This window comes from Nipponia nippon, unplaced genomic scaffold (assembly GCF_047370975.1).
Source record: "Nipponia nippon isolate SJK-2023a ecotype South Korea unplaced genomic scaffold, ASM4737097v1 scaffold_5, whole genome shotgun sequence".
NCBI classification, from domain to species: Eukaryota; Metazoa; Chordata; class Aves; order Pelecaniformes; family Threskiornithidae; genus Nipponia; species Nipponia nippon.
This window is the reverse complement of record NW_028262369.1, coordinates 28257123-28388598: the sequence shown is the minus strand read 5'-3', so window position 1 is coordinate 28388598 and position 131476 is coordinate 28257123. Positions and strand designations below refer to the sequence as shown.

Sequence of the window (131476 nt, the reverse complement as noted above, 5' to 3'; positions counted from 1 at the left end):
TTTTAAAGTGCACAGAATTTTCTCACAAAACAAATATCTGCAGCAATCCAAGTGGAAGAACTAACTTTAAAAACTTTGAATGTTTTTTTAAATTCATAGTCTCTAGCAATATATTATAATGAACAGTAGGTATAAAACTATACTCAAAACCTTAAATGTTTTCACAATAATTTTTACTTTTAATAATTTAATTTACTGCATTTTAGATTCGAAAGTAGCAAGGACAATTTCAAACGAAAACTTCAAAAACAAGATACAACCAAAGACTTTTTCAGGATGAAAGAACACATCTAAGGAGGATCAAGACCCTACAGTGAGATCAGCTATTAGCTAATTAAATATGTGACTAAAATTCATCGTTTTAAATAGCAGCCGTATTGATGGTGAGCAATCTGGTAAGCAAACAAATGATAGTGGATTTTTTTTCATATCTTCAGAGAGAAACATTTATCTTAATAAGATTCACTATGCCATAATACACATGGAATAAGTCAATGTCTACTAATTAAAGGACACCGTCAACCTGATTTTCTAAACAGCTAATTAAAATATGTAGCATCTAATACAGCACTTCTTGCAAAGTATGCTCTGTTTAAAAAATACGTCTCTGTAAAAGTTACTTGTTTTTCTATTCCCTTGTGTTTGCTTTTTTAATTGGTTTTTCAACAAAGGAGGATCTGCTGAACTAAGGTTCTATTTCTGTATCAAGTTCCATTAATGCACGCCCCTGTACTTATGCAGAAGCCCAATGATTTGTAGGTCTAAAAGGCTAGACAAGAAAACAATGACACTAATCCTAAGGGTTTGCTGTTGTTGCTTTTGCAAGGATGACAAGATTTTCTCTCTCTGTTATTAGGGGGTTTTAGATAATCTAGGTGTTACTTGAAACTGTAAAATTTTCAAAAAGAAATGTGATTTTCATATTGATGAGGAATCTTTAATCTTCCATTTTATAGATTACATTAGTTTCTCGGAATAAGCAGGCTTCTCTATTTCTTATTCTGATTCTGTATGTAGCTTTTTCAAGAAAAAGAAGTTGTTGTAGATCTGTCAGCAAGGCTCTGGGAGTAGGAGGATGTTTGGATTTCCGGCATATTGCAACGCAGTTCTTGGCCACCAGCAAAGCTATGTGTGTGAATCTCATTTTATATCCGTTGTTTGCAATACCACATATTTTAAGAGACATTTGAAATAGTCTCTGTACTCCTAATCCTAGATAAGTAATCACAAATCATTCCCTAGAAGAAACTGAAAAGGAAAAATACATACCTTTACGTAACTCTGGTCATGACAGACTGTGGATGAAATGATGCTGTCACAGAAATAAAATAACATCTGTTGTATCTTGAACAATTTAGGTCTGTATTCAAAGTTCTTAGCTCAAATCAGCCTATTGTTTGCTATGTTTGTTTTTCCTTTCCAGATTCAGATTTAACAACATTTTCTATTACATACTTTTTGCATTGAAACATTGTTAGCCACCTAATCTCATTAGCCAATTTTTTAATCTTTTTTAAAATGTGTGGTTTTGCAGTGCAGAAATCGGATACAGTAAATTATGAGCTCTGTGACTGCTCATTAGTTTTACACCTGGAAGTATATGGAGCTCATCTTCAATTCATATTTGCATTTTTTTTTTCTTTAAAGATCACCCGAATCGCCACTCCTACCATTTCCCCTTCTTTTCTATCCTTGACCAATACATAGAAAGCATCATTTTTCCAGCCGAGGCATATGCAACATCCTTCAGAATGCGTCAGAGCAGATCCTCCATCAGCTGGAGGAATCATTGTGTTACAATGAGGTCCTTCCTGCCCCAGGCAGCATAAACAAGCTTGGGATTTCAAAACATTTTGCCTTCTCCAGCAAAGAAGTGACTTTAGCATGTGTTAGCACATTGTAAACACACCTTTTTATTTCATGTACCCATGCCCTTTTGTAGGCAAGCACCCAGCTCCTCCCAAATTATAATGAAAGTTCAGTGGCTGACCAGAGGCTTTGACACTCTTTACACAGGACCATGACTTGAAACCAATCCTCTCCATTGTAAATAATTCCAGAATAAAAAAATAACTGAGAGGTGCGTTGACAATGACTTGGGAGGGCAAACTACTTTTTACTCATCTATAACTGTCTGCATTCTGCAGTGTTAACAGGAGTTAAAACTTGGTTTAGTCATTAAAGTAATCAGGTATGAATCAAAGAAACATCAGGACATGCTGTTGTTGAGAAAGCAGATATTATTTTCACACAAACAAGCATTTTTCTCATCCTAACTTCATCTTAATGGGTATATATCTTTAATAAACAAAACCATTATTTTGAATTGTATCAAGAAATTTCCATCTTTAATATTGCTCAGACAAAAAATACTGAAATGCTAAAAGCATTTTGGTTTTTTATACACACATCTAGCATGTTCATTGCCATAATGCAATATTGTAAATGCCAAAAAAGTGAAGCAGTGATCTATAATTTTAAAATGCCAGTGATTTCCAAGCTGTCGCTGATCTTGGAAAATTTCCCCAGTAGCATGTGGAGATCAATAACTGTTTATAGACTTTTTAGTCCCAGTTTATAGGGAGCATATAACTATGGAGTATGTCGAATCTCTTAACTGTGAAGTGAAAGACTGATTTCACACTTAAATCTACCCAAAAGCCCATAATGCTAAAGAAAGGCAAGAAGGATGATCCATGGAACACGCCAGTCAGCGTCTGCTTGTTCTCTGGGACAATAATGGTGCAAGTGCGCGGGAGCCATTTCTGAAGAAAGGTGATTAGAAACAGTAGCAACCATGGATTTACCAAGGTTTGCCATGCTTGACCAAGCCTAATTACCTTCTGTGATGAAATGGCAAGATGTGCAGACAAAGGGAGAGCAGTAGATGTCACCTACCTTGATTCAGCAGGGCTTTCAGTGCACTCTCCCACAGCCCACTTGTATCCAAGTTGGAATATTACAGTGTAGATGGGTAGACTGCTAGATGGGTGAAAATCTAGCTTGACAGGCACAATGGGCTAACGGTTCATACCCCACCTGATAGCTGGTTACAAGTGGCATTCCTTGGAAGCTTACCCTTAGACCTACGCCATTGAATATCTTTATCAGTGGCCTGGAGGAGAGAACACAGAGCACAACTTTGTCAGGCTTGCAGAAGGCATCGAACTAAGAGATGCCACCAGCTCTCTCAAGATCAGAATTGTCATTTAGAGGGACATACACAGGCTGGAGGAATGGACTGACAGGAACCTCATGAAACTCAAGCAGGACACATGAAAAGTCTTGCACCTGGGACAGACTAACCCCCTGCAATGGTACAGGATCAGACTGACTGGCTGAGGAGCAGCTCTGCTGAAAAGGACATGGGGGTCCTGGTGATGTACACTAAGCAAGAGCCATCAGCGTGCTCTGGAAGCAAAAAAGGCTAACAGCATGTTCTGCTGTATCAACAGGGGCATAGACAGTAGATTGAGAGATGTAGTTATTCCCTTTTACTCTGCAGTCTTTAGGCTGTTTTAGTATCTGGAATAGTATGTGCAGTTTTGGGGCCCCCTGTACAAGAAAGATGTGGATAAACTTGAGAAAGTTGAGCAGACAAGCACCAAGGTGTTCAGAGGGCTGGAGAACCTTGCTCCTTGAGGAAAGCCTGAGACACGAGGGCTTGTTTAGTCTGGAGAAGAGATAGCTTACAAAATACCTAAAACCAACCTGCCCCTACTTAAGAAGAGGCTACCAAAAAGATGGAGCTAGGCTCATTACTGAGGTGCAACTGGATATAAGGAAAAAAAAAATTAAATACAAGGATATTTAAGCACTGAAACAGGTTGCCCAGAGAGGCTGGGGAATCTCCATCCTTGCAAGTTTTCAAAACTTCATTGCACCAAGTCCTAAACAAACTGATGTGATTTCAGTGTTGACCCTGATCTGAGCAGGAGTTCGCACTAGAAAGCTTCCTAAGGTCCCTTCCAACTGAATGATTCTATGATTCCAAGTACATGGAAGAGTCTTTTCAAAGTTTGACTTTGTCATCCATCCTATCCTTAGGATTGTCACTTTACATATGTAGTTCTGGGCTGATGTCAAAAGAAAGTAAATTAACATGTCCTCCTCATCCTTGTATCTCAGAAGCAGGTTTAAGATCAATGTCCTGTGCATGCTGATGCATCCCATTATCACAAAATACCTTTTACTCACTGTTTTGCCTTTCTTGCACATGTACCCATGTGAAAGTGGGTAAAGAATTTCATTGTATCATGGAACCTTTCTCTTCTGGGAATCCAGGCGGTTTTCTACTTGATATTTCACAGAAAAGGTACTGAAAAATAATTTTATCTTTGATTATGTCCCTTTACAGCTTATTCATCTATGTTTTTAGTTACAGTAAATCAATTCTTTTCTATGCTCATCCATTTCTCAGTCTTCTGTTTTGTCTAATTTTTCCTCAGCTGAATCTTTTCTTTGCATAACCGAAATACGAGCTATGGTTTCACACACATTGCTGTGTCCATAAGTCCACAGTTCCTGAACATTAATTGGATAAGAAACTGTGATGCAGATTGGTAACAAAGCATGCTATATCCCACCAGTGTAAAGAAATGTGAATTTTCAACTGTTCTCATGAAAACCAAAATGTAATTACATTACTCCATTTAATGAAGTCAGACATACTGGAACTAGTGTCCTCTTACAACCTTAGGTTTCATCTCTTTACAGTTACACTCATACTGTAAACTCCCCGGTTAGCAAGTAAGACATTGCAGGCAATCCTCAAAATGAACAATAATACTACAGTACAGTCATTTGTTACATGATTGCACATTCTAAATGGGACAGTATTTTGCAAATAGTAGAAACGTATACTGGAAATGAACCATATATTTTCTTCCTAACTCCATTAGTAAGAGTGTGTAAACACATTAAATTGTGCAGTTTCATATCCGAGGTCTTATTTCCAATATTATGAAAGACTGCCTTAAAGTATTTAAACCTGTGTTGTATTATCATGAAGGAAAAACCCAAGCTGTAAGGAAAACTTACAAACATACAAAATTAAAGAAGCCACTGGAATTCTCTAACTTTTGTGCAATTAAAGTGGCATAAAATTCTAAGATATGATAAATACACATAATTGTTAAGCATGAAAATAGCTAGGAGCCTATCTTGAGGCAACTACAGCATACGTTGGTGGTTTTGCCACAAACTAAAGCCAAAGACCAACTTTTTTTAATCACATGAGAAATCCAATACTCTTCCTGAGGTGCAGTACCATTTATATCAATAGAGGAAGCAGTTCAAACCTATTCAAACAAGAAAAAAATCTTAAAAGTCCAGAAAGGTAATAAACAAACAATGTATCTTTGTTCTTTATGCTTGTTCTTTTTCCCCTTCTGGCTGTGCAAATCAGAAAAAGTAGAAAGTTGGGGTTGCAGTAGAAGACTCACCAAAATACATTTCAGAAAGAAGGAAAGATATTTAAATTGGTGTAAAAAAAATCAATAATGTTATACTGACTGTTGAAGGCAGACTGAATACGAAGTCATGTGGCTCGCAGGCCTGATCTTTTAAACTGCTCCTAATTAAAAGCAGCTTTGCTCCTACTGGATGCTAAGAGCTTTCCAGGTTACTGCCCGTAAATGAAAATTAGATACTTATCTGTATGAATGTTGCAGAGTTGATGACTGAAAAAAGATAACGTGTGAAGTCTGTGTCAAAAAAGAATACTGCTGATTCATTCTAATGTGCTTAGGCATTCCTGAACTCCAATGGTTCATCAGCACCTCATAGTATAGGTCATAATCCTTAGCAGATAAATGCTTAATCCAAGATAAATCGTAATAAATCCAAATGAGATTAGACCTTTACCGAAATATTCAGTGAGCGGTGTAAAAACGTGTTTGAGTGACTGTGATACATCAGTAGGAGTCACTGACTAAATTATGTACAGAACTTCAGAGAAGGTGCAATAATAGTTAAAAGAAAAGCAGAAATTTAATGGTAAGTGCCACTTGGGGGGCTGGTGTTGAGTGTTCTTCACGAGCCTCACTTCTTAACAATATTCTTCTGATCTGCTAGTATTCATGGTTTAAATCAGTGCTCTGTCAAAGTCACCTACTTTCCGAAACAAATGTTTTATTTATCTCCTCTTCCCCACTCCTACTCTTCTGCATCTGAATAAAACCTGCAGGAGCCTTAAGGCCAAATCATTCAGTGGGATCCACTGGCATTTTCATCCCCTCTGTATTTGGTAGCTTATGATATCTGGATGACTTGTTATTTATAGTAAAGCACATCTTTGCATAGCATTTTCAAAAATCAAAAAGCCGTATTAACTAAAATTAATAGTGCTATGATTGACTAAATGCATTATGGTTAGAGCTGGACAAAAAGATAATAAAAATTGTTCGCTGCTAAAATCTGAGATTGCTACAAAAGTCTAGAATCTTTACCTGGAAGAAATTTCGGCTGTCTTTACTTGTGACACAAGTATAACCTCTTAACCTGCCTACTGTAAACAAAAGGCTGCTGTCTTGAAGCAGAAGCATTGCAGCTACATTTTTAAAAGTTTTTTTATTCTGTAATAATAACACCTCCAAGAAATCCTATTCTTAAAAACTGTTTTGCCTTACATTTAGCAATTAAAAAAAAATTGTTACAAGAAATCACTACTTAACAAATTGTAACGTCAATTAAATTAAAATTCTGAATGAAGCTGCCCATGTAAGTCTGAGTTCCATTACTATTACCGAGCATACTCAGAGTTGTGATCCTGGGACATTGGCTTCATGGCAGTTTTGACTGTGTGAAGAATTAAAGTTTCTATCTGATGTCCTCAAAGCCTTTTTAGCTTTTACAGGTCAGCTGCAAAGATAAGCTTTGTAATGGCTTTCTACACTTACCTTGAAAAAGCACTTATACTCTCTTGCCATTGCTTAAAATACATAAATATTTACTTCTGACAACGTTTGCTATTTATTCTAAAAACAGTGGTATGCATTAACAATATATTGATTCGGAATGCTATATTCTGAATAGGCAATTTCATCATTGTGCTCTAATAGCACAGTGAAGCTATCAGATTTTGTCACCGTCTGACTTTAGCTAGACCTGCTGTTTCATCATAAAGTAATACAAGCAAAATTCTGCATTAGGTGTTATGATTTTAACAGTGAACTAGGTAAGCCACTTCTCATTAGCAAATCACACCCCCTCCATTCAGTCCAGGTTTCTAAACTTCTGTAGATCCTATTGTTGGTTGCTCAGATGAGACAAAGAAACGGGGCGGATTGTGGGAGGAGTAACATGAATTAGATGCTCAGGTAGAGACCGATGCACATAGACAAAGCAACACAGGTGCTTTTCTAATTCACATGTAGAATGAGCACTCACATCCCTTGAGTTGAGACTTCACGTCATTTTCATTGCCTACAACATACGACTCATTTTTCTGAAGGAGAAACGTAAGTTCTTATTTTAGAAGGTGTTTTTGTTGGTGGTTTTGTCGTGTAACTAAGATATGAAGTAACATGAAAATGAACTAAATCTTTTACTTTGCATAGTACATATCTAAATCATGCATTAGCAGTATTCAGTTGTAAGAAACATTCACATTTCTTCCTATTTGAGCAGATCTACCTAGAGTTCTCTTTTCAGAATAACAATATCAGGCTTTACACTTCTCAGGAGTACAGAAGACTTTCTTATGACTATTTTCTGTTGTATTTTTAAACAGCAGTTAGGAATATCGTCTGAATCTAAACTTGTATCATCAAGCAAACGCCACATAATGATCATTAGCTGTACAACAATGTAGACCTTTTGCTATGCCTGCGGAGAAATATTTGCACTGTAACCAGATCCAGTAGGAACTATAAAATGGTAGATACAAGCTTCTGGAGTATTAAGTAGAATTTTTAAATCTTTCCTTTTTTTCCAGAGACCTAAAAAATCTGGGCAAATAACTGAAATACTGAATAGTGCAGACTCAGTATACTGCAAATAAAAAAGCTGTGTAAAAGATGTCATTTTCTTTTGGTATACAGGGCTTCAAAGTGAACCACTTTTAGAAAAGCTGTTGTTTAATGGGGTGATACCTTATCATTTGATGGATTGATGCCCTTTTCTTGACTGTTGTTTGGAGCTAGACTTCTCAATTTTTAAGAATATCAATACCTCTTCAAAAGAAAGTTGTAGAGGCTATAAGTCAGGAAGGATTTCTGCAATTCTGTCAAAATACACAGAAAGAAAAGATACAGTGCACTTACAAGTACAGCAACACTACTTTGGTACAGAGAGAAGTATTTTGATATCAGTACACTGTTTAGGCGTAGATGATTTTTAATATAAGATAGAGTGCACTGAGAAAGTCAAACTTGTTTCCAGAAAAAAAAAAAGACCTTATTTTAGCTTTGTCTGGATTTCTGACAATCGCATTTCATATCTCTGCTTTTTAGAATAATTAATGTATGTTAGGGGATGCCTGCACAGAGTATATCACAGGTCCTTTCTGTATGTGATAGTGTGTCTCTAAAACAAGAGGATTTTGACCAAACTAAGAGACAGATGAAGCCAAACAAACAAACTGCTGCTATGCTAATTTCTGAAACAGATGGCTCTGATCCAGTATTTGCTAGCAAATGTAAGTCATTGTCAATCTAACACAGAATCATGTATGTCTTTCTGTCATTCTGTATGTATAGCATATAAGGAGAAATCTGGCTCAGGATACTCCACCCACAGCTAAATTTATACACAAAGAACTGAAAATTAAAGTGCATAAACAAGAACAAATTCTGCTGTCCTTACTGGAAGCGGCGATTAGACCACTGTTTTGAAGCTTCAGGTGCAGATCTTCAAAAGGCCTGAGATGTTAGGGCTACAGTCTTTCCTCACTTTGTGGCAGAAATACCCTTGAAATTAATGTAAGTTGTATACATGGCTTGCAGCACAAGAGTATACCAGGCAAACCATCCTATAAACTTTTGATTTTCTAGACACAAGGTATTTAATTTAAATGGCTGAGATTTTGTTACCTTTAACAAGCTCCATGAAAAAAAAGGTCAATAAAAACGTAAACAGGTTTGCATCCAGCCTCCTGACCAGGCCATGCAGTTGAGACTGCGGGTCTAATTCAGCTTTCTGAGACAGTCTGTCTTTGCTGTTGGTGTGTCTTCAGCTAAATTTAGCCTAATGTTAAGAATGACCTACACAGCAAGGAAATAAACTGTTTGAAAAAATATAGGACAAAGCTTATGTTTAAGGGAAAGCTTCCCACAATGTTCTATTTGTGGCACACGATCATACATTTGTGTCACATCATCTTATCCTTTCCTTGAGCACTGATTGAAAAAGAGGCTTTTTAACCTACTCAGAATTCTTCTTCGTACATCTTTATTCGTGAGGGTCACGGACCTGGTCAAAAACAGGGGAAGCACCTCCAAGGAAGAGATCAGAACAAATCCCATCCTGCCTGCTGCACTTTATTTATTTTCATTTCCAAATCGTGAGGCACCTGGATGCACCGGGGCCCTGGGAAGGAGCAGAGCCGTGCAGACCCGCTGGGTACGTTACCCCGGCTCCGCGGCTTACTTTCGCGCACCCATCCACGGGGGTCACCCCTCCGTGGGGCTCACCAACCCACAGGGGTGCCCTCTCACCCACCCCAGCTGCCCCACGAATTCCCCAGCTGCTGCTGATTTCGCAACGCGCCCGTCTGCGATAAAAGGCCCTTCCCCTATCATCTTATTCCTTCCACCCGGGCGCTGCTACTACTAAGATGGCGGCGCCACCGCACGCCGCTCCGTAGTGCTGCGCTGCGCCCCGCCCCGCCCGGCTGCGCGGGAGACCCCGTGGGCGCCACCGCCACGTGCTGCCGTCGCGCGCTGCCCGGCCGCGCGCTTCTCGTGCTTCCTCCGCGGCAGAAGATGCGCGTCCAAGGCGCGGTGAGGAAACGCCCCCCTCTCTCCCCCCCCCCCCGCCCCCCTCCCCCGCTTCGGTCCGCAGAGCGCTACCTGGGGGGGCACGGGGGAGCGAGGTCCCCGCTGCACCGGCAGCTGCGGCGACGAGGGGGGAAACGTTTATCCGGGATCGCGGCGGGGAGGGGACGCCGGTGCCTTTTGTCCCCCCCCCCTTCCCTTCTGTATGGGCGCCCGGGGCGCGGAGGGAAGGGTGGCCGCGGGGCGGGGGAGCCCCCAGCTCGGCCCCCGCCCCGCTCACCCGTTCCGGAGGGGCGAACGCGCTCTGGGGGCGTCGAGTGGCGCCGTCCTCGGGGGCCGGGCGCGACGGCGGCGCGTCGTGGCTGCCGGGACCGAGGCCACGCTTCGGTCCGGCCCGGGTGGGTGGTGCTGCCCGGCTGGGCTCGGGGGCGGCCAGGCCGCCTGCCCCGCTCCGCCCCAGGTGCGTTTCTTCCGCTTCTAAATAAATGGCTTTTTTAAAAAGCGGTCATTTTGCATGGTGTTTCCTAAACTAGCATTTTTGGAAGGGAAGGATGTTCGCCGGAGTTTTTTTGTGCTCCCAGTCCCCACAGCGGTTTGCTCCGGGGTCGGTGGCCTCCCTTTGGCTGCTGTGGCTTTGCAAGGGCGTGCTCGGGGCTCCGCAGCCGCTGCCTGCAGGCAGCAGCGCGGGGTGCAGGCAGGAGCGCCGCGGGCAGCTGGCGGCCTGACGCTGCCTTTCCAGCTAACGACCCGTAATGACTGAGTAGGTTTAGAGGCTTGATTGCATCAAATGTGTAAGAACCAGAAAGAAAAGGTTAAAGTCACTGGTGTCATGACTGTGCAAATGGTTTCTCTTTATTTCAGTACGTATATACGTGGTGGCGAATTTAGGAATTTCAGGCTCGATCTACTTTACTGTGATTAGCACAATTAAGGTGTTTTTAATTAAAATTTTTACCCATGACAGTATAGTTTTAATTGCATGATACTTACTATGGAAGTTAGCACAGTTTTGTGCCGATAGCATTTTTTCCTGCAGTGGACTGATAAGAGTAAGTATTCTGAGCTATTAAAAGGGTAACTTTGATATATTTGAAACTTCTGTTTGCTTGATATTCCATATAACTGAAAAAATGATATTGCTAAAGTAAGAGCTGTCAATGAACATGTGTGTTAATAGATATATTTCTCTAAATATTTTCTTTGACTACTTTTTAAGTGTGATGGCACATGTTGAATAAGAGGTATAGACTCATATTGACTGTGGAGACTTAGAAGTAGGGCTGCCTACAGTGATAAACTAGCTTTTAAATTTCACCAAAGCAAAAGTGGGATAAATCATATTGCATTACTGTGGTGGGTTGACCCTAGCTGGATGCCAGGTGCCCACCAAAGCTGTACTATCACTCCCATTCCTGAGCTGGACAGGGGAGAGCGAATACAGCAGAAGGCTCATGGGTCAAGATAAGGACAGGGAGATCACTCACCAATTACTGTTACAGGCAAAAGAGACTTGACTTGGGGAAAGTTAATTTATTACCAATAAAATCACAGTAGGATAATGAGAAATTAAATCTTAAAACACCTCTCTTCTTCTCAGGCTTAACTTTACCCCTGATTTCTCTACCTCCCCATCCACAGGGGGACGGGGAATGGAAGTTGTGGTCAGTTTGTCACACACTCTTTCCCTGCTCTAGCATGGGGTCCTTCCCATGGGAGACAGTCCTCCATTAACTTCTCCAACATGAGCCCTTCCCATGGGCTGCGGTTCTTCACGAACTGCTCCAACGTGGGTCCCTTCCCCGGACTGCAGTCCTCCAGCGTGGGTCCCCTGTGGGGTCACAAGTCCTGCCAGCAAACCTGCTCCAGCCTGGGCTCCTCTCTCCACAGGTCCTGCCAGGAGCCTGCTCCAGTGTGGGCTTCCCATGGGGTCACAGCCTCCTTGGGCATTGACCTGCTCCAGTGTGGGGTCCTCCCCAGGCTGCAGGTGGATATCTGCTCCACCATTAACCTCCATGGGCTGCAGGGGGACAGCCTGCTTCGCCGTGGTCTTCACCAGGGGCTGCAGGGGAATCTCTGCTCTGGTGCCTGGAGCACCTCCTCCCCCTCCTTCTTCACTGACCTTGGTGTCTGCAGGGTTGTTCCTCTCATATTCTCGCTCCTCTCTGGCTGCAATTGCTACTGTGCAGCAAGTTTTTCCCCTTCTTAAATATGTTATCCCAGAGGTGCTACCAGTATTGCTGGTTAGCTCGGCCTTGGCCAGTGGTGGGTCTGTCTTGGAGCCAGCTGGCATTGACTCTATTGGACATAGGGGAGCATCTTACAGAAGCCACCCCTATAGGTATCCACCTCCACCCCACCCCCGCTACCAAAACCTTACTATGCAAACCCATGAAATACAATTACTTGTTCAATTTGTGTATCAGTTCTTAAGCAGGTCTCCCACTGCCTTCCTTGGAAGGTCATTGTACACAATGGCACCCTCAGCACCATTTAAGGCTTCTATTGTCTCTTTGTATTAGTACAAGGCCACATAATACTATTTAACAGATACATTGGAGGTTTACTTTTGTGCCAACACTTGGCCTTTTCTTGTAAAAAGGGCCAGAGAGAGCGGTTGAGAATTTTTTTTAATAAAATTAAAGCCGTTCCCATTTTTTTATTTAAAAGCTCTGGAAGAATATTGGAAACCTTAAACAGGAATGCTCTTCTAGTGGTTGAGAAGCAGAACCTGCAACATATTTAAAGCAAAATTGAAATTGATAGTCTAATTTTACTATCCACACTGAGTGACATACAAAATAGTAAGGAAGCCTAAATGATGAAAAGTAAATTAGATTTTTAAATTAGGTAATGTTTGAAGATGTTAGAGTATTATTACATTTATTTCGTTGTTAATATTCTGAGATGTTTTAGGAAAAAGTAAGGAAAGATAAATCATACCAAAATAATTTAAATGACATTTAAAAAAAAATCAATTACAATGTGGGGCTTATTGCTATGCAGAGGAAGAAGCCTTTGCACAGAAATAAGCCTTTTACTTTACTCCACCTATTTAACAGAGAAATCTAGAGTTAAAGTGCATGTCTAGCTTTGGCAGTAGAGAAGCCTGGGAATGGTCTGTGGAGAAGGAGGTTCCTGCACCATTCCAGTTCAGTATTGCTAGTGAGATACATGGCGCAGACATGTATGTTTTTGTCTAAATTTTAAAGGTGGGTTGAAACACAGTTAACTTTTTTAGCCATTTATAGGGAGGACTTGTTATATATTTGTCTCAGTACAGAGAAAGAAATGGCTCAAATTTAAAGTTTAAAATGAATGACTTTTAAGATGTGTGCTATGGCATTAGTTAAGGCAAGACTGCCTTACAGACTCAGGATACCCTGGTTTCACAAGGAAAAAAAGGTGACAGCTTATAGCCATAATAGTCTGAAAGCCACAGGCAGGACAGCAATCCGGTGGTGTCCCTGCAGCCTCTAACTTCAAAAATGGACATGGGAAAAACATTGCTGCAGGCAGTGAGCCCTTCCTGGGTAGCTTAAGGGTTAGGTTGGGCTAATGTGTAGTGATACACCAGAAGAGAATTTTTTTAAAAGCCTGTCAATTTCTATTAAATGTAAGAGCATATTTTAAAAAGTAGAAATCTAGTTCCACATAGCTGCAGAAATAACTTTCTGAAAGACAGTTCCTGCTAAGATTTTAAGCAGAAATAGTTGATGTGTGTCTCAATAAGGTGTTGGGTTTCATGCCCACTGTGTTGGGGAGAGGCAGTTGTTAACTGCAAATCACTTTGCTGTTTGCATTCCGGGATTGTGTGTGGGAATTCCTTTTTTACCTATTTTTATTTTGCCTAGGTATACCTGGGGTTATTACAGCTGGGAGTCAGCAACTTTTTATTAATTTTCTACAAATAGATGTGTAGCAAATAAGTTCTTAAATAACTCTAGATTGTGTCAGCATTTTTCTTTGCTTGTTTCTATCAGTATTAACTAACTGTTACTGTTCAAATCAGCCTGGTAACAGTTTTGAATAATGGCAAAAGTAAAGAGAATGGATGTATTTTCATGGAAGGGTAGTATATAAGAGGAAAGAAGTAAAACCTTAATATTGCCAGTTAGATTCCTATTATCTGTAACTGCTTTTTGGCCTTAAGGAAAGTTCATACCTAACAGTAAAATCTGTGTGAAATTGCATCATATTTTTATACTGGTCTAGCTGCCTGGATAAAAGAAAAACATGCGAAGTATAGCATTATTGATGTAGCAATGTATTGAGATCCATTTGTAGTAACTGTGGATTTGTTCAGGATGAATGGGGGGAGTGTATAATAATTATAATTCTGGCCCTGCAAGAATAATACTGTCCTAGGCACAAAAGAATGTCTCAAAAGTAATGGCAACATATGCCTGTCATACAAAGTTAAATCTCTGTGGTATTTTCTTCACTTTTGCTCAGTTTTTGAAGAATTTGGGTGGAAGAATCCTGCATTCAAACAACAAAGGAGTGCAAACAAGGTGTAGGATTAAAGAGCAAGCTGAAAAATCATGACTGAACTTGGTAATAGTGACAAAATAATTGTGATCACTTCCAATTAGCCTGTTTACTTCACAGTACCAATTCAGATTTTTCTAAGAAAGTATATACGCTGGTGCTTTTTTTAATTAGCTCTCCTTGATTTTTCTTACATATCTTAATTAAAAGTTTGGTTGTAGTTGTTAATTATGATGTACTTGTTTAGCCTTTTGTTTAGTCTTTGTTCTGTTTATGAATGCTGCCTTCGAACAGCATTGCTCTTACTCAAACATCTTGCATGATAGTTTTCCTTGGGGGTTACGGAAATGATAATCAGCCTTATGCTTGCTCTGTTTCCAGGTGCCAGTAAGAGAGGCTTTTTGGAAAAGATAGCTCAACAAACAGACATTTTGTGGTCTACTGTGACCTAGTCCAGTTTGTCAAAGACTGAATTTTAAAGCATTAAGTTGCTTATCACTAGCCTCAACTGCTGGTGAGATTTTCATGCTTCCCCTTCAGTGGGACTTCAGAGTTCTGGTTTCAGTGGGGTTTTTGGTGTGGAAAGAGGGTTATAGTGGAGGATCTAAATGTGTGTTGTACTTGAAGCCTTTTATATTTTGTCAGTCTGTTTTTCTCCCTACTGTTTGCAGCAAGTATAGCATAGAAGCCCAGAAAACTCTTAACCTCTTGCAAAAAGAAATAACATGTCAAATATTACAGTATATTACTGGATTCAAAAAGCAATTGACTTGTGAACCAGGCTTGGTGAACCATTTTATTCACAATGTCTTTTCATTACTTATTCAGATAATTGATGCAGTGTTTGAAGTCCCTGAAGTGCACAGAAGCATCTGCAATTTCATTGACATAGTAAACTATTTTTAAAAATAAAGTAACGTAATTCTGTATCCTCACAATAGAGAAAATATGCAGCCTTTGTTTCCGTAATGATTTAAAGTTAATGCATGGGAGATTGGGTTTGGGATTTCCATAAATTAAGGATTTTTCCCACCTTTCAACAGTTGGGTTTTAGTACTGAAAAACGAAGTGTAGTTTTTATGGGGTTTTATGTGACTTCAGCAAAAATTGGAGTTCTGGTGCTTCCCTGGATTATAAAGTAATAATAATAAATGGTATTATTTGTAGAACTGCTGATACTTCTCCAGTTTAAGAATACATTGAACAGATGCCTCCTATTGCCATCCACTTCAGTATGTTTACTGGTGCTTCATACAGCCTAGGTCTTATTCTTGTTTTCGTGTTTCTAAGTGCTCCTATAGCCTCTTCCTTCTGAATGCAGTCAGCTGCTCCCTGATTTGGTTTACATGCTCTTAGTGTCTCCCTCGGGTTCTCTCTATTCACCCGTCTTTCACAACAGTCTCTGCAAGCTTTGTTAATCAGCTCATCCATTTGCATTAGAAGTTGCTTTTTCTTTCCAGTGCAAGAAAAATTGTTTGCACCCCTCACTGCTTGCTGTCATTCCTTAGTTTGGAGCAAATCTGTCCCTGCCTCCTAGTTTATCAAATTTATCACTTGCTGTACTTTTAGATAAAGCTATGCTTTTCTGTGGGTTTTTTTGCATGTGTGTCCATCTATGTTATCTGGCCCCTTGCCTGCCTTTGTAAAAAAAGCTTACGTTTTCTTCTTGATTGATTTCTTCCACTTGGCTCCTTTCATTTTCTTCACCGACTAGTAGTTTTGTCACTTCTGGGATTTCATGCACTATTTCCGACACAGTTGACTTTATTTGAACCGTTGTCCTCCATACTTCCATGCAATGTATAGCTAAAGTCTTTGCATCTTGTTGTTGTTCAAGTTTGTCTGCCCTTGTTTTTTAGGTCTGTTTCAGTTAGGCACACTGGCTTGCTATAAAATAAATATCTTTGCGCTGATGCTTTCTTATGGGTAATACATAAACAGTGGATTTCCTGACTTTCCCAACGAGCATGTTCACTATATGTCCTTTTGTGTTTACTTTTCATAATTCCAAATTTCTTTTAGTAAGTGCTTTTATACCCCAATTCATGCATTTTGACATCACTGCCAATTTCTTTAGTTGCAGTAACCTGTGTGACACTACCTTTGAATAAGCTGTTGCTCATTGCTTATGCAGAACCCCAGATTCTCTAAGGTATATAAAAAAGGTTAGTGTTTAATAGAAATAGTTTTATTGGAGGAGCTTCTAGGTCAAAAGAAGGAGGTCTGGCACCCTTGGGGCAAAGAAAACTTGCCCATCTCCTGTTTGCATTGCCCACTAAAATTTCAAAACTTCATCTTCCTGGAAGGATTCTCCTACCAGGTACAGGATCCTAAAGCCCACCCTGTGCTGTAGACCTAGCTGTAGGTTACAGGATATTTACCTCACCTCCTCATGCGTGCCAATTTATGGGAGTAATAATACCCCAGCTAATCTACTTCAGTTTAAGGGATACGAGTTACCCAGTGGCTCGCTGCATGCAATTTCCTGTGGGTTTGCAGATGGGTGGCTACTATGCTGCTTAAGGGGATATGCAAACAAGGTTTGGCTGCTCCAGTTCAGGTTGTGCTGTAGAGCTGTATTAAGCACCCATGGCTTTGCTAGAGAGGTTATTACTGTTTCTAGATCCGAGATTAGCAAGTTTCATTTACAGAAGTTTTGATATAAAGCTGATGTGATACAAAGCTGGTCTGATAGTCTTGTTTGCAAGTCCCACTTGCCAACAGCTTTTAATCGGTGCTCCTCATTCAAGTAGCTGTGTTTTTCAAATAGCTTTTTTGTTTGTAGTTTTCTAAGAAAAGTCCTTACCTTATCCTGCTTGTCTGTTGGTCATGTATTCCCAGTTTAATAGCTTTCTAACCTGCTGGCAAGTCTTGAATGAATGACAGAAAGGTGGAAGTTTCAAAGATGCTGAACTACTGCAAGCTTTGCAAAATCAAACACCCAAGAGAAGCCTTAATTTGAGCTTATCCCTTAGATAGGAGTTGCACAGCAGCAAAACTGAATGCTAAAACCTGAGAGGCATTGTTTCCACAGGACAAGGTTCCTGCTAGCAGCTTTGATATGTGGGATGAGAGATGTATGATGAGAAGAGGTAAAGCACTTTGTATACACTTATTGACATCCTAGGTAGCATCTCATAATCCAGGCAATTTACTTACTGGTTGAATCGAGGTGGCCTGTTGTCTGTTGGTGTTTGCAATACTAGCCTTTCTGTTAATGTACTCATTGCTGAATGTAACTGCTTTAAGGAAAACATCACCTTTAATTATGTCTTGGCAGAGTCATTCAAATCCCTCTCCTTGTGAGTTTCTTCTTGCTCAGTGCTCCATGCTGTGGTTTGTATTTGGCTCACTGGAGCTCTTCTGAGGCTGTCACGTAAGCAGAGAGCTCATGGCAGAACCAGGACTGCTCTCTGCATCTGTACTTTGCCATGGTGGCAGCCGGATGAAATTAATAAATACAATAGATGAAAGTGGTCAAGGAACCAAAGATGGAAAGAGATTGGTGGAGAAGGAAAAAATGGCATTTCCTGAAGTTAGCAGCACATTGAGCAGATTAGTTTGGGTGGCTTGTTTTGCTTTTTTCAATTCTCAGAAGGGAGTGTGGTATTTGTTGACCAGAAAAGCAGATTCTGAAAGAATGGCATGCCCAGAAAGAGGAGTAAACCTGAACTTGCAGAAAGATGTCTTGGACATGACTGCATGTTTCACTCAGTGCTGGGGTGTATCCTTACTGTCTTGTAGTCCCTGTGACCTGCATAAATCTGCTGTGTAGGTTGCTCCTGCAGTAGTAGTCAGCTAAGGGATCTCAGAGTCCTGAGTAGGACCTATGTGTAGGTAGGAAGAACCTGCAGGAATGTCCACCAGGGAGTGTATGGCGACTTGTCTTAGCAGATGTGTGGTACAGAGGAAGGAGCAAGAAGATCAAAAGCAACAAATACTGTATATTTGCAATGCAATTCCGTGTCATGCTAGGCACTTTCCAGTTCATCAAGTAATCTACACTGGCTGTGAATAGTGTCAGGAGGCTTTATTCTTTCACATGATTTGTGAAGCCTCTCTTCTCAGTAAATCAGTGTCCTGTGATATCTTAACAGGACAGCCAAATTTCCCACTCCACCACTGGGACCTTAGGAGGAAGAGAAATTGCCACTCCATGTTTTCCACAGCTGGCAATGTGACTGGAGGGGTGAGAAACTTGCTTTCCAGCCCAGATATCTTCCTCTGGTAGCAGAAAGGAAAGCAACTGATGCCAGACTTCTCTCCTCTTGTCCTCTGCTGGTATGTGGGGGAAGATATTAAGGTCAGCCCCAGGCTCTGTGTGCTGTGACAGCGTAGGTTGTTCCCTTTACACAGATGGTCTAGCTAATGAGAGTACATTGCTGAACAGAGTTCTGAATCAGGGTTATTAACACCCAGAACTAACTACCCTTTATGGAACCACATAGTTAAAAGAAATCATCCTTAATACTAGCATGCTGCATGTAGTACAGACACATTTTGGATCTGTGTGCATGTCAGTGCATCTAACTGGTATTACCCTACAAATGTTTGATTGTCAAAAATCCCAACCCTATACTCAGAGGGATGTGTTACTGGAGATTACAGCTGGAGGTATGCAGCTATTGTCTGTTTTTTCTATTCACTTTCTCAAGGGTAAAGTGGTCTCCTTACAAAGTGAAAGGCTGGGTTTTTTTCCCCTCTATGCCCAGTGCTGAGCTTAAATGGAGCACCTGGGCCAGGGGTGGTGGTAGAGGCTGCATGTGAGACTGATCAGGGCACTCAGGACCCAGGAGCACACCTGGCAGTGGCGTGGCCCCAGGTCTTCCTCCTTGCTTGACTCCGTGAACCTCATGCTGCTCTCTGCAGATCATTCTACTGGAAACCTGTTTGAAATTTTGCCAGGTTATGTTGCTTATCTAGTGTTGAACAATGCATTTGAGATCCTCTTGTGGTATGGGACTGTCACTGGCTGATGTGCTTTTTTCTCCTTTCTGTTAACCTGTCAGCTCTGATGCTCAGCAGTCGTGCTTTAACAGAATGGTTATGCTGAGCTTGTGGACAGGATAGGAAAGTGCTGATGACCAAATTGGGTACACCAGAGCATCTGGCCTGTCCCTCTTAATCTGAACCTTACAAGCAGTCTCTTGTGTAGAAAATGAAGTTTTTGGCTGCTTTCTTAAATAGTGGAAGAAAGTAAAGCCTTCATTAAGCTTGATTGCAGTGTTTTTAAAATTATTTCTGTCAGGGTCTTATGGAAGCATTTGGAGCAAGGTGTTACTGTGTACACTTACACGTTGTTTTTTTCCCAACATTCATTTTTAGTATCTGGTCTTATTTTGGTTTGCATAGCTGATGTGACTGCATGTGAGATGTTTTTTTTTTTCCTTCATTCATTACTTAAAAGCTTATGAAATGTGCAATAGTGTCTAGTTTCGACAGATTTTTTTTCTATAAATTACTGTTATGATCTTATGATACAGAAGGAAAGGTTGGCTCTGCTTTCCACACGGAACAGCAAGTGATGAGATTCTGGGAGTTCATTACCTGAGGAAATTTCGCATCTGTCAGCAACATGTGCAGAGCTGCAGTCATTATCATGGAAGTTCTCATATTCTGTGGTGTTGTGGGCACAGGCCATGTATGTGGACGCTCTTGATGATGAAGGCTGAAGTCTTCAACTTAAGTCCTGACTGATGCCAGTGGAAAGAACAAAAGAATGTTTCCTGTGTGTAAAGTAATCTGGGTTGCTGAGAAGTGTTGTGTGCTAGTAGGAATTTCCTAAGCATTGAAGTCTTCATGCCCTCGCATATGGCAGCTGAGAAGTGACGAAGGCAGGAATAATAAAGCCATGTCATCATCCACCAGCCTGGCATAGTCTCCAAACTGGCTGAAGAGGGGGGCTTCCTGAACAGATGATATCACCTAAATAATTGGCCTCCTTCTCAGTGTTGATCATCTTCCAGTTACCAGTGAGGTCAGTGGGAGTAATCAGTTAATAGTTTCATTGAACCTTAACTTTAAATAGTGCCATTAACCTAAAAGGTCATGAGCTGAAATTTTCACTACCAAACCGCATCATTTTGTCGTGTGCACCTATACTGCCTGATATTTTGACAGAAAGGAAAAGATCATCCAGACAATAGAAACTGAAGGAAATAATCTGGGGAAAGAGACAGTACAGACATGCTGTAGGGATTTTGCCAATTGTTGCCAGCAGTTGCAATTTTCTTTGTAAAATATTCCACAGCATCACTGTTCTCTGGTTTTCCTTTACCCACAAAAGTAAGACCTCTACCACAGCAGAATAAAATCTAATCTTATTTGACACCATTTAAAAAAGTAAATATGTTCTTTGCTCACCAGGTGTATGTTGGTTATCCATGCTTTTTTGAAACATTTAAGTGATTTTTTTTTTTCTTGATACATGTTCCTGTAGGCATTGGGGCTATGGAAAATGTTAAAAATAGAGGCCTGTTTCATTTATTAGGTGAGTTTAAAGTTCCTTCATTGTTCGATGTCAGAAGAACAATTAAGTTTTATCTGAGCAGAGCAGGATGTCCCTAGATGCAGGTTACAACGCATCCAGTGATACTATTAAAAGAAAGATCGTTTGTTGTTGCATTGGGGAATCCTTATAAAACATCAGGAAAACTGCCTGGAAGAATATAAATGTGTTCAAGCAATGGAGTGAAATACTCTTAAACTGCAGGGTGATGGCCTGTAGCTGGATAGGTTTTCAGAGTAGCTGTTTTGATGTGATTGTTGCTTTTCCCAACAGTCATAAATTGGATGTACTTTTTTTTTTCTTGAGGCTTCTGCTGTTTGGAGTTCTGATCCAGAATCAAAGCTTTTGTTATTAAAGAGAGCATCTAGCTTAGAGTTCATGAAATAAACCTTGGTGGGTTTTTTCTTTAGATAAGATGCATATGTGGCTTATGTGCTTCCAGTGATGTTAGGCGTTTCCCATGTACAGACCAATGTAGTCTTGCAAGATTTGCTTTATGTAGCGGTTACAGGTGCATTTAGTGTTGGCATTGTGTCTCGGTCTGTGATCTGGTTCCCCGGACTGTCTGAAGCTTGCCTTCCTTGAATACTCATACTTAAGAACAGCTATGCTGAGTTATACTGAAGATTGCACTGTGGTGGTAGGAGCCCCCTGGGTGGCTGAAGTTCAGGTAAACTTGCATCTAGGTGAGCATCAACTGGAGACCATCTGCCTTGGTCACCTGGTCAACCCATGGTGGAATTGGTCTGACCAAAGATGGACTTTCTACCTGAGCTAGGCTCCCTTGGTGGTCACTGGAGATCTGCTTAATGCCTAGACAGTGAAGTCAAAAGTGTGATTTATCTTGCTCTGAAAGAGATTTCTAGAGCAGGACAGATGAATTGTGCCTTGGAAGTGACCATTTCCTATAACTGCCTGTACAAGGCAGTTACAAGACTAGCTCCCCTGCAGATGTGTAACCTTAGGTGAGGTGAATTCATCCATGCTACCCCAGGACTGGTAGAGCTCATCCTATAATGTACAGTTTTTGTCCACAGACTGGAAAAAACAAAAGCAGCCTGGCTACTACTTTGCCTCTTGTTTATCTGTCTATGAGTTAAAAGTGAGTCTGAAGTAGTGAAGAAAACGTCGCTGTGGCTGTGGAAGAGGCAGTTCAGAGCAGAAGTAAACTCACTCTTGGGTGCTAACCTGCCAGCTTCTCCAGCTCAGCTGTACAGATCCCTTGAAACCCAAGCGCCGAATATGTATTGCTTAGTAATTGTAACCAAAGTCATTTATTAGGAATTTTAGCCTTCAAATGATTTTTTTTATAGCTACTAAGATATTTTGAATGGGTTTCTTTTTAGAAAAAGTGCTAAAAATACCCATTGATCTTCATCTGCCCTACTTTTAAAGGAAACTAAAAATCATCTGCTAGGATATGTCTGACATTTTGCAAAGAGGCATTTAAAGAAAACCATAAGTGCACATGGAAATCTGAGAATTGGGAAGGAGAACCTTAGGGCTTCCTGACCAGAGTTGTCCGGATCCCAAGAGACTAGCTCTGTGAACAAGCAGGTAGAGAGCAAGAAGAGGAGCCACAGATGATTTTTTTTAGTTGCTTTTGTTTAGCCCCTTCCTCCTTGTGTGTCAGTATGGAGGGTTCAGAGTTAGCATTGGTCCTTAAATATTCCATCTGCTCTGTTTTTTCTGCCATTTACACTCTCTGTATTTTACTTTCTTTGGTCTCCTTATTGTTATAAAATTGTCATTTCTGTAATCCAAATGATACACTAGAGAGTTGTGTGAGTCATGTTTGTGAGGGAGCTGTTTATCCCTGAGTTTTGGGGTACCCTTATTTCTTAAGGAGTAGAATAAAATAGATGTGCACAGGAAGCTTCCCACAAGTCCTGAGACTTCCAAATACAAGTGTAAGCTTTGAAGCATGAGCATTGAGCATTGATTTATTTAGTTAAGCCATTTTAAACTTTCTTTTCTCCTTTTAAGCACCCTGAGTTTGGGGATAGGTTGCATGATAGGGTTTACCCAAATGTGATTGTGAGATTTTTTATGTATGAAATTGTAAAACTTATTTACATTCTGCCTACTGTTACTAAAATACTCTGTGTAAGTGCCAGCTGTTCTAACGAGAAGTAATTGGGACAATTAATAGCTCTTGACACTTCTCATTGTCTTTATTCTCTTTTGTGTCTTCCCTGGTTCTGCATCCTTCCTGTGTAATTGCAAGTTGCAGGAGACATAACCCTTCTACATGCTGCTTGTCGGTCTCCTTTGATTTCTGCTGTACCTCTTTTCTCATCCAGCCACCTCACACTCTTCCCCAGATCTTTTTCTGGTTGCTGTCTCAAAGCTTGGAAACATCAGCACATTAATCCCCCTTTCAGGTTTTTATCTTTGTTCGTTATTGATATTATTTGGCCTGAGTGCAAGGTGTATAGCACACTGTATTACAGATAGGCTTAAAGCAAATCCATCAACTTTTCTAAATTTAGGCAATGCTGGTTGAAAGACCCTGTTCACATTTTTTTATGAGGGTTTTTGTGCTCATACATAGGCACATTAAAAATGGCTGAACTCATGTAAATCTCCCTGGTAAGTCTAGACTTCTTCAGTATCTAGGTCCTTTCATTATTTACAAGTAAATACATTCTAAAAATGCAGTCATAAATCTTTGAAAACGTCTTCATTTGTGCCTAGTTGAAACTTTGCTAACTGTATTATACAAAATTGACAGCAATGTAGAAATGTTTTAACTCTGTAGGTAGGGTTGAATCCTGCTTGTAGTGATAGGAAAGCAAGCTGTAGAATTTAGGATGTCTGATGTTGAATACAAGTTTTAATACCTCTAAAAGGAAGAAAAAATCAGGGGACTGAAAGCTTTGAAATGTATATTCCTGAGCCAAAAGTAAAAGAACGGGGAAGGGGGAAAAGAATTGCTGGTATCTCTCATTGCTGTATTAACATGTTTACCTAGCACATATGCTGCCTTTTGCCTTTCAGTTTTGCAGCACTGACTGTGGGTCCTTTAAAATGTATTGAAAATTGGCCAGGCAGTTGACCGAGTGGATGCCATGTTTTGCAAAGCATTAGTTAGGAGCTGGGAGAGGAGCATGGAGCCAAGGTGCCAAGGACATCACTGGCCTTCGGATGCACTGGGAAGATGCTGAATCATCTTCTCCAAACTCTTCTTGCATTGTAGCAAGGGGCTGGCCCACCTCCCTCGTTGGCCTGTACCCTGACATCCACAGGAAACCTTTGAGGTTATTCACTGACATACATGCATGCCTAAATCTGTGTGGATGCCCAGCTCTCAGTTTTGAAAATGAGGATGTGGTTCCTATCACTAAGATTTCTCTTGCCATCGGAGCTATTTACATCTGTTCATTTTGTTACCTCTGTGCTCTGGTGTGCCCTGGAGAGTTTTGTTGCAGTCTCCCAGCGTTCAAACATAAGTATCCACAGTGGGATTTGCAAATACACACATCTTTGGAAAATTGGTGTGTGATACTTAGAGCAGCTATGCAGCATCCAAATTACACATCTCATAAGGCATGAAAAAGAAAGTGGGCAAGCAACATTAAATAGCATATTTGTGCAAAAGCAGCTGAAGTGTGATTTATGTGGGAACTGTGACTACTTGCCTAAGCTTCATGTATCTAAATTCCCCATTTAGGGTTGTAAGTATATAGGAGGAGTTTTTGTCTGGTTTTGCATCTAGTGTCTTTTCATTCCAGACCTCTTTAAGGAGCTAGATCTCTAACTATTCTTGGGGTTTTTTTTAATTCTTTCTGGGCACAGATCAAAAAGGTGGTAATTTTTCCAGGTAGATTTGTGGCATATTTAATCTCTCCAGCATCGGGAGGAATCTTAGTGCACCAGACAGTACATTGCATCAGCAGCAGAGCTTGTACAGCTTGTCGGTGGGGTCCACAGCAGGGACAGAAGAGGAGGCAGGGACAGGTTCCTGAGAGAGTCATCAAATAAAAGAAACTAATAAAAGCTCCAAGTTGTATCAGTCATCTTCTTCACCTACTATTTCCTCAAAAATTGTGTGGCATTTCAGCCTTTTCTTTTTTGTGTGTAGTGCTCGATTATCATGACTGTGTTTGTTTTGTAGTGAAACCTTAAAAATTTGACTCTTCTGTTCCTCAAATATGTGAATCCACTAACCTTAAAGAGCAGTTACCTGAAGAACATTTCCAGTGTTATGCAATGTTACAGTCTCGATCACCCACTCCAGCTTGATTTCCACAGGGCAGTTGGTAGGGTGTTTTATTTTGCTGGTTGTTTTTAAACTATTCAGTAGCTAAACAAACTGTTATTTGTATATACAGACTTGTTTATAAGATCTTCAAATAACAATGGAAAAAAACTTACTGTATAGGTAAATAACCTGTTTAGCCATCATTTTCCCTCTATCCCCGGTCCATCCCATCTCCTGCACACACATACAGAGAAGGGCAGTCTGCTTAATTGGACTGATTTTTTTTTTTTTGTTTCTGTTCTCTTCCCTGAAGTCTGACTTTGGGTTAGGTGCCATGAACAATTTGGCCCTAGCTTTTCCACCTGAGTTTGACTTTCAGCATCACTGAATTGCATGTTTGGCTTTTCTCATTTTCTTGTCATCTCATGGATGGTTTTAAAATAGTTCATTTCTTCTCTCCGTGTACATTTGTAAGGGGTTTGCACCTCTTCGTGTTCCCTTTTTCTTCTATTGCTCTTTTTAGTTAGTCATGCAATGAATTTGCCAGTGGTATAGGTGGTGGACGATATTTTAAATTATTATGAGATCTGCTGATGAAAAGGCATGTGTGAGCTCAGTGTTGTGAAAGATAGTGTTGATGTGATATCTTGGAACTACACTGTTACCGCAGAAGTTCTTGAATTACTGCATAGGGCAAGCCCTAGTGCTTGCATTGTGTAATGTCCTCTCCCAGCCCATTGTCTTCTATTAAATCATTTTGTGGTTCAAATCCATCTCTTGCTCTCGCATGCATCTCCTTTGTTCCTCATCCACCTGCACCCTCCCATCTGTCAAACAACAAAATACTCTTTGATCGGAATTAAATATTAACTTTGATAGAAATGTCTTGGAAAAGACTAACACAGTTCTAGGTGTAAATGTTTAGTCCTCTGGAAGAGTGGAAAATGAGGTGATGGAAAATGCCAGGTTGTAGTTTGTAGGCAGCAGTGTTTAAATGGCTTGCTGTAATCATATTAGGATAGAATTAAACCGAGTTCTTTATGCTGCAGTGAAATAGGGCTGTTACTGATCATTTTCTCCTCCCTCTTGCTTTGATGATTAGCATGAAAACTCAAGCAGCAAAAATTACAGGAGTTCTGCAGCAGTGCATGGAGAAACTGGTGTGAGAGGGTCTGAGTTGGAGTTTTGTGTCCTTGCACATGAGAGCTCTGGTGCTTCCCTAATAGGCTGAAAATGAGACCACTGCTGCTTTATAAGAGGTCTGTTCCAGCCACATTGCTCTACAGCTTGGCAGATGGTGGCATGTGAATGGTTTCATATTGATTGGATGGATTTGCCTCAGGGTAAGAGGAGTGTGGGTCCTTAAAGATGCACTTCTAGATTTTTTTTTTCTTTTTATTTGGGGGGAAAAAAAAAGTATATTTATAAAACACTCCTCTTTAAATCAGAGGAATGTGTGGTAATCAAAGCACTAAAGTTACCTGGAAATAAAAAGTCCTTAAATAGATTATCACAAAGACCAAAAAGCCAAGAATACTTATTTACTAAATGATTATGTTTTTACATTAGAAGAAAGTGACACTTTTAATTAGTGTTCAAGGCATATGGTGAATGAGAAAATAAGCTTATTTCATGCAAACAGAAATCGATGCAAATAACCTTTCTCCTCATATAAAAAGGGATGACTTGAAACTCAATACATATTCAAGAAGGTTAAGTCATTACCGTATCACTTTAATATTAGTTAAAGGCCAACAAAGAAAATCACTACTCTGTATATACTTACTCAGCAAGGATTGCTATAAATGAAAGACTTAGGCTATGGTACTTTGTAGGTGATAAATCTGACTATGCCCTTGTCCATATAATGCATTTATTCTTTAACCTCAGCAAGTAATCTTTTGGGTTCTGCCTTTGCACAGGTAGTTGTCGGAGATGCCTTTATTCTCCAGCGATTCATCCCAGCTGGTAAAGACATTTTGTGATGTTCGTTGTTTATTGTTCGTACTTGCACCTCTGTTTTGTGCTTCAGTCTTGTAAATGTTGTTTGTAAATCCTTTGATATGAAATGACTTTTTCAAATGTGTTTGTACAGCACCTAACACAAAGATCCCAATCTCCTTCAAACCTCTGGGTGTTGCTGTAGAGCATTGAGTGAATTCATATCTTTTATAGTAATGGAAGTATTCATTGAGGTATTCAACCTCAAATAAAGGGGGGCAGGGGGGGAACGGGGGACACAGACTTAAATAGTTTGCAGACATGTAGCAACAGGGACAGTTTGATAACTTGGGAGACTTGGGTGCCGTTGAAAACTGGATTCTTTCCGTGTATTTCAGTCTTGTGCTCTGATGCGTGCAGCAGTGGTTTTATAAATGAATTTAAGCCAAAATACGTCACAGCAGTATCTTATCAAGTTGTCTTCAAATTTGCGTGAATGTATAGTTCATATTTTCTAACACTCTACCCACATGTGAATTACTTACATGCTGAATTTTGTGTTTCCATGAACGAATGCTGTCGTGGTGAACTTAAAGCTAATTTTGTTTCTTCTGCAGTACAGACCATTTCTATGGGCATGCTTTCCCTTTTAATTACACTTTGTTCTCAGAACTGATTGGATTTTATCATCTAGTTAATTTTTGCTGAATGAAATGCTCCTGTATAAATTTTAAAGTCCCTCTAAAAAAAAAAAACCAACTGTAAAAGTTAAGTGATTTTAGGGTTTTTGTGTGTGGGCTTGCTTATGGGGAGGAAAGGGGGTAAAACAGTCCAAAATATTTTTTTTCCCTCCTGCTTGATAAATGTAGGGGGGATTTATGCTGTATATCACAACCAGCAGCTATTCCAAGAAAAATCTTTAAGATGGTTACTTGAATCTGTGTACACTGCCCACCTGGTGGTTATGGAGTGAACTGTTACTTTAAAGAATAGTTTAAACAACAGCCATGTTTGGGGCAGGCTAATCTTGCAAAGAGCAGTACATATAACAGGAGTCTACAGTGTGATAAGGGGAAAATTCAGCTCACTGACTAGATGTTTTAATGTGCGAACTCTAGGGAAATAACATATTGACTATTCTGTTGTGCGCAAGAAAATTGAAGAACCCTTTGCAGACAGAGGGCTTGCAAAGGATTCTTTCTGTTTCTCTTAACCAAAATCTGTGGCAAGATGTTTGAAATCAGCAGGACGCTTAATGCTGCTTTGTTAAATAATGAGGTAATATTTTGTCACTTTTTCTGGGCAGCATCTGTTTTTTCTCCTTTTTCATATGTTTGTGAAGGATTCAGTTTAATCTTATGAAAGTAAGAGATTTTTTAAAAAATCATTCTTCAATTTATTATTTTTTTCCTTTTGATGCTTTTGGAGAATTGGGTTGTCTTTTATTTGCGGTTTCAATCGGCTGCTGTTGCCTAGGACATTATGCCACGTAAGGCTTCTAAACTGCACAGAGTAGGTAGTTATTAACGCTGAATTGGCTTCTGGTATAGTCCATCTGGGCTCTGTATGAGAGAGCTTGCTAGCGGCTACTGATGCTAAGATACCCGCAACCTTTGGGATGTATGCGTGGTGGAGAGGGGCTCAGTGATATGAGATCACTTCTTTTAAGGGAAACTGTCATTAATGAGTCAAGAAACTGCTCATTTATGGTAAGGAGAGGGAGGGGGGGCTGGGAAACAACCCTGTGATTTCATTTTGATATTGGATTAGCTGTTTAAGACAAGTTTCTTTTTTGTGGGGATGGAAGATTGCATTAAAAATATGCTTTGCTCAGGGGCTTGCTGGCTGATGCTGGAGAGACTGTATTGAGAATCTGATGCTTTTACAAATGTCACAACTGTGATGCGGTGGTCAGTCCCTTACCCTGAAAGATAATGGTACTATTGGAAACACGAGAATAAGGTTGACTTTTTCAACAATAGGATTCTGCCTTTGTCTTTACAAGAGAGAGGCCTCTGAGGATGTTTGAGCGTTTGTTTTAGCGTTCCTCGGAAAGACTGCATGTGTGGGGTGCTTTTTGGGAAAGTGGTCAGTGTGCAGGGTACCTGGATTTACAGACAGACAAGATAGCTAATTTTTTAGAGGAGCAGCGTGCAATTATTGTTTCAGAAAAATGGCTGAACCTTTTGATATGCATAACGAATTTATAGTAACGAAGTAGACTGAAGTTGAAAAGACTTAAAAATAATTTCTGGATGCCTTCTTTGGTGTTATTAACCCCTGAAGAGACCTTAAGTAAAAATTTGCATTACAAATGTAACTTTAATATTTGATGTATATTTACACGAGAATGTATGGTAATATACTAGCTCTGTAGCATTTTGATGCCTGTGTGTTCAGTCTAATAGGTCACTCAAATATTTGAGTTAGGAAATCTATCTTATTGAGCTAGTTTAATCTTACTAGTTTTTACCAAGCTACAAATGTGCTCAAAAAGATGCATGGCTGAGAGAAATCCTCTGCAGCCTTTTACATTGCTGATATTCTAATTGAATTCAGTGCTCATTCCACAAATACATTGTATGATGTCTTAAATGTGATTTTTTTTTTTTCTCCTTGCTTATCTGTTTGTAGCTAGATTTTATAAGCTTACTATATTTCATGTCTTATTGGTGTGTTTAGCTACGCTCAAACACATGCGGAGACTATGGTTTAAAGAAATTTAAAATGTACAGAATGTCAGTTCAGAGCTTAGCAGTTTGAAGGGCATATTAGTAATTTAAAAAAAGAATAAAACTTCTAGAACAATGACTATCTCATTATACATTTTCAAAAATGGTTTTGGTGGTTCGTAGCCAGGTTTTTCTCCAGGAAAGAGCTAAGTAAGCTTATAACATGGCCCATCCTAGCTTTCTCCGTTCTTAGCTCTTATGTTTAAAAATGCTTGCAATGATACTGAATTTCTAAAAAAAACATTTGGCTGTTGAAATGAATGTGTGAATGGTAAAATTAAATGATTCCTACGTATGTTAATAGTGTGATACTGGGTTGCTTTAGTTGAGACGAACGTAAATTCAAGGTTAGTTGCAATTACAGGATGCCATGCCTTGTTACTTTGGCCAAAACATGCTTTAGGAAAATAACTCCAACTAAGAGAAAGAAATGAATGCTTCCTAACTTGTGAGAATTTTTAATAAACTTGCTGTAGCTGGGAGAGGGTAAAATATTGCTATTTGGAAGTGAAGTTTTGTTAGTTTGTCAGTGGCAGTGAGCAGAGGATTAATGAGTGTGCATTGTTAAGTTAAGCACGTTCCTCTCTAAGGCTGGGGAAGAAAAAATTTCTTTCAAATGCCCAAAGTTCGCCGTTATTTTATTTCCTGTAGAGCTGAAGAATAATGAAGTGAGGTGGTGAAATAATTCTGAAATACTACTGTTGTTCAGGGGGAGCGCTCTGATAAATAGGTGTCTGCTGCGCCTTAGACAGCGTCAAGTGGCAGCAATATCAGATTCACTTCTAAAAATATGTATTTAAAAAAAAAAAACATCACAGGGCTGAAGGAAGGAGAGATGGGTTGATGATTAAAATCAATAGTACCTGAAAATAAATGCAGCTTTAAATGCACGTCGAAGTGCTTTTGTTGTGCCTTTAAGCCTAGAGGCAGATCATTAAATATGCATTTCTCCGGAAAGCAACTGTCGAAAAAGATAAGGTAGTTAAAATACGCCGGACCTGGGAGCCGGGTGTGCAGGAGGTAAGAAGATGTAGGCACTGAAGCATGGCCGAGGTATGACATCGCTGCGGCCGAGGGCTCCTGCGACAGTGGGGTGGGAAGAGGTAAAAAAAAAAAAGTAATAAAAAATACAGGGATGCGTGTTGTTTCTTCAACCGGGCCTTAATTACTAGATACAAGCAGCAGTTCAGAAATCTGGTCTCTGTTGTTGTAGAGGTCACCAAATCATTAACATTGTCAATCTGGCAGCGGCTAATTTCAATAGCACCTGATGTCGCAACGCCTCCCCGCGCGGCGGCGGCCAATCAGCGCCCGCCCGCCGCTGACAGATGGCCCCATAAATGGATGTAAAGGGGAGACGCCGCCAGCCAGTTCCAGCAGGGCTCCGCGCCGCTCCGCCCGCCGCCGGGGGCTGCCGCACGGGGACAGCGGTACCCGATTTTTTAAAAAAAAAAAGGAAAAATATATAATATTTATTATTATTATTTATTATTATTATTATTATTATTATTCTCGCTGCACAAACGTCTAGCACTGTGCTTTGTGGATCTTTAAAAAATAATAATAAAAATAATTCCCTGAAACCTTAGCAAATCTGTAGAAGAGTTGAAGCCTTTCAAGACCCAATATTTGCCATTAAGAATGGTTATGGTAGGTATTAGTAGATTTAAAATATGATTGTAGCGGGTTTATATAGAGGTAGATATAGAGCTAACATACAGATTTTCCCCGAATCTGCATCATTCTCAGTCTGTGTTTTCACATGAATTTAGTTTTCTGCTACTGATTTGTTTGTACATAATCTCTCCCCTTTTCCCCCCCTCCCTTTCTCTCTCCCCCTCTCTCTCGCTCTCTTTCATATTTAATGTGTGCGTATCCTTTAATAAAGGATGTACTTTGTCATTTTAAGGTAATTGCAATTTCTCTCAGAATAAAGAAAAAAGCTCGTTTCTAATGCAAGGCTGGTATGTGGCTAACTGAAATGCAAAAGGAAGAGGAGGCTTTTTTTAAGGGGGGGGGGGGGTAATTTCCACATTGACATTTTGGAGATACAAATGCAGAGCAAAATCCTGGGGGGGGGGGTGGGGGGGGTGAAAAAAAGCCTCGAGATTGGTAATTTTCTTTTGGTGGACTGCGCAATAGGTATGGTAATTTTAAAAGAGGGTGATTTATATGAGGTTCAGTAAATGCTGCATATTGTATTTCAAAGAGTTTCCTGTCATGACCTCATAAAAAGAGGAGGAGGCTTGTATGTGTTGCAGCGCCTAGTATATGTCGATTTTGTTGCATCGTTGGGCAGCAGCGCTGTAAGAAGGAATGTCAGCTTTTACATAACGCTCTTTTTGCTTTTGACTCTGTGAGGGGCTGTAAGGGTCCATCTTTGTGATCACAGATGGAGTGGAATGGCTTGAAAATGGTAAGTGAACAGGGGAGAGCCTGCTCGTGGGGTTTTGTCTCGCTTCTCGTGTGCCTCGCAAATTTCTTTTGTTTGGGGTGGCGGATTGTGAGTCATAAAATAAAATTAGAGAGCCTTGTTTATTTTTTTGTGGGATATGTCTGCCTGTGTGTGTGTATATATATCTATATATCTATTTAATGTATCTAACTGTGATGGCACTTGACGGCGTTTCCATTGAACGTTGCATTTCAGTCGAGCGAGGATGGTCTCTGCTGACAGTCACGGTGTCATTGTACCGCGTGTGCCTGGCGGATCAGGCAGCCGATGATGCCTTTTAATCTCCGTTTGTATTACACCAGCCTTAAATACAAACCTAATAATCGCCTCTAAAATTCAGGTATTGCGTTTCCTATGGAGCCGGTGCTGTAGAAGATGGATGGATGGACGGGTGGATGGAAGGGTGTGTTTTTTTGTGTCGGGGTGGGGGCTGGGGGGGGGGGAGCCGTGTTGTTTTGTGCTTTTTTAAATGCCGGGAGAAGTCAAAGCCATTTATGTGAAAAATAGTATTTCTATTTTTAGACGATATTCTCCTGGCAGAGGAGCCCGGACGTGCTCGTCTCGTCCCCTCTTTTGTGCTTTCCTTACAGATTGTGCAAAATGGCATGATCAAATACAACTGCCGGGGACTTTGGGCTGTGCCGAACGGGGCGACCCGGGGTGGGGGCTGGGACCAAACCCGCACAATACCCATCCCTCCTGCCAGCCCCACGGGATGCTGGGGGGCGTGGGGGTGTGGGTGTCCCCCCCCTCCTTTTCCCTTAATTTAACGTTTTGCAGACTTTTGCCGCGGATATTTATTATAACCGGGGAAACAAAGCGACGGTCTTTTCCCATTCTTACAGGATTGTCTTTGTCTAGCTGCTTGTTTTGATGGGTGTAAAACAAATAAGATTAGACTGAGCAGCCGAACTGAAAGCGATAGCTGGGAGGAAAAGCCAATGAAAGGTTGCCGGGGAAACGAGCATAGGGGAAGCTGAGTGGGGGAGCAGGTGGCAATCATGTGGGAATACTGCAAACAGTGTAAAAAAAAAAAAAAAATCAAAAAAAAAAAAAACAGGGGCTATCTCGATTATCTCTGCTGTTCTTTGTGGCAGTCACAACTTTAATTATTCTTTATAAATAGGTGTTAATTACATTTCTGGCTCAGGCTTACAGTGATTTCTAGAAATCTGGTTTTAAGCATCTGTTCTTTCTTTTCTGCAAAAGAAGGTTATCTTTCTTTTTTTTCCCCTCCTTCCCCCTCCCTGCTGTGAAATTGTACGTGCAAAAAATTGCAAGGAATCCTGTGAGGCAGTGTAAAAAAAAAAAAATGTAAATTATATTGAATGAAGTTGACAGAGGTATAATAGTGAACTCCCACAGCTGATAGCTTCTGCAAATCATTTCTTAGAATTTTCCAGCAAATGTCCCTATGAGAACAGTAGGTAGAATGAATTTACCCTAAGCAGTGATTTTGTGTTAAGTGATATTGGTATTTTTACAAAATCAGATGGTTATATGGCAGAATAATCAGTTCAGGGGAGTTCACCATATCCTAGGGTTTATGCACTGAGCAGAATTTATGAAAATAATGAGATTATTCTTCTCTTCATCTCCAGCCCCACCTTTAGCCACAGCCTATTATGTATCTGCTGGAGCAATATCCACTTGCAATGTCAGGCTCCTTGTGGCAACTTTACTTTTTAAACTGCAGCTGAATATTTTGTTAATTGTGACAGTCTCTTATTGTAGTGGCAAACAATAATGGGGAATAGCAGAAGTGCATATTTAAACAAGGCTATTGGTGCTAGAAGTGTTAAAGCGTAGTAGACTAGTAAGTGATAGACGGTAGCGTAAAAGATATAAAAATGTGGTTGCCCAGAAAATGCTCATCTATCACACATCAGGAGGCACAAGAGAAGCAAAGCAAGAATATGGAACACACCTTTCTTTCTGTCTTCAGATTTTCAGATGTTTTTTACTTTCTTCCTTCCTCTGGTGCAGGATTACTTTGAATGCAAATTCAAGCAGGAATGGTAGTGCTTAGTTTAAATATGAATAAAAAATTAAATGCCCCTTTAATTTGCTTTGTTTTAAGTATTGCTTCTGCTGCAGTCCTTTCTGGGAAGAAGTAATTGAATGGCCTTCTAAAAACTGCACTGCTTTACAATGTAGAAGGGGGAAATCTTGGGGGGGGGGTGAAATTCTGTATTTTGCAGTCTGTGCATGTGCAGAGATGTATTCTGACATGCATTGTAGTTGTACGTGAGAGTAAAATAATTTTTCTTCTCTCCAAAACAGAGATACTGTGTTCTAAATCTGTTAACTTAGTCATGACAATAAATAAGGGTGCCTTTTATTATACACAGCTGCATTGTTTGTTTTAAGAGTCATCAGCTAGTAGTTACATTTTCATTTTCTGTTCAATTTGGTGTTTCTACAAAGATTTAAAAATAATGTAATCCTTGTTTTATGGCGCACGTGTTCCTGCCCTGATCTTCCTCTTTTCTTTGTTTTAAGATTATATTAATGAATACAGCCTGCATGTACATAGTGGCATTTTCTTTTTGCATATAAAAGATTGCATTGTAGATCCTTATATAGAAAAACAGCTATTAAGTTAGTGAAATTTAATTCAGACTGCTATGGATAATAAAGATTAAGATGTTAAAACCTCTTTCTGTTCAGACAAAAAGATGGAGAAAATGTAGTTGTCTTCAGACATGACAATTGTTTAAAAAAATTATTGTCTTGGTGAGCTACTAGTCAGAAAAGATGAAATTTTATGGTTGGATATTGATGCAAGGTGAATACCAGCCATCAGTTTAAAATACTATCCCTGTGTACTCTACTAATCAAGTTCCCATGTTTAGATACAGGGATGCCTCTCTACTGTTGACTGGCTTGGTTGCCTCCCTTGCTTGCTTCCTCTTTATTAATTTTACCTTTTTGAGCGCTCTCAAAGTGAGCCCGAGCTGTTGTGACAAAGGATGGTTGCAATGAGCTAGAAGGGGTATACTTAAAAATCCCATTTGAATGGGTTTGGAATAGTCTTATCTTTATTTGGTCCTGTTAAATATTATGACTCTATTGAAAGAAAATCCAGTTGCGTTAATCTTACATATATTTAATGTATTAATTTTTTTTAAATAATATCTTCTAGGCTACAGTGAATTTTTTCCTCAACCTTCCTACTTGGTATGCTGGGAGTGTACTAATTAAACGCAGGTTATTTTCTGTGTGTAATTGTCATACTGTTGGTATATAACCTAGAGCCACTCCACACCCTGAGGTTTTTCAAAAGAAATAAAGTATCATTGTGCCCCATATTCTGGCAGGGGAATTTGTTGTTTTCTTTGGGAACTTGCACTTTCAAAAGAATTTCAGCAAACACCCCAGGCAAGAAATGGGCAGTGGCAGAGAATATGATAGCGAGAGGGAGAGAGATGCAGATAACTTGACAAATCCGCTTGTCTGTTTTGGCAATCTGTGTCCACTAGACAACTCGTTTACATGCCTGGACACATTAAAATGTACATTTGTTTGTCTGTGGGACAGCTGACTGGATACAGTCCGATGCACTGGCAAATACTGCAATGCAGTATTTTTTTCAATGTCATTGGGGTTTTTGGGGAGAAGTGGGCGCAAACAGTCTTCTTGCACGTGAGGCGATGTTAAAAAGCATGGTACCTCTGTAAAGGATAGGCCAGATTTTGAAATTTGCTAATCTGATGGAAAGTTACCCCTCCCCCATTGCACTCCTCTCCCTCTTTTGCTCTTTCTCTTTTTCTTTCCGAGTAGAATGAAGGAAGAGATGGGTATGCATGTATTTTTTTGTGTGTGTTCATGCATGTGTATCTTCCCTTCCCATTTGAATGGATGTTAAGGAAAATGCTGGGATTTGTATGAGAAGGGAAAGGGCATTTGTGTAATGTAATACTTTCCAATTGTTTGTGTAAATGTGCAGTTACCAGCAGTGTCGGCCTTCCAAGTAACTTTAAAAGCAAGCCACACTTTTCATTTTCTAAAGAATTTTGTGAAGAGGAGGGTAATGTTTCAGTTCAACAAGTACAATAGATTTAATACTAATAAAAATAGTGTTTAATGGGGACCTGTACCTTGCCTTAGCATTTGAGTACGTTTAACCATTTGAGATAATGTAAAGTGAAGATGTTGGAGAAATGGATATTCAAAGACTGCTTGCTTTTTTCCCCCCTCAAATGATCAATCTTTACTTTCTAAAATACTGGAATATTTTTAGGTGCTTTAGGGGGCTTTTGTAGGTCACTAGCTTTACAGCAAGAAGAAGAAAGGAGGGAGAAAAGGTCTCAATGTGTCAGAGGCAGTAATTGTCTAAAATTAGCCATCTAGAAAAGGCAGGAAAGGCTTGGAGGAAAGAGAAGGAGGCACAAGTATGTGAAACAGCACTGTGCTAGTCGGGGAGATAATGAGTGATAAATTTGAACTGGTGCAGTGGTGTGATGCCCATTAATTTCTCAGAACCTTGACTTTGCAGGTTTGTTACTCTGTTGTTCACACCTTTAATTATAACCGGTTTTGGATGATAGCTTGGGGCACTGAAGATGAGACCTTTTGTTTGCTGTTTATTTAAGTATTCAGAGTTTGCAATAGCATTGGAGTATCAGTGTTCGAAATGAAATACTTTCAGATGAGATTGCAATAAGAATGCAATTGATTTTTTGCAACTACCTAACACTCCTATTTGTAGCATTTCACATTGCTTGCATAAATTCATTAAGAATTAGCTCAATAGAACTGATCTTATGTTGATCTTTATTTTCTGTCACTATAATCTGTTTTCCCTAACTGTTTTGGAGCTCTTCATGCATTATCACTTCTTTAGGGTCCCCAAAAGTAGGGAGGAAGCTGAGTGTCTGTCTTGCCTATTGTTCTACTCTTGACTGTGTCTTATGTGAGGACTTTCACCTCAATGAAGAAGAAAATCTGTAAAAGTCAGGAAATGCTGTGAACCAGTTAGGAATTGTTAATTAAATGGGACGAAAAGACAGATTATTAAGAAAAAAATTAATTACAAAAAAAGGTAGCTAAACCTTTGTGCGTCCTCTCTGGAAATGGTTTAGTTGCACAGTAAAATACAAGTCTGGCTTTGACAATATTTAGAGTCACGATGTATATAAAATTCGGTAGTACGCCTTTGTTGCTAAGGCATGCGCAATTGTGTCAGCGATGCTGTTGTGATGGGAAATTATATGTCCTTGAATTCTGGAAAAAAAAAAAACTTAGTTTCATTTGTTTTAGTCTTTTAATATTAAAACTTTTTTCGTTGCCGTAGAAGCTCTTATACATTCCAGTTGGTATTTTTCCCAGTCTGGAGCCATGCGCCAGTTATTTTTCAGAATTGGGGTGGTAGTGTATTTGATGGCTTTCGAGCATTCGGAACTCTTGGAGGTAAAGGTGATATGATAATGTATGTTTGTTTCAAAACAGACGCAAATGACTATGGGAGGTGGTTCTGTCATTCGCAGTGCTTCAAGAAGGTTCCATGCGTAATGCGTCTCTGTCCACGTAAGTGATTTTTTTCAGTGTTGGCAGAGGGCAGTGATGCCACTGGAGCCTTTCCAGTAGTGTAAGTCCTTCAGATCCAGCCACTCTGCTGCGTACCTGGGTGCGTTCACCGAGCTGTGGAAGGAAAACTGAACAGCTCCCTCTGGTTTTTGCTTCCTGAGGGACGTTTGGTGAGAACGTCCCATTTGATCCTCCATGTAGAGACCAAAAGATTGCTGCTGGAGCAGGTAACTGCACTGTGCTTGGGCCCTGTGTGTCGGCCTATAATCGCATGCATGCTTGTTTGGAGTAGCCGATTGTTGTTCTGAGCACTGGGAAGTATTTACTCCCAGGTTGAGTGCTGTTGAAAAGCTTTTGTAGGGACGTGAGGGATGAAGGAAGCTTGTCCTTCGTATTTTTCCTCCCCTTATTAATTCTTCATTATTGCGTACTGGAAAACTAGCAAAGACAACAATACTCACAATTTATAATTTAAGGTAGATCTGACTCCTCTTGTAACATTATGTCTAATTGCCCAGTGAGGGCGTGGAATTCCAGGAAGTGACTCTGTCCCCTTGTCTCTCCCAGTACAGTTTAGGACAGTTGCCAGAAGTCCATGTTTCTCTACTTCTATTAAAAGCAAAACTGGTATTTGTGACTTTAAGAATTATTATTGCTAGACTAAACTTCCTCAAAGATTTCACATTGGAGATTTGTTTAACATGTGGATTAACTTAAACTCTTGATTTCTATGTGTGTGGAAGTCAACCTGTTTATAGTATTGTGGTTTGAGAGGGTTGTAGTAAACCACACGGGCAAAATACTAATGAACCTTTTTCATGGAGTCCACTGCTAATCTGGGGTGGAGGCCATGCCTTTTCTCAGTCCTTCTAAGGTGACATGTAGACTCCCATAGCCATCAGCAATTTGATGTTAGGTAATATAAAATTCACAACTCAACAGCATGAAACAACCTGTGTTTAAGTCACTATGCTGTGGTGAAGACTTAAGGCGTTCTGCATTTGGGATGAGAGATATTTAAGGATATTTGGTTGTTTTACTTGACTGAAGGGCTTATAAATGTGACTTTTAATTGCTGTACTTGTATTCATCTTCAAAGATCAAGGATGACCAGTAGAATAGTGGTCAGTGACTTTTTGTTTTAATATGTGCAGAAGGAACTTGTGGGCAAAGACTCATTCTGTTGTTTCTGTAGAGCAGAAGGCACAGTCGTGACACCGTAGAAGTAATAATGCATGTAAACAAATGTTTCTTAAATAAAAATAGTTCTAATACTGTTCCCTCTATATCTTTGTTCCAAATGAAGTTAGTGGCAGTAGATGAGTAGGGGGAAGTTGATTTTTAGCAGAAAGCGTGTGCCAGCTATACTGTGGCAATGTTGCTGTTGATTCCCTTCCTGTGAGAGCAGCTGTTCAGGGAATTAATCTCTGCGCTTGATGCAGAGGGTCCTGAAAAATTCAGTGTGCAACTACAGTGGTGGTTGTGGCCGTTTTCAGTGTGACCGTTGATGGGAACTAACTCCGTGATCCAGCACAGTAGCATATTGTTCTTTAGACTGACTGGGCCAGGACAAAATTATCATTCTGTATTTCGTGTGCTCTGTGAGAGATTCCAGAGTGCACTTCAGAATTTGACATTGTGTTTGATAATTTATAGAGCACGGCTTATATTTAACTGTAGACACACTAATCCAGGGAAAGAGTAGTATATTTTTAGAATCCTTTTTTTATTGTCTGTGCTTGTCATTACCCAACTATGGAAAGAAGTGTTCACAAATGTAGATGCTCACTGGGGTAGAAATTGTTGAGTTTAATTTCTATCGTTAGTCTTTGCTATATGCAAAAATGAACGTTATTTGTGTGATGTTCTTTGTGGTTATCAAAAGCTTTGCAGCCATACGTAGCCATTGCGGCCGCTGCAGGAGCTGTGTTCTCCTCCAGCATTTTGACACCAATCTGGACCAGGACACCTAGGCTGAATGCCCCAGTGATCAGGGATGCCTAGGTAATCTATTACATTTAATAATGACACAATGTCCCTTCTGTCAGAGTTCTCCTTCTTTGAGGTGAAACACACAGATGGAGTGGATCTGGCTCTAAGTTTAGAGTGTACCTATGACTGCTGAGTATTGTAAGGGAAAGCTAGCCAATAGAAAGGACAGTAACCTGGTTATTTTGACTTTTTTAATACTCAAAGAAGCTGTTCTTATGTGTTTAGGCTGTTCAGACATTTCTGCCTAGTAATCTCTAATGCTGCTATTTTTCTGGTTGCCTATTGACATCTAAGCAAAATGTAATGTATGGGTTTTGAGTCAGGACAGCTGGGATGGCCTGGGTCCCACTCTCTCCACAAGCGCCTGTATCTGAGCAGGGGCCAAGGTCAGCAGGGCTCCTGTGGGGTGCATTAGCAGAACTGTGTTTTAACCAGGAGTATGTTATCCATGAGTTCTGCTCATTTTTAAGAGGAGTTTTGAAAGATTTTTAATTTCTTGGTATTGAGGGTATGTTTGTTTATTTGAATAAGAATCTAGTGAATTTGAATATCATTTCATTTGAAAATTTTAGGAGGCATCTTAGTAATTGGAATAAGAAGGGTGTTTGATTTGGCCTGTGGCATGTTTCCCTTCCTCAGTACAAAGATTAATAGAGTTTATGTCCAGGATAAACCATTAGGATCTGTTAGCCTGACCTGTGACAGATACATGCATGTGTATTTGGTATTTTGTCCTTTATTGATGAATAATATGTTATTAATCTATGGCAGTGGGTCTTTGAGCTTAGCATAGATGCTTTTACGCATGAGATTTGTTTGAATTTAAGTATTACCGAGATGTTTATCCCATGCAGTATGCTAAAACTTACTCTAATTTAAGCCATTGTGTAGATATTTCTTTTGTGAGACCATCGAAGTAAACAGCTGCCTCTGCATACTAGAAGGTAATTTCTGATCATTTTTCCACTAAAATTTCTCAAGTCTTCAGCTCTTATCTGTTCATGACCTTTAAGATAGTGATGGCCATATTACTTTGGGGTAATTCATTGTAACTTTGTCTACCATAGGTGTGTTACAGAAGGAAGAATGCCTATATTTTATTAAAAGATTATTTCCATAAGCAATATTAGTGTGGCACAGGGTTGTAGGCTTACAGGTGAATTGTAGAAAAGCTGTAAACTACTTTTTTACTAATCCAGTTTGGTTTTAAGAGAAATATGTTGTTACTTTGCAGTAAGCTAACATTTCTAATGATGGGGATAGGACTTAGCTGAACATCATAATTTCTATTTTGGGGTCTATCTGTTAGACCTGCAAGCAGCAGTATCCATAGAGATGTTGTTGCCAGCAGTCGAGATGTACACATGTTGATTAGTATCTCCTAATTGCATTTACCAATGTGTCTTCATTAAGGTCCTGTTGAGGACAGAGCCTTAAAATATCCTGGTTGTGGTGTGCATTTTGCTAAGCCACGCGTTCCTGCTGAATATAAGCCTGTCTTTGCATGAAAAATGCATGGGCAACACTTTCAGAAGAACAACTTATGGCTTAGGAGCTGAAATTCTATTCCAGTGAACATTTAATGAATCTTGAATTGCTTAGGGGCTTCTGAAAATTGTGGCTTTTGTTTCTAGAACTTCAGTAGAAATAACAGCGGTGGGGGGTTGGATGTTCCTAGGCTTCACGGAGAGCCTGCTCTGTCCTTGCTTTGCTTTGCCTTCTGGTAAGTAGATGTTTTTAGGCTTCACTGTGGCTTGTAATACAGCTTTTGCTGTCTAAACTCTCGGGTTGCAAATGATTCTAGATTATTTTCTCAAAGGGAAAACCAAAGTGGAATTGTGACAGGTCTACAGCAGCTGAAGACTTGCAGCTGTCTGCTTCTTACATGAACATGTACATACCCGTGGGAATCTGTGCGTCATACACAGTGCAACATACATATTCCCAGTTGGTAATATAATTCAGTTATAGATTAGTAATATATAACTCAGTAATATAGTCAGTAAACTAAACAAGTAGGTAGTGATTAGGAAACAAAACTCCGAGCTAAAAATAAAATTCAGAAAGTAACCGAAAATATAAAAAGACACTCTCAATTTCCTTTGCTTTCATTTCAGTGTATTTTTAGGCTGTATGTCCTTTAGACTGAGAATCTGTTTTAGATGTTGGTCTCTACCATGCTCTCTTATTATCTATTATCCAGGCTTTTGAGAAACCCTCTTCAATCTTTCAGGGTTTGCCTCGTATACTTAATGTTTTTGGAGGTGTTTCATTTTTTATTACCCTGCTAGCACAGATTTTAAATATGGTTTTTCGTTAGTCACTGTCTCTTTTTCAAGAGGGACAAGGCAATCACTGGGAGACCTCTTGCTTTTGTGGTATCTGCCTAATAAAATGCAGTCCATGGAGAAAAATGATGTTTTTATCAAATTTTGGCTTGGAGCATCAATCAAAGAAAGATCTCATCTTATTGTTGAGGTTGCTTGTTTGGTTTTTTGGTTTGGTTTTGTTTTGTGTTTGTTTTTTTTTTTCCAGACTCCGTTAGCCTTCATAAGCATCTTGAAAGAACAAGTAGTAGATCCAGACGAAAAGCCAGGAAGGAATAAGGAGCAATTCAGAATAATGAAATAAATAAAATAAAGCCCTTGTAAAATTTTAGGTACAGAGTTGCCTGGTATGAATTTGGCAGAAGTAGAAGGGTGATGTAAGAGGAAATAAATGTCCCTTCAGAAGACCAAGCCCAACTGCATTGCCTTTGCTTGGGTTTAAAAACTGTACAGACCTTTGAGTGGAGGTGGCTCGTGGACCCTGGGGACACGGGTGGGCAGGAGCCATCGATGGCCATGTCCTGGCACAGAAGTAGGACACCTCCCTGCCACTGGCCTTTGTTAAGGTCCGTGGCATGTGGGACACAAGGGGTTGTAAGGGTTTTTAACCTAATTGTGTAACCCATCTGATAGACCAGGGATGCATTCATTTTCCTCTCTGGGTGTTTTTGATGATGGCTTTCTCCAAAGCTGTATTCCAGAGTGGTGTTTGAATGCTGTGAAATCAAGGCTGTATTCTCCCATATCTTCATATGTAAATTATGTTTAATGGCAGAAATGATTACAAGCAAATTCTGGTAAAACCAGTCTAAATGAAGAAGGGGATAGCTGGCTGGCTTTCTAGAAGTCAGTTTGTCTTAGTGAAAAGGATGACCCTGATATAGGCGTAGTAGGAAACTTCTGTGACCTTCACCTATTATACTAGTTTTCCTCACTTAACGTTTCATTAGCACTGTTCAGCATGTTTGCTGTACACTTTCATAAGATGTTTGGAGAACACTGAAGAATAGAGCCAAACACCTCTGAGATTTCAAACGTGCATAGTTGCTCCATAGTCTTCAGAAGAGGTGAAGAAGCTGGAAACACCGATAGAACATGAAGCCGAGTAGAAGCTCATTAAGAGCCTCAAATACTGTGAGTTGAGGTAGTATATATGCTAGAGCTGTAACTATATTCTGCTTTTGGAAGAATGTTTTTGTCATTACAAATGTGCAGTGCATCACTTCTATTGTGCTTTCCAGAAATTGCTGTGTATGGAGTGCTTGTCCATGCCTCTACTCTCCAGTCCTGTGTGTTTCCTCTAGGCTTTGGGGAGTTCTGAGCTCTATGTATGCTAATTGTAGTTCCCCTCATCCAATTTCTTATCCTCAGAGTACCTGAAGGAAAAGTAAGAGACCATGTGAAGTGAGTGATAGGATGCCTTTGTTCCTATCTTGTGTGTGGTTATTGGGCGTGTAGTTTGAGTGGTTTCTTCTTCTGATACCCTAGTAGTTATTGACATTGAAATGGTTGTGACTTTGTCTCCTTTTTTCCCCACTGATGCCCTTTTGTCCTTGAAATCAAATGCAAAACTAGAGTCCATACTTCATGGGAACAGTAGACATTTATCTGAAACTCTCCCAAAAATGCAATTTGGTGCATCATTCTGCTGTTTTGGTTTTTGGAAAAGTCGTTAGGAGTGGTGACCTTATCACTGGGCTAGGTTTGAGGATATGGTGTTGTGTTATGGAGCTGTCACAGCTTACTGTGTAACTTCAGCAGTTTGCCTAGATACTTTCCTCTGGTTTGATTTTTCCCTTCTGTAAAACTTGGAATAAAAATAACAGGTTTTGCCTTTCTATTTTTCATCACTGTGTTGGTACAGCAGCAGTCCCTGCCCTTAGTACCCATTTGTACTGCATCTAGCACAACTTGGTGCTGGTATCAGTTATATCCTTCAGGCACTGCTGTGATAACAAGTAATACTGCCAATAAACTTTGCATTCATTTCACTGCAGATTGGGGACAATATTTTGTTTTAGCATATTCACGCAAAAGCCTATAATGGACTAGATCAGGATAAATTTAGCTATTAAAGAAAATAATTTTCTCCTTTATTTGAACTGGAGCTTGCCTCTTAAAATGAATGCATTTGTTGTCTTCTCCATTTGGATCATTTTTGTGCTCTGTACGATTATTGTGGCACCCATAAATGTGAACTTCCTGAAAATGTTTGAATGCCATTTCAACCTGAGTGCAGCGCATTCTGAAACAAAGATTTTGTAAGACGACTGCATCCCTGCCACAACAGCCAGAGTCTGCTAGTCTTCTGAGCCGAGACTTTCAGCTATATCTATATTTAATGTATTAAATACGATTTTTACTTGAAGGAGGGTAAAGATGGAGCATGTAAAAGTGCATATTAGTGGGGAGCATGTCAAAATAGGGAGGGTTAGATAATGATTTGTTTCTGGGATATTGGATTTGCCTCCAGGCAGATTTACTCAAAAGCTTCATTTTCCTCCTTTATTTCATGTTTATGATGTATGTATTAGGTAAATAATAGCAAAGTCTAGTTGTGCAGTACATAAGCTTTAATAAAAATGTAATTGACAGTGAAATTTGACAGTTGTGTTACAGAGAAGAAAATCTCTTCTGGAGCTGCACACAGAGCATCATCTACCTCTCCTAAGGTTACTATAGAAAGAAGCCCACATAATGGTACATGAGGTTCAGGTGCACTCTGGCTGGAGTTGTGGTTTTGAACCAATGAATACTTAAAATCACTTTTTTACCACTCCTACGGGAAGAAGACATCTGTCCTGAAGATTTTATGATCCAGTGCCTTATTCTGCAAAAACAGAGATGTGTTTAATCCCCCTGAAGTGAGTAGCAGTGGCCGCATCTGAAAGTGCAGTGGGGGCATGAAGCTGCCCGCCCAGGGCTGAGGGACCTGGTCTTGGGTGTATTTGTATGTTCCACTCCACACCTATGGACTGACCTTCTGGCTTTGGCATGGCTATTCACATACAGATCAGCAGATGGGAGGGCTGTGGATGGATCAGACAGGCAGGCCCTGTAAATTGGGCTTTTATCACCTGCAGAAAAGGTCTTGTAGGACAGAGGCCTGTGCTGTGCCGACTTCCATGCAAAAGAGCAGATATGCTTGGGAGTTAAAGCCTGTTTCTTATTATAGAAGGAAAACCTTTGTGAATCTACGTTTATTTTCTTTGAGAGGGTTTTGTTTGTTTCTCCTTTTGTCATCTTGTTCAAGAGTTGGCTATGGGACCTCTGCCATGGCACCATTTGTTTTCACTTAGAAAAGCAAACAACTTGCAATGCTAATTAAAGAGCTTTTTTAGATAAAGTAAGAGCTTTGCATTATTTATCTAAATTCTTTTTTATGGGAGAATGTTCTGAGTTTGTTCATTAATGAACACTTAGAAATAATATAAAATTAGACCTCATGAATTCTTCATGAGGTGTAATTTACCATGATCATTTTCCTTGGCATTTAGGTGCTGTGAACAGTGTTATTCATAGATAACTCTTTTGACTTCCGAGTCCTCAAAATGGATATGTCTGCGTGAATTCTCCAGTTTCTACTTTTTTTTTTCAGATTTTCATTTTAGGAAAAGATTTTGTGGTATGTTTAAAAACACTTTTCTTTAGTGCCTGTAAATAACACTTAAGATTCATAATTGCTACTGTTTTTCTATACATATCAAATTAATTTGTATTTATTGAGGAATATGGGCAGTGGAGTATATGTAATTCAGGTAACATGAATGGGTGCTAATTATTTGCTGAATACAAGCTCCTTTCAGTGTATGTATGCGACAGGCTTTCAGTTCAACATGCAGACCTTTTAGACTGAGCACAAATTTTGTAAATATAAAGCATGTATATTTACATTTATCGAGCCATTGGCTATTGTTTATGCATGCAATAGGGAGATAACTGTCTTCGTCTGTGGGTAGTTTTCTAAATGATTCATTAACAGTGCTTTGTAATGGTAGATGGATGTCACATACTTACTGTAATAACTGCAGATTAATGTCAGTTACTCTAGCTTGTTTAAGCATTGTAATAGCTGTGTTTATAGATACAGGTATTCTTTGCGTTGGAGCTAATATTTCAGCAGGAATAAATTGAAATTAATTGAATTAATTGTAAAAAAAAAAGACAGAAGTATTTCTGAAATATTATTTGTAATGTAGGAGTTGTTACAATGGATATTTGTTGCTGATATTTTGTAGGAGGGGTTATATCAAGCCTTTTGGTAAGTAGTGTTGAAAAACACTGGCAAGACTTACGCTGTCTTCCTGAGCAGCAAAGCATTTCTTTGTGAAATCTGTCAAACTAAAATACCTTGTATTTTACCATACTAAGAATAGTAGTACACCAAGAAGTCATTTTTAAAAGCAGCAGTCCAATGAAATACATCCAGAATTTGAAATACGGGTTGCCTTTAACTTACAAAATTGCAGTCTTTAAATTCTGTCACATTTTTTCAATGTTGTAAAGATAGAATATTCAAATTATTGGTGGTTAAATTATGTCTGTGAACAGTAACTGCAATTTATTCTTCAAAGAATAGTGTTATCCTGTATATAGAACATGGTGTTGGCAGTATTGTGAGTCTGGCAAGTTGGGGGGGGGGGGGGGGGGGGGAGGGAAAATGCTTCTTTATACCAGTAGCATGTGAATGTCATCACATATGACGTTTGCACTGTAATATTATTTCAAGACCAGTAGTAGCTGCCTAAATTGGGTCAGAGAAGGTCTACAAAACATAGAGATATAGAGATGTTGCTACTTTTAAATGGCATGTGGAGGTATAATACTAATTTTCAAGGAATGAGAATATAGTTAAAAAAAAAACCAACCACCAAACACAACATTGGGGTTAAGTCACTGTTGGATTTTTCACATTTATTTTGCCCATATCCAAATAAGCCCTTGATGAGTTAGACAGATTTACAGCCTCCTTTAGTATTTTTGTAGAATTGAATTACAGCCTGATACTTTCTTGTGTTAAAAAAAGTTATTACCAGTAATTAAAGCAATAATGAAAGTTAACTGTGCCCAGAAAACTAGAGTATCTATTTCAAAAACATTCATACTGTGAAACAGGTATTGAATTAAAAAAATCTAAATCTTAGTGTTGTGGATAAAAAAAAAAGTGGATGTCATGTTGAAATCTATTCTTTGAACAAATAACGTTACTCATATGTAATGTGCTGACTGACATGGGATCAAAAATTGCTTAATATTAAAAACAGACATCGACAATAAATGTCTCAGTGCATGCACATTGAACTCTTAACAGTGGATTTGAGCTTCAGACGGGGGGGGAGGACAATGTTTGGAAAGGAGAGTTAGGACTTACTGTTTGGTTGCCATTAATTTAACTGTGTGTGTACATCTAAAATATTATTCCTTTGTGCCCATAAGAACTTTGAATGCAAGCTCTGGTACATAACAGCTTTGCACAGAGATCACTGTAAATGGAGACTTAAAATTACGCAGTAAAAATTACATCTGAAATACTTTATCAGAAACATTTTTAATAATCCTTCAGTGTTTCTCTCTATCCGTTATCTCACTTTTTTATAAAGCAAATTGATTTTCAGTAACCTACAACTTTGCAATAATTTGAAGGGCAAATAAGTGCCTTGACTTTTCCTTTCTGCTATTGAAAAATCAGGGAAACCTAATTGGAGTTGAGTGAGAGTAACTAGGAGGAAAACCTGGCACCTGGTGCAACATTAATTTATGCCAAGATATTTTGATGAAGTAGTATATGAGGAAATCTACTTGTTCAAGAACAGATTTTTACAGAGCAGTTTACTCTTAATGTTCTGAATGTGTTAAATATCTGAGTTGAATTCTGTTTATTTGCTTGGTGTGGAAGGTAAGCGTGCTGAAAATGTAACTAAAAAGAGTTTGCAAAATGCATAAGTAGGACACCAGCTAGCTTTGAATTTTGTTTTCTTTCACAGATTTTAAAAGATCCAGGGTTACTGTTTATTGTGGGGAACTATAGATAGCTTTTGTCTGTTGCTAATAATAGATGATGTACCTTCCTCGGTGCATTGTGCTGAACTCCTGCTTCTGCTGTAACTGAAACCAGTGGTCTGGTATTCCTGTCTGCTTTAGAAGGGCAGGATCAGTCCCTAAAATTGCAGTTTACCTTGTGGGTTTTTTATGTTGGAAAGGATATGATAAGATGATTTAAATGCACATGGAGAGCTGCCGTTAACCATATCAGCTGCTTCACTTATTTTCTGACTATGTCTTATTGTCAGAACAGGAATTTTTCCTCCCAGTTTTAATCAAGTTGATGCAGATACAGCATATATGAGCACACTGTGCTCAGCTGAAGTATGTTAGCCTTGGGGTGCAAAACCCTGACCCCGCAGCAGGCTGTTAGCAAAGCTTAGAGTTGGCATCTGTCTGCTGTGGGGTCATGGAGGTACCGAGATCAAAGGATGATCTTTCAGCTAGAATCCCGAGCTAAACAGATTTAGCAGCATCTGAAGCATTGAGTAGTGTGTGTAAGTAAATACATATATGAAATTAGATTGAAAAAAGAAAGTATAGCTGATACTGGGTAAAAGGGAAAGTCTTGAAGGAAGAGTGTGTGGGGCTGGTACAGCCTGACAGAGGATGTCAGCAGTGCTTGGTGCCACATGGCTGGTAGAATTGGCAGGGGGATTCTGGTTTGGATGTGCAGCTTTCTTTCAAAAAGTTGTTATTTTTGTGGAGTTTGTTTTCAAAATGATTCTTCTGTGTGGTTTTAAAGGCCTTTGTTAAGCACAATGTGACAAGGCTTCTTTTTACTTAAAAATTGTTAAACCAAGTAGCTATTCCTGGGCTTGATAATAAAAAATAATGGTAATACAAAACTTAATTCCATTGATAAATGAGAGGGTTGTTTCCTAAATGAGGCATTAAACTAACACTGAAGCATTTCAGTAAAAAAAAAAAACAAAAAAAAAAAAACAGAATTGACCAGAACATAACCTATTTAGTCTGAGCCACCCTCCTGCAGTTAATTTTAGAATAGACACACCTTTTTTTTGGTGTGTCCCCCATCCTCCTGAATTACAGGCCTAATTTGTCCCAACATGTAACTCCCTGGATTTAAAAAAGAAAACAAATTAAGTCTTGAGTAATTATAATAATTACAGGATCAGATGAACACAAGGTTCAGAGTGTGTGGTGTCTTAGCCCTCAGTTCTCCCTGCATTTGTCCCTGGGCAGTGGAGTATCTTGCCTGGGGCAGCAGTTTGCATCATTGACTCTCCGAGTCTTTGATGGAGGGAGGCTGAGCCCACCTGAAGGATGCTCTTTGATAAGAAATACCAGTGAAGCTGCACATTGCAAACATCACAGTAGACAGCAAAAGCCATCATTTGCATTGCTTTAATGCATCCAGATTTGAGACTAAGATGATGTCCTTCCCTTGTCAGTACTGGTGACAGTGAAGATGGGCTGGAAGCCGTAGTGGAAGCAAATACCTATATAGAAAAGCCTTGAAGTACCCAGGTTTTTCTGCTTCCTTTGTCTGCCTGTGCAGTTTTTGTATGAAAACTTGCATTCTTCAGTCCTCAGGCTGCAGATAAACATGCAGGCAGCTTTACTCACGTGACTGGTGGCACTGATGACAATGGGGCTACTGTCCTGCATGCACTTTGCTAGACTGGGTTCTTGTTTGCCATTTTTTTGAAAGATCTATTGGAGTTTCTTCTGTGAAAATTGGAGTTTCATATTTCAAGATAGAAGCACTTGTTAAAATTCCAGCCTGCACCTGTGCCTGATAAGCTTTTCTCTGATTAAACCTTTTTGATTCCAGTAAATATCTGAAGACCTTTGTATCTCTGAAGATTGCAAATCCAGGGCTTTATTATTTAAAGGGGTGTCAGTTCATTAGTGAAAAATATAACAGGAGAATATAGGTCATCACTGGAACCAGTAAATGGTATGTCTTGGGACACTGAGTTTATTAATTGAAGGCAGTCCAGATGACAACGCTTTGCAGATTGACTGTGCCTGGTTAATGTTGTTGTCATTGCACTCTGTGATACAGTTATTAAATAGGTAAAATATTTTACCTTTTCATATAGAGCCATACACTTACTTCATCTGATTTAATGGAACTATAATTTTAATTATGATTATTACCTTAAATTATAATTAAATTTATGTGGTTTAAATTTACATTTGTGAAAATGGCTGCGTGATGAAAGCAGAAATCAGCTTTGCATTAACAAAAAAGAAGGTTTTTTTAGCTGCATCTTAGTATATGCTCACAGCCAAAGACTAGCATGACCTACTTTGCAACAATAACAGAGGAATCAAGCCGGGTTTTTTTTGTTGAAGTATCTAAATTGGCCATGAATGCTACCTACTCATTCGTTTGTAAGTATCTTTAAAAATAGCTATTGTATCTATGAAACTTAAGGGTTTTTTTCCCCCTTCTCTTATTTTGATGTAGATAATTAGCACCATGGAGCCTCAGGTGTCGAATGGCCCTACTTCCAATACAACCAATGGACCCTCCAGCAACAGTAGAAACTGCCCTTCGCCCATGCAGACAGGGGCTGCTACAGATGACAGCAAAACCAACCTCATAGTCAACTATTTACCCCAGAACATGACCCAGGAGGAGTTCAGGAGTCTCTTTGGGAGCATTGGTGAAATAGAATCCTGCAAGCTCGTGAGAGACAAAATTACAGGTAAGCACTTCATATTGTTGACTTTCCGTGCATCAAGGTCAGTTTACATTTGGGGTCAGCAAAACCTTGGTGCTTGTATTGCAAGTGCTTAGCACAGGAAATACTGCAAATACTGTGGTGAACTTCTTCAGATGGTAAACCTTTAGTTTCCAATGATGCACGGTGGATCTAGAACAACTATAGAAGCCCCTCGTCTTTCAGCCTCCGTACAGATGCGAGAGGAAGTGCGAACACTGCCAGTCTGCATGCGTGTAACACACTGTACGGCTTCTTGCAGCAGAACTCAATGATGGCATTACTTTCCTGATCGTTCTGGTTTTTACTTAACATTAACTTAAGTTGTAGGAGGGTAGTCTAAATGGCTTGAGCCAAGTTGACTGTTCCTGAGTCTATTTCTTTTGAACCTCACGATACCTTCATGAAATGTTTGCCTATTAACAACATTGTAAAGTCAAAATGGTTCTGCATGCCCATCACAGCTTATATACCATGGTGTTCTGGAACAGCAGTGGTCTGTAGTTGGGAGCCGCTGCTCTGGATTTCATTTGGACGTTTGTGGATATTAGTTAATAACCTCTGTTCCCTGAAAACACTGTAATTTACCATGATGCTTTTCTGCATGAAGCAACACCTCTTGGTAGGTGCCTTCAGAATAAGAAAAGCCTCCCATTATAGATATTGCCTCAAAGAGGAGAGATGTTTGCGCTATTATAAAGAAGGTGTGGATGGGTGCAGGTGTACCTAGCCTACGCTGTATCCTTGCTGCTGCTGCAGCCAGGATGTGAAAGAAGAAGGTGGGATGAACAATCAGCTTTTATAGCTTGGTTTATAGGTTAATTTTATAGGTTGTGTGTCTACTCACACCATAGGTGGGAAACAGCTGAAATTTCACTGCTGTTCAGTGTATCACCAGTGCTCTTGTGTTTAGCACAAAGCAGCAGCCTTGGTAAGGAAAGGGTTCCAGATGAGGAGCTGTCTCCTCTCTCGGATGCACTCCTGGCAACTTGGATGTGTGATCTGTGGAAAGAGGCACCATGTAAAGACGAGGAATTAAAATACAAATCTTCATACCTACTTCCATAACAGCCTGGCAGCCATTGTATTGGCAGCATTAGGATGATCTGCTTAGTGCTTTTAAACATGTAATGCTTCTTTTTTATTTACTTCCTGACATATAGCAATGTTCTGGTTGAACACAAGGCACATAACGAATGGCAGTAGCTGCAGGGCAGCTCAAGTCCTCATGCAAATAACTGAAGTCGTCTTCTTTTATAAGCATAGCTGGCCCAGTATCCCAGTGTGACATACCACCCCTGATATCTGCCACCAGACCAGTTCAGCTCCAGACTGTTTTTCTTTCAGTCTGAAAATAATCTGAGAAATTCAATTGGGGTTTACTTCAGTTATTTCAGACAGAAGTGAATACTTGACCTGCATCTGCAGGAGTCTAGTGTGACTAGCTTGAATTTTGATCATGGCAGGTCCTGTGTTTCATGAGCTTTTTTTGTTTCCCATATCCCTCAAATTCATCGAGATTTCCTTGCGGTACAGTTTCAAGACTTCAGAGATTCAATGTTTTCGTAAAGAATTGGCTGTCTTTGGACAGAGAGCCATTACTTCATCGGCTAGGAACAGTATTCTTTTTGTTTCATTCCATCTCTAGGCTTTTGTCTCTGTATTTGAAGATGTGAGAAATTTGCTCTACGATCGTCTGACATTCTTGGGTAGTCTTTCGCCTATGCTTTTTCTTTCTGTAAAAAGTGCCTAAATTTTTATGATCGGTAAAATATTTTAAAGGAACCATTCTTTAAAAGAAAAAAAACCACCTATGCAGATGCTTTGAGGACATCACCTCTAAGTGACTGAGGAGCCTACATGTTGTTTTATAAAGTGATACCGGTACAAAAGAACCAAATTCACAAAAAAAATTGTCCTCCAAAGTCTCTCTGCCATTTTTGAAAACAGAATTTAATCTACCAAGGTTTTCAGGCCTGTTATCAAGGCATTGTGCAACATTACTAGATTTTAGGATGCGTGCTCATTCCTCACATTGAGTTCTGAGTTAGTAAATCAAATGCAGTCCTCTGCCAGAAGCAGTCCATGTTTTTAAAGGTTCTTAGAACATTGAGAGTAACAAAATGGAAATGCACTGAGGTCATACCCAGCTCATCTTTCCAGATTGTCATGTAAGTGTGTTCTTCGTTAGGCTTTCTGGGTTTTTGTTTCTGGGAGGGGTCAAAGTATGCCAGTAGGCTGTTACAGGAATGACTGGCTTTTCTTCTCTGCTTTTTTCTTATTAAAAATCAACGTAGATTTTTTCACAGCAAAAACTCTATTACAGAAGAAACAGTACTTTCTTAAGCTCTTCTTGCTGAACTGGTGAAGGTCTGAAACAATTTAGGTTTTGACTGCTTTGGGATTTTTCATTGTTTCTGTTCAAAATTTGGTGTTTTTCATAAATCTCAGCTAAGTGTGTGCTGTTGTAGTATGCCTCTAAACAAATGTTGGAGCTCTTTCTGTTAAAAATAGGGGTTGTCTTCATAGACAGTAAGTTTGTCTCCTTCTTGCTAAGGTAAAATATGAAGTAAATCAAGGAAAGCCAGAATAAAAAGTTAGCTGAAGAGAGGTTGCTTCAAGAAAAAACAGAAAAGGTCATAAACCAAATCATCATCGTTAAATAGTTACCCTGGCAAAACCATATTAGAAAATCTCAAATGTATTTCTAAGGCTAAATAGAATTGAATTGGTTCATGTAAAAGATTCAATTTCCCCTGTCCTGTTAAGGAATTGCACAGATTTTGTGAAATACTGTTTAGGCTCCCAAAATAATTTTTTCAAGGAGTTCAAAGCTAAACAAAGTCTGTTAAACATACAAGATTGCTTTGAGAGAATTTAAGGTCTGAACTCTTTTATTAATTTTAAAATGGATTAAGCAATGTATGTCAGGAATAATCATCTGCTTCAAGCCTTTTTGCAGTCTTAGAACAGTAGTAGGGATTTTTAAGAAAATTGATTCGTGATGTTACCCCTCGCTTTGGAAAGACACATGTTTAAACAAGCATATTCCTTTACTAAAAAAAATATGCAAATTTGGTAGTACTCTGTACTGAGTTGAATAGGAATGACAGCTTCTAAGACAGCCTTTAATTTGGTATTCAAAACCAAAATTGTAAACTTCGGTTTTGTTTGGTAGTTTCTCAGAACAGGCAGGATATACAGTAGCATTTTTAAAAGATGCTAATGACTTGAAAGAGGAGATGGAAGTCAGGCATACATTTTAATTATGGGGGAGGGGTTGCAATAGAATTTTTTTTTTTTGCTGCAGAGATTTTTAAGGGAATGAGACAAGGAAAAACAGACTGAAGATAGTTGCCTTCATTTGGCAGGGGTGTTTAATAAAAGCAGAACTTGTGGTTGTAAAGTGTGCTTATTAAATTCTTCATTTACACTACCTAATTAATTCTAGCATTTTAAATTAACAGTGAAACTGGTCCCTGCTGTACCATTTCATAGCTACAGCATATTTCGTCCAACAACCCAGTTGTTCAGGTTTAATCAGCTGCTCTCAAAAAAATTAGAAGGAACTTGAGTTTAAAAAAAACTAAATGGCATAAACATTTTAGAGCAGCATTAGATGAAGGGAGGTGACTTCATGGAGGAAGACTGCGGCTTCAGATGGATGTGAGGCTCGGTGCTTAGAAGCAATGCTAAGCTATGTAGTGTTGTAGATGCTCTTTATTTCTTATTTTGTCCAAAGAAAGGCAGTGATAAATATATTCCTGACTTGGGGAAGGAGAGGGCTTGAATTCATCAGAAAATTTTGAGAGAAGAGATGCTGAACTTGTTTTGTTCCATGTTTGAAAACAAAAGATCCAGTCAGCATCGTGTCCGTCAGACACTGTAACTGCTGCTGGCCAAGTGAGTTGTCCTTGTTGACATAGTCTGTATGTGGGAGAAGGGGGGATGTTTGTTACTAATTTTTTAATTGATTTGGTGGCCTTATCTGAGCTTTTAAGGATTATATTTTTGTTTCTCCGTAATCTACACAGGAATTTACATCTGAGTCTTCAAATAATTGGTATCTAAAAATCTTTGGATCTCAAATAATCTTTCATATCTTAAAATGATCCAGGCACACTAAAAGCAGAATATTTACTGATACAGGATTTCTGTGCATCGCTTAACTTATGACAGTGTGCGTATTCCTGCTGTGTGGTACAATTTGATGTTCTTTGCATGCATAATCAGGGACGTCATTGCTCCTCTGCCCAAAACATAACTCTGTTTTTAAATCGTTCCTTTTGAATTTGCAATTCCTTTAAGATTAGGCACAAAGATTTACACATTTTGTTTTAACTTCAGGTATTTGTAATAGGACTGATGCAGACTTCGATTAAAACTGCAGTTCAGAAGTAACTGTGGCATTTTAAGTGTAATGTAAATATTGATGATCCCAGTGAAAACCCAGGACAGGCAAGCTATTGACTCAAAGCAGTAGCATCTGTGTTGTCACATGTTAGGAGAGAGAGAAATAGTAACTGTTTTACCTATAGTCCTCTCTAGAAGTTATGGGTTGTCCATTCCTCACTCTTTGGATATTCAACCATGTGATCCAAGAACCAACACCGAACAAAATGGCAGAGTCAGAAATAATGCACCATTATGAGAGAGTACAGGAAAATATCTTCCATGTGAAGAGTGTTCAATGCTCATTTCTCAATAGAAACCAGTAAATTCTAACCTGGTGTGAGGATGCTCTCTGCCTGTGCGAGCCAACATGAACTCCCCCTGGTCCAGAAGTACGTCTATGCTACATTAAGTTGGTATCGTCTGCTCTCTATAAAAACTATTTTTTCCTGTCTCCCTGTATAACGAGCAGCTTACCAACACATACAGAAAAGGTGCCGCTGTAAAAAGCGAAGACCCAGATTTTATTTAACCAAGTGTGTTCAGTGAATGATAGCACTGAACTGTTGTTTGTCTGGAATGTGCTGTTCAGAGATTGCATGCTTGGAGTTTCCTGAAATTTGGGACCTAATTAAGCAGCCTTAATTTTAGCATCTGGAATTGGTAATGGTTTTGAAAGCAGTGGCTGGAGGAGGTCTGTATCCTCAGGAGCAGAAACCATTAATTGCACACTGTGGCGGTTACCCTAGGAGGCAGGAGGGAAGGAAGCCAGGTATGATCACGTTCCCCAACAGTACGGCTCTCCAGGAGGGAAGCTCTTGAATCTGATGGCAAGTGTACAGTAGCAGGAAAACACTACTTATGCTTTCCTTAGTAAACAGATGTCTTCTAGTATTGGCCCAGCGTTTGCAGCAGGCAACAGCTAAGCTTTAGGTGTTTTAATGGGAGGTTTTGATATCTGATAGAGTAGATGAGCAAGAGGTCACAGTGTCCATCTTGGGATTGAAGCGGGGGGACCCTGAAAGCTTGTCATAATGGAAAGACACAAAGCAAAAACAGGATTAATGGTTAAATTTAATTATATGAAAGAGGCCTTTTGGTAATACAGTTCATGACAATAGGTGACTGTTCTACAGTTAAGTCTGCATTTGAAAGACTCAGGCTGGAAATTGCAGAGATATTAGTAAAATTGTGCTGCTTTGTCATGGGGAAAAATACTTATTTTTATTCAAGGAAAGTAGTTCAGCTATTTATGTTTAGAAGCTGCAGATAGAACATGTATTCACTGAAAATTTCACATACAAAGACTACCAGTGTTTTGTATATGTTTTCTCTAAGAATTCTGTAAAAGGGCATACCGAAAGTGTTTCCTATTGGAAGAAAAATGACCCATATGCAGATAAATATAGCTTACTGTGAAACTCGGCATTCAGTTACCTGATCCTAAATGACTGAAAGTCTAATCTGAGAATAAACTACTTTTACATTTGATGTCGAATTCACTGATTGTGCTTTGGAAGTGCCTTCCATTTTGAGATTACTGGTTCCAGCAGTTTTCCTCAGTTAAAATACATTAAACAGATAGGATTATAGAATCTAGGGATTATGTTAGATAAGACTTAAACTGTTTAGAAAGTATGTAAACACTCATGCCTCATGGCATAAGCCCACCTAATAACAGGGTTTAGGAGAAAAATACCTCGTAGAGGTAGTTTATTCCCTTGTTGACTTGGAAGGGGTTTTGAGTAATTCTCTGTAAAGCAGTGGTAACTAGTCACTGATCTCTAACTTTTTTGGTACAGATCTTGTTAGACTAGGCTGACTGCTAGCAGCAGTTGCTTTGCTCTAGTAGTAGATGAGATTAACACAATCCTTCAGAACAGGGGGAAAAAACCAAACTAACTTATGTACTGTGGTGTTCACCATTTACAAAGTGAATATAATTCTGGCATTTGGTTTGATGGCATTTGGAGGCCATATTTAGTAGTACCCCTCAAACTGGCTGTATAGAGAATCTCTGTAAGAAGCAGTGCAGTTTTCTGCATTTAACTTCCTTGAAAGCAAAAGACTTGGTATTTGCTGAAGTTAGAAAAATATTTATGCAGCGGAGTACTCTGCTAGAGTTCTTCTGTCTGAAAAATAATACCAATGAAGTGAATTACCTGAGTTTTTTTCAGGAAGTGACTTGTAGGTTGGCCTCACCATATTTTAGTAGGTACAGGAGATTTGTATGGCAGTTGTTCCTTTGTGCCGAGTTCATGTTCAAAATGCAGTGGGGGAAGAGTGGTCAGGTAGAATAGTATAGCTGCAGCTGAAAGTCAAGTGCCCAGAAAAGCAGAAGTCTAATGTGTTTTAGAGCTGAAAAAATGAAAATTCTTTCTGTGAATCAGAATACAAAGCATGCTTTACTTTTTGGTTATAATCTTTGGTACCTTCAGTTGCATGTAGAGAATGAAAAACAGACATGTTTCAGAGCTTTTAAACCTAAAATCTAGAAATATTTTTTAAAAGACTAAATATATGGTTCTGAATGTCATTAAAGACCTTTAAGTTGATCTTAATTTGGTGGCCTAGTTATTTTATTTCTATAGCTGCTTATTTCCTGAAGTGTGTTCTGTTCTTGAGCAGAGATAAACCTAATTTCAGTGTTGCATATCCTATTCTAAGGGCTGCAGATTCAAGACAATCCCCAAATATTGATTATCTAAATGAACATTTACGTTAAGTATCTGAACTAAACTCATTAGCACTGTGGGGAAGGGAACACAGGAATAGTAGCGAGTGTCTTAGTGCTGGATTTCTAAAACGTGTTTGGTATGGTTTGATGTCTATTCTAAATGCTGAGGAAAACGGTCAAATTTGCATCCGTCATTTTCTTTATCGCCTCTCTGCAGTTGTCTGGTGCATACTCTGCAACGGCGAACAAAAGAATTTTGATTTCTTGGTTATTGGAAAAAAGCAATTGAAATGAGTGTTGGGGCAAATAGGCAGAAAGCAAGTAGGCATGACCCTTGTGCTGTGAAAGGGCTTTCTAATTAACTTCAGCAGTTTCACTCCTGAGCTTGTTCTGAAGTGTATTAAATGCCTTCAATGCATATTTAGTTTATTCTTCACAGTTTTAACTGCTTGGTTTGAGTAAATAACATCACCTTCCCATCAAGTCTAGTGAGGAAGGATTAGCAGTATAGTTTTCCTCAACGGTACAAGCATACGTACAACTCTGAAATCATGACTTCCAGGTTTAAGGTTATTTATGAGGCTTTTCAGTGTGTCTGCTGGCCTTCTAGACTGAGACTTTCTTTCCATTCTTCTTATCTGTGTTGAAGATAACAGTCTGCCAGGAAACAGCCAGGTGAAATGGCTCTGGTGGAACCCTATATATGACAGTCCACCCTTACCTATGGTGTTGTCTGTCCTTTTTTTCCTTATTCTGCCCTTCCCTCTAGAAGCAGAGGGCCCCATGCTTCAGCACTTGTGCACGGCTTCTTCTGTCCCTAACCCTTTTTCTTTTCTTTCCTTTTAGCCCAATGAGGACAAGGAGAAAGGGGAGGAAAGGAATGAGAGAGTTGCAGGAAAGCTCTGGGAGATTGGCAGCAGTGTCCACTAATGATGCACTATCTTCCAGCTGAGGCAGGGTCTTTTGGGGCAGTAGTAGACAGCGCACCAAGAGATACCTGTCAAGGCTCTGAGGCTGACTTTCCCAGTATTCATGTGTTCCCTGCTACTCAAGACCTTCTGCCCTTCAGCCATACCAATGAGCAGTGTGGCCGTGCTGTGGCTGTCACCCCTGTCTGTCTCCCCAGTCCTCTTGCTAGACAACTTGTCCAAGAACAAAAGTGACCTGTGCAAAACCAGTCTGAAATGGGCCTAACTCCTGCTCTCCCTTTTCACAAGGCTTTGCTTTTTACCAGCACTGCATTAGGAGTTTCTTCTTGAGTTTAAGATGGTGTTTAATAAATTTGTGACCAGGATTATTTGACCTGCCTGCAGCAGCTGTTTCCCAGACTCTGAGCCAGGAAGTTCTTGCCCCTTCTCTGTTGCAGAGCTGATCCGTCATCACTTGACTTCCTAGCATGCAGGTGCTTTTCTCTACAGCCAGAAGACCTCTTCACTTTGACTTCTGGGAATGGTCAACCTGAGACCTTCAAATCAATATTGGGATCTGCTGCCTGTGGGAGTGCGTCTTCAGCACTCCTGTCTTTTTCCTCTGTTTTCTGCTAGCTCACTTTATATGCAGTCCCTATACTGATGAAACAAAGTACCTCTTCAGACTCCATCTACTCAGACTCTGTGACTTGAGCAAAGACCTATTTACATGATCAAGCCAACCTGTTTTCTATTTATTGGTCAAGTGAGAAGCAATCTGTAGAGGGCAAAGTTCCTTTTTGGGTATCCAGTGCATGGAGGTCTTGCCTGGCCTTAAATCCTTTCCTTCTCCTTTGCTTTCAGAAAACTTCAGAGGTTCAATCCCAATGCTTTGAAACTTAGGGTATTGTCTTAATTTGACCTATGGTTAAGAGGAGTTAATTTCTAGTTATGTTATCATAGAATCATTTAGGTTGGGAAAGACCTTTAAGATCATCAAGTCCAACTGTTAACCTAAACCATATGCACAAGAATATATGGAGATGGGGATTTACCAGTGTTTTCTACACCTGCACATGCGTAATGCTGCTCACCATTTATTCTTTTTTCCTGCTTAAAGGATAGGTTTCTCTTGCTGCCTGAATTGGGAGTCCACTAGCTGTTGTATGCAGCTCACTGGCAATTATGTGGTTATAGTCAGCACTGATGACCTTCTCAGTAATCCATCGGCTAATGGAAGTTGTTCTGATGCTCAGCCTTTGCCAACAGACAAGCATACATCTTTGGATTTCAGCTGCATCCTACTTTATTTCCTGTTCTTCATTCCTGGAGTTGTCATTGATAGGGTATTGCAGCCTCTGACTTTTTTTACACTATTTGTGGTACGGCCTGAGTCTTGTTCTGGCCCTTCTGCATCTCTGCCTGCCTGTCTAGACAGATTTTGCCCAAGTGCTGTGTTTCACATTTCTGTGATGCCAGTCTTGTGGTCCCTCTCATCCCATCATAAGACTTTGATTCTAAAAAGTGTAGGGAAAGAGGGAAGGCAAGCATCATGTCACTGAAGTCCAAGTCCATTTCTTTGACTTTGCTCACTGGCTCTGCTTTGGCTGACTCACTGCTGGGGTTTGGACATAGCTGCTGTTCTCCATTATCCTTGAGCAGGATCCATCACTGACTTTGCAGATGTTCCTACTTGTCCCCACTAGGAATTTCAGCACAAGTTACTGACTTGCAGGTGCTGCTGGAGACAGATATTGGACTAGGCAGACCTCTGCTCTGACCCCGTACTGCTGTTCTTATGACTCTCACAGCATCTGTTTAATCAGTGGAATATATTGGCTTGAGGGGGAGAAAAAAAAAAACTGAATGAAAACAGCCCAGACTGTTTTCTCAGTTAGATGGTTTTTAAGGGGTGTTGCAAAAGCAGATGGACAAAAAAGCTGTGTCATACTCACCTGCAAGCAAACAAATGGCAGCATTGCCAGTATGATTAATTGTTGCTGTACTAGAGGGGCTGCTGTTTCTGCAGTACAAGGTCTAATGTGCCTGCTGCCCTATATGGATAATTGCCTGTGCTTACACACGTTTTAAAGCACCTTAAATTAGATGTCAACAGGCTTGCTTGTGCCTACAGTATTCTAGGATCCACAAAATGAGGCTGCCTTCTTCTTCCTTAGGATCCCGTTGGGTAGATGTAGGGATTGTTTTGACTTTCCCAGTTCTGAGGATGGTAGGTAGGGCATGATAAGATAGGACATGTAGGAAGGAAGAAGTATTCTCCAGCATTTCCTTTTTTAGACTCCTCTGTTCTCCTACGTGCTCTCTGTGTCGCTTCTATTTACCAATGCATCTCTTTCTCCTATTTCTCTACTTTTTCTTTAAATATTTTCCAGCTCTGGAAGCCACTTAAACAAAAAACCCAATCCCAAACATGAGCAGCTTGGGAGCTTGACTGATAACGGTTTTGCCCTTTTTTTTTTTTTTTACTATGTTGGAATAGCTGCTATGTTCCCTTGCTTTTGTTGATTGGTAGGATTGTGGTGCTTAACTTGCTCCAGGTTAGGTATGTTTAGGTACTTTGCCAAACTGGAAACAAAAGAAGGAAAAATACATGTATTTGCCCTCTCCTCGGTTTGCCACCTATATGCTTAATATTGTGAAAAGCCTTTTAACAAGAGTAGTGTATCATAAAACCTGCACTGTTTTCTGTGGTGGTCAGCCAGCAAGGACTGCTTGTAGTCATGACATCCACATGTGGTACATCCAGTGCCGTACATGTGGATATCGTCATAGGAAAAGGTGTTGGCTGATACTGATGAAATATGCCACCTTTAAAAGGAAAAGATTTGCTTTTCAGTCTAGAGAAAATTCATCAGAGCATATTCATGCTAATAATTTTTTCAACAAAATTATCAGGAAATTTAAGTGATAGAACTAGGTAGTACGTCCACACAATAAAGTCATAATATTTCCTCCTTAAGCAGTTTTCCTTTTCATTACTTCTATTACCTGCAAGTACCTAAACAGACTATTATAAATGTTTGAAGTATGTCTTAAAAATTCCTGCTCTTGTTTTAAAGTTCTTGAAAGTTCTGTCTTAAAGCTGAAGCAGATTTGTCAAGTAGGCTTGCTGCAGTCTAAGTACTGATGGATAGCAAAATTTTTATAGGTAGCCCATTTAGAATACGATGAAGTGGCTTTACTTTTCTCAGCATCTTTCCAGATGCTGTGTAAAGTAATCTACGTAAATCTAACTATTACAGATTAACCTTCTTAGCTGTCAGGTTGCAGCTTTTATTTATGTTTTTGCTGATCAGATTAAAAATGCTGCAGACACAGGTTGTGTTGTTAATATTAAATTTTGTATTCCGGTCTGTAATAAATGACTTTCCTCTGTGCATTGGAAAAAACGGTTAGTAGAGCTCAGAGTTTAATTAGTAGGCTGTTTATGAGACAGAATAGGTATTCTGAGTCATTGTTCAGCATTACTGTGAAATTTCTTAGTGTTGTGGTGGCTTTTGTTTTTTGTTGTTTGACAGAGGCTGAGGTACAAAACCCTGAATGTTGCTGAATTAAATCATTTAATGACAAAATTACCAGAGCTTTTTGAATTTGCAGTCAACCAGGTTTCTGATATTACTGCTGCAGTATATTGTTATGTCCTACTTAATAGCCTTGTTTTGCAAAACAAACTCTTGGTTTTTCTCCAGTTTTATGTGCCTCTGCCACTTCCTTTAGACTGAAAGTGTTACTGCCACTGTTTCCACATAAAATGCTTCCAGGTTTGAGGATGCACCGGATTTTCATATCTTAGCTGCGCCTTTCCTTTCCTGATTGCACTGCTTGCATAGTTCTTCTCAGTGAGAGAGCCTGTTCTTGGCCTTTTAACAAAAATCTCTCTCCTATAAACCAAGTTGCATGTTACTTTGTTCAGCCACAACTGGCCTTTCACGCTGCCCATGCAGTTCTCGTTCCCACTTTTGTGATGGGTCGCTTGGTCAGTGCAGAGGCTATATTGTAGTTCTGTCCTGCCTTTCTTCTCCCCATCACTCCACCATTCACTACCATCGTCTTCTAGAATAGTGGGTTTTCTCAAACTTTGACTCTCGGTGCATGGCATTGCTTTTTTGTGCAAAAGTTTGGTACATTTGCACCAAAATTGTGCCCATGGGATCACTGTGATCTAAACTTACTGTCCCTTTGGTTGAAGCCTGACCGGTGAAAAATCACTCCATTTCTTTTGGTTTGCTTTCAGTTTCTGCTTCTTTGTTCAGTATTAGGTTTTTTTAGTGGCCTTCCACTTTCATCTAAATTTCAGAAATACCAGTGTTTGGGATGGGATGCAGGAAGGGAAGCTAAGTCTGCTGTAATGAAGCTGCTTTCATGACCTACTGGTTCTCACTGTTGGAGTGCTTTTTCTCTTTGGTTTCAGACCACATAACTTTTTTACCCTCTCAATTTTATCTTCTTTTATGAGTAACAGTGTTAAGTAGCACACTTTTAATATTTCATCTCCAGTCATAGTCTTTACACATTTGAAGTCTCTATAGGCTTTTGCATCTCCTTTTAGTCACAATTTAACCAAGGGATAGCATATTTTAACACTGGACACTGCTAATCTTGCATCTTAAGTCATTCTTGATTTTAAAAACCTGGTGGTTGCTGAAATTTGCCTTCAGTTTGTTTCTTTCCTCATCTCCAGTACATACACTTCTTGTTATAATTGACTGCAGTCTTTAACATTCTTTATGTACCGCTGATCTAGTGATGCTGTATCCCCTCTCCATGATGTGACATCGCCTATTTGGGACGTGAAAGACTTCCTACCAGATATTGAATGCTTTATGTAGTGCAGTGACTTCTTTAATTCCTGTTGCAGACTTCTTTCCCCACTGCTGCTTATGTTTTTTTTTATGTCCTGGTATGTTTTTAATTTTTTCCTGGGTCTATTTGTTTTCACTTTTTCTTACTGAATATTGTTTTAACTTAGCCTGTTTGTTTCTAATGTCTGCATTCTTGTGTTTAATTTGTCTCTTCTTCAGCATTGAATTTACTGTTTGGGATAGACAAGTCATGGCTGTTTCTTGTCCATTCATGCCTGTCCCCAGAACACTGGATTTTTATAGTACAGTCCCTGTTCTGTTCTAGGACAAAGCAGGGAGGAGTGCAGCCTTGCTCTTCTCAGAACAGCTGCTAATTCAGAGGCTGTGTGCTCCTTGAAGGAAGGGGGAGGAGAAGATGAAAAGAAGGGAAGCAAGAGATGTCAACTGGGGCGGGGGGGTGTCCAAATATTTGTTCAGCAGTGGAACTCAGTTGTCTTAAATATGTCAGTAGCAGTAGCTTCTGAAAACATACTTATTCAGTTGCTTGCAGTAGTATGAACACACCCATGCTTAAAATATGGTTTTATGTTTAAAGAAACTTGATAGAGGCAGGAAAAGAAAAAAGAAAAAGGAGGATAATATGTTCTGCAGCATGAAATGTGCATGTTGTTTTCAAGATATCTCCAGCCCAGCACAACGCACAATGGTCCAATAATAAGGTTACTGTCTTAGGGTGAGAGAGATGTAGTTTTAGATGCCGGTTCTAGTGACTGTATTACTCTGTCCAAGTTCACCCTGGAAATCTTGATGCCTTTCAGTTTCTCTCCTCCAAAATAGGAATAAAAGTGCTTTCCTCAGTGGTGTTTGTGAGGAAAGGTGTGTTACAGAGATAAAATGCTTCTATGCTATGGTAATGGGAACCACAGAAGACTCCAGCCAAGTCAGCAGCATCTGTCTCAAACTGCCACTTAAGCTTTGCATGCAGATTAGTCCACGTCCTCAAGTACAGTAATTACACAGCTGACTTTGTTAAAACTCTGTGTAGTGTGCAGGTAAGAGCAAAGTCTTGTTTCAGGTGAGATGCAGAACACCTGAAATTCTAGAAGCCTTTGAGAGACTGTAAGGCACTATTCACAAGAGTAGGCAATGTTTTATGTTGCTGGTATGGTGAAGTTTAAAATGGAGTAATTGCATGTTTTTGAAAGTCCTCTTGAAATTTCTATGGGAGTAGGGTTTTGGAAGGATGTAGTGGTACTGGGCAGCAGCAGGCTCTGTCAAAGCATGCTCCATCTTGTTCTGTTTTCTGGATGGATGTGTAGTAGCTACTCCAGCATGAGAAGCATTACTGTGTCTAATTTTGAGGGACAGCAGCTACTGTCAATTGGTATTTAATTTACATGAGAACAGCTACTGCTTCAGCATCTCTGAAAATCAAGACATTAAATTACACCATCTTGCATTAAGGGATTTGTCAAAGCTACAGAGGAGGACAAAACTTGTGTAATCTCCTCTGGCACTGCCTGGTGAAGTCAGGCTTTCTAACTTGGCAAGGTGCTGGTTGAATGACCTTGCTTTCTGTTGTTGGGGAGCTTGCAGTTGGTTTTTGCAGGTCTTGCTTTGTTTTTGAGGTCACCATGTTCAGGTCCTTGTGGTTCTCTTCCAAACAGAGATGTGGAGGTTCAGGGGCCGCAGTTACCTCGCTAGCACTAATCATTTGATTGCTTTACCTACATTTATAGGATTTGTTTCACATTTTGGGCAACACTTTTTTAATTCCCCTTTTATTTTTCTAGGCTTGTTGTCATGGTTTCTGGCATTTCCCATTCAGATATTAAAATTGAGTGAGTGGTGTCTGTATGTCTGGTTCATTTTCCTTCTTATCCTCTCCCCAAGGGAGACTCTTACGTAGGATGTAGCATGCCGTTTGCAAGGGCTTCCTTGGGGGGATTTTGTTAATCAGGTAGCAGAGTCTCTGTTGGAGAAGGCCTGGTGCAAAGAAGCCCCTTCAACTTGGACAGGAGTATATGCGTAGAGCATATAGGAGCTTCTGCATGCGTAGACCTCCCATTGGACCTGATCATGCAACTCGTGACTCCCCCCAAAAAGGCCTGTCTCCTACATGAATGAGTGTTTATCTGAGTCTCTCTGGCACTGCCAGGATTAAGGCAGTGACAGGAATTTTCTCCCTGCAGATTTCCTATGGGGAGGGCATGGCCTTTGCTATTTGGGGGTCATGCCTTAGGGGAAGAGGTTGCTGAGGGATCTTGGCCCATCCGAGCAGGTTTGTGTCAGTGTGTACACCTTTATAGGTGCTCTAGCTAGAGCTAGGCCTTAGCCTGTGGAGCACAGATGGGTTTTCCCTGAGGTTTGGGTTTAGATTTCCTTATTTATTCATTATGAAACTAAAAACATGGGTTTTAGGAGGGGATCTGCTATATGGGTATCACAGTGCAAGTCTGGAATCTGGCTTTCCTCTCTGGTAGGATCTTAAGAAGAAGGATCTTCTACTGACACTCAGATTTTGCTGATGGCTGTTTTTAACCAAGGCTAAGTTGTGCTCCTTAATTGTAGGTGCACTGTAGCATCAAAGCATATCTGGGGCTTTAGATTGGATTGCATTTAAATACAGATGACTCTTCCTAATCTAGAAGGGGAATTTTCTCAAAAGAACTAACAAGGCAACCCAAAATACAGTAATTTGATGGAAGGTTCCCAAACAAAATTTGTACCCCGTCACCTTCCTGCAAAAGGCAAAAACCAAGCTATTTACTATTCATCCTTCTCTTGTTTTTTTGCTTAGAGAAAGGCTATACATTTTTCCTTAAATTTTTGTGAAAGCAATAGTTAATATTGTAATAGGTGAAGGATGCTTTCTTGCTATTCATGGACAATGTGTATTAAATCCTAGTCGGTACAAATATAAGGAGTCTTTATTCTAAATAAGCTGGAGACTAAATGGATGCTGTGATAAAGAACTGCACTAAGCACAGAACGAGTTACCTTCGTAGTTGGATTACAGCGAATTGTGACAGTGACAGCCTTCGCCTAATTGTTTGCTCCTAGGAGCACTGTACACAGAAGCTGCTTCCCTCCTGGTTTGCTTCTCCTGTGACTGCAGTGTGCATCACTGGGGTGACAGCAGGTGCTGCTTCTTGATAAAGGGATGGAGGATGAATGAGACTGATGTTACTGGTATAAAAAAGCATTTGACGGGAGCAGGGTTTGAACTGGTCTCATGATCAGATCTCGTTTTCCCTTGATCTGAATCTTCTCTGCATAGCTGATCTCCTTTTTTAGGTAAACAGCTTTATTTGTTGGTAACTGTCATAGAAACCAAAAAAAAAAGCAGGCAATTCACTTGACCCTCTTTGTATTTTGAATGTATTTTCTCAAGGGTATTTATGTAACCTTCTCTGAAAGCCCCTACTACATACAGTTCTTCATATGAGTTGCAGTCATTCTTTGTCCTTCCAGGAATGTGTTTAAAACACTTCTGAAATGGTTTGGAGGCTCACAGGGTCGTGCTCTGAAATGGGACTAGGAGCTGCAGCAGGGCTTACCTTGAATGTCAGTAAGTCTCTTCTGTTACTGTTATTTAGAAGATGGAAAGCATGATGAGTCTCTCCTGCCCATCTCTCTTGCTTGCTGCTTTCCTTGCCAGGCATCCGTAGGTGGTATTTATTAGGAGCATACCCGGTTTATGAGAACTGTTGGGGAAGGCTGAAGAGCATGTGCAGGTCTGCTTAGAAGAGTCACAGGTGGACAGCAAGTTGAGTTCAGTTGCTTTGATAGAGAAACTCACCCTGGCACCAGTTTCTTCCCTAAATGTTTGCTGAGGTTGGAACAGGCAAAAACTAGAGCTGGGAGGCTTGGAGAATTCATGGTGAGCATTATTTTATCTTTTGGTCTCAAACCCAGAGTGACTGAAGGCTGTTACTGCCTCTGACAGCTTCTGCCTGGCTAATACAAGATGAGCTGTCAGACGTGGCCTACTTCTGAAGGAAGGGATTGTGTCAAAGAAAAACATCAGTGCTTGGTGGTGTTCATGTTATGGCTGCCAGGCGGGCAGCTTTAATTAGGTTTTACATTTGGGCAGGGGACAACAAAACCATGATTTAAGGCAGTTTGCATTGTTGCTGTCCCATTCTATGCTTGTTTTCAGGAGTAACTGTTTATAGAGGGGACCATAGTACTTTAATGTGACTTTGCATTCCAGACTAACTTATTTTTGAGAAAAAAAGGATATTTTTAAAACTTTTTTTAACTTACCTGGACAGAAGTGAGGAATTCAAGGTTGTAGTCTTCTATGTTTTTTAGAATAGTTTCCAGCAATAGGAAGGCTTCAAACTTGTCTGAGGAAGTAGTTTACTTCTTTCCTTGTGGGAATGATTGCAGTAGGAGCTGTATGGAGAACAACCAGCAGAAACAGCTTATTTGTAGAGCTTCAGAGTAGAAGAGATTATTGAGCACTTAACACATCTTGCCAAAACCTTCCCTGGATTAATTCCTGCTTGAGCTAGAGCATAGCTTTCAGGAAAAAAACATGAACTTCCAGAATTTCCAGTGGTAGAAGAGCTGACAGAATGGTTGGTAGGTAGTTAAAATAATGTTACCTTCAATGTCAAAAACAGAACAAATGCCTTCCCCAGGAAAACAGCATTTGCTTTGTTGTTTCTAGTCTAGTTTCTCTTGTTTCAACTGCCAAGTGATGGGACTTGGGATACAAAACTCCATGCCTTATCTGCTGGACAGACATTAAAAAATAAATCTATCTGTACTTCAGATGAGTACTAAAGTGGTAGTGTTAAGGTTCAACTTAACCTTTTTCGATCAGGTAGACAGATTAACTCCCATCTTTCAGTTGAAAGAGTTTTTCAATTCTATAGGCCATTCTCATGGCACCATTGCCAAGGCATCAGTATCTTTCTTGAAGCACATACACCAGGACTGGGCACAGTGCTTCGGCAGCAAAGCACACAGCCAGATGAGAAAGTGATTTTTCTTTCCCTTTTTGTGTGCGTGGCTTTTATGCCACAAAGAATTGTTTTAACCCTTTTGGCAGCATTGCAAGCTTGATGTGGTTGATTATCTGTCACTCTGTATCCAAGTCTTTCATTTTCCATTTGGAAAGTATGCCATGGTTCTTGGTTTGTTGGGATGTAATCTGGGGTTTCTGCTATCTAAATTTACATATTTGTAGTTTACTGAGGAGCTTAAATTGCTTTGTACCTGAACTCTCTCCTCTTTGTTCATATCCTCCCATCCTGTCTTTCTGCAGTCGATGATCTTTAGGAGCAAGGAGTTTGTGTTTTTTCCACTCATCAATGGAAATAAGCAGTTTAGGGCCAAGATCTGTTTCCTGAGAGAGACCTGTAGGAAAACATCTTCCTGGTGATTTCCTATTCACAATTCCCAGTTAGAGATCTGTTGGCTGATTATTTTTTTAATCCATTTAATGTGTACCATGTTAATTTTGTTTTAGTCAATTAAATAAGCAGTACCGAATCAAGTGCTTTATAGAAGACCAAGTATATCAATGCTATTAAATCGACATTCTTAAAATTTATCAGTCAAACTTGTAATCTCATCAAGAAGGATGTCAGTTTAGTTTGACAGAATCTATTTTCCATAGACCTAATTTGATTGACATTGATTTTATTACCCTTCTCTAATTCTTTATTATTAGAGTCCGGTATCGAGTATTCTGTAATTTTGCCTTGCTCAGTGTTAGAGCGATGGACCTGTAATTACTTGGGTCATCCAGTCCTCTCTTTTTGAATTTCAGTGCAGAATTCTTTCCTCCAGGCTCCTGGAATTTTAGTGCTGTAAGACTTAATGAAAATCGCAAGAGCGCCATTTGCCTCTCTTCTTGGAGTCTGTTCTGCGCAAGTAATCCAGATCTAATTTAAACATGTATAATTTTAGGACCTCCTGTTTAAAAACCACCTGGCTTGCTAGTTAGTACTTCTTCAGGTGTACATAACCCATTTGTTTTCTCTGTACTGTTATTACTATCTGCTGATGAGTCAGCATGAGTGTTAAGGGATGTTTTTTGTGTAATCTAAAAAAAAGCTTTTGTTTTTCTGACCTTTACTAGCCAGAGTGTTTTTTCTGGGTTTTTTCATTTGTTTCCTATGATTTTTCTTACCTAACTTATATTGGTTTCTATCTGTGTTCCTTTTATCTCTTAAGGTTTTTGGGTGTATGGATAAATTTTATAAACAGGGTATATTAATTTTTTTCCATAATCTTTCTCATGGTTTGTTTTAATCTTGGTGATTTTTCAGCTCTGTGAAATAGAGCCTTCTAAAATACAAAATATGTACATTACCAGCTTGGGCTTGGCTTTGCATGTGTTTTTTTAAGACTGTCAAGTCCTTGATCATTTTTAACCCTGTTATCACTCACTTTTAGACGTATTCTTTACAACATCGTAGGAGATCCACTATGCATTTTCTGCAAGCTAGATAAAACATTCAGAAAGAGCAATGGTAATAGTGATATAACAAGGTGTTGTTTTAGGATCATCTAGAAATATCTCTTGCCTGCCCTACTGAATCACAGTATGTGCTGAACTATTGGATTCCAAATCACAGAAAATATTTACTATTTACGGTGCTGTTCCTGGGAAGTGTAGCATGGGAATGAACTTCAGTGTCTGTGTGGGATCCCACTGAGAGGTCCAGCTGCTTGCTTCATGCTGCCAGATTGTGTCCAAAGAAACATTACCCTTTTCGAGTACATGCAATAAGTGTACACAATTAAAAAAAAGGAACAAAACTGAAAGTTCATACTGCTTCACTGTATTCTGGAACAAATTCTTCTTTTCTTTCTCTACTGGTAACAATTTTTAGTTCTTTCATATCTAGAGTCTGTGTTGTCTGACATAAGGTGTATTGCTCTTGAGAGTAATTGGAAAATAATTTTTTTAGCTGGATATATAATTTTTTTTGTTTCTTAGCTGTAAATGTTTAGTACGCTAAAACTGTATGATGTCTACCAGCAGTGGTAAAGCTTTTCACAAATTATGATTTTTCTGGGTTTATTTTCTTTTCAGTTTTTTTGAGATGGGGGGGTGTCTGCTTTGATTAAATGATGGTGTTTAGGGGAGGTGCTTGAAAATACAAAGTAAACCAAACAAAATATACCCCTGAAGTGGCAAGCTGTTAACTGAAAGATTTTCTCCTTTCAGCTTCACTGGTACAAAGCAAAGCATGTGACAGAAAGCAGCAACAGGAATTCGCTAATTGAAGGAACTGCACCAAAATTTCAGTAGGCTGCAAAGGGTGTGGGATTTGAGGTGGTGGGGTTTTTTGGTTTTTGTTTTTTTAGATAAAAGAGGTTTTTTGAATTAACAGAAAGTCCGTGCTCAGAATGCTGAGTAGGCCCACCCTAACTTTTTTGTGAGAATATAGTCCAGTCAATATAGCAATTAATATACTTGCTATGAAATCACAACCAATAGCTTATGAGTAGCAGGCCTTAAATTCCATTACAAGTTTTATATATTTCAGGAGTATATATTAACAAAAGAAAATCACATTTCTGTGTACCTATTATTCTAAGCAACATTTTATGACAATGTAATTGTTTTCTTTAAGCCAGGTTCTGCAGGTGTGCATGCAGACAGCTTTGTTCATGTTGGTACTCCTTATCCTTCACCTTGAAGAAAATATTTGTTTGTTTCCAGTTGGTAGTGAGAATCAGAGATGGTGGTATCTAAACTTGAATAACATTACTGGAGAACTCCAAGGAAAGGAGTAAATGGTCTATGAAGTGTTTGTATCATTCTTTCTTGTATTGCCATTATTTCCCTTCCCTACAGCTTGTGTTGTCTGTGGGTTTGTTATCCGTGGTCTCTTCCTTGTAGAAGTATTTACAGAAGGGAGAATGTTCCTATGAGAGATTATTAAAAATCACTGTATATATTGTAGAGGTTGGTCAGTCTGTGTACCTTGAGAACAACAGCGGCTGGACATGGAAGCCTGTTTTCAGACACTGACATAAATCCCAGGGCCTTGCATCAGCTACTCCTGTTATCTATGTACCTCTGAAGGTTGATAGATAGTTAATGGGAAAAGCAGGGACATGAACTCAGGTTATCCAAGCCCTGATCCTTGCATCTCCCTTCCTCTGTAAAAAGAGGTTTGCTTCCTAGAGAATGGCTTCCTTCTGCCTGGGAACGTTTAGGATTAAATGTATTAAGGATATGATGTGTTCAGAGGCACAGGGATTGGGGCTGTATAAAATCTCTCAGGTAGACAAGAAGAGGAAGATATGGCATGGAAAGCATCTTCACAGTATGTCTGCTCCAGGCTTTTTGCTCTGTCAGACTTCAGCTTGTTCTTGGTTAATGTTGTGTAACTTGGGTAAGAATATTTTTGTTGAGATTAATTCAGCTCTCCAGGATGATGGGGTATGTTTTTATACTTTTTTTTCCCCCTGAAGTTAAATTGAGTGGATGGAATTGCTCCCTGGATATATTGTAGTTTAAAACAAACAATTCGTATCCTTATGCCTGCATATGGGCATTTTAGGTGTGAATTGCAATGTTTCCATGGATTTTTAAGGTCTTCCATCACATAGTTAGCAGCTTCTAGTGCTTTGATCTGATTTCGTAAGACAGAGCTCCCTGTATTTGTGTTACAGCAAATGCTGTATTTTTGGTGGTGTCTGAGAAACACATAGATGCTTTTTTGTAGTCCAGGAGACAAAGAAACAAAGCTTTGTGCTTGGGAGGCAGGATCTGTGCCTCCAGGGTACATCAAGGCACTTGGTGTGCAGCTGCTTTCCCAACCTCTACTTTCTCCTGGTGAGCAGGAGCTGGGTCGCTGTTTGCTGCTCCTTCGGATAGAAATCTTCTGCCAGTGCTGTCCTTCTCCTTGGGAGGGGTTTTTCACATTTCCTTTCTTCCTGCCTGTGAGCAGGAGCACTTAGATCCCATCCGCGTCAGTGCCCAGAGGCAGGTTGTCTTTTGGCTTGCTATTCTCCAGATACACTGAAGGGTGTATGAGAAGGAGTGTGGTTGAAATGCAGGACTGCTTGCCTACCTGCTTGGGCTCGCTTATTCTTGAAATTTGATATCTGTGTATGTTTTTAAGTGAACGTGCCTTAAAAAAAAAACACATAAGAATTGCTGTGTTTTCCAAATGTGCAAAATAACTTCAGTAGGAGGCTCGAGGAGGAAGGGATCTGGAAGTGGCTGTCTGTCACGTAGCATTAATAGACTTGATGCTGCAAAACTGGTACTTGGGAATCGGGAAAGGTTACCTCTCTGGTACGGGTTCTTGCAGCCCCTTGCAGACCTACAGCTCTGTCCCTGTGCTGTGTGAATGAGTATCTGTAGTGCTAACAGCACGGCCTCTCCAGCTCCATGTTACTTATCCCAGCTATTAACCAGGTCTCCTCTTTCTACTGCAAACACAAACACAGATCTTGCTAGTAAAACAGAAGCTGTTGAAATTATTTTGGCTGCTAAAGTGGGCTCGTGCCATCCCGTGCGCAGCAGCAGTTGTACTGTTTTGGTTTTGATGTCATCTCTGATACACAGAGGAAAGCTTTAATGCGGTCTCTTATCCTACTGCAATTTGATCTGTCCTTTTTCTTCCTCCTTACTGGCTGCTCACTGAGCAATAAAATGAGATGTAAAGGTTGCTGTCTGTTTCTCAGTCAGCTGCTTCAAGGTTAGTGTTAGAACACTGTTTCCTAATTTCTGCATTTTAAACACTTATAAACTTGTCTATAAACAGTAGCAAAATTATGTGTGTATGTCTCCTATCATTTTTAAGAGGTGGCCTTGTTACTGCTCTGGCAGGTCAGCCAGTTACTTTTACTAGGAACTCGGCACAAAAGTATTACACAATTTTGCTGCTGTCAAGCCTCATACACACTTTTCGGTAAACTCCTGGGGAAGGCAGGGTGGGGGGTTGCTTCTTTTTTTGTTTTTAAAGTAGGATCTTCAGAGCAGCAATTTAAAATTTTTATGTTGGCTTCTACTGTATTAAGGAGATAATGAAGTGGTGAAGAACAGTATACAGACCATAGGGGAAAGCAGGGATGAAACAAATGGTGTAAGAAAATTATGATCCTGCTCTTGGAAGTTGTTCCTGTGCTTAAAAAAAAAAAAAACTGAGTCTTTTTTCTTTGTTTCTTGTATTTCAACAGGGCAGAGTTTAGGGTATGGATTCGTTAACTATATTGATCCAAAGGATGCAGAGAAAGCCATTAACACTTTAAATGGACTCAGACTCCAGACCAAAACCATAAAGGTAAGACAACATAAGCCACCTTTTGCTCAGTTCAGGAAGTGGAATAAGTAGTTGAGATCGCTTCTGGCAATTTCATCACTATTTAATCTCCATTGTAAGGAGCACTCAGCTAATGAGCTCCTCCTTGGAACAATGGGAGGACAAGCAGAAGATGAAATCTCTTTTCTCTGAAATTGCTGCTATTGTTACGGAAGCTGCTTAAAGCATTGCAGTGAGGCTTAAATGTAGAATAAAACAGCCGTAGTGATACCATTATTCATAAACAGAGGTGAAGTACGTGACAGTGTATTCACAACTTACACGTTTTCTTGTGTTTTAATGGGAAATACCTTGACACGGAGCTCTCTTTTAGTGACACGTCATCATCGGGTGTTGAAGGTATGTTCCACTCAAGTTAGAATATGTCGTTCTCAAAAAAAAAAAAAATCTAAATTTCCCTATCCTTAGTTTGATATATTCTTTTAAAAGCTGGAGGGATTAGAGATCCCACTGAAGTCTCACATTATTGTTGTAATAGACCATTAGTTATTCAACGACCTTCTTTAGTGGTCTCACAAGAAAAGCGAGTTTCTACACTGTCACGTTTTCTGCTGCATGGCTGATAAAGCTTTTTTGAAAGAGCTTACAGAAGATTTCCACACATTGAATTCTGACAATTAATACAGCTTAAGTAATGCGAATCAAAAAATTGAAGGGGAACAAACAGCAGATCTGATTCAAATTATCTGAAACTGCTTTGATCATATTTGAATGCTGACTTTCGATTTGTACCATTTTCTTAATTTTTCTTCTGTACTCAATTTGTATTTCAAAGCCAAAAATGTTAAAGAATATAAAAATAGAATTTTTACCTTTGAAAATATTGGTACAAATAATGTCAGTGACTTCATATCTTGCAAAAAAGATACTGTATGGTCAATACATTAGTTGTACTTACCCTTTCTCACTAAAGGTTTTGGTTTGAACAAAGTGGTATTCCCTAAAGCAAAAATATTTTTGGGTTTCCTGTGCATATATAAGGATTGCTTCAAGCAAGTTTTTTCCCTGGTTTATTTGATTAGCAAAGAGCAGAAGTCCTGAGCTGGGGGTTATGAAAGTGGTGGAATAGCTGCATGGATTACATAGAGAAAGCTACTTCCAAACCTCCATTAGACCAACCAGGTTCCATCCCATAGATGTGTATGTGGGCTATATATCAAAATGCTCACAGCATGGTTTTGTAGAGTTAAATAGAAAAACTTACAGGAATATGTAAGGCAAAGCAGCAAAATCTACCGTCTTATCTACTGCTGCAGGTGGAAATACGTGCCTGGACTCAGCAGTTACTGCTCAACTTTTCACTGTAAGCAGAAAGTTGCTCTCCAAATTGCTTTTAAAGGCACGTTATCAGGAAAAATATAATATTTTGGAAGTGCTAACCTATCTTCTAAATACTTTATTAAAAACTCGGTAGAACTTGAAAAATCCATATCAGTTTTTAATGCAGCACTTTGTATCTTGAATGTTATTCAGCATTGGCAAAGGTGCTACATTTCTTGTCCTAAGTACCGATGTTGCTTTGCCTCTTTTATTTTGTGAGCCAGAGCAATGCTTGTGTATTAATAATATTCCAGGGTTACAGGAAACATAAGCTACAAAGTCTTCCAAAAACTCCAACCCACCCCAATTATTATTTTAATTTCTCACATGCAATATTAAACCACTGTGCCTTCCTTTTTATCGTATGTAGTAAGATTTTTGTTATCCAGGAACTTCCCATGCTAAAACATCTTTGCAGAATGTTTTTTTTCTTTAGGTTTTTTCAATTCAGTATAAAATTTATGAATATAGGTGGTTTATTAGGTTTGGGGTTTTCATGCTTATTAACAGCTAGTAGACTTTAATAGAATACACAACATTTTGGGCTCTTGAAAGCTGTTAAAATTTAACAGTAAGCAAAGAGATTGACCTAAGCTACAGGCACAGGAGCTGCATAATGTCTTCAGTGATTGGGAAGATGTGTAGGCTCCTTTTTTTTAAAAATGTTTTCAAGTAAGTGTTTATGCAGTTGCCTAAAACCAACCCAAGGGAGCCTTCTCTTCAAATAGCCAAGCTTTGGACACATGGACATCTAACTGGCAGTTTCCAACCCAATTTTTAATTGCAGAATCACATGCGATTATCTCACCTTACCCCCTTTGTATTTTTAATTATGTTTTGATCTTAGAAATCTTAGTAGATTAGGTCTGCTTCCCTGGTACTGTGTGATGAGGATGGAGGTTTTGCAATGTTCACACTAGCTGAGTGGTGAATCGTGTTTTTACTGCTCCTGGCAGCACCTGTGTTGCCAGAGATGTCCTCCATTTCCAAACAGTTGCAAAGTGCTGAGAAAACCTACTCGGTGCCGCTGAAGTCTCCTAGCTTGTCCATTGCCTGCACACACCCCTTTCTAGCATCTCACTGTGATTCATTATAAGGTTGAAGTATTTTAATTTGTATAATTACTATATTTAATTATCAGAGCCGATTACTTTAGTCTAGTTAGATGCCCTTTACAGTTATTAAAAATGCACTTTTGGTGCATTAAAAAAGCCTGTCTCAAAAGAACATATAGGAAGGGATTTGGTGGCATATAGTTTTTGTAGGCTAAAAAAATATTTAATTAAATACTAGAATAACATTGAGCTGGAAAAGTACTGAGCATTACTTTATTCTGTTTTCTTCATGAGTGTGGTTGGTTTTTATACCCCAGAATGAATCTGCAATGTCCTGTTGATGGATAGGCTGAACCTTGGCCTCTGCCCGTGTATGCTGGGTAGCTGCAGCCCTGCAGGTAGCATTTCTCTGGCTACCTTTTGTTTGGAAGCTGTTTTGGTGGAAAGTTGAAATGAATAATCTGCAAAAGCCCTTTTACAGGGGCACATTACTTCTGCTTGCCAAGGTCACCTTGGTCCTGCTGGCTGTGTCCATATCCCTGCTCCAATAGTTGTGGGCTTTGCTGTCCCTTGCACCTAGACTGAACATGAGCTGGCTCCGGGGGGGTCATATTTGCACTCATTTTTTGACCCACAAGGCTTAATTCCTGTTTACAAAAAATATATATTTTCTGCATGTGTCCCCAAATCCTGTCCTTTTCACTTCTATAACATTTTTGTGGCAGCTTAATGTTCTCTCTCTCCTCTGATGCCTTGCAAAACAGCCATGCAGTCACAGGAGGAACTGGTTTTATAGCAGGATCAGCAAAACAGCTAGGAACAGTCTGCTCTCAGATGTGAGGACTAAAATAGCTGAAGAAATGTTCTTTTTATTATTTCATCATTACAATAAATAATCCCTTTTCACTGTAGCAGCTAAAATATTTATGTGCATTTTATTTAAGTCAATGATGCCCTTTCAAGTCAAAGTCGAGAGGTGACTATTTACAGAGTATCTGTTCGGGGAAAGCATCGAAGGAAGTGCTATGTGTTTGGTAATAGCTTATACATGTTATGTTCCTCCTCAGCTGATCATAGTGCATATTTTATTTACACCATTTCGTATCATCATCATCTTGTGAGGGAGAAGGGCTTCACTTTATTTTTACAGCTAAAGCTTGATATAATTCTAAAAACCAGCTTAGAATGAGGGAAGGTACAGCGCATGTTGAAATAAATACATATTCCAGAAATTGAATCTATTTTTAGAAATTAAATTTGCCCATCCATAAAAGCATATGAAAGGTCACTGCTGCTGTTGAAGATTGCCTGGCAATTCAGTTGCATCAAATATCAGAAAGGAAATACAATGTGTGGTGCATAGGGTACAGACTGCTTAAACCGTGCTGCTTTGCCCTGAAAGAAAGGACAGTGTCTGAAAGGATGCGAAGGAAGCGTTTTACAATTTACATGAGGATTCGGGTGACCTGGCTTCATGTTGGGGGATGCTGGAACAAGGGCAGAACAGAGTTTTGAAAGGAAGTTTGAAATCTAAAAAGAGCCGATGACCCCCTGAAGTGTGGTCTTGTGTCCCCCTCTCCTTCCTTTTCTCTGTTGCCTGAGAAGTAGGTTGGTTTGTTTCTTACCGAGCAGGTAGCACGCTGTGACACTGCTGGAGCAAAGGGAGAAGTCTCCAGTGAGGGGAGAAGGAATCTGGGTTCTCTGAGCCCTTGATGCCTTCCAGTTTTTAAATCCATCAAATCTATCAGATGATAAAATACCAGACAGATCGGATCATTCCTCTCTGGTCAGAGGCTTTCTCTAATTATTTCAATTTTCAGTTAAATGAATAAATAATGTGGAATATAGCTGCTGCTGTTTTGACACTTCCTGTTGTTAATTCAAAATGTTTATTTCTGCTTTACTCTCCTGTTTTGATCAATAGGACTGGATGGTCCTAGTTTAAAATACAGTGAATAGGGCTGTGGGAGAAAGTACTTCTGTGTTTTCTGGAAATAAAGCAGTAACATTACTGCTCAAAGATCTTGCTATTTATCTTGGTTTCTCTGGCGTTTCTCGAAATGCCAGACACTTCTACAAAGTTCAGGCTCTAAATCTGTCCATGTTAATTCTTGTAATTGTCTGCAAAAGTACAAACCATCCTGTCACTGTAGGGTAACCAAATAACAGCAACTCCAGACTTTTCTGTCCTACAAAGTCATTTGTCAAGAAGATTGCCTTCAAGTACTGCTTAGCAGTGAAGGAGGCGCGGGAAGCACAACGCAGGGGAGGAGGAAGGGAGCAGCAGCAAGCGATGGGGAAGAGAGCTGCGTCCTCTGCATCCCATCCCTAAACCGCTTGGGAGGTATGGGGAAGAATATACCTGACAATCTGAGTTGCAGCCAGAAAGTCCTGGCTTGCTGATAGTTACAGCAGCAGAGCTCTGGTGCTGGGTGCCCTTGGTGCAATACAGGTGGAAAACGCAGGGTTTTCGGCAGAGTATTCTCCTGTAGCCTACTGGGGGGCTACCTGCCACTGAGCCAGCCGGCCACCACCTGCAGCTGCTTCTCCCAGTGAAGAAATGGGATGTTGTGCAAGGCCAGGTGGTAAGGGGAGGGTGTGTGGGGAGATCTGGGGATACTCTGATTTGTGGGGGAACTGGGGAAAACAAAATATAGAGGGGAAAACAAAATATAGAGGGGAAGGCACAGAGAAGGCTTAGGTGTTTTGTGAGGGAGAGGAGCTGGAGGGTCTGAGGGGTGGGAGGTATTGGGAGGATCTGCACATGTTGGACTGTGGCGCAGAGGGGTTTGCATTTTTAGCTTCCCATGTATTGGGCTCCCCATGTGTACAGAGACGCAGCGTGTGGTGCACCCATGGGCTCTGCCAGCTCACCAGCTGCCTTCAGATACGCTCGGCTGCATTTCCCCCCAAGCTCCAGCAAAGCTTTGTAGAGGGTAGAGGTGTAAAAGAGCATGCACTTCTTGACTTCCCTGAAAATTCAGGTTAGTCATTTGCAAGCTGTGGATTTGAGATGTAGTTGTTCTATAGTTTCTTTTAAAATGAAGTTAATTGCTTGTTCTGTTTTGTGATAGGTCAGAGTTAGTCATAAGCGCAGTCATCTGCTGTGACTGCTGCGCCCTGGGACAAAGCGTTGGACAAGAAACTTTAAAGATACCACAGACCCGGAAAGCCTCCACTAAGTTTACATCATTTTTGCTCTCTAGGAGCCTCTGTCTGCATAACCTTTTGGACTTTGTAGTGCTTATTAACAAATCCTTCTCCACCCTTTGTGTTGGTAGTGATGCCGTGGCTTGAAGGACCTTTCAGTGCTGTGTTTGAAGGTTCAGATTTGGCTCCGCTGCTTTCAGCAGGCACCGGAGAATCTTTACCTGTTAGTTTTGTGTATCTTCTCTTAATCGAGATTTCTCTTTTAACTGCTTCAGTTTTGCCAGTGAATCCTTTTCATTCCACAGAGCCAGAGCAATTATTTCTCTCAGCCCTGCTCTTGATACAGCTGGAGTGCTTCTGGGTTATTATCTATGGATGTCTTTCCTGAAATGATGGGATAGACTGTTGTATCTTACCTGCAATCATAATTAATCCTCGTAAAATGGCATTGAATTGCTCAACAGTAAAGTGCATCGTCACTCCCCTTCATCCTCCAGCCAAGGGCTTGGGAGAAGAGAAAGGACAAAGCAGTGCAAGCGGTGCATGTGAAAATATTCCAGATTTTGATCTTCAACCTCTGGACCAGAGGGTTTGTGTGTGTGATTGTTCTGACAAAGCACGTAGCTTACACAGGAGTCTTTCTTAAATCTGTGTTTTTGTACAAAATTAGGGCATGGACAAGGGCCTGGAAGTGGCTGTGGCGAAACATCTCTTCTGGCCATAGCCTATCCTCTGGTGTTGAGCAGGCTTTACTTCTGGTTTTGTGTGCGTGTGAAACAAGTGAGATTGTGCTTACTTACACGTGTGAGGCTGTTTAAGTGGTTGTGTTAAAGCACTTGCTGTGCATACCAGTGAAATAAGAGGTAGCAAGTGAAGGAAGGGTTGTCCCTATTTTACACGTTTGGACCTCAGGCAGAAAAAAAGCAAAGTGACTGACCCCAAAAGTCATGCAAGAAATCCTATGTCTCAGAGCATGTCATGCAAAGAGACAAAGCAAAGTCTTTCAGGATTATTAAGGTCACCAAGAAGTTTAGTGTTTTTGAATGTTACACAAACTTTTTTGAAAGCTGCCCAGGGAGTAACTGAACACTAACTGCACCTTACCTGCTCGTGGCTGGAGAGATGTCCTAGCGATTGCAGGTGCTATCAGTGGCTGGTTTGGTGGCCTGTGGATGCCTGTGCTGCCATCCAGCACTCTGATTAAAGGCTCCTGACTAGTCTCATGTTCCCCAGGTGAGTAACACTAGATGCAGAGTAAAACATACATCTCCTTGGAGAAGTTTTCTTTTTGAAAGACATGAGCTGCTAGGTTGCTTGTCAGCAGATGTTTTCACCGGGGCAGGGTGGCTCTGCTGGCAGAGCACATTCCTTCAGGGAAGGATGATGCTGTTCTTCAGAGTGGACAGGAGTTGAGAGATTATTCTGATTTGCTCCACAAAAAAAAAATTAATTTGGGAGGAGGCTTCTAGAAATGGACTTAATGTTTGAGAAGTTCAGGATTAGCATATAAGCTGAAGGCACCTCTTATGAGCAGTAGTGAAGTGGTTAAGTGTCAGTGTTTAAATGGTTGTTGTTACATGTCCAGTGCCTCGTCTCTAAGACAAATGGGATGCGTTCATGCCTCTGGGTGCCTTTGCTGTGGGCTCTGACTTGGAAAGACCAGACTGCTTCAATTTACGTTTTGAAGAGGCTTGAGGTTAGAAATTTTTCAAAAAGTTTTCTACATGGGAAAATGGGTAGGAAATCAATAGGGAAGATAATTACTTTAACTTGGAGATATTTTTTTGTGCTCCTGAACAAAAATGTGCATTACTGTGGCAGATACGAAAGTACTGGACGTTATGACTCTGCAGTAGTGTTTGGAGACAGTGGTGCAGATTTAAGAGATGGCTCTTTATACTAAAGAGAAGCCCTTACACTGGCTAATGTTCAGTGTCAGATGAGAAATATCCTAGAAAATGTTTTTCGTAGTTAGTGTCTATATATTTATAGAAACTAACATGGGAGGCCAGCAAGCCATAAAGTGAATTGTATGATATTTTGTCTTCCTTGCAAATTTGACCACAGAACTCCTAAATGATCTTATGCAGCGAAATATAACATCATCGTTCAACCTCCAGCTGTCATACAAATGGACAAACAATTTAATGCTGAGAAATGCCTGGGTCAAACATAGCTTGGCATACTCTATTTATTTGAATTTCTTGCAGTGGCTAGGATTTCCATATTCTTTTTCAAAACACTATTTCACTATAGGGTGCTAACACTGCCATGAGCAAAATCATCATTCTTAAGTGTGAATGTAAAGAATTAATGCAGCATCCCCACCCAGTGCTTCGCAGTTTTCAGTGATAAAGTGGGAGCTGGTTTTGGCTCCCATTTTAACTTCTACAGCACAAGGAGCTTCTGGTCTGGTGGAGGGTCAGGGTGGGCGTTTTCTTCCTTTGATAGCTAACACACGGGAAGACATCCTGTCCTCGGTCCTAACTGAATAATAGCTTGAAAGCAGGATAGCGTGGTCTAACCGATCAATTTGTCATTGGCTGACCTGAGAGGGAAGATGAAGATTCAAAAGCAGATAAATAATTGACTTTACTAGCCTTGAGTCTATTCAGCTTGCAACCTTTTCTCCCTGATATTAAAGATGGCTGAGTTGCTTTTGGCAGCTTCTTTCTTTGGCTCAGGCTCCCCTGCAAGCTGAATGTTTGATTGCAGGAGGAAATAAAAATTAGACCTGAGCAGTGACAGGTGTTTACATGTGCTGTGAGTAGATGAATTTGTGAGTGTGTGCAGGCTCACCTTCCACTGCGTGTCTGCATGGCCCACGAGCAGAGCATTTTCTGTATGTAGAAGTATTTATATAAAATGTCAGGCACTCGGTGCTCCGGGAAGTAGTGGTTTTTTTGCATATCTCAATACTTTTCATCTTCCCTGTAATGTGGTATTTGGTTAATGAATGTGCCAGAATGAGAAAACCCAAAGGAAATCCCTGGCTGTTTTCCCAGGAACTTTATTAATTTTGCAGCTCTCAGTTTTGAGGAATAGGTAAGGTCCCTACCCCTACTCCAGAGAGGCTCTTAAGTGTTTTTTAAACTGTTATTCCTAAAGTAGGTTAAACTGTAGGTGTCTGAACCCTTACAGTACTGTCTCAAGGTAAGGCATTTGCAGAGCGTGGAGGGAGTCTGCTTCTCCAAATGCCCTGGCATGGGGTATAAATGAGAAGCCACTGATGCAAGACCGCCAAACCAAGCATGGTCAAAACCAGTGATTTTCAGCATGGTATCTGTAAGTGAAAACACAGTGTAGCTATCCCTGGTTTTCCCAAGCACCGGGCTTGATCTTTGTTACATTAAAGCTGAGCCGTGCTGTGTGCGTTCTGGTCCTGCATCAGAGGGGTGTTTGGGACCAGTGATTAAGTGACTTCAGTGCTGCACCTCATCAGGAGCTCATGGGCTGTGAGGTCCTAAATCGCTGAGGCACAAAATAGTTTCCACCCCAATATACTTCTCCCTTTCAGCACTGATCTCAGTACCTGAAGGTTTCTCTGCTCGCTGTGTCTGCTTGTGCCTTTGTGCTGTGCCTGAGCTTGCCTCAGTCGATGCAAATGTTTTATCTAACCTCTTTTTCACATTTCTTTCCCTAAATTTTTCCACCTCCTCTCTCTAGCCTTCTCTTTAAATGTTAGATTTAAAAGGTTATGTACAAACATGTAAGTTTTATAAAGAAGTTGCCAAAAACCTTAAAATCTAGAATCTTTAGAGCTTGTCGGCTATTATGCAGAGAAGATTGTGGAAGCAAATATTAGTCATTCACATCATTTTCTGTGTTGAGTCAACATCTATTTTTAGGTGTGGAGCACATAGACAAATCTTTGACACATAAAACACATAAAGACATCCATTTGACATCATTTGTGTTTGGGCTAAGGCTTGGGAAGAGGGGAAGACAATTGCTGAAAGCATTGTAGTCATGATGGGGACCCCCACATTTCCTTCCAAGACACATTTTAAGACATAATGTAGGAATGTACTGATCTGTTTATATTTAAATAAATCAAGATGAAGTGCAAAATATTCAGGTTTGGATCCAGTGCTATTTCAGATGTGCTGCAAAGTAATTCTTCGTGATCTGTGCTGAATACTTGCCATTAGGCTTTATCCAGGAAGTATTTTTATTATGTTAAATGCATGTGTTCTAAATGTATGTATTTTAAAAGCGGAGGAGGCTTTTTATGCACATATTATAATTACAAATCTGATTCATAGGTATAAGAGCAGTTAAGAGATTTGATTTAATAATTTTCCAACAGCATACATGCGGTGCCTCAGCTAGATTTCCTTGTTTGCTTGGTCATAATATTTTATGGTCTGGTTCTGGGCTTATAGTGCAAGGGAACTTCTTGTGATAAATTGCAGATATGACAATGAGTGTCAGTATACAGTTCCCCGAGCAGATGTTCATTTAGTCTAATTTCACCAGTACTTTACTGTTCATCCAGAACAGATCTTGCCAGCTCAGGATGAAAACAACAAAGAGAGATAGCACAAAAGATCATTCTGCAAATAACCTGATCTGTTTCAGACACTTGGAGGGGCGGGGGGAAAATAAAACATACTGGAACTTCAGAGTGCTACATATGTGCTAAGGTTATTACATGTTGAATACAGTAAATAATCCATACGCCCACAACACATAGGGGTAAATTTACAAAGCTGTGCGTAGGAAGTTGCACGTTAATCTACCTCTGAACAATAGTTATTTTATGCCTGCACTTAAAGAACCCTTGCGTTTGTTTTTAAGGTCTCTCTAGCTCTTCCTTTGTTCTTCCAGCCTTTCCTGGCTTTGTTGGTTTTACAGAATAGGTAGTGCCTGAACTCGAGGGTTATTGCTTGTGAAAGAACAGAAAATAATCTGTCCATTTAAAATGCAAAGGGTGGCTCTAGCTTACTAATACACCTTTCCTTTTCTTCAATCCATAGGTGTCATATGCCCGTCCAAGTTCAGCATCAATCCGAGATGCAAACTTGTATGTCAGCGGCCTTCCGAAAACAATGACCCAGAAAGAATTAGAGCAGTTATTCTCACAATATGGGCGCATCATCACCTCACGGATTCTGGTTGATCAAGTCACAGGTTAAAAGAAAACTTTTCTTGATACATGCATGTTTTCTGGAAATGGCAAAATTGTAAATGGTTGCTGGCAGTTGAGTTTTAAGACAATATGACTTTTAGTGTATAATGCAGTACCTCGTTCTTTATAAGCGTAACTGTTTGAGGCATAACTGCTGCCTCTTAAATGAGGGAACTCAAAATGCAGAATGTTGTTTATTTAAAATTGTTATATTAAATATGGTAGGGGCTGATTTTGGAGAACACAGCTGGGGAAGGGCATTTTTCTTTATAGGATTTACTTTAATTTGCAAGCTGTGTATTTTGTGAAGTCAAAACCAACATCCAGTTTGTTTGTTTCATAGATGAGGCTGCTCCTACAAATATTCATCTGTTCACATGTTTTTACTTCCCAGGGGTTTCTCGAGGTGTGGGATTTATCCGTTTTGATAAGAGAATAGAGGCAGAAGAAGCCATAAAGGGACTAAATGGCCAGAAGCCTAGTGGTGCTACAGAACCAATTACTGTGAAGTTTGCCAATAACCCCAGCCAGAAAACAAGCCAGGCACTCCTTTCACAGCTGTATCAGTCTCCCAACAGACGCTACCCTGGACCACTTCACCACCAGGCTCAAAGATTCAGGTAATTACCTGGAAAAGAACTGAAGTTCCACCAGTGACAACAATGTGGGGCAGGTGCTGCAGAGGAAAATATGCTTTAGTTGTGTAGGCTGACCTGATTTTCTTTATAAAATTAAATATTCTTTCCTGGAGAATGAGGAGGAAAATTTGCTGACAGCAGTAGTCATGTTGTATTTACTAAAACAGCTGAAGTACTGTACAATCAGATCTCATGAAGCCTCATAAAAGAAGGGAGGACAGAATAGAGTTACACTGATAATCAAATGAGCAGTGGCTATCCTGTTGTTTCTCATTTTTTTGGTAATGCTTTTCTTTTCTGCTATATTATTACAGTTTTGATGCAGCTTTAGACTTTGATGTTAATGGCAGTGGATTGGTAGCAGGAAAAAAGCTGAGCCTGTTCCAGTCAGCAGCAGTATCATTAAATTTATTAGCCTGAGATATCTGCTCTTAGTATAAGAGACCTCGTATTAGTCTTTGGTGTGATTCTTCAGATACTTTCAGGGATGTTTTATGCTTTGCATTCAGAATATACTGTTTCCATCTGATACATAAGCCAGAGTTAGCAATACATGATGTTCAATTACTTTTATAATTTGATAATAATTTTCAGGCAACCTAGCATTCAAATAAAAAGCCTGCCTTCAAAAAAAGAAAATTTGGACATATTCGCATAACTTGAGTTGCATACTGGCTTTAGAAAATTATTCAAAATAATTTTAGTTTTTCAATGATGAAAAGTGCTCATGAATTAAATATTATTTTAAAAAGTCAGTCATCAGATACATTAAATTTACACTTGTGTTTTGTGTCCTTGGCACGCAGCTGTGTCCATTGAGGTTATCACTGAATCATTCCATGGATGGAAGGATTTAGTGTGCTCCCATGGAAAGCAGATTATTATATTATGCAAAATTTGGTGGTCGTTTAGGTTGACATATCGTGGAGGATTAATACTAAATACATATAATATAGCGGGGAGAATGTATTATGTTAAAGGAGTTAGAATCAAGAAGTTTTCTAGTTCCAGCAGTTTTCGACTGTAATGTTTTATTTCAAAGTTAACTGTAAATATAAGGTGAACAGTTTAATTATTTGCAAAAATTTCATACTAATATTGTCTAAAAAAGACAAATCAGAAGTGGATTTCTTTAAAATCAAACCCTGGAAATGAAGGTTTTCTCTAAGAGTGTAGACAAGTTAAAAATGACTTTAAACGCTGTGGTGGAAATTTAAGCACAACCTCAGACTTAACAAAGCAGGCTGGGAGTTGTTAGGCTCCTTAGATGTGTGGGAAACTTGTTGAACGTTTCTTCTTTGAAAATGGAACGCTATTAATAATAGTTCCATTGAGCGATCTTGCCATCTGTGAGACATTAACCCAAAGACCCTCCTTCTCTTTTCAGGCTGGACAATTTGCTTAATATGGCCTATGGCGTAAAGAGGTAATTAGAATTCCACAGATTGCCAGATGTCCGTGTTGGCACAGATTGGTGCTACAATTTATTTTTTGTAATTCACTAACTTTATTTTTTTTTTAATTCCTTCTTTTCTTCCACCAGCATGTCAAATTCTTTTTAAGTTTGGACTTCAGTTGGTTTTGTTACTTTAAAGGCCACACGTGCAAATTCTGTGGGTTTTTTCAACCTTTTTTTTTATTTACAGGTGGGTTTCTCAAATGGTTTAGGTGCAACAGCTACAAGCATTCAAACTGCAGTTGTCCTGCTAAATGGCACTTTTTCCAGAATCAGAACTACTAACTTAAATTTTTAACTAATCTCTGATCTGATAATGGAAGATTTAGTTGAAAACAAATTACACAGCTGTTGTCTAAATCTCGCAGTTAAGACCTCCTTTCTACTACATCTGGCTTCACGAGTTTGTCTTGAAAATATAGCTGTGTGCACCTTAATCAGCCCTAAGTTTCTTTTGTTACAGGTTTAATACTTTGAAATTTTCTTGGTGCTTGAGATTTGTTTTCTGTTTAAAATAGCTCTGTGTGTTCGTGTGTATGTGCACGTATGTGTGAAAGCTGCACTGATTTGTAAACATTTATGCTGTTTCGTGAGTATGTTCAATGCTTGATCTGATAGCTAAAATGAGTTGACGTGTTGTTAGTGTTTCTTCTAATGGCACACATCAATACAAGCGAACCTTACAGCAAAATAAAGGTGTAGTCTTATTCCTGATGTTACCGTAAGATGTCCAGCCGTCCCTCACAATTAAGATGAGAAAATACTACTAAATCTTCTGAAATGGTCTACTCACCACATTTGAAAATTACTTGAGCTTTTTTTAAAACTCACCCTGTAAAATGGTATGGTAAGTATATCTTTACACTAGCTAGTAGTGGACAGTAACGTGGGTTATAACTACTGTCACGGTAGCTATCATAAAAATCAAAAATCTTAGACTACTTATAAAAGTAATAGTCAAAACAGAGGCAGTGTATCTTCCCAGAAGCACTACTTCTGGTGTTCATTAGTAGATTTGTTACGTTCGTGATAATCCTTAGTGGTGACGGTGATAAAATGAGTCAGAACTTACCACCTGACTCTATCACGCACCGCTTCTCCTGCGTTCTCCTGTCTCATTTGTTTTTTTGATACATTGCCAAAAACATGGCAAAACTCTCAGCCTCAAGTATCTGTCAGGTACAAGTCGGTGTCAGAAGGATCGTTTTGTTCCAGGAGTTTTCCCTGGGTTTGCTGCTTTCCCTGGAATTGGACTGGCGTGTGGTGCAGGACAAACAGGGCTTAGTCCCTACTAGTGGGGGTTTGAATTCTGATTTCCTATGACCTACAGAGGGAAAAAGAGTTACCTGTCTTTTTGGGTTATGCATCTGCTCTCTTAATATTCAGAGTCTGCAATGTTAGTCTTAAATCACAACAGGTTTTTTTAAGTTGTTTTGTAGGCATCTTAAATTAGTTGTTGTCTCCTTCCAGCAAATCTTAAACTTCTACTTGTACTAGAAAACCCTGTATTTACAGGCACAGGGTCACACAAAAAATACTGTATTGATAAAAATTCCTGAAACATCCATAGTGTAGTGTTCCTGGGTTTGGGGGTTGGTTCGTTCTTTGCTCATGTTAATTATGTGGTACTGATGGAAAATGAGATGTGCTGCTGTGGAAAAAAGGCTTTATTGACACTAATTTCAGATCACTTGCTAGAAGCAAAGCTACTTATGCAATAGGTTATCTTGTATTTATGTCAATACACTTGCACTAGTTTCTTGGATTTACAGCAGCTCCTGTGGTCATGGTACATAAATAGTTGAAAGCCGCATAGCTTCTAAAGGTTTCCAGGGAAAAGCTGCTCTCCAGTGAACTGTATGAAACTTTAACCCTTTGCATCAGTGCAGCCTTCCTTAAAAATGCAAAAGTTGGTATCGTACTGTGTGACATGCACAGCTTTGCATTGTACAGATTTTATAATAACATCACTTACAGGGTAGTATATATGTTAGTGTTGTACTTCATGTTAAATTTAAACATTGCAGAAAAGGAGTGTTTGCTGGCTTACGTATGTTACTAGCACAGTTGGCACTTGTCAGCAATGGGCTTAAAGTCCCATCTTCCAGATTTCAAAGGAAGTTGAATCTGTTGGCTTGTACAAGCTCTCAGTCCTGGCATTCTTATTTACAATTCCACATACGGTGGAAGGAGCAGTATAAATAGGCCTTGTCCTGCTGTCTTTGTTTTCAGCAGCTGGGGAAATACCATGGGTTAGAGCCATGCTGAACCATTATAATAATGTTACTAGTTTCAGTATGCAGGAGAGAACCTAAAGGATGTTGAGAGCAGGATTTGCAAAAGTAAAGTTCAGTCAGTAAATTGCCATGTATTTTTAATAAACTGTCTGCAAACCTGTATGTATGTCTGAGGACCCAATGCTGTGAGCATTTGTTAACTGCTCATTGATAGCATAGCTATACCCCAGTGATGTTCCTCAGCTTAAGATGTGTATTTCAAGTGTCTTTTTTTCCTTGAATATACATATAAAGTGCCATCAAGAGTCAGCAGAATGGTGAGAAGCCATCAAGTGTGTAGTTTCTTTTATGGTTATTTAATATACACTGCATAATATTGTGCAGATTGCTAAACGTGTGGAAATATTACAAGTGTAAAAGGAGAAATTTTGGAGAGCACAGGAGCTCGCTCGGCAACACTGAGTCCCTCCTTTCACTTTCTCAGTCATCACTCAAAATCCTGAGGAATTATTATTCAGTTCTGGTATTAAAACTCATCATACTGAAGGTACATGTGAAACTGGATTTTTAAGACGTTTCCTCTGTGCAGTTGTTATTTTAAAACATATCCCAAAGTGTAGCTTTAGAAAGCATGTCATTTTTTTTCAAACTGATGAAAGGAAAATTATGTTGATCCTGAGGGCTGATACTGCTTAACACCTTCATTAATAACCTGAGTCACGGGCTGCAATGCGCCCTCCTTGCATTAATGGGTGACACTAAATGGGTGAGGGAGCAGGGGCAGTCACCGTGCTATTGGCCACAGCTGCCACTGGGGAGACCTTGACAAGCTGGAGGAACGTGGCAGAATTCAGGAAAGGCAAATGTAGAGTTTAGCCCCTGACTGCTGTCTTCAGCTACCTACAAGGGGTGTTAGAAAGAAGATGAAGCTGAGCTCTTCCCAGAGGTCAACCGCCAAAGGACAAGAGTCAACAGTAGCAGGTTGCAGCAGGGGAAATTCAACTGAGTATAAGGGAAAAATCATTCACAGTGAGGGCAGTGGAGCCCTGGAGCAGGGGCTGCAGCAGTGGAGTTCCCATCCTTGGAGACTTTCAAAAATTTCCTTTGCAAGGCCGTGAACAGTAGATCTAATTTGAGAGGTTAGCCTTGCTTCGATCAGGAGTTTGATTAGATGACTTCCATAGATCGTGTCCAGCCTGTATTATTCTGTGGTGGTTCTGTGTACATAAACACACTACCTGGCTTTAGCTTGCCAATTCAGAAGTTTAAGTTAAGAAAACAGGTCCCAAAAGACAACGAGGGGAGAGTTAGGGTGCTATATTAGGTTTCTAGGAGCTTGTCTCTCTTATGGTGACTATCTGAAGAACCTAAGCCTGTCATTGATATGAAGTCTCACAGTATGAAGGTATTAGTTGACATGCTCATTTATTATATTATGCATTGTTTTACTTTACAATTGCTGCATAAATCTTCTTTAATATGTGGCCAGTGTTAGGACTTTTTTATTAACTGGATTTTTTCCCCAGCGTATGTCAGTTAAGGACTATGTTAGGAGGAAAATTAAAATCTACCACTTAGAGATGTCTCCCTAAAACTTAATAGTATTTTTAGCTAAAGAGGCTACTGTTATAGCTGAATTCTGACAATGGCATTTCACATTAATGCCTTAAAATAAGTCTTGAAGTTTTGGGTTTGTTTTTTTTTTACACTGCAAACTAGTAAAAAGTAAAGTATTAGATCTCTGTTGCCTTGAAACCACATTATTTTAGTGATGGAAATAAGTGGCAAATTCCTACAGGCCTCTTTAAATGAACTCTTATTGATAGCAGTGTGTGCGGGCCCTTTTTGACTTAGATTGTCCTTAAGTATTTCTTTTATTAGATCTTTGTATACATCTAAGTAGGGCTTGTCCTTGAAGGATATGCCCAGATTTGGTCTGCTTTTTTAGTACAGCTCCCCTCCACTTAAGTAGGAGTTAGAAGCCAGGGTGGCTATGTAGTCATCTTCCAGGGATAGGATCAAGAACCTTCATTAACATTGGCTTATTTATTTTAAAGTCTTGGTTCCATGTAGCTTGTGCCAAGAGATATATTTAGAATAGACCCCTCTTTTTACTTGGTAGGTTTTCTCCGATCACAATTGATGGTATGACGAGCCTTGTCGGAATGAATATCCCTGGTCACACTGGGACTGGATGGTGCATCTTCGTCTACAACTTGTCTCCCGACTCGGATGAGAGTGTGCTGTGGCAGTTGTTTGGTCCCTTTGGAGCAGTCAATAATGTCAAGGTGATCCGTGATTTCAACACCAACAAGTGCAAGGGATTTGGCTTTGTCACCATGACCAACTACGACGAAGCTGCCATGGCGATTGCCAGCCTTAATGGATACCGTTTAGGAGACAGAGTATTGCAAGTTTCCTTTAAAACCAATAAAACCCACAAATCCTGAATTTCATATCCTTACTTACTAAAATATATATATATAAATATATATACGAACAAAACAAAACAAAAAAAAAACTCTTCAAGGCTTATATTCAACCATGGACTTTATAAGCCAGTGTTGCCTAAGTATTAAAACATTGGATATCCTGTGAGGAACAGGAAAGGATTTTATAATGCTTAGAGAAAAAAAAAAAAAACCTTTGATGCATTGAATGTTCTTTCATAGCTGTCGTTGTTGAATATAATATACATAGATAACAATGTGCAGGGATTTTTACCCGGCCAGCTAGTTTTACTACCTTCCTTGAAGGTGGGTCTTTTTAAGATGACCATTCACTCATTTGAAAAAATAATAAAACAAAAACAATTTTTACAAACTAATGGGATTAAAAGCAAGAAAAAATTTTTGTTTTCTTTTCTTTTTTTCAAAACATTGATTGAATTAGATTGGTAAACCCCCCACATAAATTAAAGAGGAACAATAAAAATTGCAAAAAGAAGAACATAATTTTGCAACTTTTTTTATTTTTCCTTTTTTCTTTTGTATCATGTGAACTAAACAGTCTTCTGTTAGGGAATGGGGTAAAGGGGGATACCTGATGACATAACAATTTAAATAACATTAACAATGTTGCCAAAGAGGTGGTCTCTTTGCTGAAAATGGGTTTCAAGAAAAATCTATTTTTATAAAATATAAAGAATTTTTACAAGAGAATCTGGATTTGAGAAAAAAATATTTTGACTGGCTAATTTAGGGGAAATTGACAACTTTGTCATGTTCATACTGCACTGGTAACTTTTTAGAGATCAAGATGTGTGTTTTAAACTGGATTAGTAGATTGTTTTTTGAAGGATGGGCTACAAACAGATGATCTTCGTATCTTTTCATAGCATGTAATAAAAATATTAAATACAGTACGGGAGAGTGTTCTTCCCAGGCACGCAGTTACCCACAGTCAAAACCCAAAAGCAAGGAGATGAGTTGCAAGACGGTTTTTCTTTAAGTCATCAGTATGGGATATCAGCAGAACAAAAGTTAAAAAAATTAATTTTTTGATCAAAAACTTCCTTGGTTTGAGCAGTAGGTGCTACAAAATTATTTACATATCTTAGTATCATAGTTAAATGTAATGTGTTTAGAAAAAATACATTTGCTTTAAATTTGTTAAGAATTTTCAAATTCACTTTATAGCCCAAGCTAATATAATTGGGCTGTGTTGGCACATTTGGAACACTGTTTATGTTGCTTGGAACACTTATTTATTTAATTGCCGATGTGATGCATATGGCCAAAATCAAATATAGCTAGTTTGGCTAGTCTACTTATTTGTTTACTTAAACTATGGGAAGAAGCATATTATTGTGTCATTTTGTTGTGTGTGTATGTGTATATATAATATAAATATATATATATATAAAGTTATTTTTTCTTTTGGTTAATTTATTATAAGTTGTAACACTTTGCTAGTTTTGTTTGTATATGTCTTAAAATGTTTTCTTATGATACTTAAGTGACAGAGGTATCAAGGTAACTTGTGTAGAAATATTGTTTGATATATTGTCATGTTTGTTGTGAATATTTTTTCTTACTGCACAGTAGAAAAGAAAACAACTGGGTCTTTATTTTAATGTAATTCAGATTGGGGAAAACAGAGCTAAGGGAACAAAATGACTGAGGGGGTGCTCTCCCATGTCCAGTGCACTGATCATTTTAGTATGTTTGTGCTTTGTACGGTTATATATTTAAAACAAAAAAGGGTCATGCTCTTCCCTGAGTACTAGAAACAGTTACTCGCTATGCATAATCTAGTTGATAGTTAAATTTGCTATTGCTTTTCTTGTCTTGTTATATAAAATCTTTTCAATACAAGTTTAGTCTTAATGGTAATAAAACGTTATGGTTATTTATAACTTGTGCTTATTTTGTGCATTTTTTCCATGCTATACCCACTAACTGCATGTAGACTAAGTATTGTTTTTTCACACTGAAGAGGCAAACTTTTGTAGTAGACAAATAACTAAAGCAAAGGCTGCATCATAATTTTATCAGTTTTTTACTTTAACAATGTTAGATTTTAGTTTAAAGGAACACTCATTCAATGTTCAGGGAAACCTTTATACATCATCTGCTATGAATGAGCGCAGTTTGCTGGGAAAGTTTTGATGCATTTGCTAAGCATTAGTGGGGAAGGCATGTCAGAATCTTTTCTCTACGATGTGTTTTACTATCTGAATAATAATAATAATTTAAAAAAATCTTTCTTAGGACCAGGCAGTTGTATACTTTAGTTATAATGAATGACTTCATGTTAACCTTGCTAGTTTAGATCATTTCTGAGGGAAAGTATTGTAAATGTTTTTTTCATAACCTTGTTGTGTTTGAATTATTTGTACTTTAATTGTCCAGACAATAAATGAAAGTGTGTAGAATGGCTATGGACTTTCCACCTTTTTAACTGTGTTCAGATGTTTTAGTAATCCCAGCCACACCTCAAACGAGGTAGATGTTAGAGTCTGATTTCAGAAGCAAGGTCTTCAAGAGAGAAACGGAGTAGTCAAACCAGATTGAGCATATTCATTATTTGGTTTTCCTTCTGAAGGTTAGAAAGAATCAGCCATTTAATTTAAGATGTTGAACACCAAATACCAAACTGTAACTGTAACTTTATTTGAATGTGGAAGATACTGAAGGATTTCTACTATATACAGTATTTTTACACAATGAAAATATTAACTCAGTTGATATCAACACTTAACAAAAGTAGCGAGCAAATTTTGGCGTTAATACAGTTTTTAAGCCATCATTTAGTTTGACTTTTCTATTGAATATGCTATGAATGTCATGCAATATGAAACAGTGTACATATCTGCTGTACAACAGTATATATGATCACATTCCAAATTGGATTCTTTTTGCCATGTGTTATAACTGGAGTTGATACTTCTTTCAGTTGACTTGTTTGAATCCCATTAATACAAATATTCACTTCATGTTTATGTTCTGTAACATTCACTAATTGAGAATATGTACCTTGTAAAACTGCAGCATTGAATTTCATAACTGAGATTAGGAAAACTATATCAGAGGGCTGGATGGACTGTGTGGTTCTTCAGCTCCTTCAGCCTATTAATAAACTTGTGGTTTTGTGAGATTAAGTTACCATGTTGACTATAATAATTAATTTCAGGCCACAGAATGAGTTTGTTCTTAAATTTACAGCTTGCTTAATTCATCCTTAAATCAACCTTACCATTCCATAGTAAAACACAGAAGTTAATAATTTGCTCTGTTTAAAGACTTGGCTCTGAAAAAATCATCCTTCCCATCTATCTATATATATGTATATACACACACTTTTGATGATATACATATATACATACACTTTACAACACTAACATGCACTTAAAAAAAAAAATCTGCACTTCCCATTTAAGAATGAACCATAGTGTTATAACAAACACTATTTACTATCTACACTGTAGCATTTTCTAGGTTCATCACCTGATTTTTTTTCCTGTCCTTTCTTCTGTGTACCTTGCACTGTCAGAAAAGTAGTGAGATGAAAATCACCACACAGTCTAGATGCTCTTAAGACAGAAGTGTGACTGCACACGCTGGCATTTTGCTGTTGACTTCAGAGAGGCCAGTTTTGATCCAGATTATTCCCCGCTTCCACTTGAAGGATGACTGCTGTTTGTCTGTATCTCATTTGTGTAAAGCACCTACTTCTTCATTCCGTACAGCTTGCATTAGTGAGCTTACATGAGCTGTATGAAAGCTCACATATACATGTAACACAAGAGAAAGGACTCTGCCAGTTTTAAGGATCTGGTGTGTAAAGTTCAGTCCCCTTTTTGAGAGTATCACAAATGTACGCTGGATAAAAGTAGTCACAGATGGGCCCTTGGTTCACTACACTGACCCTATGTGAATGTTTTTACAAAGTCTCACTGAAACACAGTTTCTGCCCAGCTGGGTTCAGAACCAAATTCTGCTAACACTCAATGTAATCAAGTTTTATATTTTTTTCCTGAAAGGATAATCACTCTCTCTGCAATTAGCAAGCCTGTTGCATAAATGGAAAAGCACCTGGGGGAGGGTGTTTCAAGTACATTCACTTTATGTTCCACTTCAGACCTACCTTGGGCACAGTAATGGGCTTTGAATGAACGGAGAGGGCAGCATTTATTGAAAATGATGGCTGGCATATTCAAGATAGCAGTGAGTTACTCTTAAATTTTTACTGTGGGAAGTCAGCCTACCTAGTGATGCTGAATTTGTAGCAACAAGATGCCATTAATGGTTTCCCTTGGGGTGGTTGGGGTGGGGCGGGGCTGGATGCACTACACCTAGCAGAGGCTGCTGCCTGGGTACTTGAATCAGCCTCACGATAATTAATCCTGAGGGAGAGGTACACACCCAGAAGGTGCCCTGTGGAACCCCTTTCTCCATCACCTGTAGCAGGAGCCAGGCAAGGCTGTTAACTTAGGTATCTCGCTTACATGACCACAGATGGATGAGGTAAAGCCAGGTCAGCATGTGATCACAGAAAAGGTTTGCTCCCTGCCCTGGAGATCTTACAGACTGAGCTCACTGTACAGAAGTAATTTGTTGTACATATAGAGCAAAATGAAAGATCAAATCCAGCATACCTTTACAAAAGCTCTCACATCTCAGACTAATCCAGTATCTCTCTTCTAAAAATAACGGATGACTTAAACCCAGAAGCTGCAATGGAACCAATCCAGCTGAGCTTCAGTAACTCATAAGGGGGCAAATCACTTGGGGGCAAGCAGGAACTTCTGCAGGAAGGAAATAAAAAGCAACAACCACACGCAGGCACGTACAGACCCTGCGGGGTGCTCCTCCTGGGCGTTGCTGCGATGCAGCCTCCTGGCCCCATCCTAAGGAAATCACTGTCATCAGAGGTGCATCAGGGTGGTACCTTCAACAACCAGCAGAACATGTACGCCGGTGCAACAGGCACTTCTAAGGCCTTTCCCAGAAACACCGTATGCCACTCTGGTGTGCTCGAGAAATTCAAATCGGATTGAGTGCAGTAAGGCTACTGGGATGAGCAGGAGAATGGAAACTTACTCTACAAAGAGTCATTGAGCTTAAATTGTTTCTGTTTCCACAAACCCAAAGCCTGCCTTTCAAAAAGCCTGTTCCCTGTAAATCTACCAGGGATAAGCATTAGAAAGGGCTGCAGGAAGGCAAGTGACCAAAAGGACGGGTCACACAAAGGCAAACTAATTTGACTCGCCCACAATTGAAGACAAGAAATCAGACTGGTTCTTTCTGACTATCACATTAACAGTTTTCTGAAATACTCTTTCGGTAGAAATAACTGGGAAGATGGGGACATGGATACACACACAAAAAATTAAACAGTTGCTTTTCAGACAAAGTTTGAAGTTTTGTCTACCACACCCCTAAGGTATCACTGATATTTTTAAACACCAGTCCAGCATCTTTTAAACGACTAAAAATATTTCATCTTGCATTTCATTCAGATTTTAAGTGATACAGGGCTGCAAATTATTTCTTGTGCAGTAGCAAAAAACCAAAATCCTCAAACCTCTATCCTATCCATTCCACAAGAAACCTTCAGTCTTATCTCAAATCAGTGGCGTTCAGAGCTGCCAGCAATCGTGACCCAACTGCTGCTACTTACTCACAGGCAAACACAACCCAAGGCTGGTTCATATTTCCTCCCGCCAGATATAAAGCAAACCAAGGGGATAAGAGAGCATTGGTACGGTATCAAGTCCAGAAGCCCCTAACATCATTGCACATTGCTTTGGGGCAGATATGAGGGCTTTGTCACTAAAATAAGTGCCTTGTTCCCAAACACTTCAGCTACCAGCCTCGAGGTCCCTCGTGCTACCGTGCACCCCCACTGCAGGTGGCAGCCCCCACACCCAGCCCCTCTCGTCTGGCACGACACCCTCACCGTAACAGCTACACGGATGGCTCCTGGCCAGTCCCAGGTGCCATGGGGTGCTCCTGCCCGCCCAGCCTTGCTCCAGTGTCTGAAGGACAAGAGAGGCAGTTTTTATTTAGTTCTTTGTTAATACCCCCAATGGCACAGGGGCAGCACACTGGGGACCCTCCGTCCAGGCCATTGTCTTACCTGGCCCGTGTGGCGCACAGCACCCCGCTGAATCAATCCTTTACTTAAAGTGAGGAAACAAATTTCCTAAGTTGCATTTCTCATTAACCAGCCCCTGTCTCGCAGCAGCCCAGCAGCCGTCACTCAGGCAGGAGGAGCAGGCAAATAACCACCTTTGGCCTTGTTTTATCCATCCTGACCACCTGCTTAACGCCACAACCATTAAGGCCCTGGGTTCCCCCCGCTTCCAAGGACCCCGATGTGGACCCTGTCCTAGATGAAGCCCCATTTTCTGTGCCATGCAAGGCTGCTGGAGCGGTCAGTGACATGGGGCTGGCGAGTCTGGAAATACCTGACCTCTGAAATTCTTTGCTCAGCCTCACGTTTGCTCTTTCTCCTCCAAGACCCAGACGTGCAGCTTGGGACAGCTGCACGGCCACGGCATGGGTACAAGCCACCAGTGACAGCTTTCATAAAGACATGAGACTTTATCAAATTAGAAGGAAACAAAAATAAAAATTCCCTAAACTGTGGAAATAATTAACACAAGCAATGCCATTGAAAGAGCAATCATTTAAAAATAAATCCCTGATAAGGAAACAAACCTACCAAAGGAAAAGGGGCTTAATTCGTAGGCCTTGTCTGTGCTGTGTATCACTGAGCACGGCTGAACCACCCAGCAACGCTTTTCATAGCAGCATCTGGGGAACCTGACACTGAGGCCCAAAATACTTAATTTTATTTAAGTGACTTTTAAACACACAAGATCATTAGCGCTTCGGTCTGCGCATCAGGACTGACTAGAGCTGCCACGATCCATTTGCTTTAAAGCATCACTTAGACTTTTCTTCCCTTACGTTTTGTTGGAATTGCACAGGTCCCAACAAAATGATATGCAAGAATTAGCTTTTTACAAACAATAAAATTCTGATTTTAAATCAGCACATGAGACACTTAATTAATTTTGTAGGATAAGGAATCTGTTGCAAATATACAGCAGTACACCCACACATCACCATCTGCTGTGGAGAATTAAATGTACAACTCACAAATGAAATCCTGCAAAGTTGGTGCAAAAAGGTCCTTGCTTGAATTTAAACAAGGCTGTGGAAACCTGCAAACACATTGCAAAAGATCATGAAAACAATAACAAATTTGTCCATCTGTGAGTCAGTTCTAGCAGGGTTGGGGTTTTGGTTTGGTTTTTGATATTGGTATATTTGCAATAATTGTTGCAGCTCACAGTGCAAATTGTGTAAAATGTATTTGAGCTCTTCTCCTGGCCAGAACAAAGTCATTCATGGAGGTGTGCTCCCAACAAACTCCATCATGTTACACCAGGTCTTCTATGTTTAGGGGGAAGAAAAAAAAAAAAAAAAAACAAAAAAAACCAAACAAAAAACCCCACAAGAATTCCTTTTTTTTAAATATTCAATTTAGCCACAGTTTTGAAAAAAATTGGCAAATCTGGCAATTGTTGTGGATGTTTTATTATTAGAATTATTAACAAACACTGTTCTACTGAAGTGTGGAAAAATAAATATCAACAACTACTGGTGCCATGAAAAAACTCTAACACACACAAATATCTGTATCCCTTTGACTCCCCTGAAGCCAAGCATTCATTTTCTAATTTTGCCTCCTCATTTTTTTCTAACATACTGATTTGAAATGTGCTCTTAATTTTACACCTAGTAGAACCACATGATACTAAGTCCTGTCTCCTGATCTCCTGTACTGAGGACATGGCTATGAACCTTCATAGCCAAGAAAGGCAATGAAGTCTCTTGACTTAATACATGCCCGTAAAATGCATGGCTACATATGAGAAGGCTGGAGCAGACTGAAAGCAAGGCTCTTTGTACCGTTACATCCCCTGCCTTTTCAGTGCTTAGCATTAACCCCCCAGAACAGCCAAGACTGCCGAGCGCTCGCCAGCAGCCAAGGGCTGTAAATGAGCCCAGGACTTGCTCCTCACACTCTCACCAGCTGTATACCTCAAAGAAATTTGTCTTCTGCAGCATTGGGATGACTGAAGCCATACCAGTGATCCCTGAAATGCAGATGCCCTTCTCTTTTTTCTCAAATAGGGTGCCAGGAAAACATGCTGACATTTTCTCTGTTGCTACTTCATTTTATCAATAAAAGAGCTATAAACACACTGTCTCAAAGCACACACTTATGATGCTACCAAGCCCATCAGCATCTGGAATTCTACCTGTGCACCCCCAAAACCGTGAGGGTATGTAGGAAATACAAGATACAGCATTCCTCTGCCACAGCCAAAAATTGCTCTGGGTTGGTGTTCTTATGGATTTTAGCAGGGTTTTTTTTTGGAAAATGAAAAGATTTCCTAAACCTTTTCAGAGATGTATGCACTTTTTTAACATGTACTTATCCCCTCACACACCTGGGAAGTACTCTCAGTACACACACCCCGAGTATAATTTATGCTAAGGCGCCTGTTACATGTTTAACTCGGATAAAGTGTATCTGTAATTAAGAAATGCAGCATCAGAGGTACAATGTGCATGTAAATTTGCAGAAAGGATTCTATCAACTGAACGAATGCTGCTAAAGACTATTTAAAACCACAACCTAATCAGAAAACTACGCATATATATATATTTATATCAATATCACAAAACCTTTTGACATCCTCAGCACTGCTAACACTCTGACTAGAAGCTGACTTAACACAGCTGCCTTGGGCACACTTGCATGCATAAAAAATCAAGTGACTTGATTAATCAGTTCAAGTTGCTGAATCATGGGCTTGCAGCCGTGCCTGCATAGCCTTGGCTATCGACGGGAAACCGTCAGCATGGGATTTAAATGAATTTCTATCATCTGGTCCACAGACCTGTATGGCCCTTATCTTTGCCAGCATTTTTATGAGAAATAGAATCCCTGTCCTGAAAAATGAGCCTTGTCAAAGGGGTGGAAGTGTGTGTACGAGAAGGGAGTCCAAAAGTGTCAAAAGGGAAGCGGATCTTAGGCGAAGAGGTAGGAAAGCTGTGAGGAAGAAAATCCTGAATCCACTTGGACACCACCTCCAACAAACAGCCAGAGGCCCCAGGCTGCCTGGCCACACCGAGCAGCAGCTGAAGGTGCATCCCAACTTGAGCAAACCGTGTCTGAAATTCAGCAGCATCACCAAGAAAAGACCATGAAGAAATGAGGAACATGTGATATGGGTGGGGATGGAAAGCAAAAGCAGCCAGGCAGTCTATCTAACAGAAAATTGCATTCTCAAAGTCACTGTAGCACCAGTGCAGTCATACCAGAAAAATGGGAGCGCTTCTGGGTCTCTGGGGCATGAACAATCTTTCCATGAGCTTTCAAAAGTCAGAGAGGCTGGAAAAAAAAATGCTTTGCCTTAACACATAAAGAGCAATTTGTCCAGAAAAAAAGATAAATTTCTAGGGGATATGTTTTATTTGACAGTCACTGTGGAGGCTCTCTGCACGGCTCATCCTGCCCAGTGTCCTGCAAGCTTCACCTCTTCTCAGGAGGGCTGGAGGCTTTGGGAGAAGGAGCTTCCTTCCTATGTCAGTCTGCGTCTGGAGAAAGAAAAACCTTGGAAACAATTCACTGTGGCCTGCAGGGACCCTCTGCAGCAGCCCAGCTGTCTGGCCATGTGCGCCAGATGGGAATGGTGCTTTTTGTCATTGAGTTCAAACCCTCCCATCCAAAGATGTTATCCTTTGGTTGGATCTTTAGGTGAGATAAACAGCCACTGCTCCTCTGAAGGACACTGACCCATCTGCTTTCTGCTAGGAAATCAAGAAATGTTTGGTTAAAGAGACAAAAAAAAAAAAAATATCAGATGAAGCCCTGGTGAAAGCTGGAGAGCCAGAGCTTGTAGCTACTGTCTTCTCCACTGCCTTTCTCCCACCTTCCCAGCAGACCGAGGATGCGGTGGGGAGGAAAGGCCTTAGGGGACCAGTTCAGGCAGGAGAGGGGTCCCTGGAGGAGACTGTTCCTCAGTTGCTGGTGCCTTCTTGCCCAGCAGACCATAATAGAGAGAACCATGATGATACATTTGCCCAATCCTGCCTGCCAGGCAGCTGGTCAAAGCTTTTGCTTTGCTTTTTAAGAGCGTGAGCAAAGTGTCCTTGAATGACTGTCTAGAATAAAAGGAAAAAGAGGGCAAGCAGCCTTTGTGCCAAACCTCTTACATTTCCTCCACTGTGTGACTCTGCTGCACTTGTGAATGATCATATTAACATATATTAGAGGAGTTCATGTGCTGGTAATGGATTGTCAAACCACAGTATCTTATCTATTAAAATAGCCAGAGTAGTAATATCATGTCAGCTAAATTAAAAAGAAGAGAAGATGATGAACAGGTTGTTCACTGCCTAAAACCAGAATATCTGTGGCTACACACATATATATTTCAATATGAACTGACTGTGTGTGTATTTTCAATATTAAAAGATAAAATATTGTTCTATGCCATGTTATAAACTAAGTTTGTGCGATGGAACAGATCTTTACAGCTAAGTTAAAACCTCTTGAGAATAAGAGGTTTATAATGGAAATGCTGACAGACTCTTAACTATAGCACTGGGATCTCTCTTGCTATTATGACCAGATAAACCAACAAGGTAATTCAATGTAGTGTTCCAGCTCCGAGACACTAACACACTCCTCCTGGTCCCAGGTGCTGAGGAAAAGTTAAATATAAAACTTAATGAAACCGCAGTGACTGACTACAGGGCTAGATGGTTGCCCTGCACCAGGGAAAGGTGAATTCCTCTCCTGGGAAGGTGTCTGAAAGGCAGGTAGTGACCAGCTGGTTCAAGCGCAAGCCTTCTGAAGTTTTCCTCAGCTAAAGTCAAAGGGCTGGCTAAAGTCAAAAAGTTGTAAGAATCAAACCCAGTCGCTGCACACATATCAGACCAAGAAATGAATAGAAATGCAGAGCACTTCCAATGCACGCACCACACCTCCACACGACATATGCTGAGGGCATAAGCAGTGCTCACAGGGGCTGATGGGCATAGACCCACCATCCCTCCCCATAAAATTGCCCCAGAAGTCTTCAGTTTAGCAGCTCAAATGCTGAGGAATCCAACTTTACTCAGAAAGTGATAGCTAGAGGGAAGCTAAGGTGTGGATGGACATTCAGTCCTTGCTCTGTTTCCAGAGCCTTTCTCCTGGCCTCAGAGGCAGGAGGTAGCGGCAGGGTTGTGCTAAGCCGGCATGGCAGATCTCCAGCTTGTGTCCAACTAGATGACAAAGCTGCCAGCAGCAGAAGTGCAGTTCATGCCATGCTTTAACACCCAGAAAACTTTGCTACTCCTTTTTGTGCCATGTATAAAATTACTGAGACTACTAGGAGGTGCACGCGCTGCTTCTACCTACACACAAAATCCTGAGCAAACTTCCTGAGGTTGGTGGGCTGGTAGCACTGCCTCCTGTCAAGACCATCTGACATTTCCAATTACAAGACTCTACTTTCAGCTGCTTATAACTGTCATATTTTGACCAGTAACTTGTCATTTTCCATCCTGGGCATCTGCCTCAGGCTGAATCTTTTTGGAAAGCTTCAGCCAAAACAATATAGCTATTCCCAAGGGCAAGGCCAGGGAACAATGTGCTGTTTTGTAATGGTAAAAGAGAAAAAGAACTGACATCCTCTTCTTTAAGATGCACCACAGCTCCTCATGGTTTGGATAGGGGAGTAGAAATTTAGTCAACTTGTGACCTTTGTATTAGGGCTGTGCCTTTTCATTACTACTAAAATCTATGCAAGTGTGGCCAAGTGAAAGCATTTGAAAAAAATCCAATCCGACTTCCTCAGCAAAGACTTTTTTCAGTATTCTGTTTAGAGAATCCTAAAAACTCTGAGGATCCTGTCCTGCTGGGCTCATCTTGCCCTTCAGCTTGTCCAGAACAGGGTAGCCCCATCCCACTGACCCATCAACACGGAGTAGCTAATTCCCTTTGCAGCACTCACCACAGCGCAGGCTCATGCATTTGCCACCACAAGTTATCAGGTGCGTGTTAACGCCTGGCTAGAGAATCGGAGCAATATACTGCCTATGGTCACACCTCCTCATCACTACACTGTAGGTGCAAAGATCACCTGTGTTCTGGCATCAAGACCATGAGGGGAACAAATTCAACCATGCTAGCACAGAAGAAAGGAGACTTGGGCCAGGATCCTGGAGGAACTGCAGCCACAAGGAAAGGAAGGGACATTTAGACAAGTCTGATGGGCTGGTGAAGACAGTGAGACTGAGCAGCAGTGCAGGTGTGGGAAGCCAGGTGCTGAACAGAGAAGGGGACTGAACCCAAATAGGGGGACTGGGACTAGCCAGGCAAAGAGATGAGGTACAAAAAGACAGAACTGGAACAGAGATGAGATGCAGGGGAACAGGCAGAATGATTTGCACCCACCAGAGCTGCTGGCTTTCCAGGACTGGGAATGGGATCCAGGATCCTGAGTCTTCACCGTCAGGAGGCTGCCAGAAAGAGCTGTGAGGTCCCACTGTGCCTGGTCGGAAATGGCAGGTTTTACAGCTCCTAGCTCGGCATGGCTCTTCCTGGGTTCACAGCCCACCAGCAGGAGTTGCAGCTGGAAGTGCTCCACACTCTGGAAATCAGATGGCAAAATGAACAGCATACATTTAGCAACCCCATGCAAAACGTCTGGGTTAAACGGCCTTCCCAGGCTCACAGAGCAGGCTTTTGGCAGAACCCAGATCTGCAGGGCACCATTCAGACGGCTGAACCAGGACAGTGTCCCGTGCCCAGCTGCATTCATCACAGCCGTCTCAACTTCCACAGCAAATGACGCGGGGACCTGCAGAAAACAGCATCCCTTACTGACCTGTCCTCCTAATTCACCCTGAGCACCAGCCTCGCCTATACTGAGTGTGGCAGAAAGAACGTGTGACACTAAAACTGCAGCATGATTTGCATGCACAAGTGGTGCAGGCAGCTTCTCTTCAGGGATTCCCTAAATTTTGAGTACGGGAATTTACAATCCTTCATTATGTTCTTTGAATACAGAAATCCAGGAGAGAGAAAATGGAGGGTGTTTTCCTTCTCAAAAGTTGTCTTTGAATGGTGCATCCTGCCTTTACAGAATGCTGATGTTTACTACTGCAATACATTTATTTCGATACTCAGTTCATCTGCTGTAAGAAATTACTCAGACCATTAATTTTGGAAGCCAATGCTGAGAGATCACGAATGTTAAGAATTCTAATTATGTTGGGTCTGGGAAATTTAATGAAAAAAAAGAGACTTTTCATAAGCATCTCAAGCCATAATATTTTAATGCTATTGGCATTAATTAAAATATCTGGAATTTTTAAAGGAACCTCCTCCTTCTCCCTGTAAATTTTTTACTTCTACCATTAGAACAGAAGCATCATTTTGCTAAAGCCACAAAAAATAATGTTCTTTGTGGCTGATCATCTCGTTTATAATAGTGTCATGGCAGGAACAACCTTTCACTGAAATTTTGTTTATGCTTCAAAAATTTTGCCCTAATAACTTCTTCTGCACCCCACTTCCCAAGCCCTAGCAAGCTTGGATTTGTCTTCTGCACAGTGTTGGGGAGATAAAAGTCCAGATGATTTGGCACCGTACAAGGGACTGAACTCTTAGTGTCTGATTAATGATACTATACATCTCAGAAGGTAGCGATTCCCTCCTTTAGAGCTTAGGAGAAAAAATAGACTAACCTTTGAATTCATACTTCATCATCTTCCACTGACATTTGTGACTTTCTGCAGGACACTGGGGCTGCAGCTCTCGGGCAGTCCCAGGGGCTCAGTGGCAGCAGCAGCGCTGCCTTTCTTCCCACACCAACCAACACAGCAAATGCTCCGTGAAAGAAGGGGGCACCTGCTCTTCTACAGGCTGTTTTGTAGGCGAGGTGGGTTCACACAGGTTCAGTGCCGTGTCCTGTATGCCTGACAAAAGTGCTGGCTTCTCTAGGGGACATCATTGCACTGTGGGACAGGCAGATCATGGCTGTCTAGGTCTCCACTGCTTGTGCTGTGACCAGTCACAGCAATGCTGAATGAAAAGGCCAGAGACACCGTTGGCATGGCTCTGAGGCCTTGTGAAGTGGACTCATTCCCTGACTTGAGAGTTCAAATGAGCTCAGAAAGATAAAAGGCACTTTTTGTCTCTGATCTTAAGCTCACAGGGTTTTATTTGGATTTTTTTTAAGTATCTAAATATACAGTCACTTGCTAGTTATTAATAGTGGGACCTCACCTTATTTTATGCTGTTCTCACTTCTTAGAGTGTCTAATTAAAGGAGGGACACAGGAACTGCCATGTGCTGCTCAGCCACTTGGCTTGATTGAGAAAATGGAGCCAGTGGGTTTTCCAGCCGCCAAAAGTGCCACGGACTGCCTCGGATGGAACCAGCGCTGTGCCGTTGCCTGGGCAAGGCAGGGTCAGCTGCAGTGAAACATCAGGCACAGTGAAGAAGCTGCCATGCCTTCAGAAGCACTTAAACAGGTATTTTCTCTTGAAAAGGCCGAAATTGTAGCCGCCTGAAAAGCGAAAACAGCATTTTGCAGTGGATCAGGGGAAACAGAGTTTCCACAAGAACAGCAAATAACAAAAAGAAGAGGTTGCTTTTTATTTCCGCCAAATTGGGCACAGCCTCCTCTGTCTCAGAGGTGCTTGGCACAAAGCAAAGCTACTCCTGTTGGGATGCTGCACACCGGTGCATTGCAGAAAAGAGGCAGGTCACTGCTTCCTGGCAGTATTTTCTCCTCCACAGCAAATATGCCGATTCAGCAGGCTGCCAAGCTTACTTGTGCTTATTTCTGTGCTGGGCACAGCCAGGTGTCACACAGGTGAGGTTGCACATAGACATACAGGAGGCCCAGAGGGCTTTTATCTATTTTCTCCTTGTGGCTGAGAGAGCACTCAAAGGCACCTGCTGATTTTGTATGTTCGGTGCCACAGAGAAGAAAATCGATGTGAGAACTGCAGATGGCTTCAGTGTTACAGGGTAATCCAGGCTGCTTTCCAATGGAAACAGAACTGATTTTCTCTTAATGGCTTAACTTTACTGACCGTTATATTTTGTTTCATTATTCAAAGGCAAACACTGAAGAAGCATTTTGTGACTATGCCCGATTCTTTCAGGTGGAAGGTGAGAACCATTTGTGTATCGTTTCAGACACTTGTTTTAGTGACTTCACATGGTTTCAGGAAGCTTTTCTTCTCTCTGATATTGAGCTGTCTGTAGCAGGTCTATATGCCTTGGGATCCAGTATCATTTCCTTGTTTATTCTGCACTCCAGTGCCATCAGCCATTCTCAAGTGTTTGTCTCATTGCCTTCAAGACTGCACCCCTACCCAGGAAAACAGCGAGGGACAAACTTTCTGCTCTCTGCAGGTTTTTCTCCCAATAAGCTGGAAAATAATGTTTGTTTGGCTGATATTCTTAGCTAGCTACAGACTCCCCACTGAGACCCCCTGCCCTGTCAATTGCTGACTAATCGTGCCTGCAGCAAAAGTAATCCGAACTAGGGAGTTATTCAGCAGCAGCAGCAGAAGGATCCATTAAAACAGATTATGCTCTCTGCTCCGTTTCGGTACTTAGCCTATGAGATCGGCCTGCCTAGGCACTGCCCCAGGGCACATGCACCCAGCACTCTGCAAAGTCACCCTAGGGTGTCCCCTCTGCAGGTCTGCAAGGCTCATGTGTACAGCAAAGGGCCAGGCAAAATTCAGGCCAGCGAGGTCTGTGCACCAAGGGACCTGGCTGCAAGGTGATGCTTGCAGGCAGGCTAGTCCAGGAAGCTGCTGAGATTTTTTTTTTAGCTTTCTTATCCTTGGCACACAGGTGGCAAAGCAGCTCTGTATTTGATTTGACTGAGCCTTCCTCTGAGACTTCAAGGGGAGAAAACCCCTACAGTATTCAGGCCGTAGAGAAAAAAAAATTGCATAGTAGTGATGTCCTGGAATTAATTCAGCCTCAAAATTCAGTGGCTGCCTGGCATCAGGAAAGACCCTGGCCTGGGGCGAGGAGCAGGATTTCTGCAGGCCATTGGAACAAGCCTTTGGTATTTACATACCTTCCCCTTAGAGCAGCTTGGTTACAGGCCTTCGTGTCCATCCTGGGCATGAGGCCAGTCCTTGTGGGTTTGGTTGCCCCTTTGAAGATCCCATCTCAGGCTCAGCACCTTGCTTCCAACATTGACTTTCTGGAAGTACCATGCCTCTGTCTCTCCATCAGCTATGCCAGGTGTGAACGCTGTGGTGAGGGCTGCTGCTCTAGGTGCTCCGATCCTGTGACTGCCATTTCATCCCCAGAGGTGCCCATCTCTTTCCAAGAGAAGCTACCTGTGGTCTTCTGTTCAGTGCCTCAGTGTGCCCAAGTGTGTCTCTGGGAGTCATTTTTCTTGGGCACAGGAAGCCAGTCTGACTGCAAGGATCATAACCTTCCTTCCAACCTGCTGTACGAAATATAACACATACAGTCCTTGTTACATCTATAAGCTTGATGGAGCCACCTCCAGCTGAGCTATGGCCGCTGCTAATAACGCATGAGCTGCTCTGTGGTGTGTCAGAAAGGGACTGTAGCTGACACAAGCTGGAGGATGAGGGACACGGATAAAATGGAGTTATCTTGGCTGGACAGTGAATCAGCCACCCCTTCTGCTCCGGAAAGCACTGCGCACAGCTAATGCCATGTGGCTAGACCTTGCTCGGCTTCCTCTCGCCGCTTTGTTTCATTGTGTGACATTAAAGCTACCGCCTAAGCCAGTACGACAGGCATATGCAGAATGTACCTATTTACCTTGCAGGTTTTTAAACCTACCGAATTCAAATAGGTTATGTAAAGCAGCAAAATCTACACAATTTAAATTGGCCTGACTTCTGAAAGCTGCAGGTTCCAGGACCTGAAAGAAAGCCTGCAGCTAGACTGAGTATCCAAGGGAGGTCCTTTTGGCATACAAAGATCAAGCACTAACTGAAATTCAAACATACCTTTACGCCTAGTTTTTATCTAATTTCGGTTTCACGCAAAATAATGTTGCCCTAGAAATAAAATTTCCCCATATGTCTGCCGCAGCTCTACAATGGCGATTTAGTGGAGCAGTAAAGCAAAGCGCCAGGTACTTGACAGCTCTCTTTGTGTCACTCGCAACATGCCTTCTAATTCTAGAGAGCCACTGCCATGTATTCCAACAGGGTTTCTTTGCTTTCCTGAAGCAGTTACATGACTTAAGAGTTTGGTCATTTTTTCTGCTAATAGGAACTGTATATAGGAACAGGACACAAGTAGAAAGCATTGCACATTAAAATCCAGCTAGCTCAGGACACCAGTAATATGATCTACACAGCTCTGCAAAATGAATTTTTATGATTTTCCCAGCTTAACATGGTAGCATTAATATTTCATTACTAGATTTCACTATGATTTTGGTCCTGTTACTGTCTCAACCAATTTCTTGCTCGAGAAGGTTATTTTTAATCTTCAGCAGTAACTGAGAGTATACCCTCAGAAAACCTTTCCCAGTGTGGAATTTCTTTGCTGTTTCATTATAATTGAGGTGATGCTGTATCCAACAGCTCTTTATCAGAACAAAATATATATGGCAATTTCAAGAGGGGAGGGAGGCTTACCAGTTTCTAGCTCAAAAGTCTGTGTTGTCCACTTGTCTTAATTTTTAATTATAGAATTTCAGACAATAAGAATGAGGAGAACGAGTTAAAAAGACGTGATCTTATACAGAAACTCTGGGTTTAGCGCTGAGCACTCAGTCCAGCTAGCCGCTGGGGTACTACAGCACCGGTGCTCCAGCAATTTGCCTTTGAAAAATGAAGGTATTTATTTGGGCTCTGCTTCAAACAAGGTCGAGGTTATAAAGGCACAGGCAGCTTTAGGCCTGATTTGTTCCTCTCTAGGCTGGTCATTTAGGGCCTGGTGTCTAAGAGCCAGTCCTGGCAGCCAGAGTATGAGAAAGGGCCAAAGACTGCATGGAGAGTCTGGTCTTAACCCCATCTCCCACCAGCCTCGCTCAGGCACCAGAACAGAATTTAGCACACAGGATGTTAACTAACTGTAAGAGGAAAAAACCTCTCAGAAAGAAGTCTCTCAAAATCTGCTTCACAGCTACAAAACATTTCTCAATGTCAAACATAAGTAATTAGTGTTAATTATTCATCCCCTAACCAATGTGAAAAACATCCTCACGCCCCATTTCCAGTTGCCTCCAGCCAGGTATAGGCAGTGATAGTGCATCTCCCCTTAATTTGAGCCTGAAGAATGCAGAGCAGGATTTGCCGTTTTGGTCCCTTATTCTAGCCCCTGGAGTCTGCTCTCTTCACTTTGGGGACAACTTCCTTGTCCTCTGTAAGTGCAGGGTTATTTTCCCAACTGTTATGGGGATATACAAGATGGGAGAGGGGTGCAGGCAGTTGTCTACTGACCACTGACATGAAGCATAACTGCCCCTTCACCGTCTAGGTAACCCAGGTTATTCCCAAAGGTACAGAGAGAGGCACAGGGCTGCCGGCCCAGTCCCATGACAAGCAGACGGTTTGCCTGTTTGTCCTCTTGGATATAAAGCCAAAATCTTTCCCTGCATGTTGGCAGGTCTCCAGAGGGACGTTTCCTTCTTGAGCTGCCCAAACTCTTCCCTGGAGCAATACCATTGTGCACCATCTTTCGTGTATGCCAAAACGCCATACCTAACCCAATGCAAGAGTTCCTCTGGGCTGCCCTGTACCTCTCCAAAATGTATCCTTAGCAGGTCAATCAAAGGAAAAACATGGTGTTGATATACCGCCTGTAAGTGTGCAGCCTGACATGGCATTAACATTCATAGACATTTTCATGATGCAAACTCAACATGACTTGTTGCAACAATGTCACAGAGGTCTCTCTGTACACTACCTTGTCCTCCTCCCCTCCCAAAGGATGGTCCTGCTTCTCCCCCTTTATCAGTTTATCTAGAAAATATCTGCTTTTCCCCTGTCATGTCACCACAGCTACAGTCACAACAGCACCGTAACCCAAAGACAGCCTGAAAGAATCACTGTGGTACATATCAACAAACAAGCCCGAAGGTCCAGTGCAGTGTATTTAATGATAGTCACACATGTCAACAGCACTCCATCATACCTCAGTACACTTAAGGTACCTGCATTTTGAGATTTTTACAGTTCACGCACTGCTTCTAAAACCCCTTCTGTGGTAATCGTAGCTCTTCTAATTTGGAGATTTCAAACCAATTCAAAGCAGAACCAAAGGACATAAATTTTTCACTCTGACATTTCATGTTCCTCAAACATCTCCCAGCCTGCTGGTGAGTGGCCCCAAACAGAAGAGATGATGATACAAATGAGTGCATCAATGTTTGCAAAAGTATGTTTTGGGGAGAAACCAGGAGGTGGGCTTATACTTATTCCTTTAACAGACTCCAGAAATGAGGCCAATCCCAATCAAACAGTCTAACTTTGACACTTACAGCGTAAAACAACTCATAAAAGCCTTCCTAGAGTCTAAATATTGGGTATATTCTTCACAGGGAAGATGAGCAGCAGAGCAGATTTTCCAGTGAAAACATTTTCTCCTGTAATATTTCCTGATCTGAGAATTGTAACGAGTGCATGGAAATTACAAGCTGCTCTAAAAATTACAGAGACTAAAACTACCATTTTATCCTGCATTAGAACAATTTTAACATTGTTAGAGGAATACATCTCTGCAATTTTAGAATTATTTGAGTCATGACGGAAAGACTCACAACTGCAATATTTATCTTTCAGATTCATCTTAGGATGTTCCTGAAGACATGTGAGATGTCACATTATATAGCATTTTGTGGGCACCAGAGAAAGTCACTTTGACAAGTAACGCATGTAAATTGGAGCCATTAATTATAGAGGATTTAATTTTATCTATTCCGTATTCATGGTACAATAAATAAAAAATATTTCAGTGGTCACTGTAGGACTGCAACAACTTCTACGGAAATGCAATTTATAGTTGCATATTTTTAACAGCGAGCTTTGGCATACATTTGATTAAATTCTGCTTTCCAGTGCACTTAATGAGAATTCTAATTCTCTAGAGATTTCTATAGGCATGCCAGGTAAAGAGGAGTCTATCAAGTCATAGCTGTGGTTGTTAGTACAAGGAGCTGGCTTCTTTGAAGAGAAATAAAATTCATAAGCATGCATGCATATATTTTAATATTGCCAAGATACATATTGGCAGAGCAATAAATAGTAAGAAGATTTATTACCCACTCTATTTCCCAACGTATACAAATGCAAGTGATACTTGTGAGGTATAACATCTTTTAGGAATATGTTTGAACTGAGTGGCTCGAGCAAACCTTATTTATTTTGGGTTCTCAGAGACTCTGAGGTTGATTCAGTCTCTAACTTTCAACAAGTTATCTCATTGCTTTCCCTGCCTGCCTGATGGGGAAGGCAAAGGACTTCCTCTAAGGTACCCAAAGTAACCTCCTGACTGGAGGAGGCCACCCACTTCTCTAAATAAACAGTGTAAAAAAGCAAAATAACTTTTTCTTACCTGCTCCTTTTTGGTATCTTTTCGCTTCAGCTCTCAGATTACAATCATTTTCATAAGGACTATCTCACTACGACAATCATCTTCCTACAGCACCTTGGAAAATAAGTTTCATCCTTCCTAGTAGGAATTTCGGGGGGGTTCAGCCAGGACAGCTCCTTCCTGTATAAATCTGTAGCCACAACCCTACCTCAGGTAAAAGGAGCCTCATCAAATTCTACAAGAGATGAGAGTTTAGTTTTGGCAAGTGTTTTATCCTTGGCTGCAGAGCTGGGAGAAGGACAAAACCTGTCACCACACAACCCATTAGGGGAAACCCCTTGGAGCTGATAAAATCCATCTCTAATATTGTCAAAGGTGGAGCATCTGGTGAATGAGGGTATCTCCATGCTGCGACTGAATGCACAAAGCAATTCGTGTAGGCAGTCCTGAGCTACCTTGCTTTTACACTGAACATAATGGCAAGTTTGTTTTGTTCCAGTCTGCCTTATTCTAGCCTGGATATTGAAAAGTATGAGTGAAATCCTGGACACATTCATCTCAGTGGCAAAACTCCATTCATATGAACGGGACCAGGATTTCTTCCATGCAGCTATAGGTGTATCTGCCAGCTCTGTAAAAATCATGCTGATTGTTCATCTTGAACTGGATCTGGTTTCTGGGAGCTACAGAGTTTATTGGTTACTGGAGTTTTAAGTCCATTTTTGGTGTGAAAGTATTAACAAGAATATCTAGTCATATAACAATTTTAATCTGCAGATTTCAAATTAACTAAGGAGTTCAATATGTTTGGAACCACTTTTCTGATGGGGACCCAGAGGCATGCAGGCAAGAGATTTGCTATTCAAGATAGCAGAAGGGGACACTGGTAAGACTAGGGGTAGAGCACAGAGTTTTGAAGCTGTATCCCAAACCTCAGTCATCAGGTCACAATACTATTCTTCAGGTGAGTATACTTTTCTTGCTGTCATTACCATTAGTCCCAGAATTAAACTAGAATCAGTCCAAAGAATATAAATGAACATAATAAACCTTAGTTTTTATCATTTCAGTTGTCGCTATCTGAATCTATGGGGTTTTTTTTAATACTGACCAATGCTCAATTTCTAATTCTTACACTGGAATTAAAAACAAAACACATTAAAAGAAAAAAAAACAAAGCACATGAAAAGAACAGATTAAATATAGCTTGTGCTTATGCTGATTTTCAGAAATAGGTTAATAAACACTGCTTAGATGAAAGGAGCCTCAAGCGTTAGGGAAAGAAATCAGAAGGTCTCACTTAAGTGATTTTTTGGCAGGAATCAAATTAACGAATATCATATGGATTGCTGACAAGGTGCTTGATCATTCTCTGCAGTAAGGATTTTTTTATGTATATATTATATTTATTTATATTTATATATATATATATGCATGAATTTGTGTGTGAGCTGATTCCATTAACACTTCATTTGGTAATGATAAATGGCATTTTTATTTAAAAGGAAAATATTAAGAAGTCCTGATTTGCAAGAGCAAGTTAGAATATATGACATTATTATGTCCTACTGCATTTTCTTCTCCTTTAAAAAACACAAGCCTTCAATGAAGGACTTTGCTAGTAGAAAAGAATGCAAACATTTTATTTAGTCCACAGACAATTTTCCTCTAATTCAATCTGCAAATGACACAAAGTATTTTTTTGTAAGAGGGTAGAGGATAAAATAAAAAGGGAGACATAAAAGAGACTTAATGAGATCATGGAACTCTTTCTTAAGCAGTACAGCATCTTAATTTCTGGTAAATTCAAGTAACCTCCATCTGGGGGTTGATTCTGTCAGTCTGTATCTATGTCTGTCTGCCTTTATCCATCTCTCTAGGCATTCATTGCTGTGGCTTCAGAGCATCACTGAAGGAAACAGGAGCTCTGCATGCAGCGTAGCTGCAGAATCCAGCCCCTATTTGACAATGATTGGGTCTGACATTGACAAGGACTTACACCCCATTCTCCGGCTCTTTTTGTTTGGCCTTAGATACACGTGCTGTCTGGCAAAAGTTAAAAATAAAACATTTAGGGCTAGGCTGTGGTCAGTTTTCATGTGCCTCCGCAGTGTGAGGGGGAGGAAGGGGAGGGTGGAGGCAGCCGCGTCTCAGCGTTCTGCACCACTCGCATCAAGGTCAGCCAGAACTGCTGCGAGAGCAAAGTCAGTGCCACCCAGAGCACATGGCTTGCTATAAAAGATGTTTTCCTCTTAGAAGTAATCACCTGAAAGTCTAAGAGATGCTCAGGCATTGCCCCCACTGATTCAGGCAGCAGATTTAGCTGGCCACACCCTGATGCAACCAGCTCCTGAGCCTCTGGGCTCTTTGAAAATTTTCCATCCAAACATTCATGGGAAGTATCTGATTTCCTTGAAAATGTCAGCATGTTTTTATTTCATTCTGCTAGACAAATTAAATATGGAAAATGGAAAAGATATTAGCAGAAACCCAGAAACTCTAATGGCTGGGGGAGGGGACAGTATTCATTTTGTCAATGAGAAGCCGATATTTCCAGCTGAACATTTTGGATTAAAACAATGATGGTCTGACTAGGCAAAAGAATAACTGGAGAAACCCACCTCTTATTTATGAGCAGCTCCATTTCAAATCTTTATGCACTAAAGCTGACTGCTTCCCCCCCCCCTCATTTCTCAGTGCCAAAGGGGTGGGTATAAGCAAAGCATTTCTTTCCCCTCCCCAATTTCCTAAGGCTGGAGAATCTCCTTGGCACCCCTGTCTGCCAAAGCTGCAGAAGTGTCATAACCCTGCTCTGGATCAGTGGTGCTGGGGGCTCACCTGAGGGGACTTCAGGGTTAAAAGCTGAAATGGATTTATGTGAACGTGGGCCCAGAATGAACAAGAACAGGATGATGGGACAGAGTCCACTCATCGCGGAGCCCAGTCTGCTGCTACAGCATGCAGATGTGTTGCTGAATCCCGCAGACATGTACCCATCTACATCACAGAATTAGTTACAGGGGTTCTCCCCACTGCTGCTGTGGAAGGTTTTTCCAGAAACTCATATCTTTCATTAGAAACCCTCTTCTAAAATACAGGGTAGCTTATTGATGACTAGTTTACAGTTATTTGTTTATGTAACAATATTTTCAAAGCTTAAAAAGAACATCTTCACTCCTGTCGTGTTTATGGATGATTCTTTGCAGCCTTTAGTATGCTAAGGCACAATCCCTATTCCTCCGTCAAACTATTCACCTTTCTCTGCTCCTGCTCTAGGTCACCACATTCCTGAAAAAGTCTTACTAAAGCCTTCTAAAGGGCATTAATTTTTTCCTGTCTATCTCGACTGGAAATGCTTCTTTTGATACAGTGCCAAATATATGCCCAATTCTTCTGTATCAGTCCAACCGAAAAGCCTTACCTTATATTAGAAATTGTCATTAGTTCCCAGGTACCTGACCTTGCTACTTGAACTGTTGAATGTAATCCCATTTATATCTCCCCAGTCCCTGAGAATATTGTGGTTTTCTGTATGCTGTGAACCTCCTTGCTATTGACAAACCCTCCCACTTTCAGCCATCAGGACATTTCTCTAGCAAGTTCTTATTCTTTTTGTGCCTAGTTGATTATGAAAATATTAAGTTATATTGGTCCCCAGATGGTGCCTTCAGAAACTCCACTGTTATCTCCCTCTCACCTGGTATTTCCTCTTTCAGCATCATCTGTTATTATCTCCTTTAGCCAGTTTCTGCTTATTTTACAATTCTGGGTCTAATCTTCATCTTTTCCAGTCAAACAATTCTCCATGTAGTTCTGTGTCAGATGCTTCTCTCATAGTGTAAATACATCAAATCTATTGCCACTTTCTTCGTCTGAACAGATCAGGATAATCTAAAGATTATCAAGTTAATCTAGTAAATCTGCTTTCAGTAAACCTATTCTGTGTGTTATCCTACTTCTTCCATTTGCTATGCTCTCTATTACTCTTCTTTCCAAAAGCACTCTAATGCCTTGCATACTACTGATGTCATTCTAATATGCCTACATTTAACTAGATCACAGTTTTTTTCCTATCTTAAATATAGGAATCATGTCTGAAATTTCTCATACCACTCCTATTTTAACATAGTCCTAAATATCCTTCAAGTAGAAATGCAGATTCAAATGCCAATTCCTTCAGACTACTGTGATGCAGATCCCCTGAAACAGCGCTCCTTGAATTTTACTTCTACCTCAAAAGGCATCATTTCCATCCTTCCAAATTCACCCCCATAAAGCCAGTTTTCTCCCATCCAAGTTGAGAGCCATTGTCCAAATTGAACACTGAAGCACAAAATCATCTCCTTTTTGGAAAGCATCTATGCTAACCTTAAACCCATCCTCCCTCAAGCCAACCTCACTGTTATTTTTCTTGCTGTCATCTAATTTTGATGGCTAAAAAAGCCTACTGTTTGTTTTAACTTCTTTTTCAAGTTCTAAGTTGGCGCAAATTCTCATTTTACCTTTGTGGTTTTGGATCTTGGGCTTCCTGTTGATCACTCTGTTTCCACTCCTGGAAAGCTTTACCATTTTGAAATTTCAGAATTTCCTCTCAGTAAAAATACCTGCAATGGAACAATATCAGAAGAACATTTATTGTAAAGCATTGCCAAAATTTGTTATTATCCTTTATATAGTATAACACAATTTCTTTATATTTATTGACTTCAATAGTGTCTTATATTTGAAAAGCATTGCTTCACAGATTCAGTACAGGAGATTTACTGAAGCCTAACATGCATGTCTGATTATAAAGCAAACTTCTAACCCTGTAAGCAGTTGATATCACGGATTCTGTATGGCCCACCCTCTATGCATATTGATTGGGCTAAAATGTAACCATGCAAAGTGTAGCTGCAGCTGCAAATGTCCCTCAGTCAAAACAAAGCTCCTGGATCTGGATTTAATCTTCCTGTGACTCTATATCAAGTTTGCAAGTCAAAAGAGGGTTTCTCTAATCGTCACCTTTGAAAGCTCACTTTCAGATCCACAGTCAAACTCTGCCTTTATTTCCTCCTCCCTAATCACTAGCACCACCGACTGCATAATTAGCAAGTGAATGAAAATTCAGGACCCACTGCAAAGCCCAAAGCGTGAGTTCATTTGATGATCAGCCCTTTTAATTGAAACTGCAGAAGGTATATGGCAAGCCATCCACTTCTCCATAGTAATTTTGACTTTGTAGGGCTCTGAGCTTAAAAGTATATTCTAGGGTCTAGCGGGGTTTTTGTTGACAGAGGGAAAAACAACTCTCTAGAATATACACTTGTCAAACATTCAAGTTAAACCATGAGGCTCCACATTTGCATAGCCCTTTCTCTGAATATATTCATCCCTAGAAAGGTACAGAATTCTGGAGCTTTACAGGTTTTTGGAGTGGAAATGCCTACGCAATGCACAAAGAACCACCTTGTTCCCACCATACAGATTAGCCTCCAAAGCAATGCCATGAATTCCCAGCTTATTTACATTAAAACAAAAACTAAACTAAAAAAATTCAAGTGATCTCAACCACAGTAGAGATCTTGTTTCATAGAAAAACAGATGTATTTCCAATATATCAGTTCGTAATATCAATCCAGTCTGTTCCTAATATTGGGTGTATTAGATATGCTCTGGGATGATGTATCATTTGCCATCCATTCTTCTGGATGATATATGAAAAAAACACCCTATGGCATCTGTACTAGGAGGTAAAGCAATTGTCTTAAGCCTATGGTTAAATGCAAATCTACCACTGAATTCTATCACATGTTAAGCCCACCATTAAATGCTGTGACAAAGCAGGGTCTAAACCTCCAAAGTGCTATGTAAAAGGTAAGATCATGTCTACACAGCAAAACTGGCATGGCTGTTGTGGTCAGTGGTGTTATGGACTATGTCAAACAGCTGTCAAGATTATCTCCCCCGGTCGAGTCTATATGAGTACTGGTGTCAGAATACAGTCACATTTGGGTATAACTAAATTATTTTGGTGTAATATTTTCAGAGTCGTATTCATATAGTATACAGGAATACCTGTGCAATTCAATTTCTTACACTTAGATGAGGCCTGATTGTAACTGTTAGTACCTTATGGAAGATGAGTGTCATACCCAGGTTTCATATATAGGAACTGAAACATACAGGATCAATGATTTATCTAATGACAGGATTAAGCTATAGCTGCCAAGTCGAAACTGAATTCACCATTTCAGCCTCATGCACACAGTCAGCTTTCTTCAATATATTTCTGTAATTCATTTTAAAACTAACCGAAGTCCAACCCTGCTTGGTAATTCAGATTATAGTTTCTCTGTGCAATAGAAATTAATTAACTTATTAAACATAGCTCCAATCTTAGTTTTAAGCATCTTTCTATTAGTATACAGCTATATCCCAGGTTTGGTACCACTGAAAAGGCTATTCTTGTCTTAACATCTAGAAAAGATTATTAATGTCCTGTATTCCTGGTCCTGTGGTATTGATTTGCTGCCCCAGTTAACAGGAATATGTTACTAAGGTAAGTGACTTATTTCTATCCCTTTCTTTATTGAATTGTCCTCTAGGTGAAGAAATGTGGCTCTCCTATACCAAGAATTATCTTGTTTCCATTAACAAGATGGCAAAAAATAATACAGTATCTCATGCTTTGACATTTCAAGTAAACCTTTCCGTTTTGTTCATTGGCACAGAAAGAAGAATCTTTATTCAGATAACCACAAGGCTGCATATAATAAATGGATAATATTTTTAAAATACAAAATAATGCTTGGATAATGTGACTTTTAGCAGTAACTTTTTTCTATCATGAATTTTGCTTTGATTCTTGTCTTCTGTTTCATTTAGCATTCCCAGCCCTTCATTATTAAATTATAGCCTACAAACTATTAAAATTTACCAATTAGAACTGACAGATACTTTTTCAAAGTGAAGAGTTAAGTGTTGATTTATTACAAAAAATATTCACATCCCTACCCTTCACATGTAGCCAGCATCTGCCCAGCTTACTCAGAGTAGCTGATGAATTTACCAGCCCATGCTCCCCCATGACTGCGGATACTGTGAGGTGTCAGTGTAATGCACGTGTCAAAAAGACAAATGCAACTTTAGGATGCATCCAGGAAAGTATTTCCAAATGCAAAGAACTTACACCCCTGCACAAGGAACTCATATCACCTCCTCTGAAATAGCCTGCATAATTCTGCTCCTCAGATTCAAGAACGAAAAACTGGAACAGGTGCAAAGGACAACTGAGACAGGAGGGATGAGGGATGAAAGCAAGACAAAGAGGGAATATTACTGCAGTCAATGAACAGTTTAACATGGGAAACACCTTAGGGAGAAAAAAAAAATCTGTGCTACAGGTGATTGCTGGCACTAAAGCAAAATGTATAAATAGGATAAATTTAGGCTAGAAATTAGAAGGTTTCTAATCATAAGAGCAAAGATGTTCTAGAACAGGCTTCCAGTAAGAGTAGTGCAGAAAAAAAATCCAGCTGCCTGTAAGATGGAGCTTAATATAAATGTAGAGGATTATATGATTCGAGCACCAGTAACAACAGGGGATTCGACTTCCTGCTTGTTTCCATTGTGAATTAACAATGCAACAATCAGACTTTTACTCGAATGATATTATCAATAACAATGTGTAATTTTACATGGTTTGTGTATTACTAGAGCTGAGGGCCTCTTCCAAACTCCCCAAAGTAAATGCAATGAGTACAAAAGCAGCTAACAAGCTGGTGAGTTTTAAAATGTGGCTGAAGAAGAATGCGTTAAAGAGGAATGAGGTGGAAAGTGACTGAACCACAGCTCAGTCCAGGTCCAAGCTATAGCAGGTCCAAGCTTGTGTGGCAAAGCAAAGGATGCAACCACAGCAAAGCAAAATGCAGATATGGCTTCTAATTTAAAGAGAGCAAAGAAAACTATCTTCACACATAATATAGAAGGAAGACGGAGAGCCTTCCAGAGTAACTATGACAGAACTGGGAGAGAGAAAGAGGGAGATCTCTGGTCACAAAACACCCATCTGCAGGTGGAGCCTGTTAGTGAAGTCAGATACATGAGAGTGAGAAAATGAGACAAGGGAGAAAGTGAGACAAAGGAATTGTGAAATAAGGTTTGCTGCTACAAATGAGTATGGGTTTGCAGTCTGAGGGAGGATGGAAGCAAGAGGTTTAACAAATAATCATTACTTGTAGCTCTGTATGGTGGCTACGTATCTTGGGTAACAGTACTGTTCCCTAAACACAAGTGTGGCTTTGTAAAACAAGCATGTGATAACTCTGAAAAGGAATCAGCACCTGTATTTATCTTGTAAATTCACAGCTGAATATTCTGAAATCCTGAGAGTGACCCATAAAACCCTTCTAGTTCTAGCTTTATTTCTATGACAAGATTCTTTGAAAATGTTCTCAAACCTAATAGCAAGTAATTAAAGATATTTCAATACAATTTAACACCTGGTTGCATTCATCTACATTCCCACCTATAGCATACTTATTATATTAAATAATAATTTATTAATACTTTTTAAAAGACAATTTCTAAGCAAAAGGTGACCAAAATTAATATTTTCAGTGTGACATGGAAGGCTACAACTACCTAAATATTATGTTCAAAACAGAGATGGGAAAGGCACTGCTTCTCTCATTGTATAGGTATGGAAAATGAGAAAGTTTATCACTGAAATCATGTTGTATTTCAGCCATTGTAATTGTGATAGAAGGCTAATTAGTAGGGTTGTATTGGTGCAACAACCTCATGATAGTGATCAGCATCAGTTGCCACTGTTGATCACGCCAAGAAGTCAAAAGTGCATTAGAAAGCAGATGCTTCTGGCTCCTTATTCCTGTGATCAAGCTTTGAAGCTTTGTCTCCATCCTGGTATCAAATTAAAGGAGTCAGTCAGATTTTAGGTCTTTCACATATCCATAGCATTTTGTTTTCCTTAGAAAATTATTTCTGTTGTCAACCACTGTATTTAGTGTTAATGGAAAAGCCATCTTCTAGAGCAAGGTCACTTTTGCAGCCATTTCCATGCAGGAGATAAAAGCTTCCTCTTGTTTCAGGCTGGTATTACAGTCCACCACGATGCCCAACAACTACAGTCAGAGCAACCTTCTAGGTCAGCCAAATCTTGGCAAAATTGTCAGCTATAAGCTTGTTGTTAATTAATTATTTTGAGAAAAGCCATTAGGACAAAAGAAAATCCATATATAAAAACTACTTCTTATGCCAGGCATGAATTTTGTAACTAAAGGTGACGATCCTCATACTCCACAAAATGTGCACAGAAGTAATAAATCCAGTATTAAATAATAAGTTCACTATGCCTTTGGCTATACAATGGTTTCAGCTGGCTTGCTTTCCCCCATTATAACCAGTCACTGATACGTATTCTTTAGATCCATAGTGATGGCGGGGAGTTAAATTTAGGAAATACAAGGTGTAGTTCTTCATGATACTTTTTTTGACCAGAAGAACACCGTAAGGGAGCTTATCTTGCATTTCATTGTGACAATGTTTTCCTATCATTTCACTCAAATTATCATTCATGTACAGTATTTACTTTTAATTTAAAATTAAAACACTGAATAATTAAGTACCATGGAGAATACTAATGTGTGGAACAAAGTGGGACAAATAGGCTCTGTCTACAAGACTTCTATGATCCTCTCTCCATTAACATAAGCATGAGTTCTACTGGGTATTTACATATTAGATTTGGCAAGCAATAATACAATAAGAAGTAATTTCTGCATTAATATTTTTTTCTTTCAAATAAGACAAGTTCCTGAACTTGTCAAACATAAATGCAAAATTATGAAAAACAATCTTAAGCAAAAACTCTTGTTATTAAAATGCATGACAACTAATTATTGATCTGATGCTATTCTGCATAAAGAAGACATGCTTGACTGAACAGAAATCTTTTAAAATCATTAATATACATGTGTTTATTTTACTGAGTTTAAATTGGAAGTGGTAGATTATTCTTATTGTCTAACGAATTAGGAAGTGTGACAATACTGCTGTACAGGGCTGGTGTATGATATCTTTCTCCTTATACTTATTAATTTCTGTCAAATTAAAACTAAAACACTACTGGAAACCTTGAACAGCCATAATATGAAAATCAAATGTGAATTGCTATTAGAAAAGCCATAGTACCTTACATTGCTCCAGGCAAACACACAGAGATACAATACTAAACACTGTCTTTGTATAAGAAAGGAAAGGAAAAAATCTCTTATGGGACGTGCTGCCAGTTGAAGCTGAAGCCCTGTCAAAACTGCAGTTCTTCTGTGGGAACATGGTGAAATTGAAAATCTTTGTGCAGCTGGGGTTTCTCTTCCCTTCAGTTTTCCACTTAAAACAAAAACCTAAGTGAAATTCAGTTCACTGCAGATTTGCCAATGCATCATTTCACTCTAAGGACAGATTAATAATTTCTGAACTTATTTCAACTGAATTTCATGGCCAAGATATCCTGTAATATTACACCTCCCCACAATGACCTTTATACTGTACTTATTTTACAAAATATCACTGGTAACATTTTTTCCATTCCAACAAGCTTCAGGATACATATATCTTGATATTACTTTGGAATTACTACAGTGTGGAGTGCTCCGTAAATAATCAATGACATGTAGCTCATTCACTGTAAAATTCTGAAGAGCAGAGTACTGAAGACTGTTCATCTTTAATGCATTTTGTACAAGTCAAAGTTAACCTTTATGGAAGGTACAAGCTCATTTTGATGAATCCCTAAATCAGCCATACTAATCTACCTCTGGATTATCACAAATATATACTATAACAATAGCAACGTACCTGCTGTGCAATGTGACTCCCCTACAGAAAGTGCTGTGACAGAACAACTCACCTCTATAGCCTGAACAACCCAAAAGTTCTTTGATAATTTCTCTAAAAGCAGGCTCTGACGCTCATAGCATCCTTTGCACATTTCCTTTCAGTTATTCATGGAGGCAAAGTAGCAAATGCTGCTCTCACAGCTGAAAGTTTTTATAAGTTTATATCCAGCTGCCAGGACACACAACACACCCAAATGATATGTGATGCACCCAGAGGCATCAAGTAGTTAAACAAATTCCCCAAAGTCTTCTCTTCCAGAGAATATTAACACATTGATACATTGCCTGCATACAGATATCATATCTGAAAGTGCATTATTACATTACGGAAAAAAGATTTCAACATTCAGACTCCTGTACACCACTGATGTTAGGAAGAACTGGTTACCACCAAGGAGGTTTTTTGTACAGCATTGCTAGAGACTATTGCTAGAGACAATACTGACCTATGTCTAGGTCCTTTAGGACCATTAGTTCTTCTAGAAGGTAAAATATATTCTTAGTCATGCTGGTGATCCAGAGGCCAGCTAGGTGAAGTAACATCTACTGTCTTCAAGTCTCACTTGACTTTCAGGCCTTCCCTTTGCCAGCATTCGATGCTGCTCTGGAGAACATGAGCAATAAGTACCCTAAAGAAAACACACAGTTTACGTGATTCATTAACTCTTGTTTTAACACCTCTTTTGGCAAGGTATTTATAGCTCTAGACCTGGCTTCTCTTTGCAAATCAGGCCTTTTACCAGATGTTGTATCCTATTTTCTGGTCCTTTGTGCTCTGTCAGTGTTGGGTGTGTAATATTGTGCCACTGTCATCCACTGCTCCTCGTCAAGATTTCTATTGCCATAGGCTCTCCCGGCAGGGGCAAATCGCTCTTGAATTGCACTTGCTGTTCTGCTGAGGTGTTTTATTGCTTTTGTAGATATTGATCTGCTTTTGGAGTTGTTGGAACCAAACATCTCTTTCCATGAAAATGTCCAGGAGAGGAATTTCTGCAGGAATGAAAAACTCCAAAACACTTCTCTGAGAAACTTCCCCTAAGCCATGCTTTTCAGAAGCAAAGGAATGATTCATATGGAACATGCTACCAATAAAGACTGAAACAAGCAATAGTTCCTCACTATAAAATCCTATGAAAAGGGATATTCAGAGGTCTAAAACAATATCTTTAGAGCCTGGAGCCTCTAGGGTATCTCTGGGACTGGTATCTCCTATCTGCTCTCTGATAGTAAAGTTCTATTAGAGTACAGGTGAGACAGACAGTACAGTGATTTTGTTATTTTGGTGAAGTCACTTTGCCATGTCAAACATAAAATCAGATTTCCCTGAAAACTGCTCACTAGATCTGAACACAATTTTCTAACTTTTATTTTAACAAGAGGCTCAGTGCAATAGGAAACACCAACCATCTTGAAGGGAATTGTTTCATTTCATTTACCCAACAAGACTATACCGATATTTTCCCCCTATTTACTCACTAGAATATACTTTTGGTTTTGCCAAATACAGTTTATTCAAACTACATCAAAACACCCTTACAAATAAGAATAATATGAAGTAATCAACAAAAGAGGGCTGATGCAAACACATCACCCCAGCCCTCAGGATTTGGGTAAACAATTGTCCAAACTGTCTGTTTCCCTTCTCCCCTGTACAGTTATTCTTTCACCTTTATTCCCTGCCACTGCTCAATGAGAAAAGCAAGTATTTTATTTGTGTTGTGGTAGTACATAAGAGCTCATCTCATAAATGGACCCCACTGTGTTATGTGTTATATAAACCTTGCAGTAACACAACATTATTTCTACCAATGAACACAGTTAAAATTTAACAATTGGTCTCACATTGATCTACTCCTTCATCTCAACCTTTCCCATCACTGAAGATTGACTAGGATATAAACATGCAAAAGCAGAAATAAAGATTTTTAATAGGTCAGGTCTCTATGAATTAGAGTAGCTTGGAGGAGGTCAATAGAGCTGTACTGATTTACAACAACTGGATATGCATCTCCCATGGCATGCTGGCCCCATATCTATATTTGGGAAGAAAAATTACTACAAAAAAAAAAAATCAGCAATACTTTTATAATGTTTTACTTGAATCCCCAATAGCAGCAGCTCAATAAATATTTTGAACTTCTACTGTAAGAACATAATGAATTGTGAAAATTGTGGTGTTCTTTTGATGTAGTAAGTTGAGAGCTCTTAGTGAATCAACTTCATAATGAATTCTTTCAGATACTGATGAAAATGGTTCACTAAGGAACTTAGCTTGATTTTGAAATTAATGTGGTAATTTAAAACTACTTTGGTAAAAAAAGGTTTAATGACAGCTGAAACCTGAAAAGGATAAAAGATGGAGGCTCAATGAATAAAGCATTTGCTACTTCTGCTCTCCAGGTTTAGCTGATGGCTAACATGAGTGCCGTTTTCTGGGACTATTAGTTATTACCACATAACAAATTGTTCAAGTCCAGCTCCTCATATGGTGGACAGACACTACATGAAAACTCTCAAGTAAACTCTGGCTGCATTGAAACTGGTGGCAGAGGTCTGTTACTTTCCATGGTCTCAGCTTGCTTCTAACCTTCATAAACTAATGAAAAAAACTGAGTAACAGAAATTATGGTAAGCTGTGGACCACCAGTTCTCTGTCCTCTTATATCCTGGAGCCACACAAAACTGCAGTATTCACACTTGATGCCTAAAGTTATCATCATTAAGGACACATTCCTGCTATGATGTAAGAGATGAGGACAAGCAAAGGATTATCTTCAGAGGCTTGGATTTGGTCATCAGTGAAAAACTGTTCACATGACTAACAACAGTCTAATCTTATTTTCTCAATGCATTAGGAAATGATTCATTATCTAATCTTATTTATATCATGGGCATCCAAGTCATTCTCTTACTCTTTTTTTAATCCTTAAATCCCAGCTAAATGGATTACGCCAGTACAATTTGTGTTTGGAAATCCTACCTCTGATTGCCTTCTGGGCAAAAATAAATACCATCATATGTATTCAGTCTAAACACTGGAGTCAAGTCCAAAAATCTGGGGTAAATGGGCATTGCTTTTTCCCATCTATAGTTAGTTGCATTTGGTTTTTCAGTTTACAGCTATTGAAATATGGGCTGATATTTTAGGCAGAGAGCATTTCAGGACTTCCCAGGTTTTTTCTAACCTGAATGTGGTTAAGCATCATATCACATCAATTGGTCCTTAACTATTAAATATCTATAACTATTTATAACTATTAGATATGCATTAAAAATAGCTCTCAATTACACCATGTTAGTACCCAGGTCGAAATAAAAGCAATATGTGCAGTCTGAACAGCATAAATGAGCAGAGGAAGACCTTAGTTGGACAGTACAAAACTTTACATGTGCATCTTTGCTACTTTTTTAAGTGACCAAATTATCCAAAAAACCTGCAACATTTCAAGGCAGAAGGCATATTTTTTCCTGAAAATCTTAGTACTAGTATTGTTTTCAAAGGACAGGGGATATTTTTGCAGGATACAGTGTCTAGTTACAATATAAATCTTCTGGGAATTCTGGCCCACATTTTTAGCCCTTGTAAATCCTCTTTGTACCATTCTGGCTGCACTTTTTTCCAAGGATTCCTAAGAAATCTGGATGTCACATTTGCCTTACTGGTAACTGCAGAAGGTAAACCAGTTTAATGATATGTGGCTGCTCCAGAAACCGTGTCCTTCCCTCCAGCATATTTAAAACCAGTCAGGGCTAATGACCAAATTCCAGGATTTGGTCATTAGCAATTTAAGTTTAGTTGCTGCATAGAAGAATTGCTCGTGCTTCTGGTAAAATGGGATTAAGATGGGCTTGTCATTTGAGACCCTTATTTTGTTATATAGTCTCTATGACCGTGGTATCCAGTGTGTTCAGCATTTACAGAGAACTTGTCATCGATGAGAAACTGAGGCAAAGATAAATTGCATGACTTGCCCCGAAAGTGAACTCAATTGAACTCAAACTGAACTCAGATTTCCTAAGTCCCTGTCTTGATTTATGATAAGATTCATAATTCTAAATCTGTCTAAATATAATGTTGCATGAAATCTTAGGAAGATTATATGACAAAATATTTGAGGAAAAAAAAAAAAAAATCTTAGCTTAGTCCAGATAATAGGATCATCCATATTTTCCTGAACAGAATTTTATTTCAAATTACTCCTAGATTGGTGGTTTGGCCGGGGGTTGGTTGGTTTGTTTGTTATGTGAGTATTTTCTTTTGGTTTTTTTAGGAAAAAGATGAGTTTGTATCTCTGAGAATATCACAGCAGCAATGTAGTCGGGATTTTTAACATTCACTATATCCCTACTGCGCTATTCTCAGATTGTTCCTTTTAAGATTTTTCTCGATATTTATTAAATAATACAAATAACACTAAAATAGGTCTGATCATTGAAACTCTGAAGGATATAGGTGTTTATAGAATAGATTTGGTAGCACTAATGGAAATGTGAAGGGCATAAAGGAAATATGAAATATAAAGCAGAAGAGAAAAAGACAAATTGCAGTGAAATCATTCAGGTTTTCAAGAAAAATTTCGCTGATTAGTGCCGGTATCTTCACTTCATATTGCAATGTCCTCTTCTTCTTTCCTCTTCACAGAAAACTAGTATACACACAGTAAATAATGCTGATATTAACAAAGAGATGCACTAAAACTAAAAATAGATGAGTTGGTAATGATGTAGTTAACAGGAGAAACGAAAAAGCCCTGGGTGTGTTTGACTGATCCAGTTTATGCACTCTCAGTTCAACAGGCAGCAGCAGTGGGGAAGGTTAGTAAGATGCTAGTATACATTAAGAAAGAGGTATATCTGTAACAAAGCCAATAAAATTACATTTTTACTTTATAAGACCCTGTGGTGGTAGACCAAATTTGGAATATAATGTGCAATTTTTGTCATAAGAGTGGAAGACAGATGTAGATAAGATGGAGAAAGTACAGCAGAGGGCAACCAAAATGATTAATGTACTGGAGAAGGCTAACACAGTAGCTGAGAGAATGATGAAATGGGAATTATTTAGCCTCAAGGAAAGGTGATCAGGAGGTGAACTGACTGAAATATTTAAACTACCTATGGGTTATTATAAAATTAAGCTTGAAGATCAATTTGAAGTTTCTTGACAGACCAGAAATAAGGGATGCAGGATTAAATACACTATTCTCACAGGTCACTGTGGTACACAAGTTAGCTGCATGAGATGCCTGTGTTTGGAAACTGCAGTAGAGTCTTTGTGCGACAATGTATAGGTACACAGTCTTTGAATAACCTGCCATAACTGGTGGGAGCTGAAGGCTTGATGAACCACAGCATCAGCAGCAAACTCCTTCACTAGCAGAAGTCTTCTAGATGAGTAAAGACTGCTCTATGCAGATCATATCCACTTGGAGATGGGGCTGCCTGCTTCTTTTCATACCTACATAGTGGCTAAATGTCCGGTTCCCAAATGGACCAGCTAGTTCCCTGCCAACAGGACTGATTTATGAGGTAACATGTTCAGCATCATCTTTGGATGTCACGCTCTGAACCTGAGGGTGGGATTCATCTCACCTAGCTTTAGCCATCTAAGTTAAGACAGGGAACTAACTTTAAGCTAGTCACTTCAGCTCCCACTGCAGTCACTGGAGGGACGAGATACTGCCAGTGCAGTCGTGCATGCCCATCCTAAGGCATGTGCCTAAGACAGGTAAGGTTAATTGCTCTCTGGAGGTGCCCTTCTCTTTGCATTGTCTCTACTGGCAGCCTCACATCTAACTAAGCTTGAATCCCAGTGATAAGTACCTTTTTGGCAACCATTACCATGATGCCTCTGAGTTATGAAATGAATACTAGAGTCCATGAGCATACAGAAAAAAACAGAAAGTACAGAGAAGTGGGGGCCAGATTTTAGACCAGGTAGATGGCATTGAAGACAAGATTTAAGTCCCCAGGGTAAAGTGAGAGAGATGATGAGGAAAGGTAAAGAGTTGAAGCTCACTTATAGTCATTCAGGAATCTGGGAGTTAAGCAAAAAATTTTGATGAACAAACAGTTCAGTTTGTCACTGATGGATGAAGGCTCTGAATCTGCATTGAGACAGTCCTGACATGGTACTTAAACAATGTAGACTAAGAGAAATAAACTGTACCTGAACAAAGAAAGGCAGAGCATACAGTGGCTATTAGCAGTGAAATATGATGGTTTTAATTAGCAAATGCTAATTGCAGGACTGGATATACAGTGGATTGGAAACATCGAATCTCAGGTGAAAGTAGGTGATAGCAAAATACTATTAATCTGAAAAGGTATAATAAGGAAAACAAAGTAAGGGGAAATGGAAACGCTGATTGTTCCTTCAGCAAGAAAGTGTTATTATCAACAAAAAAACTAAGTGGAGCCTATTTTTTCTGTACTGAAACAAATTTTATACAGTATGTATACTGCTTGAGTTATATTTTTTGCATTAAGAAGCCTAAAAATGAACAATAGTAATTTTCCAAAATAATATAGACTTGAGTAAATCATGGAAACCCAGCAAAGCAGAAAAAAAACTGTAGAAAAGTGATGGATTCCACAGCAGTGACATAAGCAGGGTAGAAAAGGGGAAGAGGAACATGGAAGGAAAGAGCTAGAAAGAGAGTTACATGTATAACCAGATGTCCAGAACAAGATAAATATGTAAATAGATCTGCAGATAACAAAAAAAAAAAAAAGTATCAAACAGAATGATCAAGTTTTACACTTTTAAAACTACTTTGGCATTAATTGGAAAAAATTAAAAGTAAAAACATACTTTCTGATGAACTCGCTCTCTTTCAGAACCTATTGGTTTTATATACGACCTGCATGAGATACAAGAGGATCATAATTCTCCTGGACTTCGTTTCAAAAAACTGAACCAGGCTGGTCAATAAAATACACGTTACTGCACAATTAGCATTCAGTGGTCATATCATTAGATCTGAAACATTTGTAAGGAAAAGGTAGTCGTGTCATGTAGCACTCTTACTACAGTCAGGCTTTTAAAGAACATAGAAAAAAATTTTAAAAATGTCTTTAATGAAGTATTTCACAGAAAAGAGATTATGGTGTACTGGTAAATATTTAAGAACAGATAAAGATGATAAATCAAAATTCATTCCATCAGAGCCCACCAGATTGCAGCTGAAGAGTTTGGAAGCTGAATACAGTTTTGCTGAAGCATAAAATCACAGATAAACAGGAGTAGCCACAAATACTAGAAAAAACATTAACATTAGTGTCTGCGCCATACCCAATCTATTGATTTTTTTTAAGGTAACAAAAAATAGTTTGATTTTACTGGGTGGAAACATAAATTGAATGTGAAGAGAAATTGCAGGTATTGGGACTATTTGCATTTAAAAAAGATGAAGAGAAGTTATGATAAAAGTCAAAAAAGCAGCTTAACAACCCTACTCAGTTCTTTGTGAGTTTGTCCTTCCATGAGTACAAAGAAGACACAATGAGACTGAACAGTTGCAAATTCAAAAACATTAACTTGATAATTTTGCTTTCTCTGGTACTGCTACCTAACCAAGACTGAAGATGCACTGCAGTAAATAGAGAGTATATACAAGGTGACATCGGTAATTTAATTTTTTAATGGTTTTGAAGCACCTTGCTTCAGAGCCTGCACCAACCTTCACCTAGTAGGACCGGTAGGAAAGGATGACTGGCCACAGTTATCTCACAGCTCCAGGATGACTGCACCTTTGCCTGCAGGAACTGGCACAGATTGTTGTCAGAGGCAGGACTGAACAACAGAAATCCATATATTAGTCAAACTGGACAGTTCCTTTTTTTCTCCTTTGTGTGTGTTTTTTAGAAGAGAATAAAGGACAGTTTAAAGAGGAATGAAAAAATCCATCCATACTGTAAGTACTAAAATTGCACATATGTGTGTATTTGTACAATATATATACATTTAAGAGACACTTGTTTTTTGTTGTGGAAACATAATTGTTATGAACTTAAACACATCTAGACAGAAAGACATGACTCCTATACTTACTTTCGCCTTCCTATCAGAGAAGAAGGATGATGATCTGTCTCCTATTAATAGTTCCAGGAAAATGGCAGCATGTTTCTGCTCACACTCTGACAGGGAAGGACTTGACTGCTTGAAAAAACAGGGGTTGCCAAACGTACTCTAAGTAAAGCTAGGGTTGGTCTTATAAAGCTGGCAGTCCAAGTGCAAGATAGAAAATGAGCCCTTGCCAATACCATGTAAGGAGAGGCTGAAAATTATTTCATATGTTTTATCAGAAATGTTGTCTGAATGTGTTAGATATCTGCAAACAGTGGCAGCTAATGATGGGGCTCTTCAAACACAAAAAGACTCATGGTTGGGTGGCCCCTGGGAGAGTCCGTCTCTCATCTTTCACAGAACCAAACCTGCATAAAGTGTTGATTTAATAAAAATTTTCTATTCCCCAGCCCAATTGCTCCATGCCTTCTAGAGAAGCATGCAAAGGGAGGTCCAAGAACCGGAGACATCAGGTGAA

At 39.8% G+C, this 131476-nt stretch overlaps 1 protein-coding gene across 6 annotated transcripts; it reads left to right on the top strand.

The window, feature by feature from the left end:
• The first annotated feature begins 9888 nt into the window (after positions 1-9888).
• ELAVL4 (ELAV like RNA binding protein 4) lies at positions 9889-94545 on the top strand. Of its 6 annotated transcripts, none has more exons than XM_087733069.1 (7): positions 9889-9941; positions 50594-50834; positions 73814-73917; positions 84461-84614; positions 85007-85232; positions 86638-86676; positions 91066-94545. In XM_087733069.1, the coding sequence occupies exons 1-7, from the start codon at positions 9924-9926 to the stop codon at positions 91391-91393; spliced, it is 1110 nt and encodes a 369-aa protein (XP_087589195.1). In that variant the 5' UTR covers positions 9889-9923; the 3' UTR covers positions 91394-94545. The 6 variants fall into 6 exon arrangements, with proteins under 6 accessions (XP_087589195.1, XP_087589194.1, XP_009459550.1 ...); XM_087733068.1 differs by lacking the exon at positions 9889-9941 and adding an exon at positions 28335-28354; XM_009461275.2 differs by lacking the exon at positions 9889-9941 and adding an exon at positions 28662-28785.
• The last annotated feature ends 36931 nt before the right edge of the window (positions 94546-131476 follow it).

Excerpts from the sequence above, each read along its gene's own strand:
- ELAVL4 (XM_009461275.2), top strand. The coding sequence starts at position 28,669 with ATGCTAAGATACCCGCAACCTTTGGGATGTATGCGTGGTGGAGAGGGG. Across the intron at positions 85,233-86,637 it reads CACCAGGCTCAAAGATTCAG|GCTGGACAATTTGCTTAATA; the intron begins GTAATTACCTGG and ends TTCTCTTTTCAG. Across the intron at positions 86,677-91,065 it reads ATGGCCTATGGCGTAAAGAG|GTTTTCTCCGATCACAATTG; the intron begins GTAATTAGAATT and ends TTTACTTGGTAG.